The 144,179-nt window shown below is 44.2% G+C and overlaps 1 protein-coding gene across 1 annotated transcript; it reads left to right on the top strand.

The window, feature by feature from the left end:
• Positions 1 to 54,206: 54,206 nt before the first annotated feature.
• Positions 54,207 to 131,016, top strand: RBM12 (RNA binding motif protein 12). Its single transcript, XM_069652238.1, has 5 exons — positions 54,207 to 54,338; positions 62,318 to 62,417; positions 64,464 to 64,550; positions 125,131 to 126,010; positions 126,047 to 131,016. Exons 4-5 carry the CDS (start codon positions 125,156 to 125,158, stop codon positions 129,338 to 129,340), a joined length of 4,149 nt encoding a protein of 1,382 aa, XP_069508339.1. The 5' UTR covers positions 54,207 to 54,338; positions 62,318 to 62,417; positions 64,464 to 64,550; positions 125,131 to 125,155; the 3' UTR covers positions 129,341 to 131,016.
• The last annotated feature ends 13,163 nt before the right edge of the window (positions 131,017 to 144,179 follow it).

Genomic DNA, 144,179 nt, shown 5'->3' with positions numbered 1-144,179 from the left:
TAAGAAAGGGTGGTTGGTTCCCGGCTCCCCTCCTCACAGAGCACTTGAGAAGATTGTGTACAACAAAATGCTTTCAAGAGACATGAGGGGACTCTCCGAGTTTTGCCACACTAGAGATTTCGAGGGTGTTCCATAATATGTGTCTGAAGTACAGGCCTAAAAGGATGCCATAGACGGTATGGAGGACAGAACAAGATTGGCTGTACTTGCACACAATGAGAACGTTGGACACGAACAAGCAAAAACTGCAGGAATTTTCGGGATGCCTCGTTACAACAAGGAGCTTACAAAAAGAAGCAAACAGTGGGTGGCAAAGCCAATCTTCCAGCAGATGGATTTTGAATTTGCGAAAGATCTGACATTGAATGTGCTGGCAATGCAAACGCATGGCGTGATCCAGATTTTGTTTCCGGGGCCCTGTCTATGCCATGGAACATTGCAAAAGAGGTTTGCCCTCCCAAAAGTGAACTTGTTGAAACGTTGACTTCAAGATTCAAATAATGTGTGGCTCTCTTCACAATGTTTAACAAAGCCAGGTACAAGCTTTTGCACAGTGTTTAGAAACTGTTTTCATTGTACAATAAATGGAATAGTATGTCACTTGAGATGTAATTGTTAAATAATGTATTTTTAATTAATTACTGTTTGTGAAGTAATGTAACTAGATTGGCCTTAACATTTTTATTCTGCTTTGATTTTTGTATTTATTACCATCAATGTAATTGATTTATATTAAAACAAAAAATGTCAGTCTAATTATTTCAAGTATGTGACTCAAATCAAATCAAATGTAGAAGAGACTGGTGAGCTTAAAACCAACATTTATCAGGAGCTACTTTTGGCTCGGGAGGCCAATTAATGTAACGCTATAAACTTGCTCCTTGTTCCCTAGTGGTTACTCCTGGTGACTGGTTACTGCTGGATACCCAGGCACTGCTTGTAATTCCTGCTTATCCAATCCTAATTTTGAGCCCGGTTTGTAATGAACTCACAATAGTTAAAAACATTCTAAGAAGAACATTGAGGCAGCAGACATACAGAAACTCAATTTCTACAGAGCTCTGGTCCTTTCCAGACTGGACTTCTGCAACAGCCTCTTCCTCAATAAGCCTAAATCCTCCCTTTGCCCCCTTCAGATAATCCATAATAGCAAGATTTATTCTTGGCCTCAAGCCCAGGAACTGCATCTCTCAAGCCCAAAAATATCTCCACTGGCTCCGGTGGCTGTGAGGATCAAGTTGAAGACCCTCTGCATCATTCACAAGGCTTTCTGGGGCCAGGGACCCCAAAACATCCGACTCTTTCCCTAAATACCGCCCTCTTAGAGACCTTCGGTCATCTAGCTGCGATTCTATGCAGATCAGAGACTATTCCAAGCAGAGAGTGTGGGGTAGATCTCTTTCCTCGGCTGGAGTAACCCTCTGTAATGGCCTCCCTGCCCCTTTCAGGCTTCTGTCTGATCTCCTTAAGTTCCGGAAGATTCTCAAGACCCAACTTTTCTCTTCTTCATACCCCCGCTAATACCACCTTCTGTTGCATTGACTGGCTGCCTGGTCCCTTCCGAGATACACAGGGCACCAGTCCCTCCTTGCCAAGTATACCCCAGCACCCTGTGCCTCGTCCGCCCCCACAACCTGCATTTGCCCTTGCAGGCGCCGGAGGCCTTTGCACATTTACATCTTATTGTGGAGGCCAACATGTGGAGGACACACATGCGCGCATGCATCAATGCAGAAATCAATATGATTGCTGGAATAGATAAACACAGAAGCCAGTAAGCCTTTCAAAACTGCACTCATTTGAAGCCTGCTGGAATGTTATTTTTTTTAATTGTGTTATAGTCCAAAATTAAGACTTTTCACAAAAAGAAATTACAATTTAAAACAATACAAAATCACAATTTAGCTCCGTCAGCTCTCACATACGTCCATTATCATCAATTTAGCCTGACCTAAAAATCATCCAGTCCCAAAATTGGGACTTTACACCGAAACACAATCAAAAAGTACTATAATACATTTTTTTACATTTCACTCTTTCCAAAAACTCCTAAAGAGCAATCAGATTTAGCTCTTTTAACAGTTTTACAATTTCCATTGTTACCAGTACTTCGTGCCCTGACACCAGTCTCTCCCAAAAGCAGAGCGTTGTTAACCACCAGATTTGATCACATCTTGACAATTTCATCACTCTCTTTTCTAATGTCCCAGCAGCACACTCACTCAAAAGGTGTTTTAGGGTCTGTGCTCTAGTGCCATGACATAGTGGGCAAAGTTTGTCCCCATACCTATCCTTGTACCTAATGTGTACAATTTCTCGTGAAGGAAACAAATTGAGGAGTCTGAGAAAATCCTACCTGCTATGAGGATCCGGAAACCTCCTCAAGTACGTAGCTAACCATGCTTGCGGTTTATCCACACACGAAAGTGACGGAGACACAATCGAGGACCACATTGATGCAATCGTCCTGATCCAATCAGCTCTTTTTATTGACTCTTTCACTTACGTAGGATTTTGAATCAGATACATTTCTGAGCGTTCACAGCTCATGAGAATTCCAACAACTAGGGCCTTCTAGTCAGTCAGATAACAATTGGAAGACCCCTCTAATGCACACCCTATATATGCAAATAATGAGGAATTTGTGGGAACCAGGATGAGATCAGCCTATACAAAGATGTTATTAGCATAATTGACCTAAAAACATTTGACCTAAAACATTTGATTGAAGTTTTTTTTACCTTTTTTCAGTCAAATGTAATTGAATATATATATGGTGGTGGGTAAGGGTATAGAATAGGTTGAGGGGAAGTAGGGGGAGGGGGGCTGCAAGGGGTCTCCCCCTGCATTTTAGACTGAAAAAAGGTAAAATAAATTTGATCAAATGTTTTGGTCAAATAGACCCAAACCTACAAAGATAGCCACCTCCACTCCATCAATGATCTCATAGACTAAAGACCCAATTCGTACCTTAGACTAGCATTTGGGGTACAATTTGGCAGATTTAATACATGCTTCCACAGTTTACCCTCTAATCTATCGCAGGCCATTATTGTTGACTGTGGGTTTGCATCCAAGCCAAATAACAGAGACAGGATGGCTTTACCGGTGTAGTATTTTATGACCTGGGACAAGGAGAATTTAAAGTACATATATAATTTTCTTCATTTGGGAGCCAAATTGCAATATTTTCCCCTCCAAAGATGTTGCTGGATGAATTTTAGTTGGAAAGGATCTCACTATTGACCCCAAATATGTTACTTCTTTAGCTACTGGGATCATTTGATTATCTATACGCAAATGGGTGAACAGCCTTTACTGTATGCTTGAATATTACAATTTTTGACTTTTGAGGGTTTATGTTCAGGTCATTTATCCTTGCATACTCTTCTAGTGCATTCAACAAACGTTGAAGACCTATCTGAGTGTAGTCCAGAAGCCCATCTAGTCTCTTTGCGCATCCAATGGTAGTGGTTAAAAAGAAAAGGAACCACAATACATCCCCGTTTTACCCCCTTTCCGTTTTGATAACACTTGACAGTCTCCCTTTTTTATCAAGTCTTACCTGCAGTTGGGAATCCTTATGCAACTCAACTATTATAGCTAGCAAGGTTTCAGGTAAGCCCCAGCTCCACAATTTACCCCACAAATGATCTGTTAACAGTGTCGAAAGCTTGGGATAAATGAATCCAAGCAGCATACAGTGTCGGCCCACCCTTTTGAAAGGACCTGCTACAGACTGTACTCATTACCAGAATGTTAATAGAAGTGGAGAGACCCCTTCAAAAACCCACTAGCTATTTCAATAAGATTCCTTTCTGTTCGGCCCACATCTCCAACACTTTTAATACCAAACCCGCAAAAAATCTTCTCATCTACATCTAAAAGCGAAATTGGATGGTAATTTATAGGATCCGTTCGATCCCCCTTTTTATAGATTGGAATGATGATGGCTCGCTTCCAAGATTCTGGGAGTTGTTTGGTGCACACCCCTTCCCTGAATAGCACTGTTAATAAGCGGGATCAGAGACGAACATCAGATTTCAAGATATGATTACTCAAACCGTTGGGGCTGGCGGCCCGGGAGGCTGAGGATTTTTTAATCAGCTTTTCCATTCCCCCTTGTGTGATGTTCAGTTCCCAAGTTAGTCCCTCTGAATAAATAAGCTTAGGTCCCAAAGCTGCCACATAGAGTTTTAGGAAATGGTCCTGCCATATATTATCCTGTATAATACCAATTTGGGGATTGCTCTGCCACAGATGAATTAATCAAGGATCAGATATTTCTTTAATTGGTCTGACCCACCGCCCTTAGCATCAATTCACCATCCCGCTGCATGTGTAGATATTTATTCGATCTCAACCAGTTTCCATACCTACTTCTCAATGATTTAATTTATTTCAGGTACACTTCCTTGTCCTCTTTCTTTGATCTTAACACCCGCAGTGCGCTCCTGAATTCTCTATTCTTTTCCAGAGTCCTATCATCAAAGCGATGTTTGTGCTTGCATATAGTTTGTTGGCCAACCCATCCTGTGGGTAAAGGTCTCATAGGAAATGTATAAAGCCTTTTGGGTTACAAAATGTGGCCAGGTCATAATCACACATGGCACTTGTGATGATATTCAGAATATTAGTTAGATCAATTCCCCCTCTGTCAAATTTCACAACTCGATTCTTCCCATTATTTGAACATAATTCATCTGAATAGTAGTCCTCCCAAATTCAATTAGAGTGGGAGAGAGTACCTTCAAGCATTTCATGATCACTTAGTCGACCTTTTTTCACACGGAAATGCTTACATTGCTCAAACAAGTCCTTTTAGAGAAAGAGATAATCTGTGGTTGAATACCAGACACCTCTCGTCCAGGTAGCTGCAGGCGGGACGTTTCAACGTTCCCATTGGCCATAAATAAGTACCACTCTGTCAAGAAGCAAAACCAACTCTTGCCGTTCTGTTAGTCCAAAAATATGAGGCTACTGCAAATAAATGAAGACACACCAGTCACAGAGAACAAATATTTAAACAACAGTTTATTATTGCTTTAGCGGTCCCAAATTCATCAATGCATGTGTACAGGCATAGAGAAGGTGAGCAAAGGCATGGGGGAATGAGCATACTTTATACATCTTGAACAACATGGCAAATTCGTTTTAACCCATCACATGATGAGGGTTCATGACCTACAAATGTGGGCATTTTACCATAGCAACACATGCTGGAACAATCTGCGTCATCTCTCAGACAATTTACTGTCTGGGAACAGATCGGAGTGGGGTGTAGGAGTATATCTTGTCCCTAACACAAGGTAATATTCTTCACGCTAAATTATCTATGTTATTTCTAGACTAAAATGTTAGTCTGCTTTTCGACTCAGTAGCTCGGCCTTTCAGAACTACATATGCCATGATTTGTGCTTCCTTTATTCAGCTTGACGCACATTTGTAATTAGCTGCGGAAATTCAAGAGAGTCCACGAAGACAGGAATGCACCTAATTTACAGATTAGCTACGCTTGGGCCAGTTCTTCAAGGCTCTAAGTTAAAGACAAACAATGTACTCAGCAGATTTAGCATTCCTGTGCAGGGGCATGTTGAAAGAGCTTTTGGAGTGGAGACTCTGTGAATCGTTACTGCGTTCGGAATGTAAACCTGTTAAAGTGAGCAAAAAGACCAAGATGGAGTTAGAAAGGCGCGATTCAATGTGTGCGTGCTTAGGCCAATATACCATAACACCGAATGGATGTATTTTTACAAACCCTCCTTTTGGCCTAAGGCAACATATTGCTAGTATTATGCGACCATGCATCATCATCATCATCATCATCATCATCATCATCAGAACAACCAGAATCATCACTGTCATATATATTGATAGCCATAAACTGTTTGATAGCGACATCTTGCATGATCAAGGCATTAGTCATTTGTACAGGAAGACGAAGACCAGAGATCTAGAACAGCAATTACCTAGTGCAGAACAGTCAAGCATTGTATGCAGCAGAACAAAATAGCTCCAATGAAAATAGCGAGTGCTGAGAAGATTTTCCAACCCCAAGTTCTAAGCATGTTCCAAGCCCACGTCTTAATGTCCCAATCCCCTTCAGGGACGTGGACTTCAGAGCTCAGTATATGTAACCTTGTGATTGCGTGGAACACTGTAGGGGAGGAATCAGGTGCGTACACGCAATACCAGACCCGACCATTTTGCATACACCACCACGCTCAGCTAACATGACGTCTAAAACCATCCTATTCTGAAGAGCCACTAACCTAATTACTCTTTTCTCCAATCTCCTGTTGAACAGTATGTCAGTAGTTTCATTGATAGTGTTCTCTAACACTCTAGCCAATCTCCTAATATCCTGTGAGTTTATGATCTGGCCCGGAAAGGGAACCATGGCTTTTGCTACATCGCCCAATAGCTGGAGGGGGGTATCACCATCTATTCCCCTCCTAGGGAGATGCTTCAGTATGTCTGCAGTGGATGTAACAAACTCCTGGCAATACTATCCCCAGATAACAAGTCCCTTTCCAATCTTTAGGCAACCATGGATAGGCTTCCTTTCCACAAACAAAGTAAATGGGTCCCCCAATGTATAAGGGCCCATTCTCGTTTACCAGAATTTCAATGTTTACACATTTATCATATGTACCCATATACCGGGAACCTTCTTTCTGCAGACAGAATGGAACTGTGTCAGGATCATTACTAAAGGTGTAGGATGGAGAAATTGCTTCCCTGTTTCCCAGTGGTGACATCCTAAATGAGATCATGGATTGGTGGGGTCTAGCATTCTTGTCAGAGCTTTTACTGGAGGCAATATTGGTCGTACTTTTATTCGCAAATACAGAACATCCTAGAGGTAACGGAACTAGTCGATCAGATTCATTGATGTTTGTTCCATCAAAGTTACCAGTGGCACCATCGTTCCACTTACCAAAGAACAGAGCTCTAAATGATGCATAACAAGAAGTTGAGAGTGGGAGTGGACAAATGTACCATCCCAAACCTTTCCCACTGTGTTGTGGTAGGTGAGAACATACCCAGCAGTTAGTTCTGTTCAAGATGGCATGTGTGGCGTTCATTATCTGTACGAGTGTACTATTAGGATATCCTTCTCAGTGTTTGAGATCAAGTAGACGAAGAGTGTGAGAGTGTACATAGAGAGGAGACAATGTGGTTGTGCTGACAGTAGGCAGTAATATACTGAGCGGATGTGAACTCTCCAGATACCATAGCACAGGTAGTGTAATTACGATACAAGCTACAATTGCTATTATTATGAGCTGGTCCTTCGTGGACCATAGCTTTTGGATACAGGCTTTCCAGTGGCAATGCTTTCCATGTCCTCATGTCTACGTACCCCAAATATAGACATAGTTTTCAGTGTCCGTTATGAAGCCTCACTGAAACAGGCTTTATAAGTTCATCTGTAGGTGGCACCTGACCACGTGGCCGATCATGCTTGTAGTCTTCTTCTTGCACTCCCCCCCCCCCCCCTCTGGAACTCTTTGCACCATTTTTAGGGGGATTGGAGGGAAGGTCGTTCATTGCGGGTGTAGTATACAAACTACACTTTCCTAATCTATAAAAATGTAATTCCCTAACTATTTCTGTGGTCGAAGGTTGTACCTCGTGACTACAGGTATAGTGTAATCTGTGAACAAGGGATCAGAATCTGAATAAAGTGATGAATTCTCAAGTTGTTTGGGTTAAATATTACGCTCAGGGAGACTACCACGGGGTGCAGGCAGCATGGAAGCCTGATCTCCAAGTTCCCCCGCAACCTCTGGTGAAAAGTGAATCCCAGGCAGTTTGCTCAGCCCACAAAGAGTCAGGATTAGTGGTCTCATATACAGAGGGACCTGGGCACCGATAGCTCCAACCTGGTTCAGAATTGGATGAGTAGGACCTAAAAACGCGACTCGTATACCAACCCCCACCCCGACAACTGCCGAGGCCTCAGGTAGAAGAGCGCAGTGCTCCACCTGAGTCGCCTGGGGAGCTGCGACCAGCGAGTTAGCATCCGATGCTGGAGGCAAGGATTGACTCCCTCAACAGCAGAGGTCCTGAGTCTTACACTCTGGGACCATAAAGAGTCCCCCGGGTCAGCCCCTAAAAAACATTCCTCACCCAGGACCCCAGTGAAAAAGGAGATCCAAATAAAACCGGGACCCGGTCTGGCCCAGGGGGCCGTGATTGGTGTTTGCAGTGTGCACCGGCGAATGTGAACGCTTTAACGCCCCCCGGGAAAAAGGCACAGCCGGTAGAAGGGGCACTCTCCATCAGCCCCAGGGAAAGACAAGCGTCAACCCAGCAACACCGAAGTGGTATAGAGAGCGGCGGCAGCCCGGTCCGGGGAAGATTGATGAATCTGCGCCCGGCGCAGAGGAACCCCAGAGTCTGGTGGGCAGTACTAGCGGAGACCCGGTCGAGCAGCTGTGCATCCCGGGATATCCCGGGGCCCTGCAATTAATGTCAGAGTAAAGTCGGAGTCAGCGCTGCAATAAGGGATCTTGCTCCCAGCCTGCCCCCCCCCCCTCGCACAGCGGAATAGATGACGCAGAGAGCCGACAAGTGCCCAGAGATTAGGAGCCCTCCTGCCCCACATGAACAACCACAGCACAGACTGCGTACCATAAGCCAGGATCCTTTTTACATTGGCTAAACAGCGGGCCCTCCCTGCACAAGATTTCAAATGTACACAAACAACCTGTGCCACCCCTTGCCTGAAGGGTGGTGCTCCGGACCTGCCGAGGTGTCCAACGGCCCATGGGGCCGTCCAGCGCAATCCGGGAACAGCCACACGCTTTTAGCCAGGTAAGGAATGGGGGAACACCGCGATCGGCCAACGGGTCAAAGATCTTGTCGCAATGGCCCCAATTAAGTGGCAGGCCAAACTGTACAGAGTCGTTCCTGTAAACTGCATCCTGCCACCTGAGTCAGCCTCCTAGCAACAAAGGGGAATTTAAAATAGAGGGAGGCCACGGAGTACATGAAGGCAAGATCCCCTTGCTAGCCTCCATATTCCGGCTTCTAGGAGAAGCGCAGACTGGCCCGGAAGTGGGACTTATCTCAAGTAACATTTCACTTAACAGGGACAGAAAAAGGGGCCTTGCAACTGGTGTGCCTACCTCTGAGTTCACTGGTTTCCCGTTCGTGGAGTAGGCATTGTACAGTCATGCTAACGGAAACAAAAGCAGCTGCCAAGTGACTCCTCTCTAGAGTTTCTAGAAAAGCTGCGAAAAAACACCCCCAACGGAAGTAGCTCAGTGGACATACTCCAAACTCGGAACCGGGTATATACCCTCAAATAGAAGTCTCCCACATATCCTCTCACCCATGAAACAGGCGAAAAGAACTCCCCATATTGTGTAAACGGGCAGCAGTTGGGAAACCAGGCTCCGCATCACTAGACTTTGCTGGCAACGGCAGGACAAGGAATACGGCTGTACCAGGGGCCTCCTCGGGTGTGAGCAGGGAAATCTTGTGAAAGAGGCAACACACTGGGGCATATTTATAGTCAGAGTGAGGGAAGCCTGAGCCACAGCCCTGCATGCAGCCCACCACTGCTGCCTCCTCAGCCGAGAAACTACAGAAATACAAGCGAGAATCCGCACAAATGGCCACTCCCTCCTCCCAAGAGGCCCCATTGATTCCAGGAGGAGATCAAGAACTGTCCACTAAAGCAGACATCTGCCTCCTATTTGGGGAAATACGAGCCTTCGGAACGAGCATGACTACGACAGTCAGCGTCTTACAGGACAAAATCCATAAGATCAAAGATAAAGTGGAGGCGCTGGAGAACTATCAGCAGTCACCAGACATAGTGGAAATGAGGACTGAATGCCGATTTCAAGAATTGGAAAAGAAAAATCAGGATTTGGAAGCAAAGGTTGTTAACCTAGAAAACAGAGAACTAAGAGCGAACGTCCGAATACAAGGCCTGAAAGAGTCCCCCGGCGAGACACCAGCCTCACTTGAAAGGAAAGTTAGAGACCTCATAACCTCTTTTCTCCCTGCTCCTATCACACCCCAACTAGAGTTTGAAAGAGTCCATAGGGTGGGAGGCCCGCCAGGAGGTCCCAGATCGGTGCTGGCAAGATGCCACCATTACAGACACAAAGCTGAGATCCTCCAAAAGGCGAGGGAACTGGATACCATCGACTTCGAGGATTCCAGGGTCAAAATCTTCCAAGAACTATTAGCGGCCACCCTAGCTGAAAGAAGAGCATGCCGCCCCCTGACCGGATGGCTGCGAGACAAAGGAATCAGATACTGGTGGAACCCCGTTCGCCCTGGTCTTCACACACGAGATTGAGGAATTCAGAGTTACTTCGGGAGAAGAAACTGAAGGAGTACTCAAGGGCATGCAAGCAGACCCAGATAGAGAGGAAGGGGAGGAAGCACCGTCCTCGTCACAATCAGAGTGGAAACCGACTGGCCCCTGGAGACAAAAGAGCAAGTCCAGAGGCGGTAGAAAATTCAAGAGACTAAACCCTCCATGATTGGGTCGGAAAAAAGAGGGAAAAAAATAAGGGAAAGAAATTGTTGAAAGCTCAGTAATACCCAAAACTGCAGCCGGACTGGGCACTTAAATCAGTAGACACTAAGCATTTGCTAATCTATAGCAGTAATTGAGTAATAGTTGGCTAGAAGGTTCTGGAGGCGACACCCGTTGTGTGGCCCTATGTTTACACCTGGGGCGTCTCCACTGTTACAGAGGAAATGTATTAATCTCTAAACTATTCTTCTCTTTTCCTTTCCATTCTTTGTTCTTCTTGGGTGCTGGGGTGGGGGTGGGCTACGCAGGGCCTGACCAGCTAGTGGAGACCGTAGAACTTAAGTCAATGCATCTGAGTAATTCAAAAACTTGGTTTCCAAAAAAGGGCATCGGGGTTCAGGCAACAAACCCCAACCTCAATAATGATGGGGGGTAAAGCAATCAGAGTGGGGTCACTGAATGTAAAAGGGCTAAATTCCCAGCAGAAAAGATCCATGTTAAAGTGGACATTCCAACAAGCTAAGCCAGATATTCTGTTTGTTCAGGAGACAAAATATAAACAACTTGGGGAATTCGAAATAAAAGGGGGCACCATAGGCGGGTCGCTATGGCCCTCTGGACCGGAGAAAAAAGCAAGAGTGGGTGTACTATATCACTCCACCTTAGGTCTCCACATCACACGTGTTCGCAGAGATCAGAACGGAGCATTCAGGGCTCGCTACAGTCTACCACGCTCACACTGTGCTCGGCATATGCCCCGAACACGCAGCAACTAACTTATAGCAAAGACCTATTAGCTGCTCTGGAAGGGGAAAGTGTGGACCCTCTCATTTGCGGGGGAGATTTTAACCAAATCATGGCCTCATCTTTAGATTGGCGTTCGTACTGCCCTGGAGCTCATCCCACCCCAGATAGCGCAGCGTTTCAACTCTTAATTTCGGATCACCACCTCATAGATGCTTGGCGTGTAACACACCCAACCAGAAAAGCATACACATTCTACTCGCACCCCCATCAAACCTTCACGCGAATCGATTATGTACTACTAGATTCCAGCTTGGAACATTTGATCTCAAAAGCAGATATAGAGATAGTGGGATGGTCAGACCATGATATGGTCTCGGTCGACCTGAACCTGGGGGGCCACAAACCGACAGAGAGTCGATGGACGTGTAATGACACGCTGTTCAAAGACAAACTGTTCCGGGAAGGCCTAGATGAGGAAATATGCCTATATGGTCCCTATCTGCCTGACCGCAGATAGGGACCAATTAAATGGCTCGGCTACCACGGAAGAGGTTGACTGTGCCATTTGCTCTCTGAAAGCAGGCTCAGCACCAGGTGCAGATGGCTTCACCCCAGCCTTTTACAAGAGATTCAAAGGCGCTCTAACTCCGTTCCTCATGCTTCTCTTCCATAGCATAGTGGAATCCGGTATGGCCCCTCCGTCCTTCACGGAAGCCATAATAGTAGTCCTCCCTAAAGAGGGGAAGGATAGGTTAGACTGTGGCTCCTACCGGCCGATCTCGCTGTTGCATGTCGATGCTAAGGTAAATGCCAGCATCCTGGCTAAACGACTCAGCAGGGTCCTACCCCAATTGATTCACAGCGACCAAGCGGGATATGTCTTAAACCGTCAAGGAGCAGACAACGTCCGCAAGATGCTAGATCTCATGGCCCTCATTCCCACTTCCGAGATAAAACCCACTTTGGTCTCGATTGATGCCAAAAAGACCTTTAAACGGGTGGAATGGAGGTTCATGACAGACGTCGTAAAGAAAGCGGGCTTGGGCCCGGACTGGATCAGAGGTGCCAAGTGTCACAAACCTGCTTAAAGTACCTAAGAATAACAATAACCAGAAATCTTCAAGACCTGTTCCAATCCAACTACAAAATGCTGTGGGCCGTGATCCTGAAGGACCTCAGCAACTGGAGTAAGCTCAACCTGTCAGGGGCTGGCAAACTGACGGCGATTAAAATGAATGTTCTGCCGCGACTACTTTTTCTCTTTTTATCTTTGCCAATCACTCTCCCGAGCACGTTTCTGAATACTGTTAGAGACTCTTTGCTATCATTTCTCTGGGATAAATGTAGACATTGCATTGCATATAAAACCTTGATTCTAGGAAAAGACATTCACTCTTACTATGCAGCAGCAGTGCTTCGCATCTTGGTAGATCACATCAGGGAGTCTAAAAGCAAACAATGGGTTGCCTTAGAAAATTGACTCTTTGCCCCGGTAACCATGAGAGAATGGCTCTGGGCACCCCGAAACGCTATCCCGTGTAAGGCAAGGGAACATCTGGTCCTGTCGGCCATCTGGGCTCTATGGAATAAGAAAAGCTATGGCATGAGGGGAGTCAGCACATGGCCATCGCCGCTCAGCTGCATTTGGGCCCCTCCAATTATAGATGCCATAATAGACCCCCTTTGCTTTCAACCCCAGTACGATCAGGGTCTGGTCAGAGTGGGACAGATGTGGATGGAGGGTTCTTTCTTGACCTAGGAAGAATTAGAGGCAGCACAAGGTTTGACCATTAGGCCCCTACCCTACCTGCAGCTCAAGGGAGTCCTCACAGATCGTAAATGGAAGGACCAGTTACAGCGCCCCTTAACCGCCTTCGAAAATATTTTGAACAAATACACAGGCTCCAAGGGTGTCATATCGTGCATGTATAAAGCACTTTTAGATAGAGACCATGTCCCTCCTCCCAACACCAAAGCCAAGTGGGACCAAGAACTGGGATGGGAGGACAACCAAGCGGGATGGGATGCCATTTATAGAGCGGTATGAAAATCCTTTATAGCAATGCAATATAAGATGCACAATTGCAGGATATTAGTACAATGGCATCCAACCCCTCAACGTTTAGCAAACATTTATCATGGCATCTCTGTCATCCGCCGTCACGGCCATAGCCTTAACCGTAATTGGCGGATGTTTCTGCGTTGGAGTTGGAGACACAGAGGTAGGGTGTTTTAGTCCTTTCTCTGTGTTCTTGCTACCAGGCCCAGTTACGTGACGCAGCGGCGCTGGAAGTATTTAAACTCCCCGCCTCCGGGTAGACGCTGCGTTGCAACCCACTTTGGACACTTTCCTGTTTCTGGGTTTCCTCGCTCCGATCCTCTGCCATTCACTTTTCGGAACTGCCAGAGGGTTTCCCTGACAACCTGTGTTCCTGCTTCTTTCCTCGGAACGCTACTCCTCGTTTCAATTTCCTACCGCTGCTCCGGGCGGTACTCCGGTGTGCTTTATTCCGTTCCTCTCTCTCTCTCTTCTGATTTCGGGAATCCTTCCCGTACTCTCTTTCTGCTGGGCTCCCCTGAGCTGTGCTTGCTGCATACTTTTTCCCCTCTTCCTGGAACCAGTGCCATATCTTCAAACTGCCACAAGGAGCCTCCGTCTCCCCTGACTCTGCTACTCCATGGTTTAGACTGTTGGACATCTTCTACTCTGCTATCCGCCTCGCTCCATTGCTCTCATCTGCGATTATCCTACCATCTTGATTAGAAGAGTCAACACTACTCCGCAGGTTTTTTTCCCTTTTGGGTTTTTCCCTGATTTCTGGCTTGGTTCCGGAAAGGGAGTCACGGGGCAGCTGTTTATCCAGCAGTCACTGTGGCTTCCCTCCATGACAAGCACATTCATCATAAGAAGGGAAGAGATTACCTTGCACGACGACACCTACAAGAGACCGACAACTCAGACAGCTCTGGTGAGAAGAGTGTGCTTGCGGGGGAGAAAGAGTTTGAATTGCACCACTCATCACAATCTCCCCCTACTGTTGGCGAGGGTGTACACAGGTTTGCACGTATTGGCATCGGTGGTGGGCCTGCCCCCGGATTCAGCTGTTCTGGAAAGAGATCCTGGGGTGGATACACAAGATTGAGGGCATTTATAGGGACTTATCACCCCTCCTGGTTCTTTTTGGAGTGGAACACATCGAAGACAGATACATGCTTCTTCCACACATGCCAAGAAATCTGTTATTAGCAGCCCGTGTCTGTGTCACAATAAAATGGAAGGCATCCTCCCTCCCCACAAAAGCAGAATGGCTGGCAAAGGAAATATACGAAATGGAAAGCCTTATTCCTATTGTAAAGGAATGAAACACTCGTATAGACCAGCAATGGCTCCTGTTTCTCCAATTTCACAGGGAAGGACAAGCCGCCCAGTAACAGCCACGGCTCTGTATCAGCATCAACCTTCCCACATATGTTACATTGCCAGTTAGCTGACCACAAGAGCCCCAGTGTCCAAAGACTTGCTCCAGCTCCCCTCAGTACAGCACCCCAGAATATGCTAACATAAGAAACTGCCCTCCGCCTCATACTCTCATAAGGAAAACCAAAACTCCCCATCGTTGATGAAGCCAAACAACGTTGATGTTCTCTTAACTCCACCATACTCAGCTAATCGATCACTGACTCTCTTGGGCAGGCCTGATGAGGCAGGGTGGGGGGGGGCAGGGTACGGGCTTTCTGTCTCACTTATTTATTCTTTCTTCCTCTATCCTTTTTTGCTATTCTTTCTCTACCCCCCTCCACCTCTCTCTTTAGGCTTTACGAGTGGTCGGGGTCCCTTCTTTACATCTGTCTTCTTGAAAATGGAAAATGTTCTTTATGTGATCGCATTGTTCAACATGCAAAGTGTTTTGGCTAACTCTTCTCTAGAGCCTCTTTGCCAATGTAACACTTGATCACAATAAAAATATACTTAAAAAAATAATTACGCGCAGGATGAGAAGGGGTTCCCTCATTCAAAGGCACACTCTCAGAGTCAGGATCATCAACCCCCTCCTTGACCCACTTGTCATAGAATAAAGGCAAGGGTACTCGTTTCAGGTGCGCCGCATCTATCCAATGTTTTCTTCCCATCGACTCGAACATTCGCCTGAGTAGACAGCAGCACCTGATAGGGTCCTTTCCAACGAGCTGCAAGGCAGGACTCCCTCTCGAAGTCCTTTATCAGCACAAGGTCCCCAGGTCGAATGCAGTGACCAGGTCCTTCGTATTTCTCGGGCAAAGCTGCTCGAACCTGTTGGTGAATCAAACACAGGTTTTGAGTCAATTGGTCACAATAGTCAGTTAATAACGGGTACTATATCTCCGACAGTTTTCTAGGTCTAGGTGCATTCCACATATTAGCAGGTCTCGCCATAACAATTTCGTGGGGAGAAAGTCCCGTTCTAGACTGAGCCGCTGTTCTCATTGACAGCCAGGCTAATGGTAAAGCGCCTGGCCATTTCAGTTTACTATGGGCACACACCTTTGCTAGTTTGTTCTTAAGGATACCGTTATGACGTTCCACCAAACCAGCAATTTGAGGATGCCTGGCGGAATTAAATTGTTTATCAATTTGTAGCACCTCGCATACCTTTTGTATGATAGCTGCTATGAAGTGTGGTCCATTATCGGACCAAATTACTCTTGGTAATCCAAATCTAGGGAAATACCCTTTTAACATTACCTTTGCAGTGGATATCGCAGTGTTATCTTTTAAAGGGAAAGCTTCAACCCATTTACTAAAGGCGCAAATCGCTACTAACACATAGTTGTAGTTTTGGCATCGCTCCATCTCAGTCAAAGTGAATTACTTCAAATGGCACAAAGGGAGGGCCAAAACTACCCTTGGGTGCTGGTGTTCCCGTACCAATGTTGTGTTGTAGACAAATCATGCAGTTCTGAACTAATCGTTCTGCAATTTCAGGAATGTTATCATTGTACCATACTGGGTCTAAGTGTTTACAAATACTCTTTGCACTGATATGTGCTGGCCCACGTGCCATAGTAACTACAGATCTTACATATTCATTGGGCAGCATCCATCTCTGTTTCTCCTGGTCCACCCAACAACCCTCATTATCCAACTCTGCAGGTGCAGAAGCCCAAAACTCAATCTCTTCCTTTGTGGTTTCAGCCTGAATCTCCTTTACACTACTAACGCCCTCCACCATCATCCCAGTTTCTGCAACCCACCCAGCAGAATCTAACACATACATTCTTGAGTGTGGGTCAGTGGCAGTTTGTTTTGCTATCTTGTCTGCAAATGCATTTCCTTTTCCAATGTAGTCAGTCACCCTCTGGTGTGCAGCGCATTTCATTATAGCTAGTTGTTTGGGAAGGGCTAATGCGGATAACAATTGTACTATTAAGGGGCCATGCTGAATCTTTGTACCATGAGATGTTAAGAATCCCCTTTCAGCCCATAATCTTCCAAAGTTGTGCGCTACTCCAAAGGCATACCGACTATCAGTATAAACATTTACACTAAGCCTTTGGGATATCTCACAAGCTCTAGTCAAGGCAACTATCTCTGCAGCCTGGGCGGAGTTGTGTGGAATTCTCTTGCTTTCGATAATGTTGTATAAAGTGGTGATTGCATAGGCGGCAGTGGAAGTTCCATCAGGCAGTTTAAAACAAGATCCATCACAGAACAGTTCTCCATCAGGAGATGTCACTGGTGTATCGTTTAGATCGATCCTGCCTTTTGTATCTTGTTCAGTAACACACAGGCAGCCATGGGATGCATTATTAGTGCAATCCCCGTTCAGAGGAGGCAATAGTTCAGCCGGATTCAAAGAACAGCATCTCTTAATTTTGATGTGAGGTGCAAATAGGATCAACTCATACCTAGTGAGTCGGGCAAATGTGAGATGATGAGTTTGTGTTCTATTCAATAGAATGTCTACTGAGTGAGGTACCATTACGGTTAAGGAGTGACACAAAACCATACCCTCACTTTGTTTAACGGAGGCGGCAGCTGTAGCCCAGAGACATTTCTGCAAAGCGCATGCAACAGGGTCTAACGTGGAGGAAAAATAGCTGCATGGTCTGCTTCTTCCTCCATGTTCCAGTGTCAAAACAGCCAAAACCCATCCATTCGGTTCATGCACAAACAAGTCAAACTCTTTTCTATAGTTTGGTGTGCCCAATACTGGCGCCGAACATAACACCGTTTTGAGCAGATCAAAAGCTTCTTGACAATCCATATCCCGAGGTAAGGGTAAAGCTACATCCTTTCTTGTCAATGGCATGATTGGCTTAATCAAAAGTGAAACATTGGGAATCCATTGTCTACAATATGAAGCCATACCGATAAAGGCCCTTACTTCTTTCTGCGTATTTGGAACAGTCATGCCAGAGATGCTTTGTACACGTTCAGCCGCAAGGCGTCTACCCTCCTTCGACAGGAGATAGCCTAAATAGGCGGCCTCATGTTGACAATATTGGAACTTCTTCAAAGATGCTTTATGGCCATGCTCAGCTAGATTCTACAATAATAAAACAGTGCCCTCCTTGCAAGTGCTTTCTGAATCAGCAGCAATAAGTAGGTCATCAATGTAATGTATCAATGTGCAAGTGGAAGGCAATTCAAGCATATTGAGTTGTTCTTTAGGGGCTCTGCTGTAAATGCTAGGACTTTCAGTGTATCCTTGTGGTATGCGTGTGAAAGTGAAAGAGCGTCCTCCAAGAGAAAATGCAAGTATCTACTGTTTGGGTGAATGGGTATGCTAAAGAATGCGTTCTTTAAATCTATTACAGAAAAATGCGTAGCCGTAGTAGGAATCATAGTCAAGATGGTGGTGATGTCAGGGACAATGGGAAACTGTGGAGCAACTACCTTGTTAATCGCGCGAAGATTAATAACAAAGCGGTAATGTAATGCATTATAACCTTTCTTATAAACAGGAAAAACCGGACTATAACATGTACTACCAGAAATCTCTTTGATAACGCCTTGATGCATTAAATCAGAAACAATACTTTTAAGTGCTTGTTCTCCTTCAACATATACTTTATACTGCGGGATGTGCGATAAGGTAATACCAGATTTCAATACTATCCATACAGGTTCAACATTCAGTATCCCCTACAACGTTGTTGTTTACTGCCCATAAATGTGTAGGCACTTGTTGTAATTCACTCGGTGAAGTTAGTCATGAATTGTGAAGTGGAATTCAGCTGGGGTGAAATGGTCAAATATACTCCATCTGGCGAGCAGCAAATCACTGCATGCAATTTCTTTAACAAATCCAAACCCAGCAGATTCTCACCACAATACATAGTCAATGAAAATGGACATGAGTCAGTGAATGGACCCAAAGCTATTTGCACCGGTCGAGAAACCGGACTTACTACTGGAGTACCAGAAAACCCTATGGAAACATTATTCTGCCCTGACAGTGGGATATCTGGAACCCGCAGATGGTCAATAGAGCCCTGGTGTCTACTAGAAAAACATGTGCCCTATTCCTGACCTTCATTTCTATGTAGGGTCCTTTCTGATCTACGGGAATCGGAATAGCTTCCAGACTCTGCTTCTGGCTGTCCTAGCGAAACAAAACATCATCAGAAGTAAAATCTTCAGTGAAATAAGAATGTGTAGTATTGTCAAAAGTGTTTGTATTCCCAGTATTTTGTTGCTGGCCCCCCCCTGACTACCCGTACTATTATCCTGTGGTTGGTTCTGTTGATTCTGGGCAAACTGATTCCTTTTCGGACTAGGGATGCCATTGCGTGCTCTCGATCTTCTACCGATCGTACCATTCCCTCTTTGCTGGAATACCGGACATAGTGCCATCCAGTGACCTTCCTGTCTACAATATGCACATTGTTTCATATGAGCAGGCCCGGTATGCGGTATGAACTGGCCTCTCTGTTGTGCATTCCCACCCTGTGATCCTCTCGCGATTTGTTGCAAAAGTACCCTGGTTTTTAAGTCTCCCTTTTTCTTCTTGATTTTCCCTTTCTCATTGTTAATTCTGTTCTCATAATACTGAGCCATATGGAGAACCTCAGATTGCGTTTCAGCTTGCCATGCACTTTCAGAGACAGTGATCTGTGACTGAATTTCTGGTAATAACCCTTGCACAAATTTGTCAACAAACAATCTCTTTCCAGGTTCCGTACTCAAATCTTGGCCACTGAAATCTAAAAATACTTGTTCAAACCTATTGAAAAACTTGGTTGCTCCCTCTGTCTTCCCTTGCATGCACGTGGTTAATTCATCCCAAATGATTTTTTTTCAGGCACCAAAGTTTAAAGTTTAGTCACAATGTGGTTCGGTAACACTAATATGCTTTGAGGCGGTTTTTTTCCAGCATCAGCTAGTTCTAGTTTATCATCTACGGTTCTAATTTGCTTCCATAAGTCTGCTTGGAAAATCACAGTCGATGTCACCTAAAGTGAAAACCGACGAATTCAGAACAGATTTTATTTCTTTGTAGAATCCTGTAGGATTCTTTGTGATGTCCGGAATAGATTGTTTAAGGGTGTTTACTTCCTGTCGTGAGAACGGAACATGAACAAACTGTGAAATATAATGGGCTGGAATAGTCGTTGCAGCTGCTCCATTTACACCAGGTATCTTTACCTTTTGTACAGGAGTCGGAGGAACCTCTCTCATAGGCAGCTGTACAGTGGGAAATTCTGAATGTTTATTAAGGAGTAAAGCCAAATCGAGTGACAATGAAGTTAGCGCGGTGTCAGCCGAAAATGCGCATTTGTAAATTAACATAATATCAGCATGACAACACAATTTTCTTTTCAAACATTCATCCTGCAGCTATTCTACTATAACTTGTAATACCTTTCTCTGCATGGGTGGAGAATATTGACTAAATGTGTCATGAACCTCAATAGGCCAAATGGAGGCATCTGAGATCCATCTAAGAGCATCTCTCGTGCATATGCGCATCTCTTCACTATCTGTTTTCGGTGGAGGCAAAAGTCTTTTCTGCACATATGATGGTTGTCGTATACCCTCATCCAATGCTATTCGGTGTAAGCGATCAAGTCCATGTTTAAAGAAAAATAATTTCGATAAATGTTCGTGCATTTTCAGTGCGGTGTCTCTAGTACAGGACAAGAAATTCAAATCCCGCAATCCCTGCGGAACAGCTGAACCAGTTAAATCGCCCCAAATCTCGGCTAGGTATAATCCATTTGTTCTATCAATATTTTTTGTTTAGGGATACCGCCATGGTCTGATAGAGAATGCAAAGTCGCTGCCTCGCCACCACCTTCTATAAACTTTTCTGTCCAATCCTGCAACTCCCTCTTACGAGCTGGCGGTATTGTGCTACAATTCTCTGTTCGCTAGCGGTATTGTCATGTGTCAAAAGTGGAGTAGTAGAAGAAGTCGGTAACGAAAGTAGGAGCAAGCCGCGTGCACTAGGCGGCAAAGGAAAACCGTCAGAACGTGTGGCTAGGGCAGGTACTGGTGGCTATGCTTGCGGATGTGGCGGTACATATGGAGGCGGTGAAGTAGGGGATGTTCGTCTTTCATTCAATAATTTATTTATTAATTCATCGGATGCATGTTAATTCATCGGATGCATGCAATTCTTTCGATGGGTACATTTTATGCACTTCTAATTGAAACCCCTAGCCATACTCCTAATAGCTTCTTCCTGCTTTTGCTGAGCATGTGCTAAAGCTTTTCTAACTTGTGTAATGTGTCTACGTTCATGTTTCTCTCTGCTTTTGAGGCGTTGGGTGGCTTCCTTGCACCAATCCCTAACAACGTCAAATGCAGCAGGCCTCGCTTTCTTGCACAACAATACAGACTCTAGATTCTGAATTCTAGCCAACTCAAAACTTCCCAATTCTGGCCATTGAAGCTCTGGTTCATGTCTGGTTTGACTATGCCAAATACTATTGAACACTATCGCTCCTAAACCAAACCTGACGTACATATCATATGCCGGCGACCATGTGGGTGGCGCCGGTTGACTATGTTCCAAACCATTCGGTTGTCTTCTTCTGCAACAAAGCGTTGCCAACAAGATGACAACTTACTGAGACCAGGCATGTCCGAAAAAGCAATTCTACCTGGCCAATATGATACAATTTAAATATTTATCAAAACAAAACAAATATCAAGTACTTTCAGTTTGAAACAGACTCACCTGATTTCAAATCAAGTATCAAAGATCAAAGTATACCCCATCAAATCCAACCCTCGTCATGGCTAGCTGTCTTCCCAAGAAGCCTCTAGTCTGGGAATCTCGCCATGATGACCTCTGGGTGAAGCGGGGCGTACGGAGATGGCAAATAGCAGTCTGTGAGGAATTGCGTCTCAAGGTGCAGGGGCCCCCGATACTCACTGATCTCGGTTCATCAACTCCGTCCTCGCAAAGCAATGGGTTTTTATCTGGAGAGCCCATGTTCCCGTGCGCCATCTGTTAGTGCAAAAATATGAGGCTACTGCAAATAAATGAAGACACACCAGTCACGAGGAACAAATATATAAACAACAGTTTATTATCGCTTTAGCGGATCCAAATTCATCAATCATGTGTGTCACGCTTGTCAGGTTTGGTGGCCTCTTGGTCGTCACTTAGTTTGTTTTCCCCCTCCTCCTCACCTGCATCTTCTGATGGTGCTGTACGTAGTTTCCCGTTCTTCCTTCCAGGCGATGTTTTTTTCTTGTAGAGTTACAGCCTCCCTCGGGTAGAAGCCACTCTGCCGACTTTTCTGCACTGACAGGCAGAGGACCACCACCCGAGAGAGCCAGTGAGAGGAAAAAGCCAAAGGCAGAAAAACCTCCCAGGTATGTTGTAGAGCTTGGCTGGTTGTAGTAGCAAGTGGGAAGTGGAAGTGAGAAAAGCAAGTAAAGAAGCAAGACGGGAAAGTCCTGCTAACGGGTAGCAGAATGCAGTCAGGCAGAAGCGAAGGTGGGACGAGACCTGGAAGGGGAGTAAAGGAGCAAAAAAGAACCACGACCGCCGGCGCAAGGAAAGCCCCGCTCCGAGAGCCGCGGTAAGAAACGAAGCACCAGAAGGGAATGGAGCCACTAGGGCAGAGAGAAAGCAGGCGGAAATAAGAGCCAAATAGAGCGGAAGCAAACACGCTAGGGAGCACTAGGATACAGCGCGAAAACCCAGGAGAATGCTTAGCATTGTGGGTAAAGGTCCCATAGGAAATGTATAAAGCCTTTTGGGTTACAATGTGGCCAGGTCACATGGCCCTTGTGATGATATTCAGAATATTAGTTAGATCAATTCCCCCTCTGTCAAATTTCACAACTCGATTCTTCCCATTATTTGAACATAATTCATTTGAATAGTTGTCCTCCCAAATTCAATTAGAGCGGGAGAGAGTACCTTCAAGCATTTCATGATCACTTAGTCGACCTTTTTTCACACGGAAATGGTTACATTGCTCAAACAAGTCCTTTTAGAGAAAGAGATAATCTGTGGTTGAATACCAGACACCACTCGTCCAGGTAGCTGCAGGCGGGACGTTTCAACGTTCGCATTGGCCATAAATAAGTTCCACTCTGTCAAGAAGCAAAACCAACTCTTGCCGTTCTGTTAGTCCAAACATATGAGGCTACTACAAATAAATGAAGACACACCAGTCACAGGGAACAAATATATAAACAACAGTTTATTGTCGCTTAAGCAGATCCAAATTCATCAATGCATGTGTACAGGCATAGAGAAAGCATACTTTATACATCTTGAACAATGTGGCAAATTCTTCTAACCCATCACGTGATGAGGGTTCATGACCTACAGATGTGGGCATTTTACCATAGCAACGCATGCTAGAACAATCTGCGTCATCTCTCAGACAATTTACTGTCTGGGAACAGAGCGGAGTGGGATGTAGGAGTATATCTTGTTCCTAACACAAGGTAACATTCCTTGCGCTACATTATCTATGTTATTTCTAGACTAATAGGTCAGTCTGCTTTTCGAATCAGTAGCTCGGTCTTTCAGACCTACATATGCCATGAATTGTGCTTCCTTTATTCAGCTGGACGCACATTCGTAATTAGCTGTGGAAATTCAAGAGAGTCCAGGAAGACAGGAAGGCACCTAATTTACAGATTAGCTACGCTCGTGCCAGTTCTTCAAGGCTCTAAGTTAAAGACAAACAATGTACTCAGCAGATTTAGCATTCCTTTGCAGGGGCATGTTGGAAGAGCTTTTGGAGTGGTGACTCTTTACCGTGTTCGGAAGTAAAACCTGTTAAAGTGAGCAAAACGACCAAGATGGAGTTCGAAAGGTGCGATTCAATGTGTGCGCGCTAAGGCCAATATACCATAATACAGAATGGATGTATTTTTAATGGATGGATTGTACATTTAAATAAGTTCCACTCTGTCAAGAAGCAAAACCAACTCTTCCCGTTCAATGTGGGTTCTTTAGTTTGTTTCCCCCTGGACCACTAGTACGGATACATTGGGAGTTCAAATCCCCCAATCCAATTATACTGGCGGATGGGAACTGATCTTGAATGCTCAAAGGCAAGTCAGAGAGATACTGCTGAAATTCAGACAGGGAAGAACAGGACGGGTTCCATTATAGATTGATCACTATCCACACTTTACATAATGTGCCAACCATAATGCTAGTTTTTAACCGCAAGGATTCCGGGTATTGCATTACATAAGACCTCTAAGGTTTGAAAGAGTGAATTTCTGCATGCAATCACCAGGCCTCCAGAAGGTCTACAATGTCTGTACATTTACCTTATGGAAATCGAATATACTCCATGTCAACTGTAGACCGGGTAAAACAGGTCTGGTACTCCTTTAAAGATGGATAGGAACGTACCTCGATTCAGGAGCTTGATCTCATCGTTGTTTTGACTACCCGTTTCATCCACAACTTTGGGACCATGTTTAACTGCGGAACCTGTTAGGGAGAATTCTCATTTATGGCTAATTTCCCTCACCTAGTGAGTCCCTCAGCAACTTTGCTGGATTTCAGGGGTTTATTTTTTTCCACCTGGCAAGAGTGTGAACCTTTTTCCCATTCTTACATGTGTTTTGCCATGTGTATTTCTACTTTTTGTGTGATCTTGGGCTCTGGACCCACACCACTCCATGAGCCCAACTTCTTGTGTGTGATACACAGCACCTTCAGTGCAGTAACACAGGGTTGTCTCTAAGACTTCCCACTGACTCCATTTTTTCTGGGGCTGACTACTGTCCCCCAGAAATAGGTAAAGTTGCCATTTACTTTATGTAGTCATTTAACCTACAGACCCAGTACACCCCATTTTACATGGAATATTGGAAAGGGTTAACTCTGATCTCTTTTTGTCTGTACCTCCTGGAGCCTTGTTTCGTTCCCTTAACACTAAGACTTGGCTGGTGGCAGTGGTACCTACCTTAACTTTTCTAACGCGGTTATAGTATATAAATGTGGTACTGTTTTAGGCTATTGGGTTAGCCACGAAGCTAAACCCGCTTGACCAAATATCTTTTATTTTGGCTCCGGTCAGGTTTAGTCGCCATTTCTTTTTGTTAACATCCTTCTTGTGTTTTACTTTGCGCGGCAAACCAGGTTTGCCTTTTTTGTTCGCCGTCCTTTGGCGGGCTTCTACGAAGAAGTCCTCCTTTGGCGTCTGGGTGTCCAGGTGGGCTGAATGTGAGGGAGGGATTTGGTAACCCCCTGCACAGGGTCTCCTTGGAGACCCAAGTCGCACTTTGTGTCCATTGGCTGAGGTGGTTGTCCGGGCTGGACAACCACCCTGCTGTGTGATTGACAGCCGGGCTGAGTGAATGGGGGATTTTGGCATAAAAGGCAGGACTCTTGGGCTGGAAGTCAGAGTCGTCACTGGAACTACAAGAACCGAAGAGAAGCGGAGAAGAAGATGGCTGCTGCAACTCCCGGGTCCCGGTGAAGCCCTGCTGCAGTCCTGAGCTATCTACCCTTCAACGACAGAAGATCCAGTCCGGAGTCTTCTTCCCTTTAGTCTGGTGGGATCAACCAGCTCACCTTTCTACAGCCAGAGAATCCTCTCCTGGGTCGAAATCGCTGCATGAAGCTGCAGTGGCCCGGATAGCCATCAGAAGAGTCCTCTCCCGCACCTTTTATTCACCGTTGCTTTGCTGCTGCTGGCCTCATCCCTGGGTAGTGCAGATCGCTCCAGACGTCCACCTTCTTGTCCCCACGACTGAAGCTTCAGGAACAACTGCCGTGGCACCAGCTCTCTTCATTCGAATAAGGTACTGTGTCCATTTGGTTGTTCTCTCCGTCCGACCTTGAGGAATCGGGGTAAACCCTTTTCCTTACCGAAGGCTTGTCCTTTCTTTCTTCCCTCTTATAACTTGTGCCTTCCTTTGACAATATCCAAATACTCCTGGCAACGTTAATCACAAACTGTTCTATTCGTGTGATCCTCGACAACATAGCCCTGCTCCATCGGACACTGGCGCAGGCCTATTGACTTTATCTGTCTCTTAGAACACGTCCCCTGATTCATGTGTCTTGACCAAAGTATTGCCTATGATTTTTATCCCTTATTCTTTGGTTTTTATTCAATGTGCTAAATGTGTTTTGACTACAGTTACAATTCTGCCCGCGGGTACGCTTTCTTTCGTAAGACCGAACTGTCATTACTGTCAAAAAGTGAGCGTTGCTTAAACCCTGGTAACGCCTTTTGTTTCACAACACCAGTCTGTCAAATCCTAATGTACTTACCTTGAATTGACCTGAACCAAAGGAATCCATTGTGTGTGGTATATTTAGAGTGTGGTTTTGTTTAATAGAAGTGAAGTGTTTTGTGAACAGATGGTTTAAAAATAAATGTACTTATATTTTTTAACCTGAAACCTTGAGTCAGTCTTTGCTTGAGTCACAGTTATTGTAGTCCTTGGTGTAATTTCTATTACTGCTCATTTGCTCTTGAGATAAGGCTGTCTGCTCCGCTACTGCTACCACTATAACTGTGTAGTACAGGCTTGTACCAAAGGTGAAATTGTACTACCACTTGTGGACTTAATTGTTTGTAGTGTTCCCTAAGGGTACTGCAGAGGATTCTGCCTAACAGAACCCATGGTCTCCTTTCTTGATATGTGGCTTGTTGAACTGTCTGATCAACTGAACATTTGCAGTACAATGTTCCTTGTTTCGCCATTGTTTCTGAACGTTATTCAAGATGTGGGTCCTTACTCTTTTTCTTTGCTCTGTTAGGGTATAGCTGATTGTACAGTGTTTGTGCTGGTCTTCAAGGCTAGGTTTTTTTCTATCTCTTTATTGGCCACTGCGTTGACGTCCTCCCATGTATTTATGTCAAGCACCCCTGTAGTTTCACCCTGGCATCAGATACCAAGTTATCTTCTTTATAGGCCCTAGTGATGGTTCTGCCTCTTAGGAAGATCAACGCCATCTTTTAATGGTTCCACTTGTATTTCTGTTTGGACACCCACAGTTATTGCCCAGGGCTCCAGCTCTTCCTCCAAGATTTTATCTGCTTTCTGCTTCTCCACTTTTATTTTTTTGCCCATCTGATGCTTTTATTAGATCTTTTAATACTTTTTTCCACTTCAATTCCTTGACTCTTTCTAACACACTTGTGGCACCTTTTCCTTTGCAGATGTTCAAGCTAGTTCGTCCAGCAAAAGACTTTGCTGCCTTTTCCATTTTTTCGTAGGTTCCCCATTTGCGTCACACCCCTGGAGTAACTCACAACTCCTTTTCCTAGCCACGGAAGCCAAATGTAGTTGACCCCTCCCACCTTGGTTGGCACAGGGTTCCTGATCTAGTTATATACAGGCACCACTAGGCAGCCAAAGGGGAAGAGGTTTAGGGAAAGGTTGTGCATAAGTAGGGGGTGTTAGGGACACCGGGAAGAGGTTTAGGAATATTGCATGTGGATAGGGTAGGGGAACATAGGGGAAAACATAGATGTATTGATAACCTGAATCAACCTGTATGACTCAGAACTCAATCTATTGGGCCCTTTTTAATTAGGACCCTACCTGACTCCTGTAATCCTAATACCTCCTACATAGAGTAACAGACACAAGCACATGAAGCATTATTGATGGCCATGAATAACGTGCAGCAACAATACAAGATATAACATGCAACACATGAATCAACATTGGTTTTGGCATATTCCAGGTACTGGTTTCTAGAATCTCTGACTGTGTCAGTTAGCACGTATTTCTCCACATGAGTATAATGATTCTAGAGGACAAACATGAGCTCAAATAGCTGCAGCCACAAACAACAAATAGCAACTCCCTATGTGGCCTAATAATGTTCTTATGTGCTCACAGTTCCTGAGCGCTTTCGCTCTGTGTGCCGAAGAATGCCCCCATGCAAATGTTCAAAGGCCCCAGTGTTCCACCCCGACCTGCAACGCTCCTTTCAATGGAACGTGAAAGAGCATTTCATAATTGAAGAATGGTGCATCGCACCCAAACAGGAATAACTTGCCCCCTTGCATGTGAAAATAACGTAGAAAACTGACGCATGGGGTGGCTTGCCAGCACCTCACTGGGGAATGTAGAATTCTGCGTTGGCGGCCGCGTGTGTGCCGATGCCCTAGAAGGGCAGAGCGCTCTTTGGCCGTCCTCACCGCCCGGTCCATCTGGAAAGAAGCGTAAGCCACTCCCATCCCTTATTAAGGACGGAGCACTACAAATCACCGCTGGGCCAAGGTACTGCAATCACCAGAAACCTTCAGAACAGCTTGCCTCTTCCGACCCGTTCTTGCATACTGCCATCACCAACAAGCAGCAAGGGTCAGGGAGGGGCTTAAGAGTCCTCTCGATAACCAGCCACACCTACTCCAACTGCCACAGGTTTCATGGGAAACGTAGTCTTTTGCTCGTTTACCATGAAACAGCTTTATTAAGTGGCTTTCTTCCGTGAAGAGGCCCTTTATTCCTCACAATTTGGCTTGGTACTTGACTCTGTTGATTCCTTCCTAGGATTATTTTCCCCTGTACAGAGTGATCGGTTTTTAGATTCGGCTGGAAGTCTTCCTCAGATATCAGTGCCAATCGGACAAATTCTTCCAAGGTTGACTCCGAAAGTGGGGTATCATCCATCAGATTATCCATTTCTTCTTGTGCTACTTTGTCCATTTCCTGCCTATAATTGTTCTGGTGTTTGCAGTGAGACTCCAGCTTCATATTTTTAATCATCACATTCATAGATTTTAATTCGGCCTTCAGACCCTCCCAATTGTCCTGTTGAGTTCAACATTATCATTTGTTGTTTTGAGTCTGATTTTAGCTGTACCAGAGCATTCTCAATGGTCGTATTTACTGCGGGTTTTAAGCCCATAGCCCACTAAGGTACTTTCACTTTCCTCCAGGTCTTTAGTCAGCTCCATGAGGATTCCTGTATGCTGCTGTACTTCACTTCTCAGTGATTCAAAGACTTTCACTAGTGATGTTAGTACGAAGTTCAAGGCAAACAGTGTGGGAGTAGTATCTTCATTGGTGCTAGCCCTCATGGAGTTAGGGCGCTCATTGATCAGTTGACTCCCCCTCTCCTGGATTTCTTTTGTGTTTTGGATCATCTCTACAGAGTCAGTCCTAGAGACTGAGATGGCACTCAGCTCGAAAGAATTGTCAGGAGATATTTGTAGATCAACTAGGCCTTCTCCCTCACCATTCTACTCCTTGGGGTAGATAGATGCGCTTTATTGACTCTATTGCATTGTCTCCCCAGTTTAGGAAACTCACTGATTTCACTCTCAGCAACATCATTGAGGCTGCGGCTCTTCTTAATTGGAAAGAAGTTCGATATGGTCTTCTTTAATGTGGCAGCGTGAGGGTGTATTCGCTGTTTGTTGCGACAGCTTTAGCCAAAGTTAAGTGGCTTGGTGTAGAGACAATTATCACTGCACTTTAATTTTCTACACCGCCATGTATTCCTGAAAACGAGGGAACTTGATTATCCTTGATGAAATTTCCCTGTGAAATTAGTGCTCTAGACTGCATGCTCAGCAAGGTCTTAAAAATTGACATTGAATGGTTGTTGGGTCACTCGCCTTCCCACGTGGTACCGTCCACTTCTGGTGCTCTGACATCGTCCCCCAATGCCCCACTTTTTTAAAATTGTAGATATGCGTCATACTCTGGATCAGACACACTATGGAAGGTTTGCAAATAAAGATGTATCTGTCAGCTCAGAGGCCAGACTAGCCCGCAGACGCTGCTAGTATGTGCGAATGACCCAAATGGTAATACTTTAACCAAGCAGCTCAAAGGCCAATATAGCCAGCAGTAGATGCTTAGTATGTGCGAGTGTGGTGCAACTTTAACCAAGCAGCTCAAAGGCCAATATAGCCCGCCGTCACTGCTTGAGATGTGCAGGTAACACAAATGTTGACAATGTCACCAGCTCAGCAGATGGTCTGGTCCACTGGCATAGCTCAAAGTACATAAGAGGGCGAGGATTCCCTGATGGCTCAAGGGCTACTCAGGCTAACAGTCTCTATTTCGTGGGACAAAGCTGTGTACAATTGTCTCTGTCCGGTATGTTGGTTTCAGACGGCCCTCAATAGGCAGTGACTGTTACAGCTGGTAAAATGCGCTAGGTGCACCTTCCTGGCAAATAGAAAAGAGTAAATGTCAATCAAATGCCCCCGAGTTAGGGTTACAGGACTTGACCAAAAGCCCTTCTCAAATATAGGACAGTCATGTTGGGTCTTTTATGGCACCTCCGATGCTACACTAAGAGTAAAACAAGAATCTGTGGGTGAAACAAAGAATGGGAAAAAGGTTTTTTCAATAAATAAATAATGACAATCACCTCGTCTCCTCACCGCAAACCACTACCATTCGAGGAGTGTCTCCCCATGAGGGCAGAACAGGATCAAATAATTGGGAATAGCTTGGTAGCACAGGCTACCTTGATAAAGAAGAGTGGCCCTCAGGGGACACTTGTGCAAAAAAATTGATGGATGTGCCAGCGGCCACAGTTAAGGGTTGCAAGTACTCACCGACCCTCTGCGCACTCCGGACTAAACTTCGGCAGTCGAGTCCACTTTGGTCACAGGTTCAAATCCTGCATTTGCGCAGCTCTGCAGCTGCGTTCCAGGGATGATTCTGTGGCGGTACAGTGGTGATTTCTCCGCTCCTGGTGAAGGGATACGGCCAGTTCCACTGCAGTGAGTCAGAGGGGACAGGGGTGCACAGCAGCAAGGCACCCACAAAGTTTGTCACCACAGCTGAGCAACACAGAGACCGCGTGTGCTGGGCTACAGGCGTACTTCTCCTAATTCCAGACCTAGAAATTCTAGGTGTAGGAAACTCGGCAGGACAGTGCCTTATACCTAGAGCTTACAGCCTCCAAAGGCTCAAGTAACAATTTGAGATGGCAGCGGTTCCAGGGCAAAGGTCCCGTACGAGCTGGTCAGTTCACTGGGCGTCCAGGAACACTTCCGAAGAGGCTTGTTTGCACGTTAAGTTGGAGGTGCCAAGAATAGTTGGTCCCACTATTTCAATGGGTCAAAGCGCCCTTGCAGGCCTTGTAGGTTCGATCAGAAACAGGGGGTCTGACGGGATAACAGCAAGCTCAGGGTGCCAAACTTTCCAGGGGGTCACCAGCGTTCCACGGATCTGCTTCATTTATTCAGGATAAGTTTGGTGTGAACTCAGAAGATCTATCTTGAATGGGTGCAAGATGCCTTCTCTTAGCAAAATCTCATTTTCGCCAAAATGAAGAGAAACCAATGAGAGATCTGCTCACATACAGCCATCCCAGACGTGGACCAATCACGGACCACAGTGGTCCTAGTCATCCCAGCACACCAGATATACTGGCACCAAGGAGGTTTATTGGAACTAGACAGCTCCACCCCTCATCCTGGAGGCACACACACAAGGCATGCAGAAGCCTGCGAAAGCTTCGGTTTTACCTGTATGACCAAATAAGGAATTTCCTGGGTCTGCTCAACGAGGGAAGGCAAAGGGACAAGATGGCCAAAAGACAGAACAAAGGACCTTGTGGCATGGCCATTTTAGGCACTGGCCACTGTCCTGGGCCAAACGCGGTATGGACCCTTAACAATAGTTGAAAGCACATGAAAAGTTACAGCTGCCACCAGCTCTGTCCAAGGCACACCTGTACATTCACCAAAAAATCCTTTGAGTGCCTGTAGGGCTTTAAAAATGAAAAGAGGACCCCGCACACTGTACTGTAAGGTACTTTGTGCACTCATAAAATGTTACTAAAGAATATCAACAAAGTGAAAGACTAAGGGAAACAAAGTCTCCCGGTACTGACTGTCTTAAGGGCATGTCAGTTTCCCCATAACAAAATGAGCAAACGCCCAGCGGAGTACACCCGAAGGCTGGGCTCCACTGGCAAAAATCAGGCTAGGGTAGTCAGACAACAGCAAACATTTGGGGGTGGGTGGGTTCACAACTGGAGGGAAAATTTGCCACAAATGGAAATCTTTCCTAACAAAACTGTGTCTAATATCCACAAACAATTGATAAGATTCACTATATTGAAAGCTTACGTAGGAATGTTACGTTTCTATTACATAGATCTGTCTTTCGAAGCGGTTTGTCATCCATCACAAAGGGAGAATAGAAACACAAGACACAATTGGGCCTCATTATAAGTTTGCCGGTCCAGGAACTACGGTACCAGTAAGCTTGACGGTACTGTAGTTCCTGGACCGGCAAACTACGAGTTGTGCTTGCGGGTGCCTTTCTGCATGCCAGGTCTGACCGGCAGAGCGGCACCCGCGAGCACAGCATGTCGGATGGCGCACCCCAGGAAGTACGGAAAGTACCGTTGGCTGTTGGGAAATCTCGTCTGTGGAGAACGCTATGAACATTGCCTGAAATTTGAACGGGAGGAGCGTTTTGGATGTGACACCGTCTTCGGTCTGAAAGCTTGCCTGCCCTTTAAAAAAGTAAATATCTACCAACAATCACGAACATTGCTGTGCTAACACAAGCACTTTGAATGAATCTCTGTGTGTGTATTGTGTAGCTTGTTGAACCGCCCCCCGGGTTTTTACTAAAGTCTGTTCTCTGTTTTTTACATTAGATCCTTGATTCCTTGATCACGTGATGATCTAAACCCGCCCACCAGCAGCAGTTAAATATTCATCCCCCTGCACACCCTGCGCTCGCACCCCAGGAAGTACGGAAAGTACTGTTGGCTGTTCACTGTTCGATAAGCGATAAGCAGCGCGCAGTGAGGAAGGTACCTAGTGAAATAGAAGTGGGGGTGAACCAGGAAGAAGTACTGTAAGGGTAAAACGGTATGAGTTGGTCGCCCACTGTTTTTGGTTGCTCTGCTGACTGAGGGGAAATAGGCCCACAAGTTGAATACTGCAAGGTGGGTTCGCATTCCCTTTGACTTTGTGAATTGAGAACACTCTTGGTGGCCGGTTAGTACGTATGATAGGATATCTGGATGTACGTGTACAGGTCATCTAAAGCAAAATAGTAACTTTGCATTGACGCATACTAATTAACTGACTTCAGTTACTGATATATAGAAAACTTTACGGCATTTAGAGTATTGGCTGGAGGACTACGGAGTAAATGTAATGAGTTGGGCGCTCTTACCATTGCAGCCTTTCTGACTTCTACTAGCACAGATGCGCTTGTTTGTAATGGCCGCACATCTTATATTGAACCCACTACGTCAGAAGCTACAACTTCAGGCACTTCAGGGGCCGCTAATGCTTGTTCAATACTTTCATCACATGCGGCTATGATTCATGCCACTGAAAAGAATGCACCAACTACACCCCTCATTACTTCTCTATCCCGTCATAGAATGATAAATGGATCTGTAGGGCGGCCCACAGAGGATGTTTTTGGAAGTTGCTCTGAATCTTTATTAGCTGAGCAACACCCCGACGAAAAGCATGAATTCACTACAAAAAATATAGTCGACCTAGACGACCAGGTGTCCCGTGCAATTGACATGCTAACCCCGATCGTCTATGGCTCTCTAAAAAGGCATCATTTTGTAAAGTCTCATTCATTATGCGATAAAAGTCCTGCAAATGAGCCTATCAGAGATTGTCATCTGAACATTAATCATGAGGTATTGCCGCCCCGTTTATCATACTCTCCTGATTCGGCTGATGTTTCCATCAGGCACACCCAAATCAATCTATCTGGGGGCTCTAAACATTCCATCGAGAATGATTTGCAATCCCTGTGTACCTTTCCAGTGATCATAAAAATATTAGATTTACTGGATAAAGGACATGACTTGACCCACTTGGAGCTAAAGAATGTTAAAACGATTTTACTTCATCTATGCTCCCAAATGGATAAAATAGAAGGGTTTATAATTGCCGCTGATACGATAAGAGCTATCAATCACCAATCCATTCACAGGGCGCCCGCTCAAGTGGAAAAAGGTACCCAATTGAGCGATGGGGCAGGCTTATTGCCTACTGCTGTGCCTGCTATTCCTCCTGCCCCTTTAACGTGTGACTGTATTCAAGAAATAAAAGAACTTAAAATAGCAGTAGAAGCAATGAACTACACGATTAACTCTCACTTTGCTCAGATAAACCAACCAGCTGATGTTCCGGATAGTCCTTCGACTTTGGTAAAAGTACTGAATGAGCAGCAACAAAAAGGACAAGAAGGGTTGTCCTCTGAAGAGAATTTCTCCTTTATGTCACGTTGTGTAAAAAAAACTCGCCTAAGAGGAAAAAGGAAGCTTTGGTTAAGAAATCCACGAACAATGTGGCCAAGAACTTGATTCTACCATTGCTTGACCCCCCTCCGATCTTAGGCCAAGAAACAGTGATAGTTATTTCCTATGAGGAAAGCATTGATGTTCTACAATTATCCAAATAAAGTCAGGAAGCACTCATACCGAAGTCAAATTTGAAAACAAAATTAACATCAAAAAGTAAAAAGTCTGACATAAGTTCTAAAAATCAATTGGAAGCCGCGAAAATGATAAATTCCCATCTTATCCTTGACATATCTGAAGAAATCTCAGGCGATATTGCGGAAACCGGAGTTAATGAAGTAGAGAGTGTAGAGTCCAAAATGACCTCTATTCATAACATCAAATCAAATTTAAACAGCTACTTTCCAATTTCGGGAAAAAGCTGTACGACTAGGAAAGATCCTACATTTGATCAAATGAGCGCCAACCCCAAAACTATTATTGACTCCAAATTGCCCTTGAAAAAATCATATAGTGCTGTGTGCCTAAAGGCACCACGTTACTCAGAGACTCCATCGAAATCGAATGTATGTACCAATGTTAACATCTCAAATATGGCAAATGGTAAGGGCAAAATTGCCTATGTCGAAAATGAACTTGGAAAAGGCAATTCTAATTTAATAATAACGTCAAATGTTAAGGAAAAGATCCTGCACCCATCTAAGAAAGAGATGATGAGATTTATTACCTCACACAAAACTAATATTGTGAAGGAGAATGAAGGGATAACATCTACCTTCACTCCGAACCGTATCTCCATACATGGCCCTGCACTGAGTAAATCCTTAGCTGAAAACAGCACTGAGAAGCACATTGTGATAAATTAGGATGCACAAGAAATAATGAGGAAATTGCTCCAAGAAGGTTTGTTTAATGCTGAAATATTAATGAAGTTATTATCAGCCGTTCCATCGAAGATGGACAAAGTGGAAATGATTCCACCCTCCAGTATGGAACAGAAAATCTCTGAGAATTCTCACCATGGTATACTAGAAATCCTGAGAAAGGCCTTATATGAGGGATCCGTGAATGTTGAAAAGCCTAATACTTAATTACCATCTATTCCAGTGCAGACGGCTAGGGTAGAAACCGGTCTCCCATTAAGAATAGAAGAAACAAGTAGGGAGAAGCAAATCGAAGGGGAAAGAAAATTGCATCTCGTTGGCTTGGAAGGAGATATGATTACTACTGCGGGGAGGCGCATTAACCGTTCTTTCATTTTGCCCTTATTTTCACGCATTCCCCAATTGAGAATGATAAAATCAGAGGACCTATTGAGAGTATCTATAACACAGACCAATAACTGTAGATCCCTATGTTATCTGAGCTCGGAGTCTATCTTGAAGTTTATTTGGGTTAATCGTGAAGAGATAAAAAACCAAGGACTTAATCTATTCACTTTCAAATTGGAATCAACGGCAGTCGAGTTTCTAGCATACACTAACCCTGCGCTTGCTAAGCTGGCAGAGTCGAGTGTGACTGCTCAGATACCTAATCGAAAGGATGAATGTGATTTACAAGCGCTTTTAAACCAGGTTGCCACGACAACAGGCATCCCCTGGCTGGAACCATTGATTACGGCCATTGTAGGGGCGGAAATTCAGCCCTCTTCCTCATAGCAGCCTGAAAAAACTTACTTAAAAATCCTATCATGGAACTCATGTGGGTATGCTAACTGAATGGGCTGGCATGCATCAACATTGCTCAGAATCAACCTACAATATTGATTTTACAGGAAACAATTAAAATAAATTTATTTGTCATTCCAGGGTATACCACATACTGTATGCTTGCCAAGAGGTCTCTCCAAGGCCGTCTGAGTGGGGGCCTTGCAATTGTAATTAATAACACTGTTAAATTACAGTCAAAATGGATATGGGAATCAACAAGCATATTGGGTATATTAGTGGAAACTAATATGACAAAATTCCCTCTAATCCTAATAATATCATTGTATTGGAATCCTGCCGGTGTTACACTTGATGCAATGCTAGATGAACTCGATAATGTCTAGAAAATACAACCAACAAACAGCAGTCTGTAGAAATCATCATTGGTGGTGATTTTAACTGTGATTGTAGAGCCCCGAGTGAGAGCTGAAATCCTAAATCATCTAATTTATCACGTACAAGGGGTGCGAAATTCAGAGAATTACTTGGCGACTGGGACATGGACATGGTAATAGATGTGGATATGCAATCACAAATAACTTGGGCACGAGGAAATAAAACGTCAACAATAGATTTCATACACACTACGAGCAGCCTTGCACCGTTTACGCTATCTTTACAGACCAGTCAAATAGTAGCCAGCGATCATGCACAGATCTCCTGTGCGTTGAATTTGGAATGTGAATTATTGGCCTCCGAGCCAACCTTGGCCTTAGTAGAGATCGATCGACCTCATGTCTCCATTAGATGGAATCGTGGTTTGTGCCTGCAATTTATCAGGCACGTTTCTCATGAGATTCGAGCACTCGGCCATCCAAAAGTGAATAACGAAATGCCTATGATTGATTCCTATACAGAACTGATTAACAAAGCACTCATTCTCTTTAGTAAAAGGTATATTTCGGTTAACCATCCCAATCCCTTTGACTCTGCTTGCAAGCTCCTAAAAAGAGAAAAAAACAAGGCACTAAGACAACTTAAAACATCTTCCCTGGGAGGACTGCAATGCCGACATAAGCGGCTTCTTATTTTGAAAGCTTATAAGCAGAATCTCAGATTTGCTCGAATTCGTACATATAACAGGGAGAATTGTGACCTTATAAAAGCTATAGTATCACACGACACGCAAGTAATCTGGCGCACAATCAGGAGTGGTGCTAAAAGGTCTGCACTTGCTACTTATAACTGTAGATCTGACCAAGTATGGCAGGAATATATATCAGCTAAATTTCATATTCCAACTAAATTTGAGGTTGTTCCAGATGTACAATTATGTTATAGTAGGATCGCCCGATTAGAATGGTCGCTGAAAGATCTTGAATGGGCCATCTCAAGATTATCTCATTCTAAATCTGCGGGCCCTGACGGCCTTCCCCCCTGTCTTTATAAAGCCGATCCTGAGTTTTGGGCAGGAATACTGAAAATCAAATTTGACTTTATCATCAATGCAGGCTTGATTCCGCCCACATGGACTACTGCGAACATTGTTCCTATTTTCAAAAAGGGCGATCCCACCCTACCGCAGAACTACAGACCTATTTCCCTGATTGATACGGATGCGAAATTGTTCGCTATCCTCCTCCTTTATGATCTTGAAAAAATAATAAAGGAAAAGGACCTTTATTCGAAATATCAAATAGGATTTAGGAAGGGAATGAATACGTCGTTAAATGCTGCCATTATCGCCCGATTAGAATGGTCGCTGAAAGATCTTGGGCCATCTCAAGATTATCTCATTCTAAATATGCGGTCCCTGACGGCCTTCCCCCCTGTCTTTATAAAGCCGATCCTCAGTTTTGGGCAGGAATACTGAAAATCAAATTTGACTTTATTATCAATACAGGCTTGATTCCGCCCACATGGATTACTGCGAACATTGTTCCTATTTTCAAAAAGGGCCATCCCACCCTACCGCAGAACTACAGACCTATTTCCCTGATTGATACGGACGCGAAATTGTTCGCTATCCTCCTCCTTTATGATCTTGAAAAAGTAATAAAGGAAAAGGACCTGTATTCGAAATATCAAATAGGATTTAGGAAGGGAATGAGTATGTCGTTAAATGCTGCCATTATGGCCTATATGATAAATGGCACAAGAGGAAAAAACTCTCAATCTGTCTACATAACCATGATAGACATGACGTCAGCATTCGACAACGTATTACGTAATATCTTGTTAAACAAAATGAGAACTATGGGTATTCCTTCAGTGCTACTTCACTGGTTCATTAAACTCTACACGAACATCTCCTATAAAATTAAAATCTCTGCTGATGGCAGAACTACTGAACCAATAAGCACATCCATTGGGCTCAAGCAAGGTTGCAATCTTGCGGCAATATTCTTTAACTTATATCTTTCAGATCCTGATAAAGAATGGGAACATAGTAATCTGTTCTCGGTTAATGTTGGGTCTATGCATCTGAAATGGATTGCGTTTGCAGACGATATTATTATTGTTGACCCCACTCAACCGGGACTGCAAATGAAGCTATCACTTTTTGATGAATTTGCAGTCGCTCATAACCTGACCCCTAATCCTTCAAAGACTGCTATTTTGAAATTTGGCACCAAACAGAACAGCACGGGATATCGTTGGGAGGTTATGAAAACACAGATCCCTAGCTCGATCAGCGCGATCTACTTGGGCTACAATCTCTCACCTCAAAATTCAATCAAAGCTTGGACAGACTTAATTAAAAATAAGACTCGCCCACTACTGTCCCAACGGAAAATGATTTACTCAAAATTCTGTAAATTTTCATTAATTCCAATGATTGATTTTTTTACATTAAAAATGGAAAGCGTCATCTTATATTCTCTTGATATCCGTTTGTGTGACATGAGTGCAACTTTAGATTGTATTCAGGGATCACTGATAAAAAGTGCAATGCACCTACCAATGTCGGTTCCAAATGCAGTGATTCGTCATGAGCTTGGCCTTGTGGCATTATCTGGACGCTGGCAATGGTGACAAATATGTCGCTATGAAAAAATCAATTTTCCTCCAAAAAATTCACTATATGAAGATCTGCAAAAAATGTTGGGTTCCACTAATTTGGCTTGCTTTTTTCAATATCAATCTAAAATGGAACACCGATTAAACATTTTATGCATCTCAATTGAAGATGTTCGGCGTCCAGGGTATACCAAAAGGAAGCTTTTTGAACAAGACTGGAGGCTGACAATAGAAAGATTGTCGTCTTACAAATTGTATAGGGAATATGGTGCATTCATCAGACAACGTACTCCTAGACTTGAACATGTCGTTTTCTTTTCCTGTAACCATACCAGAAAAGCTTACATATGGTATAGAATGAACTTATATTACACTAGAGAAAGAATTGCTAACTGGAGTAACAAAGATGAACCTAAACAATTTGGATGTTGCTTTCCTTCATGCAATGAGCCCTTTGAAACATTGAAAAATCTTATTCTCAAATGTCCTCATTTCAAAGCAATCCGTACTAACCGCCTGATGAAATTTGTAAATATTGATTTTAAGGACTGTTTGCAACTTCTATGGGCCCGCATGATGCAAGGTATACATAAGCCGTTGATTTATGAATTGGTAAGTCTGTGTAAGCACATAGAAAAAGAGCTGCTTACCTTCAACAATTAGAAGACATTCAAGGCATATGGTGATAACCTTCTCTTATTTTGTAAAACACGAATGTCATTGTAAATATTTTATTGTTTAAGATGTGTGTTTATTTTTTGTAAAGGTTCTACATTTGTATTTCAACCATAAACAAATAAAAACACAGCATGTTGGATGCACTGGCACCGTTTATAACGGTGCTGGTGCATCGGAAAAACAAAACCAATACTGTATTCATTGAAATGGCGCCTTTTTATTTAGCACACATATAGTACGTCACTGCAATATATGTCTTGCAGTTATGCATATAGTATGTCACTATAATGAATGTCTTACAGTTTGTCTATATGCTTTGTTTGTGTCCTCTCTTTGTTTGTGTCCTTTTCTCCTTGCTTTGTTTGAGTCCTCTTTCTCTTACTTTGTTTTTGTCCTCATTTTGTTTGTGTCCTCGACACGTGTTTCCCCATCTACTGTTCTGACGGTTCTTCAGGAGGATCTTTGTGTACACTTGCTCTGCAAGTTTCTTATTTCTGATTTGTTTTGATGCTTTCTTGCTTTGGATTATTCCTTTGTCAATTTATTTATTATGTGTTCCTCTATGGGTGGTTTGTTAATTGTATAAACTTGTGGTTGATTTGCTGATGATAGTCATTTGGAAATCACTGAGATGACTTTTCCTTGTTGCTTTTTGCGAAGTTTCAAATGTTTTGTTCCTCTTTAGTATGTTTCTCCGTTTGGGTCCAATTGATTTCTGATATATCTACGTGAAAAATTAGGAACTTTCATTGTTGTGCCCCTTGTCGTAGTTTCAGTGTGGTCGCCGTGATTCCCCGATGTGCGATGGTCCGCCTTCGTTTTTCCTTTACCGTTTGTCGTGTTCCGATCTTGCGGCCATGTTTGTTTTGCTTTGATGACGTTTTTCCGCATCACGTGCTATTCACGGTTGTGCTTAGTTGACACTGATTCTGATTTCTAGTCACATGTCGCGATCCAATCTTGATCGTTGTTATGATTTGGGAATGTTGTTATTCTTCATAACATACTCTTAATTTGTATCCAGGGTTAATTTCAATTTTAAACTTGATTTTTATTATAGTTCCGTATTGTTTATAAATTTGAAAAAATGAGTTCCCATGTTTCAAGTATTTCTTTCGCTGTATTTTCTTTTACAGACCAATATTCCTTGTGGTTATGTAGATTCTTACTTTTGTTCTTGTTGTCTTTTAACTTGCCAGGATTCTTGCTTTGGTGTTAGTCTATATACCACTACATATGTTGTTTGGTATGTAAATGGTATGCTTGCCCAATGGCATGATTTATTCTGTATTGTCAGAGGAAATGATGCATTTCTTGGTCTTTGTTAAGTCCTGTATGGCATGTGTCTAGATGACAAATCCAAAATGCCTCTTTTTTTTCTTAACATTTTTTCTACATTGGTTACAATTTTCTCAATGCCAAAATATTTAAGCTTTTCAATATCTATTGATGAATGATTCTTCTGAAAATGATGTGCCAGAGGTGTTTGGGGTGTTTGATTTCTTATTGAACTGATATGTTCTCCGATTCTGAGCATACGTTTGGTGCTCCCAATATATAATTTTGTGCAGATGCATTGAATAGCATACACCACCAGTTTACTGATGCAATTAATAAGCTGCTGTATCTTTTTGATTTGGCCATTGGGCAATTTGATTGATGTTCTTTTATTCTCTGAGTATTGACATTGGTTGCAGGATCCACATTTGTAATATCCGACCGTCTGATTTCTTAACCACATCTGTTGCGGTATCGAAATGCTTTTTTTCTCTGTAGCAAAATGAGATGGACTGAATATATTTATTAGATTTTTTGTCCTGCGATAGGTGATACTTGGTTGTGAGTCTAATAGTGCTTCCAAGTCTTGATCGGTTTGTAGTATATTCCAATTCTTTTTGAGGATGTTGTTAAGAGTTTTGTTTTTACTGTTGTATGTTGTTTCTGTGCTGGGGGTAATGTATTCTCTTTGCGGTAGTGCTGTGCCTTGGATTTGTTTATATATCTCTTTATTGAAGGAAAATGTTTTGTTGCGTAGTGTAAAGTCGAGAATCTCTAGGAGCATTTGGTTTTGTTCTAGGAATGATATTGATCTTGTTTTTAAGAAATATTCCGTAGTTTGTATGCCCTTTTCATGTAAAATGCTGGTATAGAGGCTCGATACATCCAAGGTTACTAACCAAAAGTTAGGTTCCCAACTGATATTTTCAAATTGCTGTATTACATGTTTAGTGTCCTTTATATATGATGTGAGTCCTGCTGCCAACAGTTGTAATTGATAGTCTATGTATTCTGAGATCCTTTCTGTAAGAGACCCTATGCTGTTTATGATAGGTCTGCATTGTGGTAGTACTTCGTATTCCTTATGTATCTTCAGTGTAAAATAGATGGTTGGCATAATTGGATGAGAGAGATTCATGTTCTTCATCTGTGAGTAAGCCCATATTATTCCAATGTTCGCTCATCAAATGCCAGTCTTGTTTCAACTTTGAGATTGGATTTATGGTCAATTTTGTATAACATTGGGTATTACCCAAATGTTGGTTGGCTATTGTGATGTAGTCTGTGGTTCTAAGGAGGAACTATGTTGCCACCCTTATCTGCCATTTTAACCGTTATGTCCGGATTGTTTCTGAGGTTATTAATGGGTTCTTTTTCTTTCAAAGTTAGATTGTGTCTGATTTTAGGTTGACTGTTTTTCAAATATATTAGTCTAAGGTCTTTTTGTACAGCTTTATAGAAGATATCTACCACGTTGCCTTCTCGTAGTTGTGGAATGAAGGAGGAGCGAGGTTTAAGTTTCGTGCTGGCTGATAATCCTAAAATAATATTTTGTTCTTCTGAAAATGATTCTACTGTATGTATGTCTTCTGGTTCTGGTAAGTTTAAGAGTTCCACAGTTTTAAGAACATGATCCACTGACAGTTCAGATACGGGTTGGTTTGTACTTCTCTGATTGATGCTATTGCAATTGAGAAAGTGTCATTTCAGTTTCAGCTTTCTGCAAAATAGAAAAAGATCTTTATTAACATCGAAGTAATCCCAATTGCTGGAAGGACAAAATGATAGTCCTTTATTTAATGATTGAATCAATTCCGGTGGAAGATCCATATTTGTTAGATTTACAATTAGGTTTTCCTCTGTAGTTGTAGATTTTTCGATCTCGTTAACATTCCAACGGTGTTGTTTGTTTTGTTTCTTCTGTGCATATGATCTGCGTCCTCTTGACATAGAAATATGTAACATATTTCTACGTTTATAAAAGATGGCTTGCAAAGTACACAAACCATAGTTAGGTAAGCACCCAAATATATAACATTTATATATATTTGTGTGCATACCCTACGGTTTGCCTAGTTTTCAGGCCATCTTTTTTAAACATTTCAGGTTTATAAAAGATGGCTTTGAAAGTACACATTTCAAGCCATCTTTTATAAAGCTTTGACTACGGACAAAATTGTCCGTCGGCAAAGCTTTATAAAAGATGGCTTGAAATGTGTACTTTCAAAGCCATCTTTTATAAACCTTGAAATATGTCGAGGAATCCCCAGGTTCGCCGAGGGTTAAAGACGCCTCGGCGACCTGGGGAAACAAAGGGACGGTAAGTGCCTCTGGTGACCTCTCGCGCGAGGGGTCACCAGATGCAGTTACTATGACTGACGGAAGTGGCAGCCAGTCACAGCATCGCTGTGGCTGGCTACCACTTCTGTCAGCTTGCCTGACTTCATTGCAGGTGCATCTCCGGTCGCGGCTGTGGCCGCGACGGGATAATGCATCACGCCAATGTTGCAGTAGGGCGGCGGCCCTGGCAGGGCCCCGGCTCAGTCCCACTTTTTGGAGACTGCCGGGGCCCGGCCCAGGCAGGCCCCGGCCCACTTTAAGCACTGTCTGTACCCATAAATCCCCCCTTTTGTCTTCCTGCACTTATCAGACATACCCTGTCTGCTGCCTTAAACCCAGCAGTTGCCATTTGCTGGCTGCACTACCACTGCTTGTTGCCTGTATTATTTATATTGAATTATTTCTCCGTTTCTCCTTTGCTCCGCACTTTCCATTTCTCCCCCTTTTCCATGGACTTTTCCCCTTTGCCTCTCCCATGCACTTGTGCATTCTCAATGTCACTGGGCCTCGTAAGATCATTGTTTTTGTCTCCCCTGTTCCCCTCCCTTGCCTTGTCGCACTCTGAAACACTTGTGTACGAGCGCGATAGAAATAAAATATCAATATCGATTGAAGGAATCAGCATTATAAGATCACTGTTCACACTTAAACAAAAAATTAGAACCATGTGATGTTCGCTAGCTATAACCTCGATTGGAAAAAGTTAGCCATGTTTTTGTGGACTTAATTACCTCTTTTCAGCGGTATGTCAAAATTTTAATTACTTGTTACGCTCACGGTGATTGCTGTTTTTTTCAAAATAAACTGTTTTTATCATTTCTGTGAAAAGAAACAAAAGTTTTGCATATGTAGTGAATTTGTATGTTTATGTTCCTGATTCTGCATTAGATAACGCTATGACGTTTGTGATGATAGGATACGTTTGGCTATACAACCCACTAATGTCATTAAAATAGGTGGAGCTCATAGTGAGCGTCTAGTAATGTCAGTGTTAGGGGCAAGTGATCTGAATTAGTGCCACGTAGCAGACATTCGGAAGCCCTTAAGAGTGAGATTTCACCACAGAAACCGGGAGAATGTATTTTCCCAATAGGATTTAATTGGGTTTATAATTATTTTTGGCGGTAGATAGTAAAAAAAAACACGCTTTTTAATTTAAAAAATCGGGAGTCTCCCGCCTAAATCCTGGGGGTAGGCACGTATGCTGCGAGGGCACTTGAACTTAGGGCGATGGATCAACGGATACAATGTTTTTTTTTTAACTAGTTTATTCAATTTGCCAGCGCACAAACATATTGCAGAATACATTTCAACTAAAACAAGTGATATTTCTTTGCCCTGCATCCTTAAATGCAATCATAAACCTAGAAGTTAAATTAAGGAATGAGGACAAGAGGATGGAGAAGAAAAAAAAACATAATAATAATCAGACCACCCACACTTCCCTCACCACCCTGAAAGGGAAACTTTCAAATACATTGTTAAATACATAGTTCATGCTAAGAATAATAGTGTAATTTCATTAAATTTTTTAAAATTCAAAGTTTACTTACCCCAATATCCGTTGTGTTCTCTCTATCTTTACCAGATTAAGCTGGTTCTAAACTCAGGAAACCATCCCATATTTTATGAAAAAGCCTCTCCTTCTCCTGCAAGGACATTACAACTCTTTCAATGGATAAGATTAGCACAAGATGGGGGTACCCGACCAGTCGTTTCCGCAAGTGTTAAAGTGAGAAAAACGTACAGACATGGCAGATCCCTTTGGAGGGAGATTTCATCACAAAAATCGGGAGCATGACTTTTCCCCATTGAATTGCATTAGGGTTAGGGATGTTTTAGGAGGGAGACGGTAAAAAAAAGCAACAATTTTTACAGGAAAATCGGGAGTCTCCAGCCTAAATCGGGAGCATACTTGCCAACCCTACCGATTTAGGCGGTAGGATACCGCTTTTTAAGCAGTCCTATCGCCTACTGATTTATTGGCACCAAATACTGATTTTTTTAAAAAAAATGTTTTGCCCACGCCAGCTTGGGGGAGTCTTCCAAGGGCTCCCCCGAGCTGGCGTAGCGGGAGAAGGCACGGCATGCAGGCTTTTGATGTCAAAGGCACCCATGGCGGTGGGCTAAATGCGCCCCTCTGCCGCGGATGCCTTTGACAAAAGGCACCATTAGCCCCCCACCACTCCAGCTCGGGGAAGTCTTTTAATGGCTCCCCCGGGCTGGCGTGGTGGCAGAAGGCGTGGCAGGCGCCTCATTGTCATTGAATGCACCCGCGGCGGTGGGCTCATTCAATGACAATTGGCTGCTGACGCGCCCTATTCCTATCATTACCTCCTCGCCTGACTATTTTTGAAACTTTAAAGGATAGTTCCGGGACTTTTTTTTTATTGTCCCTACGGTTCGGCCATGTGTTTTTAAGCATAACTCGGTAGATCGTAGAAAACTTTCCTATGGACCTTACCCGACTTTTCGTCCATTAACGCACTCGAAATCAGCCGCCATTTTCTGATAATCCTATCATTTCCCCCCATCGCCCTGGCTCACCTGCTTTTGCGGCACTAAATCAAATCCCCCGCCCCTGAAACAGACATCAGCAGACGCGTACCGCCCATTTCCCAACGCCAAAGCATGTTTCGTGTCAACAATCGCTGCGCCTAAGCTAATGAAGTGTCGCCATGGAAATGGCAGGACGCCTCTTTCCTCAATAAGTATAAACACACCGTTTCACAACACACAGCAGCAGATTTTCGATTCCATTACTCTCTGTGTGTTACTTTGAGTATTCTGTGACTCGTTTCTGTGCTCTGGTCAGCTACCTTCGCCGCTTCTAGGCCTTGTGAACACCTGTACCATCTCTGTAAATTATTTTACTTTCTTTACCACACAATGGCTACAATAATGCCGTATATGTACGAGCCCGAGTGCACCGAGGAAGAACTACTGGAAAGGCAAGCACGCGAAAACGATGGGGATTCGGACGGCAGTTGGGAGGACCAGTCAACGGATGAAGAGCCTGGACCATGTCGCATGGACGGCGTCTCCACCTGGTGCACGTGCAATCGGTGCGAGCTAATGCCAACTGAGGAGGAGAACTGCTGCTGCCGTGAAAATTCCGGGTGCTTGGCCTACATTTCGGAAGGCGAGCCAAGTCCGCAATGCATCGCCGAGCTGCCAGAGTTCAGGGAAGCCTGCCTCTCACGGACCGTGTTGAGGATGATGATGGTGCTTATGCACGAACTTCGCGGCACTGTTCATCCGCGTAATCCGAGTAACGAGTAAGTATACTCTGGTTTTGATGTCAGTGATGCCACTACTATGTCATGGTCGTCTCCCACATATAAAATTACATCTACATATCATTCGAATGCATGTAAATTGGTTCCATATTGTGCATTTTCTAGATAGAATTTTTTTCAAAGCAGAATGACATTTTTTACCTGAATCGACAGTGATAAGAAAGTTTTGTCATTTTAATACAGTTTGCATCTTTCATTTTCACAGGTGGTACAGGCTGGTGGCCTATCGTTGCTTCACTTGGTGGCTTCACGGGAGGCTCGGACACCGCGTTCGGAGAGTAATACCTGCCTGTGCGGTACTTGCCATTAGACAACATTTCCCCAGCGACAGTGGACAATACCGCGGATTTTCCCTGGATGTGCTGCAACCGGAACTTTACAATGTGTAATGTTTATTATTTATGTTCAATTGAAATTAAGATCTAAAATAAAACCCAACATATATTTTAACAATGGTTGTTTTGATTTTTTAAATGAATCTAGTGTGTCTCCATTGAATAGTCTTCCTGTGCCTTGTCTTGTCACACCACATGTCTCCGGCCAGCATCCTCCCTCACGCTGGCCGCCCACCTTCAATCCACATAACCGTTGAACCCATATGCAGCAGACATACATATGTTATTTTGCGGGTTGGCATCAAGCCTCCCGGCCTTGCCTCCTCCCCCAAAAATACTTACCACACCACTTTGTTCAAGCGTTGGCAATAAAAGGCCGTTGGATTTTATTGATACAAAACATGGTTATAGGTAAATAATCAATATGGTTGATCGTAATAAATCATCCTTTTGGGCACCGGGTACAGAGATGACCCCCTCTGGCCCGTGCCGCCTTGCCACCACAGGCCAGCCTGCAGCTGACTAACTGTCTAGGCATCCAGGGTCTCCAGGGTGAACTGCACCCATATATTCTCCTGGGAGGCTGAGGTATTTATAAACTCACCCCCCTGCCTTCCATGTACTAGATCCTTCAGCCTGCCTCTTACATCCAGTGAGATGGCCTCTCCTTGGTGAGGCCCTGCGGCAAACGAGTCTTGTCTGCACGACCACCGCCCCAATCCACCCCCCCCGCCCTATCAAAGGCAGTTTGCACCGGGGTACTTGCGCTGGCAAGTGGAGCTGTCAGGGAGCGATAAAGGCCAAGAGGTGCCAAAGACCATGCACACTTCAAAGTGGTCTATAGAGCATGGGTTGTTGTTCCCATGTCTACCTCCAGACCCCGTGTCTCCTGCCAAGCATCCCCCCTCACGCTGGACGGCCCCCTGCAAACGGCATAATGCCACGACATATACACGTCTTTCATTCACAAACACACCCGTTTCGAATTCTTTATAACCCACTTCATATTTCTACTGAGCACTTCTTTGCGCTTTGCTAGTCAACCCGTGAAGGTGCTGGTTATCTGCTCTTCGTCTCTGTGAACTTCCGTGAACACTTCGAGGAAACTCCTCAGTTTGCAACCTGTGAACTGCTCCCTGTTCTACGACAAGAAACTACTCTGATCCCTGCATCTAACTGTTTGTTCGTCAAGGTAAGGCCATGTACCATAATCATTTTGCGTCCAATTTCTTTTCCTTCAAGACAGTACATGCAAGGAACTAGTCACATGTTCTGAGTTTACATTGGTATTCATAGAGAATTGTTGATCTTTACTTTTCAGAACTTTCCACAATGCCTGCCTGTTCGATTGGCGGTTGCCCTTCGAAGACCCATAATAAATCTGAAGGTACTATAATGCATGTTTTCCCTAAGACAATAGATCAGATACGAGAATGGGTCCGATATTGCGGATATCCACCGTCTGAGCTTGAAAGTAGAGTCCTAGAAGTCTTTGCGGACAAGAGGGGTGATCGATACCGCATCTGCAGCAGGCACTTTACCTCTGACATGTACTCCACATCATTGCTAATAAAGAAGAACACACCGCGAGCGAGGCGAAAATTGCTCTCAACCGCTATTCCCACTCTATTCGTCCACATCCCTCCACTGGTGAGTCAAGTTTACGTATTTATCTCTCGGCCTTGCGGTAGTGTGTAGCATTAGCTAACAATAATTTCCCCATTTATGTATCCACTCAATATGAAGGCGGAAGATTCTCCATCCGTGTCGTTATTGCAGTCATCAGCCACTTCAAGCGCCTATCAGGTAATCTTACTTGGCTATTCTGCCACTGACTTGTTTTAGGCATGTAAATCAATAGTTTTAATTTATCGTGTAATTATTTTACCTAATGGTACACCCTTGTACTCGTCCTCTAGTCTTTGTTTTCAGTTATAATTATTGTTATCCAAAATAATGCAAGTACTGTCTTTCAGGGAGATGCTGAGGAGTCCAACGTATTGACGACTACCGTTGATGTCACTCAGATGCTAGAGGTACGTTTCCGGACAGTTCCATCGATGGAGATCATCAGATCTTGCATTCTTGTAGCGTGATTGTTACACACAATGTTTCTTTTGTTTTTAGCCATTGATATGTCCTTCTGTCGTCGCCCTCCTATGTCTCCTCTTTTTTCAATATTGTGTTCATTACTAACGAAAGTCCTATGTTTCAGGGGGTCGATGGAGCTTTAGTCCAAGAAGAAGCGGGAGCATGCAGTTACGGGTCGGCGCAACAGCTTGCAGAAGTGTGCACCGCAGTTACATCGTCCCTTGATGTTCTTATGCATTTCGAGGTATGGATACTGACAGTTCGATCAAGCGAAATCATATGACGTGATTACATCCGCTATACTTCCTTCTTTATTAACGCAAGTACTATGTTTCAGGGAGATGACGGAGCTTCTTCTACAAGAACATCACCCCTAGTAGTTGATGCAGATCTCTGGGTGGTGACACTTCCAACGATCGAGCAAATCGAATCATATTTACATATCCATTATTTATTTTAGACAACTGATCATTTGTGCAGGTCTATTTAGATGAGCCGTTGACGCCTGCACAAAGTTTATGTTCTTTTTAACAAAATAGAAAACCATACTAATGCAATTACTGTGTTTCAGGGAGTTACTGAAGCATCATCTTCAATAATATCATCAATGGAAGCCTATGAGGAGCCCGAGGTATGGATCTTGACAGTTCCATCTAACTAGATCAACTATGCGTGAATAATTGTCGTTTGAATGTTCTACACAAAGCGTTCATTCGTGTTTTGCTATTGAGATGTATGTGGGTATTGGTCCCCAAGTACATTTTGTGTTTTCGATATTATTGTACATACTAATGAAAGTTCTATGTTTCAGGGAGTCGATGGAGCGTCAGTGCGTGATGGATGTGCTTATCATGAAAATATAGTCGTTGCAGCGCAAGAGGAAGTGGAGACATGCACACACGAGTCGGAGCAACAGCGTCCTGATGTTGAAGTTCGAGGCAAGAAAGTTTCAAAGAAAAGAAAGCAAAAGAAGGTTAGTGTCCTGGTCACTATATTATGTTGTTTTTCACTGTTAATAGTTCAATACTGTAAGTTGTGTTTAAACTGAACATCCCTTTTCCAATCTGTCCTCTAGTTGCGAGTGGGTGTACGAACTAGATCTACACAGACAGTGAAGCGAACGAGAGATGTTGCTTGTCAAACCTTTTGGCAGGGACTTGAGACTGGAGATGCATCGTGCCAATGGGAAGAATATGAAGTGATTGACAACGGATCTATACCACCACCAGCCATTGATAGTGAATGTCCTCCTGGTAGTTCGGATGCAGTCGGAGATCAATTCACAGAATCCACACCCGCAAAAACTAAGACCGCGAGAAAGTTGAAGAAATTGTTTTATTCACCCATCGCCGGAGAAGGAACAGATGTTGCAATGGAAGAGAATGAAGTGGACGACAATGAAACACCATCAATATCACTGAACATAGCGGAAGACGATATCAGAGATTCTACCTTTCATGTGAGTGACATGTCCTCAACGTTATAGGCCAAACCAGCTGGGATGCAGAGTGACAGTATAAGGAAAGAGGCCAAATTCATTGTATTCGATAGTTGTTTGATTGATATCATTATTAGGATGAAATGTGGGCATTCGGGTGGTGGGGAAGTATGTGGGGAGCCATTGATTAATGTGACTCGTGCAATTCGAGGCACTAACCTTAAAATACATGCCACCTGTACAAAATATCATCCTTTCTCATGGTCTGCACAACCCATGCTGGGGCAACTGCCAGCAGGCAATCTACTTTGTGCAGCGGCTGCACTTTTTAGTGGTTCAAGTTTTAAAAAGTTAGAGTCTTTCTTTCAGTTTGTGGGAATCCATTTCATTGCGAAAACTCAGTTCTACAAATACCAAACCGATTATCTATTTCCAGCCATTAGCGAAGCTTGGAGAATGGAAAAAATGTCTATTGATAGTACATTCGCGGGCAAACGGTTCAGGCTAGCCGGTGATGGACAGTGCGACAGCCCAGGATTTTCAGCCAAGTACTGCACCTACCACTTTCAGGACATGGAAAGTAAGAAAATTGTGAGTTCGGTGGTCGTGCAGGTGTCACAAAGTACATCCTCAGTGGCCATGGAGAAAGTTGGCTTTGTAGCATCATTGCAAGAACTACAATCGCGGGGAATGGTGATCGACCTGATAGCCACGGACAGACACGTTTCAATTGCCAAGACGATGAGAGAAGAGTACAAAAATATAAATCACCAATTTGACGTTTGGCATCTTGCAAAAACAATCAATAAAAAAATGTCGGCTGCAGGTAAAAAAAAAGATATGCAAGGTATTTCACAGTGGTCCAAGTCAATCAGCAACCATCTTTGGTGGAGCTCAAAAACATGTGGAGGGTCGTTGGAAATTCTACTGGAAAAATGGCGGTCAGTAATGCTACACTGTACCAACGTTCACCGTTGGAACACAAACCAACATTTCCACAATTGTGAACATGGCCATTTGTCCACAGAGGAGGCACGGAAGAAGAAGTGGTTGATTCCTTCATCACCCACTCACAAAGCCATTGAAAAGATTGTATTTGATAAAACTATAACAAGAGATTTGAGGGGACTCACGGAATTCTGCCACACAGGAGATTTGGAGGTGTTCCACAATATGTGCCTAAAGTACAGGCCAAAACGATTGCATTTTGGCATGGAGGGCATGATAAATCGAACTCTTCTAGCGGTCTTGGCACATAACCATAATGTTGGCCGTCAACAAAGTAGGACGACCGGAACTTTAGGGACGCTTCGCTACAATAAGGCCTTCACTAAAAGAAGTAAACAATGGGTGATCAAACCAGTGTTTGAGGATATGCAATGTGAGTTTATTGAGAGACTTATTGTTGATGTCCTAGATAGGCACATACATGGAGTTGTGAACGAACCTGTGCAGGGTACAACTGCATTGCCACCCAACATTGCCTCTGTTCCATGTCCACCTAAAGAAGAGCTCATTGAGAAATACACATCACGGTTTAAATGATTGTAATTTGATTGTCTGTTCTCTCGAGTCTCCTCATGTCGCAGGCCCATTGAATATGTGTATCTATGTAATGTGTAAATAAAAGTGATTGCTCAGTGTACATGCAATGTGTCTCTCCACCCTTGCCCCTCCCTTCACTGTGCAGTAGTGCGAACCACCCGGGTGTCACCTGTGACTTTGCTCTGGAGTCTCCTCATGTCGCAGGCCCATTGAATATGTGTAGCTATGTATTGTGTAAATAAAAGTGATTGCTCAGTGTACATGCAATGTGTCTATCCAACCTTGTTCATTTGCGCATTAAATTAAACCAAACAGTAATATAAATCATTTTTCAAAAAATATAGAATGTCTCCGTATTTATGGTTCTCTGGGGCTGCAAAGCACGCAGACAAAATGCAAAGATGGAGTGTAAATTTCAAGTCCTGTGAGATGGCCTTACACTGAATGTAGCTAACTAGGAATGTGTGCTCGTTCAAAGTGAAGGTCAGCTGCTTTGATTTTTTGCTCGGGTGCCGGAATGGCCCACGACTCAGTATAAGGTTCTATTGTTATTTGACCTTGACAGGCCGGGACCATCCCGAAAGACTTCTTTTTGGGGGTGTGGTGCAATAACGTAAGAAACGATAATGAATAAAATTTCAGAAACGATAGCCATTTAATGTTCGTTCATTAGAAGAAATAACGTCGGCATAGAAGGAGTGGTATTTCGGCGCTGCCCTACGCACAGACACAATGGAAAATGCAAATATAATGTAAGTAACTCTTTAGATGAGTTTATACCGCAATTTAAACTTGTTCGTTCTATGTGGCATATTGTTTTGTACCGCGCACTATCTTGAGGAGAACCATCTCCTTTTACGGAAGCACCTCAAAACCTTCCTCTTTGCTTCTGCTTTCTCTCTCCCTCTCCCCTGCTACAACTGGTCCACTGTCTGCGACCTCGGTCCTGGGCCTTCCACTCTCCACCTGCACTGCCTCCCTGTCAACCCCTGCACTGGGGGACTGTCTCAGTATCCTACAGCCCCCCCTTGACGTATAATACCCAGTTGCACTGTCCTAGCTATGAAATAATTTCCCGACCTAATATATAAAATGAATAATTTTAATAATGATCTGATGGTGAGACTAATTTCATTTTTTATGTTTTTGAAACAGGTACATCGTTCATTATTGTATGTGTCACGAGTACCAGACACCGGCGGATGGCTTTTTTAACCGCCAGTTGCTTCTCCGCGTGAACAACGTTACCACCCTGACCATTTTATGGGACGATCGCCAAGTACAAGTATGCCCTTACGCGGTACTAACGGCTAGATGCAACATACAGACCGTTGTGGTGGCCTAGTGCCTCGTTGTTGGAACAGCCATGCGATTATCAGTGCGACCGAAGAGCTTATTTTATCGTAAACCAACACCCTGTGTACTGCACACGAACATCGCTTGCCTCAAGACGAACTATTTTGGATCGAGAGCAAATAAAAATGCAAATCGCTGAATATTCTCAAAACATTTGATGTCAAATTAAATGTACTATGCCAAATGTACAATCTTGCCGTTTGCTTTTAAACCACAGTTTCATATTCCGAATTGTGGCGCTGTATTGTGAGATGATTTAAGACCCTGTGTACAGCAAAGGAACATCGCGTGCCTCAAAACGAACTTTTTGGAACGTGAGCAAATAAAAATGCAAATCGCTGAATATTCTCAAAACATTTGATGTCAAATAAATGTACTTTACCAAATTTACAATCTTGCGGTTTAATTTAAAAGTACAGTTTCATATTCCCAATTGTGGCGCGCTGTGTTGTGTGAGCTCATCTGTGTTGATTTCCGGGTTCTGTGTGGAGTCGCGTAGAAGACGCCTGGGCGCGTTTGCCTTCGCAGCTCAGTCACGTCACGGATAGAGGCGGGGAATATGAATGTTTTGATAAAGTCTGTTTCAGGGGCGGGGGATTTGATTTAGTGCCGCAAAAGCAGGTGAGCCAGGGCGATGGGGGGAAATGATAGGATTATCAGAAAATGGCGGCTGATTTCGAGTGCGTTAATGGACGAAAAGTCGGGTAAGGTCCATAGGAAAGTTTTCTACGATCTACCGAGTTATGCTTAAAAACACATGGCCGAACCGTAGGGACAATAAAAAAAAGTCCCGGAACTATCCTTTAAGATTCCTACAGATTTTTGGACACAGAATGTTGGCATGTATGTGGCAGGGTTGGCATGTAACTTTGGTAAGTTGCAAGGACGATTGATGCATGATCTAAAATACATGTCCCTGTCGATTGGGCCAATAAAATGTCTGACCGAACCACCCCTTTAGGCATGCATTTCTATTTTTCTTGAGACTGGGGCGGACATACAAACCCTGACGACTTTATACAGACATGTTACTATTTTTTTAAAGCTTTACTTTCTTACTCTTAAAATCTTTCTTACCCAAAGGAAAACAATGGAAAATAAATGTGTACCTGTTAATAACTACACTCAAACAACAATGATCTCTGCAACGACTGGCCTATGGATGGCCGCAGCGTTGGAGTTCGCCGTTCCCTGAGCTGCTGCGCTCCGTTTCCCAACCCCAAGTCTTCCGGCTCTAACACGCCCCTTAGGCGCGAGACTGGCTTTCCTGACGTCATTCCATTCCCCCCTCCCCTCCGGCAGCCTATGCTGGTGTCGGCGGCCATTTTGTGTAGCGCGGGTGAGCAGGCAGTGTTTGGGTACACAGCTATCGCCGTTTCCCGGTGTGTCTGCACAGGAACCCGTGGTAAGAGATTTGGGGTGTTTGACTGAGGGTTTACTCGAGTCTTAGCAGTGGTTTTCATCAGCTTTCCATGTCGACTGACGTATGTTGCACAGGCGTTTGCATCACAGCCGCGTGATAACAAAGATAACGTGGCTGAGTGTGGGACGATGGGGGAGCTATGTTGTTTGTCCATCGGTAAATGAACGGGGCCTGCAGAAAACAAGAGAATTAAAGGTGTAAGTAACGGCCAGAGCGTGGGCTACCCTGGGGAGGAGGTGTGCGGGTTGTGAGTTCTTGCGTAGCCAAACAAAAATGGAGGACGCGGGTATGGAGATTGGCGTTGGGCAAAGGAGATGTAGGGGGTGGAGGGGTGCTGGTTCAATGCCAGCAAAGCGGGGTTTGTCACATTTGCAGAGATGATAGTGGGAATCGGGTGGTTCTGATGTAGGCAAAAGCATAGGCGTTCTGATGCGGTGCCAAGCATTGAATGGTCTGGAAAATGCTGCGTTTGGAATGCTGGATTGGGGAGTGCGATGCAGATCAAGTAGAAGACTGCAGGTGTTGTGATGTGGATAACGGGCTGTTGCAGGGCATTGGCCGCTCTTTTGGTGGAGGATATCCCTGCTGCTTGAGGCAGACGTGCATTCACGCTCTGCGTATTTGGTTTTGTTTTAGATTGTTCATGAACTGATCATTTTACGTGCTCAGAAACCCTTTTAAGTCCATATGAGTGCGTAAATGACCTACGTTTAGTATGTTCTACTAATGCGTATAAGGGGTTCACATCTCTCGCTAAGTGTGCGAAATTCTGCATATCGGCTAGCGTGTACTAGATTGTCCTTGCGACCAGATAGGTGTATTTAAAACACGATCTACTTGTGGTGTTCCCGCTGATTGTAGAAACGGAGCAATGGGTAAACCGCGTTCCTGCTCTAAGGAATGTCATGTGTATTTGTGGGAATTCTTTTTTTTTTTTATCAGTGTAACGATAGTTTCTGCTTTTGAAACGCACGGCGTATGTGTGTGCTGAATTAATCTCCGTGTATGCGACATGTCGAGTAACTATTTGGTGCCTCTTGTGTTTAATGTACAGCAATTATGGAAGTACGTTGTGCATTACTGAGACTTAATGCATCCAGAATGGAAACGATTTCCAGCATGTATTGTGGTGTTGTAGCTTTTGGTGTAAGTGGCATGCGCACACATCACTTTTAAATTATTGCAGGGTAATCGTTTTGATTTTTGACTCCTCTAGATGATGATACTGTGCTGGTTGATGCACTTTAAATGTATCTGGACATTGTTGACCGCCGTACATAAAAATGTTCTGTGTTTTGATGTGTAGCTTTCCAGGTAACTCCTTACTATTCCAAATGCCTGTTTTTAAATATCACGGTAACATGAAAACCTTTTCGTGAGTTCAGTGCCATTTCTCGTTCTAGATGTAGTCATACATTTGGAAAGTAATTTTGTGTTTTGGATTGTCTGGTGTGTTTAGATTGGTAGCTACCTACCAGCAACGCTGACCACTATGACCACGTCTGTCTGTGGCCTCCAAAGGCTGATGTTCAGATTTGCCCCTATCCGATCTCTGCGCGATAAATATCTAGACACCTAACGTTCCGAAAACCTGCAAAACAACGGGGATTGTCCTACAGCCTTCTAATTTGAGACTAATAATGGTTTCACCGCCGTTAATGAAAACCCATAACTCATAAATTGTTTATATGGAGATGATTTTATTTTAATGGGAATGATTTTAATGGAACAGGTGAAATGGCAAGGTGCGTGAAGCATGCAACTTATCTTTGGGCGTGGTATACCCCTTTCTGTACTCATTGCTCCAGTTATTTAATTTATCTAGGAGTTTCTGACATACGTTCTTTTTCGCAGCCACTTGAGATCACTAAAGGGATCTGCTTCTTGGGTGACAAATGGCTCTATAATTCCAGGTGTGTAGTTCAGCAGTGAAGTCGCCTGTCGTAAGCATGAATGTGGTTCAGTGGGTGTTGTGTACACGGGAAGCACGTACAACATTTTATGCTTCTCTATGGGATATGATGAGATCATTTAGGCAATGGGTCTGGTGTCAAGATAGATGTTGGAGTCATTATGCCAAGGACCCGTGGGTAGGGATATGGCCTGGAAACTTTTCTTGAATTACTTGGTTGTGTTGTAAATTCATCAAGGCCTTGCATGACTTCATAGGCTGGATGCCTTGGATAAAATTCGTTTGTGCCCTCGCTTAACTTAACCTTTTGGGATAAGCGATGGGTTATGAGTTGTTGGATCATTGGGTTATGACAGGCACATACTCCATTCAGACCTATGATTTGGATGCAGCCAAGGCTTTCTCCCCGGTAGGCCTTTTTTTTAATTATTTTTTTTATAAAGTATGATGCAGAGGAATTTAACCGTGCGAATGTTTTGTGCCTTCAAAGCAGGCATGGTTTGAACGCAAATTCCGACTGTCATGTGGATTTGCTGTAGCTTTTCTGACTTTAAAATAACAAACTCGCTCGTGTTCTCTACAATGGTCGGCATGCAGACATTTGAGCCATTTTCTGGTCGTGTTGATCTGGAAGGAAGTTCCCTTTGTCGTCTGTGGTAGAAGAAAGTTAAACATTTAGTGCCAGGTTTCTTGTTTTGCCAACTAGACATGGGGGTCGGGGGGCATGTGAACATATGCTTGTTGGAGCATGTTCTTTGAAACCCCACCACAGGTTTTCAAGACTGCATTTTGGTATTTGCGAATATATATCTAACCCATCCGGCCACTCGCTGATTTGGCATTGGGTCGGGAGGGGGCCTGAAGCTGGTAGATGTAAAACTAGAAATGATTAGATGCTGAGCAAGTAGCAAAGGTCAACAAGGGTCCTTTAGCCACTTACACATACTTCTAGTATAAGTGCAGAAAATGGTGCCCTGGCCTTAGTGATATCTTTTTGGAACTAAAGACAGTGGTGCCCTTGTGGGGAACATTCCAGAATCTGAAACACATTTGAGTGAGAATACCTGGATATCTGCTGTGACAGTGATCAGAGGTAAGATGCGTGCAGTGTTGGCAGGAAACAGATGGACAAGCCCAATTTCCAGCGGCTATCAAGTTGGAGGAAGGTTCGCAAAAAAAAAATGTAGTACGAATGTTTGCAAAGGGATTTGTTGGAGGTTAAATATTGTTTAGCATTGCAGTGCCTGCCTTGGCGTCTGGGTTTGATGACCTTGCAAAGATGCTATTGCTTCAAGTGGGCTTGCAGGACTTTAGATGTATGTTTCTAGTACTTTGGTGTTGCTGCTAGAATCCTTTTGTCTGCTTTACATGTGTCTCCGGTCCATCTTCTCTACTGTGAATGGACCTGGCTGGAGCATCTCCAGCGTTTCTCCCCGGACATCCTCTTTGTGTATCAAACCATGACTAGAATGCCTCTTTCGGGGCTTGTCGCCTGCCCTCTATGACCATTCCTGATGGGTGTGGGCGCTGGAACACTGGTAACTCCTGCAGAGCTGGTGCAGAAATCTGGCTCTTCGCTTTTGTGCATGACCATATTTTTTGCATGGGGCTGTTTGTTCTGGGGAGGCTAGGTTTGAAACCAGACAATGGGGTTCTTACAATGTGTTTTGGCGTTTTCCCCTTCCATTTCGGCAGTGCTGCATTTGATTGGGGATTTGTGATCATTTTCTTTGAGGCTCAGCCTACCCCTAGAGCCAGAGGAGAATGTGTGCGCTTGGAATGGTGGTAGTAGTGGGAAATTACTGTGTCAAATGGCAAGTGGTGTACATTGGCAAGCATGTGGCTGCATCTTCATGTCCCGCGGCTAACCTTCCTCGTGTATTACATACAGTAAGGAGCCAACACCGGTTTGGTTGGCTGCGGTTGAAGGGAATTGAGCGCATCAACCATATGGCTATACTATCCCAGTCAGAAGGATTGCTTGGTTTACTATAGCATGCAAGTGAGGTCAGCCAGGATATTGTGAGTCCTTCGATCAATGGGATTTACTAGCCAGGCATTAGGTTCCTCACTTCCTCGCATGAATATCAGTTTTCCACATGAATGCAGCACACCATTTCTTACTTTCACGTTTTGGGGCCTGTCTATTATATTGCTGGTAATAGTAGGTTGGATCTTGGGTGTGCTGATCTTATATTTGTGTTTAAAGAGTTGTTTGGTGACCACACTGTGTTCTCTTCATAACTAGAATCCATGCATTCTTCTCCCCCTTTAGGCTGGCATCACTTGTAGAGCCCCACAAACACGTTCTCTTGCTATGGCAAGTCCTTTAGCTTCCACCCTGGAAACTTGGCCAACTTATTTCAAATCTAAACTGACAATATTCTACTGATCTTCAGGGACCGCATGACCACAATTTTTAAACAAAGACTCGAGTGCCTATGAAGGGTGCACAGCGGATTGATTTCCTGCAAGCTCTGCATCAATTCAAGTAACATAGCAAACCAATATCTGCCATGCATCTCTGCCTTTTCAGTGTCCCCTCCCCCATTAGACAAAGATATGAATCTAGGCGTTGCTTTCAATGGCTCAGTACATCAACCTTTATTTGAAAATGGCCATTGAAAATGGCCAAAATTTAACCTGCTTATTTGTGGGGAAACCATGTCTTGATCTTGGCATAACGTTGCACTTAACCAGTCACTGGTGTTGAGGAAAATTGATAATTGCAACAAAGTATACTTGTGTTTATTAAAATCTTAACACAACTGCATTTGGTTTGAAATTGAGCAGGATTATTTCCTGTTTGAACAACCGGGAACTTTTCTTGCCTAACTTGAAATTCCTGCGGTGCCTACCACTTAACTTAAGGGTGCAATTCAATGCTACTTGCAAAACCGACATGTAACTGGAGGATTGTCCCTGAATATTTAACTAAAAATATTCCCTCGCTTTCAAGCTCCACAACATCCATATGAAGCCTAAGCCAGCCAACCAAATCGCCTGTCAATGGATTATGTCAAGGCTCCAATCTGTGGAACAATTTAACAGGCAACTAAAAATTTCAGATTCTCATATATAAATCAAGAGGTTACACTGGAGATTTCTCTCCATATACAAGCTTTTCTGCTAACTACTCTTGACTCCCTTCTAGTGCATGTCTTTGCTTATATGCAAGACATTGTGTTTTGTTCCTATTGTAAGGAGTCCTTTAAGGAATGTTGGTCTTTGGTACTGTTCCCTAAACCGAATCTATCCATACTGTCATTTCCACCCCACTACCTTGAAGCAAATTGTACTTGCATGTGGTGAATTCAAAATGAAATTGTCTCTTTGAGTTTGTGGTATCATGGTATTCCTTGAAAAGCTTTCTGGATTGGTTTGACACTTCCATTAACGGGGATATATTTCCTTGCACTTCATGATTGAAAGGTGAACCTTCTTGATTAGATCATACGATTTAAGGTATCAATTTCAGAAAAGTTGTCTTGCCATGGCTGCGATAGCGTCCAGCCTCAGCTTTATGGATTGAGTGGGATCTTGATTGAAACATTTGTTGGTGGCTTTAATCTCACATTTCAGTGTCTTGGCTACAGTGAAACATGTCAGTTTAACGGTTAGTAGCCAGACATGAGCTCCTCGCCCCCTGGCATACCATTATTACTTGACAATCGTGAAGTATCATTCACTACTGGATAGTGCACATGTTGTGCCCAGGTATAGGTCATGCCCTTTCCAAATATTTAGTTGTACTAACATTGCTTTACCAGGGGATGTATTTGGGATATTCCATAACAGTGTGGTGGTTTCTCGGTTGAGGGAAAGACATTTTGTAATGAAGCTCGGGATATATGTGCGGCTGAAGGGTAAACTGTTCCACTTAAAAGTTAATAGCCAGGCATACAAATGCACTCTTCCCGTCAGTTACCTAAATGTACATAGCCACTTTTGTAATTTACACATTTTAAGAATCTGTTCTCTTGCCAGTGGCGAGTAAGCATTTTGGGGCCTAGTATATTTTATTTTTCACAACTATTTACTTCCTGGGGTAAGGTTTGTTAATTTGGATGTAAACCTACGATTGGCTCTGGGTTTCAAACACGCTTCTAGGTTTTGTGACTGAAATAGTGTTGATTGCAGGTGTTGATTGCAGGTGTATGTACTATGCTTTAGTTGGGGTGAGCTGGAAGAACCTGTTCTTGCATACCTCTATAGATTGCTTAGCTCTTATTGTTCCAGAACTTGATCCCTTGGTATGGGATTCTTTCGGGGACCAGCAAGACATTCTTCCAGTGAAGTAGAGTTGTCGCCTATCGCCAGATAAGTTGTTTGGATAACAGAAGTAGGGGTAATAAAACAAATTGCTATGTCATTCGATGATTGAGTTATCCTTTTCCTTGTTAAACTAAATAAGCCCTTTGTGTATTTTTGGTTTTCCCAATTGTATGATTTTACAACTGGGAAGGGGGTTGAAGGTCATTGATTATATTGGCTCATCTGTTGGTGCAGCACGTTTACCTGATGCAGGTGCATTTTTGTTTTTTTCTTCTTCCCCTAATCTGATTCTGGATTTTGGTCGAGTGTTTGACCACAAAGATGGCAATCGCTAGTTTGAATTTAAGATCTCGCTTGACTTGCTCGGTGCATCATTTTTGGTAAGATAGGTGAGTTTCAGGATCTTTTAATATTCTTGATTTGTGTTGTGGTTTCCCTACTGTAATTTTTTCCTGCTCAGTTTAGTGTTGCGGTAGGTATATATATATATATATAAAACTTTATAAACGGTTGTGGAAACTTTTAATCCGGGTTGAGAAGTAGTTCTTGCTGTCTTTCATTCAAAGATCTCAAAGGTGATAGACAGGACATCCTTCACTAACCGTGGCTTGCATTTGCTGTCTAACTTTTGGGCGGCTGCAAAAGGCCATGTCTGTTTCCAAAATATGCCTGGGTTCTGCAGTACTGTTGATGTTAACATTGCATAGTGTTGTTTACATTGCATAGTGTATATGATTGTAGACATTTAAAATCCTAAACTGGCCTTTTTACAGTTCGACATACTTGTTTACTCCAGGTGTTCTAATGTAAAACGATTCCCAAATGGAACAACATAATGTAAGCTGTGTCATTCTTAACAGGTTTTTAAATGCAAGAAGTTACTGTTTGTCCTCCTGCAAAAAACCCTCTAGGAGGAAAATGTAGTATGGACCATATTATAAATGTCTCTAAAGATCATGGTATATTTCAAGGGTACTGTTGGATGGAATTTCTTCTTTTTTCTTGCGAGTGTCCACTCAAATGTCTTCTCTGGTACTCCAACCATAATGTATATGGCTGTTAGCCAAAAATGTGTTTTGTTCCTATAAAGAACAAGGCTACAGGCAGTGCTTCACGAGGACCCGGCACTCCAAGATAACATTTATGAACTCCTAAAAATGTGCTTGATGAGACCTGTTGGTCTAAAAATGATATTCATGGCTATTCCCATTTTTTAAACAGTTAATGGAGCCATGATATTTTTTATTCCTCACGAAGCTTGATGAGAAGAATGTTAATCACCCCGTTGTAATATCACAGACAAATGGCTATACAGAGTTTCTTTTTAGAACACTACCATTATAATAGTTTGGGATTGACTTATCTGTTGAAAAGTGAGACTTAATTTATGTACTGTAAAGAACAAGTTACTCTGTTCATACTGCCACTTGGTCCTTCTAAGTAGCAGGTGATCTGTTTAAAATCTTTATAAACGCTGACAATGTTTTAAGGATTTGAGATTTTTAGGGTCAAATATAATTATGCTGGTCCATTCTTAAAATTGGGGACTGCGTGGGGTGTAGGCACGTTTTAATTGTACATGCAATTTTAAATGGTCTGTGTCTATTTACAAGTTTTTCCCTGGAACATGTTTTCCAATATTATATTATGTTTTTTTTTTATCACGCTTATGGGTACGTTCCTACCATTTTGCTACAAGCTTTGTTCACACCTAACTTGTTGGATAGTTGGAACTGTTTCTCAAATGCTTTTTTTATATGTCTGTTCTATTAAGGCAAAGAGCTGTTTGAAAAATTGGTAATCCTGGCTGCAGATCGCAAAGTATATCTATGTTGAAATTGATCATGACAGACAGCTAAATGGGGCACAAAAAGGTTGGTTTTCATGTTACTGTAAACATGCATGCATGACTGTTTTATGTATGTTTGGTTCAGACTGTATCCAAATTCTTACTTGGTCCTGAGTGATTTATTTCCATGCACATTTCCTGTATTTCATTCAGAACATTGGCTTACTTTTTAAATTGTGTCGCTGATGATTTGTTAATGGATACAAAAACAACTTGGCATTTCTCTATTTGACCCCCGAGATTATACCATAGTAATTGGTGGACACAAATGTGATCACAAAAGTACATTTTTCTGTTGGTTTATATACATGTGTATACAATAAGCAACCATTTGTGGAAATATGTGTTGGCTGTGTAGTTCCGATCATGGGTCTGTTTGAAAATAACCGAAAGCTCTACTTTGCGGTTTCATCTATTTTAACTGTGTCCAATCCTCCTATAAGAGAACATTTTAGAATCCTTTGAAATACTGGGCATTGGCAGGATTGTGTCTTGATAAATTGATTACAATGAGGTCAAATCAGGCTGTGTAGTCTAGGAGGCCCATCGATTGCTAATTTACTAAGAAGGTTGAGTTTCATGTTCCATAAATGCCTTCAATCTGTTTTCAAAAAATGTTTTGGAGGGTTGCTGAACTATTGTGAAGTTCATTTCTGGTGGCAAAAAGTCAGTGCAGTTTGTAAAGTGCCATTTCGAAATTGAACTGCTTCTAGAGGCTGGTGTTGTGGAGAGGTAGTCCCGTATCCACTACAGAACAGTCATTTTTGCAATTGCTACCAATGGGGGTTTCTCCCTTCCACCCCCAACTCTGTTGCAAGCTTTTTTGAAGAGGAGGCCCCCCTAAGAAAGCAGACTGTTTCACCATACAGTTGAAATCAGCTTGACTTTTCGCTTAACATGCTCCCCACATAACATTGCCCTGCATTGTTTTACAAATACCTGGATTAGTGTACTCCTTGGATACCTCTGTATAGGCATTTAAAAAATCATAATCGGACCCTTATGGAAAGTCTTATGCTGAAAGGGCAGCTGTTCAAGATTTGAGGAACAAGGGTGGTTTTCTCAGACCCGTGGCTAGAATTATTTTTTTGATTCCAATACCTTGAAAAAACGAAGACAATAGCATTTTGCAATACTCTACAGTTAATTATGGATCCTGGCTGCGGTGGAATCATTCACCTTAACAATGGAGGTTGAAGAAATGCTTTTTTGTTTTGGGCGATTATGAATCATTCTTCACTTCATTTATTGCGGGAGCCGCTTTGAATGCATCGTCCAACATCACCCTGGTATCGTGCATTCGATTTTAGAAACATCGGGAGCCAGGCTATGTTTTCGGTCTGCTTCTTTGTACCGTTAATATATAATTGGTCTATCACTGTTAGTATTGGGAGCATAAGCTATGGCTCCTTATTAAATGGATGAAAGGGGGCAAATGTTCAAATGAGAGCTATACTCTGAAGACCATTTGGGAGCCCCACGCCAGTGACCCCTGGTGTTACTACTTAAGTGTTTTTCTTCAGAGAAGCATAATGATGTTGTTGCTTTTTGGAATTAGTTTGTTGATTTGCACTTAGCAGAATAATTTATACTGCCAAGTTTGGCAGCCTGTGTTAGTTTGTTTCATTTTCACATTAAGTTCTGGTCCATGAACACACATTTGGTGTTTTTTCTGCAATCAGCCAATCAAATGAGGTACACTGAGGTTTTTGTGTCAAAAGCTCATAACATACTAAGTTGATGACAACATTGTTTTCAGAAACGCTCCAGAGGAATGAGTTGTAAAGAATTTCTTTTGTCTATTAAAAATCGTTCTTTGGGAACATATCCAAATTATATTGGGTAATGCTGCAAGTAGTCACTATTACAATTAGTATGCGGGTATAACATAGTATATAAGCGGTATCCTTCAAGTGGATCTTATTCATCGTAATTTTAATCTAACTACGAACAGTCAATTTTTTGAATATTTTTAAGTGTTTTCAGCTTCCAATTTTTCATCCTGCATCAACCTAGATTGTTATTTATGTTTCCTGCATTGATTTTTGCCTCCGTTTATTCTTTATTGCAGTCTTAAACTTGGTTTTAATTGGTTGCCCACAGGATTGACTTGGGTGTCCACCACTACTTGTTAAGGAAGCATCTATTGGTTTTACAGGTAAGATACCTTGAATTGAAGGTCTGTTTAGTTTACGTCTAATTATAGGCTAGACTGTCTTCAAAATGTACATTGTCTTTACCTGTTTGGTATCAGTGGATGGCTGTTCTTACACTTTGTAAACGCATCCTATTGTATAATCTTAGAATATGATTCATATGGCAACAGAAATGGTGATAAATATTCATTGCCTTACAACGAACAAGAACAGTGCATGTTCCTTTTGAATCTCATGTGTTGTGCAAATTGTTCGACCATCCTTTTGTATGTTAGATGTGCACATAAAGAAATATATATTTTTTTCCTCAGGCTAGTAGGTTGGAATTTATATGCTCAGTTTTGCTCTGTCACAGTAGAGCTTGGTTTTTAAGCCCTCAACCTTCTAGGGAGCAATGATGAAGACCATTTGTGACAAAAGAAAGGTGTATGAAGTCAAGGGAGAGGCTGGGGGCTATGCAGTCAAGGGATGGGGGAGGGGTTGGACTATGAAGTGAAGGGATGGGGAGGTTAACTTACTCCATTATAATGAGGGTGAGATTATTTTACAAGGATAAGCGCTGCAGGTTGGTAGCATTCAGTTTGAAAGGGCGCAGACTTGATTTAGCTGCTGTGCCTCCTTTCTCTTCCTTCTAAGCCACAACTTTATGGATTATGCTGGCCTTTCCACTGCATTTTAGAATTGGTCCACTTTTCCCTTTCTGATCCTCACAAACACTGCCGTTTTATTTGTCCTTTTGTGTGGCAGTCTACTTAATGCAATTTAGTACCCTTTTTATAACTGGTCCTGGTATGCCTACAATGCCCATCAACCCCATTTGGTGATTCTACGAGCAACGTTTTTCCAGTCAGCTGGTGTGGGCTTAAATTCCAGTAGTTGATTGTACATGTGGTCAGTAAAACATTGATTCATTTAAATTACTATACTGAGCCGGGTCAGTTGTATGCTGCACGTCTCCACAGTTTGGCAAGCAGAGTGGACAAATTTGTATCTATAGTTGCGTTCCTCAAATGTATGCAGTGAGCAGGAATAATTATCATTTTTGCACTATTTTAAATGTTTTCAAAATACGTTACAAGGTTCGAAATTGAGGGGAGCTGGCAGCTGTTTAGCTCCTGCTTGTGGCGTGGAAGAGCCTGGTTAGCGTGCTACCAGGTGCCACTTTTGGCTCCCCATACCAAGTGCTCTCAAACAAACACCCATGTGTATGTGCGTTTGTGACAATCTATAGATAAACATTGGGACATGTCTATACGACATTTAAAGCATAAGCATTCATAAATAATGGACAAAGTGTATGTTTGGATATTATGCGCAAGTGAAATTTGCAGAACGCCATGTACTGGTTCCTCAGTGGTAGCACCTGGCTATTGGTTAATGCTGCATACACAGCTGCTTTTAGCTCCTGCATATTGGATCTTAATTTCGATCCCCGATACATTCGCTTCATTGAAATGTGATTGTGAAAGTTTATAACCAGGCATACGTCGCCCTATGAATGCCAGTTCTTCACACGCACAGCCCAGCACACAATTTCTTACTTTACTTGCAAATCCTCAGTTATTCATCAATTCCTAGTGACACATACAACGTTTGAGGGACACAGTAGGGGTACTTGAGTGTAGTGTATGGGCTGCTTTGCTCAATTTTTCAGCATTCATGTTTGAGACTGGAGTTTCAATATCTGAGATATTAGTCCGTTCTTCTCTGAAAGACCAAACCTAGCTAGTTGTGCATTCAAGGGAGTAACCAAAACACAAAGCTGAATGTCCATCAGACCCCATGGTCCACAAGGATTTGCAGCAGGGGTGGAACACATAGGAGTACCACCAGAGTATGAGTTAGGACCAGTGGTGAAAATAGCCTTTCAAGATGAGATGTCTGGAATGTTGAATGTCTACGACCAATTCTATAGATAAACTGTTAATCCCTCAGGCTGACAGGACGACAGATGAAGTCACACAGTAGTAAGGGGAGGTAGATACACTGGGGCACGTTGATGGCAATGGTGAACAGCCATAGCAACCTACCTGCAGGAGCATCTTTGTCACTGGGGAGGCAGCTTGACAAATGGTTGACAATAAGGACTTTACCACTGCTTCTTTTTGGTATGTTTCTTTTTTTTTAAGTCCTAAATTCTCACACAGCCGTGACGAAATAGCTGAGACGATATTGAACATTTAAAAAGGAAAATATAAAAAGCAGTCCTATTCAAAATGCCTCAATCATTGTTTGTAAAGGTAATGGGAAAAACAGAAAATGAACAATGGCAAACCAGCAACCTCGTGCTCCTGAAACATTTTTAGGTGGGGGTATTTCAAGGGAGCAAGACATACATTTTTGCAAGAGTAAACCGGAAGTGACACCCAGACAAAACGTACAAAAAATTAGAACTGAATGGAAATCATTATCATGTGGCAGCGGTCTATATTGTGACAGGCAAGTTTCCCTTGCAATGGATCTATAAAGCACATGAACAGATGAGCACTAACAGCCTGAGCCTTCCCTGCGTGCAAATAATGCGTACTGTTTATTACATTGACTTCAAGTTGGTGTTGATTGGATGTTTAGTAACACACTCCTCTGTGCCCCAGAATAAGGTTTTGAGGTGGGAATATTTTACATATTGATTTTATCAGTGGAGTGTAAATTAAATTGAGTGTAAAAAGTATGCAGCGTGCAACCAAAACATGACTTAACTTGAAAAAGTACATAACCTGTAAGAGACAGAGTTGCGTAGCAGAGAGGTCTTCCTTTAAAACAATGTATTACATTTGTGGAAAACCTTCCATACATTACAGTGTATGAACGCAACACAAAGATGCATCTTGATAATGAATGCACTGGAACACCTACAATACCTTTGTGCAGTGCAAGCATGCATTTACTGAAAAAAGGCAGTGTTTGTTAAATATGATACTTCCCAATTTTGACTGTTGCCCAACGTATTTACCCGTAAGATCCTATGTTTGCAAAATGATTCTCCTTCAGCACCTACAGACACTAAACGGAAACACTCTTCCTTAACTCTGTGTGCTGTGTTCACTGCGCCTCTCGGAAACCGCAGAAAATAAATATGCTGCTCCATGCATTCCACTTTCATCTATACAGATCAGAATCAAAGGATGTGTTCTGGTTTCTGTCAAGTCACCTGCCGACTACTCAACTGGTGCGTAAATTATACGCATGGAAAGTTGTCGTATTTACAAAATTCATTGCATAAAAAAGCCTTGCGTAACACTTTTTCGAATGGATTGTGTCCTTGCACGTATTCCCATATCCAGCATTCTGCTTCGGAAACCTTTTTCCCCAGTAGAGGGTGATGCGCGTCGATGTCTGTCGAGTTGATGTCCCTCGGAGGCCTCCTTCTTGATGATGTCATCACGGGTATAAGTAGTTGCACGCAGCTCAGTTTCATTTTTCCACGCTTCGGGAACGCAATGCTCGGTTCCGTGAGGAATTTAATTTCTTCGCGAAAATACTTCACTCATTCGTTTTGAGATGGCCACTTTATCGGCTCTGTCTATGCACCAATCTGGCTTAAAAAAATGCTGAGGTTGTGGGGCAAAGATGTCCTTGACAGACCCCCATAGGGTTTGTCTATGGTGCTTTGGGGCAGAGCATCCATGTTCAGAGTGTGAGGAGTGTTTATCGATGACGGTGAAAACCTTAAGAGAGCGCATAGGGAAGTTGGAGAGAGGTAATACCAAAAAACCCATTACCCAAAGCAAACATACCTATCGTCTCCGCGACGTAAGAAACACTCCTGTTCGAGATCTCGGAGCGGATTGCACCATTCATCCGCATAGACGACCTAGATAGTCTTCGACCCCATCCTCCAGCTCACCAGAGAGTAACAACTCCTCCACCCCTAGCATACCTACTGCCACCAATACCACCTCTGGCTTCACATTCAAAAAGGTAACTATACCAGAAGCCCAAAAAAATCATAACTTCCCTCAAACCGTCAAATTGCAAAGGGGACAGCTGCCCCGCACAGATCATCAAGGATGCAGCAAGAGACCTATCCCCTTTCATCACCAAGCTAATAAACCTTTTTATTCTCCACTAACTCAGTACCCAACAACCTGAAACGATCATGGGTTCTCCCTCTTCTGAAAAAACAATAGCTAGACCCAGCCATTCCCACTAATTATAGGCCCATCACCACGGTTCCTTTCCTGCTAAAAATCCTTGATAGTTGCCTACCTGCAAATTCAGGACTACTTAGAAACCAACCAACTGTTAGGACTGCGTCAATCTGGCTTTCAACCTCAACATGGAACAGAAACCGCTCTTGTTGACCTCAAAAGTCAGATTGATGACATTAAAGACAAAGGAAAGGCTTCCATCCTACTCCTTCTAGACCTCTCAGCAGCGTTTGACCTGGTCGACCATAAAATACTATGTAACCACCTCTCCTCCGCTGCCCATTTCTCCTCTGCTGTCACGTGGATACAAAATCATTCTTGGCCAATAGAACCATGAGGGTCTTTTCTTCTGTGGCAGCAGCATACCCTATTCCCATCACCTGCGGTGTCCCACAAGGTTCCTCTGTTTCCCCCACCCTATATAACATCTTTACAAAGCCTCTCTTTGACAAACAGGACCATCTGGGTGTCATGTCACCTACACCAACTATGCGGATGACACCCAGATACTCCTTACCATCTCGGGCAACTACAGCGTTGATGTCAATAGGATAAACCAAATCTTTTCGATCATTCAGGCATGGATGGCCACGCATGGCCTTTGCCTGAATGATGAGAAAACTGAACTTCTCATTGTCGGATCACCTAATAACTTACAAAAACTGAGCCCTGACTACTCCAACATCATCATCGACGGCAACACATCCCAGTCGCTAAAAATGTGAAAACCCTTGACTTTTATCTCGATGCCAATACCAACCTCACCAAACAAGTTAACACAACTGCCTCAGCTACTGCCTACACAGGGAAACTAATTAAAGCCTGTAGACCTTTTTCATCCACCAATAGCTGCCTCACGTTGGCTACGGCTCTCGTACAATTGAAGCTAGACTATTACAATAGCCTCTACCTGGGTGCCAACCAATCTATAATCAACAAACTACAGGTTCTCCAAAATAATGCGTTACGAGCAGCATTAAACATTCCTAGGCGTGAGCATATATCCGCCATCAGAATATCATGCAAATGGCTTTCCATTCAACAAAAAATTGACTTAAAAACACTTTGCCTTACCTACAAAGCCCTTAACCACCTAGCACCTCCCTACCTCACCAACAAACTCACCATGAAACCTGCCACCAGAATCACTAGATCCTCCAACACTCTATACCTCACTGTGCCCAGATTCACTGCTAAAAAAGCTGGCGGCTCAAACTTCACGGTCCTTGCCTCTCAACTCTGGTACACCCTGCCTTTAAACATTAAATCGACTTAATCCTTCCTATTATTCAGGAAACTTGTCATTGACCAAAATCCAATCCTAAATTTGACCCAGCTTATCACAAAATTGTATATATTGTACATGCCTCACCTATGTTTAACAGCAAGTCTTAACCTCCTCTGTCTGTATATACTGTACATTATTTTACTACTGTATTACTGCAAATTCTATATATATTGTGCCTTGTAACTTGTCCTAAGTGCCATTTTACTCCAGGGTCTGGAGCGCTATATAAATAAAATAAACAAACATACATACTACCAAAAAATAGCTCGCCCGCTCAGTGGGAGGAATTTCAAAAGAAAATGTTAAAGGTGTTTGAGAACGCGGCCTTGCCCCGCCCAGAGACACCTAGAGGTGAAACCCCAGGACAAAAACCTGGTAAACATAAGAGCCGTGAGTTGTCAACCTCGGCATCACGTACTCCTCGATCGTACAAAACCCTCGTTGAGAAACAGCCTCTGACGCACAAGACGTCGTCACTGTCGACTCGCACGTCGAAACTGAAAACTGGACCATTGGTGGCGATTCCGTCAAAGAAGTCATCGACGCCCCGAACATCGACACCTCTTAGTCGCTCTTCGGTTCAGTACCGTTGTCGACTCCGCCGAAGATGTCGAAGCCCCAGTCGATTCTTTCGACTCCATCGAGGCCAGTGAGGTCCACGTCGACGGTTACAAGCTGATCTCCACCCATAGTGTCTGCTGTTGCTCCTTCGTTAGAAAGAAGTTACACACCTCTGACTCGCTCAGACTACTTTAAATCTTTATCCTCAATTTATGAGGAGGTAGAAGATTTTGATGCTGAAAGACCCTTTGTTCTAGAATGTGCGAGACGGTCCCTTCCAGAATAATTTATCCCAGAGGTCAGATTGAAGGACCTGCAGGACTCCTTGCAGGAAGCAAGCAGGATTGAAACTTCCCCTGAGGTGGACTTTAGTAGGCCTGATCCCGGAGATCACGCAGAGGGTAATTATAGGATTCTTAAGAATAGAGTTATGGAATATATGGGGTGGTCTAGGCCCACACCTGTATATGAGAAAGATGACCTCAGTGATAACCTTGACAAGTGGCCACAAGAGGAACCCATCAGGCCTTGCAGAAAAAAAACTGTCAGCAAAATGCAGAACCTCAACCGCAGACCATCTGTACTTATCTAAACATCCTACGCCAGAAAGCTTAGCTGTTCAAGCTGCACCTTCTTCAGGAAAACACACTTCATATCCCACAGGATCGTGACGACAGTTTTACGCCATGGCCAAAAAGGTTTTCTCGACATGTATCATGGCCCTGAAGTCTGCTAATGCCACATGCACGCTGGTAAGATTCAGCCACATCCTTTAGGAGTGTGCTTCAATGGCGGCTGACCATCTCCCTGAAGGGGAGGAGAGGGACGGTTTCTTGAATCTTATCAAGGATGGGAAGGACGCGATGTGCGAGTCCCTCCAAACTGGTCTTGACTCTTTGACGGCATCAGCAGAGCCATGGCGGCTAGTACCACAATCGGCAGATTTGCGTGGTCGCGGACATCTGGATTTGCTCCTGATGTACAGTCCAGACTTCCGAGTATGCCCTTTGACGACATCCATCTATTTGGAAAGAATGCTGATGACTGTTTGGAGAAGTTGCACTTGCACGGTGGCGGCCAAATCCCTTGGAGCTGCGATAAGACAAACTCTGAACCGCCCTGGGGTGGGGGGGGGGGTCCTTTCGCTATTATTCTGCATTCTGAAAAGGCAGAGGACAGCCAGTTCAAAGAGGCTAGAGACCTTTTACCCATGGTGGAAGGGGCAAAGGTACTAAAACCGCAGCAGCAGGGGCTACCTCAGCCTCTGCGTCAGCCGCCTCAAAACCTCTCTGAGGTCTTATTTCACAAGACAGCAGTAGGAGGCAGGTTGACTCAACATCTGGCAGAATGGCAGGCTATTACTTCAGATGCTTGGGCACAAGAGACAACTGTCCAGGGTTACTGCCTGCCTTTTCTACACACACTCTGAGTCCTCCACCGGCGAACTCTTTGAAGTTTCCAGACCCGCTTCTTATGCAGGACATTTTAGACCTGCTAGAGAGAGGTGCCATAGAGCTGGTACTTGTAGCGGAGAGGAACAAGGGTTGGTACTCCCCTTATTTCCTCATTCAGAAAAAGGGTGGAGGAATGAGACCGAGAATTGAGCAAATTCCTCAGGATGGACAAGTTCAAGATGGTTCCCCTTTCTAAGATCCTTCAGGCCCTACTGCTTCATGATTGGTTGGTATCTCTGGACCTTCAGGATGCTTACTTTCATGTGCCAATCCATCAAAAGCACAGAGTACCTGAGGTTCGCCAGTGGCAACTCTCAATATCAGTTTCAGGTTCTTCCATTTGGGCTAACATCCGCACAAGGGTTTTCACCAAGCTGATGGCCGTTGTTGCAGCGAGTCTCAGGAGAGGGAGGATTCACGTCTACGCCTACCTGGACGATTGGTTGATCAGGGACAGTTCCCCGGAACAAGCCCTGGAACATCTAAACCATACCTGCCACTCCCTCCACAGGCTGGGCTTCTCCCTCAACTTCAAGCAGTCCCACATGATACCATCAAAGATTCCAATTTATCGGAGCAGTCCTGGAAGCATCCTTGGGGAAAAGCCTCGCCACCAGAGGTGCGGGCTCAAGACATTCTACAAATGGTGACAAAATTCCAGAATGCCCAACATCTCCCTGACTTTCTGCGATTGCTCTGCCTCATGGCATCCTGCATTTTTCTGGTGGCAGAGGCTCGCCTGAGAATGAGATCTCTCCAATGGACTCTCAGGACCCAGTGGTCACAGATCTCCTGCAAATCCCAAACAGTCTCACTGGACCTCCAGTGGTGGGCCTGTCGGGGGGGGGGGGGATATCTTGAAAGGAGAACCTTTTTGGCAACCATGGCCGGAGATGATGGTAGTGACGGATGCCTCACTCATGGGGTGGGGAGCTCATACCAACAATTTGACCATCAGCGGTCGTTGGTCTCAATCGGAATCCAAACCACATATCAACCTTTTAGAGCTGAGGGCAATCGGACTAGCGCTGAAGGCCTTCCTGCCGTCTGGACAGGGAAAGAATGTCCTGATAATGACAGACAACGCGGCCATGTACTACCTCAACAAGAGAGGTGGTGTTGGGGTCACCACCACTGTGCAGAGAGGCAATGCAGCTCTGGTTCTGGGCAATACAAGAAGGAATCTTTGTCGGCGGTTCATCTAGCCGGAGAGTAGAACATGCCGGCAGACGTTCTGAGCAGGCAGAGCAGTCTCCCACGAGTGGGAACTAGCTCAAGAAGTCCTTCAAGAGAACTTCACCCTTTGGAGAACCCCTTAAGTGGAGATGTTCGCGACCAATGCCAACAGGAAGTGCAAACTGTACTGCTCCAGGGAATTTCCCCCGAGAGGAGCTCTAAGATGCGTTCGTAGTGACAGGGAATTTCCACTTCTCCACGCGTTTCCTCCAATCCCCGTCATTCCTCACGCAATAAGGTTCAGGAAAACCATGATCCTAATTGCCCCGGATTGGGCCAGGAGAATGTGGTACTCGGACCTTCTAGACATGTCCATCTGTCCTCCGATTCGTCTTCCCCAAAGAGTGCCCTCTCGCTAGGGGCGGGGGGGTCTGGTTCTCCATCCGGATATCAGGGCTCTCGGCCTTCACACGTGGTTTCTGAAAGGCTGAGATACAAAGATTGGGACCTCCCGGACAACGTAATGGAGGTGTTGCTTTCGGACAGAAGACCAGCAACCAAATCCTTATACCGCAAATTCTGCAGCTGGTGTAGGGACAAGACTGTTGAACCGTTTTCATGTAATACACCTATGGTGTTATCTTTCCTTTTGCACTTAGCAGATCTAGGGCTCCAGGTCCGCACTATTGAGGGCTACCTAGCAGCGCTATCTTATCTTCAAGCACACAGCTGAAAACCCCTTCGACTTTAAAATGCCTTGGTAATTTAATTCCTGAAGGGGTTGACCAAGGTTTACCCCCCCGTTCCTCCCCAATGAGTTCCTCGGTGGGAACTTAAATTTAGTCTTAAAATTTCTAATGGGTACTCCTTTTGAACCTCTGCATTCATGCCAGTTGAGATTTCTTACCTTCAAAACTGTTTTTTTGGTGGCAATAACATCTGCCAGATGGGTGAGTGAGTTAAAGGCCTTAACCTGCAAACCTCCTCACATTGTCTTTCATAAAGATAAAGTTGTTGTGAAGCCTAATTCCTCCCAGAGGTTGTTTCAGAATTTCAGATGACCCAGAAAATAACCTTGCCTTCCTTTTACCCTCCTCCTCATCTGGGGAAAGGGGAAGAAAGGCTGCACAGATGTGACCCAAAGCGTGCTTTGAGTTTCTATATTAGCAGACTATCAAAAATAAGTCAAGCTGACACAATTGTTTGTGGGATACACAGGTCATAAACTAGGCTAAGCCATCACCAAACAAACCATTTCTAGGTGGATTATTCTAACTATAGTAGAATGTTATAAATTGGCAGGTAAAGCCCCTCCGGAGCATTTGAGGGCTCATTGAACCAGCGATATTGCAGCTTCGTCAGCTCTTTAAAGGGAAGTTCCAGTAAAAGACATTTGTGCAGTTGCCACATGGTCGTCTAAATACACCTTTACAAGGTGTTCTATAGCTTGGATTCCTCCACTAGCCAAGAAACTAAATTAGGTAAGTCAGTATTTCATTCTGTGCACACTTAACCAATACATTTTTACTCCCTCCTCCTACATACATTACTGCTTTGGGAGTCTATCAAAGATAAGGAATACGTATGAGGACACAATCCATTCGAAGAACAAGTTACTTACCCATGGTAACGTTCTTTCTACTGTATGTTCTCCCACATATTCCTTATAGCCCCACCCATCCTTCCCCGCAGTAAAAATTCCCTTGTAATTGCAGTCTGCGCTCTCTCAAGGGGTAGTAACCGTCTCATCCTGGACAATGCCTAGCACTTCAAAACGGAACTGAGCAACGGACGCTGCGCGCAACTACTTATACCCGTAATGACATAGTCATCGAGGCGGAGGCCTCCGGCAGACATCGACTCGACGGACGTCGACGTGCAGCAACCTCTACGGGGAAAATCTTTCCGGAGCAGCAAGCTGAATATCGGAATATCAAAGATAAGGAATACGTGGGAGGAACATCCCGTTGAAAGAAAGTTGCCATGGGTAAGTAACTTGTTCATCTGGAAGCCTGTGCACCCCACTCACCTTTCCCTGACAGGATATGCATATAGTATGACACTGGAAAAAATAATTACAAAGCCTATGGATGTCATGTGCCAGGACCATAAGGCTTGATGGACAGGTGGAGTCTGCTCTTACATAACTTACAAATAACGCCACAGTGCAAAGAAAATGGTAAGCTGTTGTGTAATGAATGTCATTTTCTCGTTAATCAGCATCGCATCAGCCAATACTACCATTCTATATCGGCAACCGGTCTGTTTCTAATAATTTTGTACTTGTTGTTTTGGTCCTTGTGCACAAGCCAATCAGAAACTGATCCTAGGAGCGTGGCAAAGCCAAGGCTGATATCTTCCACATTTATTTATTGCATTTGGTTATACGCCCAAACCCTTGAGTATCATGGCGTAGGTTACATATATCTTCGTTTTCATGTCAGGGTTACATACATTTTAAGTTGCAAAAACAGCAGGCATATATACAAATAGCCTATCCTATGGCATAGCAGTAATTGAGTGGTACTAGGAGGGTTACAGGCTTCAGGGGAGAAGCTTGTGAAGGAGTTTTAGTACTTGTTGAACAACCACGTTTTTCGTTTTTTTAACTTTGGTAGCGAGGTTTCATTGGACAGACGGGGGCGGAAGAGAGTTCCAGATGTGGGGGGTTGCAATGGAGAAGCTGGCGTTGCCTGCTCTTGTGGTAGTGAAGTGTGGAATGTGCCGCTGGGTATTTGTATTGGATCTGAGAGATCTAAGCTAGACTTTGCGTACAATGCATCGATTGAGGTAGGTAGGGACAGTGTCAGATAAACATTTGTGGGTGGTGGTAAGTGTTTTATGGAGGATTCTAGCATGAACTGGGAGCCAATGTGCATCTCTTCTGTGTTGTGTGATGTGCTCTCTTCTTAATTTTCTGTGAGGCTAGTGTGCAGTATCTAATCAGTTTTGGGCATGTCCATCAAGCACGTGGTGAAGTGCCAGCACAAGCCTGCCGTGTCAGTTGAAAAGTTCTGAAGACCCAATGATGCACCGTTGTGAAATATTTTTTGAGGGGCCAGGGGGGGGTCTGCTTCCTAATAGATTTTCATGACGGTTTACTGCAAGTAACTGCCAATTCTGGTTGGAATATGCGGGTAACCCATTGTTGTACATAGTCCACGAGCTTTTCATAGTACGTTTTTAATAGACCTGGTCTCCAGTTCCAGACATGTGGACAACATTTGGTCTTGAGTTGGCCAAAATTGTGCTCAGAAAACGAAGGTTAGTTTGAACAACTTGCATACTAACTTGCAACTTGCCACCATGGAGCAATGATGACCAGAGAACAGAATGCTGGTTCCTGAAACTTGCACAGAGCCAGATGCAGTAAAGTAACATTGCGAAAAGCATACGCTGTCATCCCATCTCTCAGAATTTCCATTGTCCCGGGAGGATAGCTCAGCGGCAACGCGCTCGCCTTGGAAGCAAGACGACACGCAGCAACACAGGTTTGATCCCCGGGTCCGTGCTTAGAAACCTCTGGGTATATAAGCGCGTTATAAATATGCAACTAAGACAACAAAACCAACAATTCTTGCAACAGCGCCTTGATTCTGCGGGCTGTGTGAGCGCTTTAAAAATGCAAAATTAAAAAAAAATATATATTCTCCGAGGGAATCCATTTCCTGTCCCCTTCTGGATGCATACATGGGACAGTGTTTGAGAGACTGGTGGCAAAGAGGTCCACCTGGGGAGACCCCCACCGTGAGAAAAGTTTCTTGTGCGCCCGTAGGTGAAGCGGTCACTCGTGGTTGGCCTCAGCTGATCCGCTTCCACATTTGCCGCTCCCGGCAGGTGAAGGTCTTGAAGTCGCATCTTATGACACCCTGTTCCCATATCTTCAGGGTCAAAAGAACCAGAGGGCCGGTGGGGGGTTTGGTCTACCCCTCCCCCAAGCTGATCTTGGTCTTCCCCTGACCATCGTTTGAAAATTTAAGGTGGCTCGTTTGTGCCCCCCAACAGGGAAGAATCTGTGATAATTGCCTGTGGAGAGGGGTCTCGGAAGAGCTTCATGTAACCAATTCCGAGGATTAGACCACCCCACCAAATCCTGAACCAATTCTTGAAGGATCGGAATAATATGACTGCTGGTTCCACGCTTGAGACCAGGGCTTGCAAAATCTACTAGCCCACTCACATTGGCGAGGTAGGGTGACTACCATTTGCATTTATCTGTTTGCCGTAAATGGCAAATAAAGGTTTCACTGTGCATGGCTAGGCTTTAGGTGGCAGCGGTGCACCAAATTAAGTGTGTTTTTGGTGACCAGCACATTTTTTTTTCCTTTTTTTTTTTTTTTAGAAACCAGAGGTAAATATTTTGTCACCTGTTACCATGGGCGAGAGAATTTCTCTTAGGCCCAAGTATTTAAATGAAAGAATTCGCCCTGCAGGTCTAAGTGTGTTTTAAAACATTTTTTAATTTTATTTTCAAGAATTTGCCAGGCCTGCTTGAGACAATGAACTCTGGAGCATTAGCTGCGCTGTCCCCATCTTCAATCTGGCTAGAGGAACCACCTGAAAACATGCCATGAGACCCAGCAGTCTCTGGAACCACCAAGCACTGATGGTGTTTGTGGAAAGGAACTTCGAGCACGTGTTCTGTAAAGCAGTCTATATTTCCAATGTCAGGGAAAGAGTTGGGGGCTTCCTTGGCCTGCTCCGTGTCCCACAGAAAGCTTATTCAGATCAGGCACTGGGTCGCCATCAAATGAGACTTTTCCAGTTCACTGACATGCTGAGTACGGATAAACATGGACGTCTTGAAGGTGGAGAAAGGAGGCAACAGATGCAATCATTTTCATAAAGACTCTGAGTGCAGCATTTAAGCCGACGCAAAGGACCCGATACTGTAGTGGTACTGACCCACTGAAAACCTGAGAAACTTTGGGAGGGCCAGATAGTGATATGTCGGTACACAGCATTCAGATCTACTGCACAGATCCAAGCTCCCTGCTTTAGAGCAGACCGCGTCTGAGCCCAAATTGTCATCTTGTATTTCTGAAGGGGGAAAAGGAAATCTGCCAAGTCCTTAATGGTGTTCATGCTGGCTTCGTTCGACCGTGGCACTGTAACAGGCTATAGTAGCAACCTGGCGACTTATGATCTTGGCACCTCCTCTGTGGCTTTCGTCTGTAAGAGTTTCAGGTTTTCTAGCGTTTGAGTGGAAGACCCAACATGGTTGATAAGAGGGGCAGGAAGGGAGATTACTGCTGGTTACTGACAGCACCCAAGAGTCTGAGGTTAAGGTCCTCCAGGCCTCTTACATGAAGGGAGATTGTGCCCCCCCACCGGAGTCCCGTGCACATGGGCAAGCCCATTGCTTTGAGGACTTGCCAGTGGGCAGGGACTAAGTGCTGGTCAATGAGGCAGGGAGGGCAAAACTGTTTGTTTCATTGAGTGCTGGGTGACATGTCCTGCCTTGCTTTGTGCACTTGGAAGCCTCGGAAACACGAGAAAGATCCGGACCAAGTGTCCACTGTAGAGACTGTCAATGGGTTGGCTTTTGCTGGCTTGTTTAAGACCTACAATGATTTGGCTGAAAGCATGCCTTCTTCTTAGACAGCTCCTTGTCTGTGGAGCTAAGGAAAAGATCTTCACCATCAAATGGGAGGTCCAACACCTTATCCTCCACCTCCCCCGTAAACTTGGTGGCATGAGGCCATGCCTGTCTGCATGTATCCACCTCTATGGCAACTGCTCTTGAAGTGTCAACATGATGGGCGGCTGCCTCCAGAAGATCAAACGCCATCATACAGGCATCAGCCTAGCACCCCACCCCCACCCTGCATCCCCCTTAGGCTGCTCTCTCTAAATAGTCGGGAGGGGGGGGGGTGAACTTTACAAGTTACACTTGATCCTTCCACAGCCTCTGGTTCACTGCGGCTAAACCGCTCTCATTCACCTGCTTCCACTGCAGTGCAGATTTTGCTAAGACCTTTTTTCACAGAGCTTCCAGACCCGATCCTACTTGCTTAAAATCTGAGAGGAAGATGACGCAGAGGACGGCCTTCAAAACCTAGTGGGCGCTGCCACTACCTAGGACGACTGAGGACAAGATGACAGTAATTTCTTCAGATTGGAGCCGCCTGTACTTCACATTGATTTTCCGGTTTGTGGGGGGGGGTGGTCACTGTGTGAGGCTTCATCCAAACCCTCTGTTTACACTACAAGAATTAGCCTCAGAGAGGCGTTGTCCCCAGAACCACAGAGGCTTTGGTACAGATGGCCGACCTAAATCAAGGGAAGATAATGCCTTGCTAGCATTAGCCCTGATGTAGGAAACATCGGAACTGCTGGTGCAGAATTTGGCCCTCGCCGAGGAATCCTCCTGATTCGACCCATTCAATTTAACTGCTGACGAGTACCTTGGCCACGCCGGGAACTGGATTAGTCTTTCCTGAGGGAATCTCAAAGTGAACTCGGGTAGTATTATCCCACAAAGGTGGAACCTCCACTTTTATGGTACAAGAATTAGCCCCTGGTAGGGTAACCTCCAAGAAGCCTCTGGTATGCAATACATCCTGGATGGCCTTGGGACAAGACCTGGTAGTAATAGAATCTGAGCAATCCCTCCTGTGGCCAGATGCCTTGGAGGAGAAATCTCTGGTCCGGGGTAACCTGCAAATAAACTAATTTACCAGTCACTGCTTATTGACGGGAAGCATTGCATGTGCCCTGGCACTGACTGATGGGGGACTTCCTTCCAAGGCTGTAGGTGCCAAGTTAGGGCACACGCAGAAAGTGCATCGCGGTGAGGCATGTGCCACACCTGTGATCCGGCCCAAAGCTCTCTAAATGGAGCGCATGAGGATCCAATTCAGAGTAGTTCCATCCACACACACATGAAGCAAATCAATTTGGTCCCACCCTAATTGGGCAAAAATGACTGGCGCTGACGAGGGAGGGGAAACTCCTGCTTGTGCTAAATGCGTCTGGCCCCGACTGCGTGGAGTAAAGGACTGGGGCACAAGGCCTGGAGGTGGGACTTGGGGGAGGCAGAACCACTGGCTGTGCATGCGCTGGGCCTGTGTAAACTCAAAATGACTTGACATTTTCGGTATGGTATTGAAAAAGTCTACGGTCTCGTCCAGTAGGACGTAATGTCCCACAAGTATGGAGGGAAGGGGACAGGCCGTAGAACAGTATTTCACTCTTATTAATATATTCCTTCACTGGATGCTAGTAACCGTACACTCTTACTTTGCTTGTGCTTTCTATTGAATGTGTCATCAGTAATTGAAGGTCCATGTTGAGTTCTATCTATAAGAACCTTCATTTTATCAATGACAATTGATATCTATTCATAACTTATTACAATTATTTTGAAATTCGAAATTGGCAGCCTCTTAAATATGGTTGAAAAACTGGTCATCATTGTGCAGGTTCTTGAGTGATCAGGGTGCACATAGCTGTTATGGAGTAGTGTTGATAATACCGAGACCTACAAGGCCTATAATGCAACAGGGCTTTGGGTAAGGCACATAAGCAAACATGAGTAGAATTGGTCAAACCTCATTTTTAATGTCCATATAGAGCTGAATCTAATGCTCAAACCACTTCCGGTTTTGAGAGGTTGCTCTTTGATTCATGTTAAATGCAGGCAATGGGTCAAGCAGAACCAAATGCCCTAGTTTCCCTTTGATCAATTATGGCATAGAGCTTCTGCCTTCAATCATGGAGGGTTCTCGAACGTTGTAACTCATTGAGCACCCTCCCTGACCCCAACACCATGCCATCACCAGAAATTTAGGTAGATTCCATCTTGTTTTAGATTTGCGTGGTCGCCCATCTCCAGCAAGATTACCACTTTATTTTTATTTTGGATGTTTTGTTATATACTTTATTGAAACATTCCTCATACATTAATTCTTAAATACATATGAACACTTTAAAAACAAATTTCATACATCCACTATTCATAATCCTCTAACCTATTCTGCCATTTGAGACCTGGGCCTCCCCCACCATGCAGGAATCTCAAATCTAGGCTTTAGCCAAACTGCGATGGTCAGCTGCGAGACATATAACACACTAACCAAAAAGAAAAACTCGATTTCTGCATACTTAACTCATACAAAAACCCACACAACCACCTCTCGCACAGCAAGCCTCACACACTTCACCACACCGTAACAAACGAACAACACATAAGCCGCTCCAGCAGCACACGCAGACTGACATCAATCTGATACCCGCACAGTGTAAACCGAATCTGTCAATAGGACACCACTTCACTCACTATCCTACTCCCGCTTCACCTTACTAACCCACACCACCTTCTCCTTTACAGATCCGCCTGCGGACCAATTCTGGTGGCGGGGGGTGTGTGTGTGTATGTATTTTTTTAATTTTTTTTTTAGAACCGCCACATCATTACAGCCTCTTTCTCCTTTGCTGAACTATTGCCATTTCCATGTGGGGATTCATTTTCTCTTAATCTTGTTTAGTTTCTCCTCTAACTATAGAGACATTATTCCAAACCTGCACAACGGCTAATATTAGACATTGGGTGTCAGTTAATGGGGAGGGCTTGGCTGAAAAGGGAGAACATTGTTTCCTGCGTTCAGGGGAAGACTGACTTTGTAAAGACAGTGTTACTCAAATTTGTTTTAATGTCAGAAAAACAGTGTTGGAAGGGCATATGGTCAAAATGAAAAATATACTGTTCTACATTGTGATAAAGTAAGGTGTGTTGGTGCCATTAGGGGTGCTGAAAACAAGCCAATCAACTGGATTTTTTTAATGCATCATTCTGTGGGTTTGTTATTGGGCAGTTTGGAAAGTCTTCGTCCTCTTTTTGTGAATGTTCTGAGTTGGCGAAGTGTTCTGGCTGATTTGAATCTATAATGCAAAATCGATTTGTCATTTAGCTTTTTAAATATTTACATTTTCAAGATCATTCTTTGCCAGCTCATTTTGATCTTTGTTTTGGCTTTAAAAATAATCATTTGAGGTGAGACTTATTTGGCATGAGTTTTGTATTATGATGCCAATAAATGGGCAATGTAAAACATTTTTGACATTTGGCTTCCTAGTAAACACTGCAACAGCTATTTTTCAGTATGTTTGCTCTTTAATTCTTATTGGATTCAATGCATACTTGGCCAATATTTGTTTGCAATGCAACATATAGCCATGTTTAAAGCATATTGCTGATTGTTATCTGATCCTTGTGTAATTCATAGTGGATTTAGTCAGTATTTTGACTAATCAGTATGACCTATTGCTTTGTATTGGTTCCTCCCGTTAATCTCAGACAATTTGTAAAATGTCACAGAATACAGATTGGGTTTTAGTTTCCTGAAATTCAGTTTGTAGTGCGTGTGGTTAATTGGGAGTAGATATAATTTTCTCGTGGTGGGCTGGCGTGACTGCATTCTCTTACCTTGCTTTTTGTAATAGTTTGCAGGCAGTACTTCACAGATATGAATAATTGATGGTGGTTACTACCTTTTAGCTCTTTAGTCTTTTGACTAAACGCCCCTATTTTGTCATAAAGATGGTTAACCTTATGTAGTTTGTCAGTTCTTAATAGGTTGCTTACTAAGCTGGGTGTGTCATTAAAGCATGGTCTTCCAAAAAGGCCATACTTCTGTATACTTGTTGGCCTGTGGAGACCATGACATGACACCTATCGAAGAAGTGCTATCAAAGTATTATTTAGAATTGAAGACGCAGGGATGTTGTTGTGCTCTATCCGTCTTAACTGACTGATTCAAATCACTGATAAAGAGCAAGAAAATTTGATTGAATATTGCTGGGCGTTGCAGGAATTAAATGCATCTTTTAAAAGTTCAAGGTGAGCAGTTGGTTAACTACACTGGACACTAGCATGACGTGCATAAACCAATATTTGTAGCAATTTCTTCGGAATGTACTTCATTTTTTTTTTGTGGCTACTCCTTGGGCTTGAATGATTTCTATGTAATTAATATTAGATGACCAACCAAACAATCGGAACCCTAGGGTTTTTACTTTGGGCACAATTGGGTGATTAGTTGATTCAGTGTGTGGGTGGTAGAAGGATATGTATTTTGTTAGCTGTGAATTTCTGTTTTGGTACCATTTAGGCTAATCCCTTTGGTACATCCAAGACTTAATGTAGGCTGTGGTAGGTAGATGATGATTTTTTCATTCGTTTTTCATTATGACAGTTGTTAGAATTGTAAAGAAAGGCTGAGACTAATTGGTATACCAAAGATGGTCTATGTCGAGTTGCTGTGGGACGTAACGCAGAGGCTTAGTATACATACTAAAAAGCAATGGAAAAAGTCCTGGGCCTAAGGGGCTTTCACGTAACTGGAGTAAAATGGGGTCTCCAGTCCATTCAGACTTGAACACAAAATTATTGGATAGGAAAGATTCAAACAATCCAAGGGTATGTGTCGCACTCTTTACCGTGTACTGGCATAAATATGCTAGTTGGGCTCTTGAAGATGTTAGGTTATTGATGTTTGTAACATAGACCTGCTGGTAATGGGAGTGCACTTGTGCTTGGAAATATCAGGTGAATTGGATGGGTGGAATAGTTTGATTTGTGTCTAAATTGTAGGTACCATAGAAGCACAAGTATTTTGCGAATTCTACATTTTTTGGTAGATCAGGGAATAGGCGTTCTGAAAGAAACGCAAGAATACAGGAAATGATTAATCCTGAATTAAATCAGAGAAGATACTGAGTGGGTGCGCAGGTTTTCTTTTTCTTTGGATAATAAAGATTTTCCATAATGACTTACTAGAAATTCTTGATTCTATTAAAGACACGGAGGTGAGCATTATGCTTCTTTCATTTAATTATTTATGTAAAGAAAGCTCAGCAGCAAGGTATTTTTGCACTTACACATAACAAAACTCATTCTGGAAGTGCATTGATCAAAATACATAACATGAAACCCTTAAAGTATAATAATGTTTATAACATTCACAGTACAAGGGAGAAAAACTTCAAATCCCATGATGCTCCGAAGGTCATCAATGTCCAATGCCACGTGATGCTGTCCCTCCAATGAGTGCACAGGTGCTCCCATAAACAGTCCTGAATAAGAAATAACTTCCTCTTTTGAGGCTGCGAACTTGCTGTCTTCGATGATAGAATTCTAAAACTCGCTCAACCAGATAAAGATCCGTTAACCTGTAAATCAGGGGGACTTGTCTGTAGAGGCTGTCAAGAAAAAAATAAAATGTTAGGTCTTGCTTATAACAACCCTAGTTCCCTTGAAGGGGTAGGAGAGAAAAGCATCTTATTGTTACACAATATAGGAAGTTAGACTAACAGATTGCAGCACTGCCAGAATCATTCGTAAGCAGTACACAACGTGCTTTTCTTCAAAGGGTGGCATAATGCTCGCCTCCGTGTCTTTAATAGAATCAAGAATTTCTAGTAAGTCATTATGGAAAATCTTTATTCTATGTCAAGACCGGAGGCTCACATTATGCTCGTTCAAAGCTTACTTACCACTATCGAAGCAGGTTGTTCTACTGGTTTCAAGTAGAATTCTTTAAATATCGATTTGCCTGCCCAATCAGCCATTTTCATGATGTCCTCCAGACGGACGCCAACCTGAAAGGCTTTTGAGGCCATGGCTCCTCTGACTGAATGGGCTCCGAACTGGAGTGTATCTATCCCCGCTTGAGTTAGCGTCCAACGCACCCAGCGTGCCAAGGTAGGGGCCGAAACCTCTTTATGGGGCTTGCGAATAGCTATGAGCAGTTGCCCGTTTGGAGAGGATCTGATCAGAGATGTTACTTTTTCATAAGCTTTTAAACACTGAACCACGCAAAGCTTGGGCTGTTCTCTAAAAGCCGGGTAGGATATCACTCTTGAATCACACTTAGTTCTCCTTCGTATGTGGAAGACAATACCGCCAGGAGAAAGACCTACCCTCTAGATCTAGAGCTCTAACATCCGATACTCTCCTGCAAGAAACCAGACAAGTAGTGTAAGCTTGCCGGAGAGTGCCGTACGCGATAACTCTTCGTTAACTGGCCAAGAGAGGAAAAGATTGAGCACTTTATTAACGTCCCAAAGTTTATTGTAACGGGGCGAAGGTGGTACTGTAAGGCGAATACCTTTCAGTAATCTACAAACTAGGTGATGTTCTCCGGCTGGAGCGCCTTGTATGAAATTGTGTCCTGCAGAAATCGCCGATCGATATGTGTTTATTGTTCTGTAAGATAGACCTCTCTCTACTAAGGAGAGACATCTCTCTACTAAGGAGGCTAAAACAGTTAGGATTTCTTCTAACGGGGCTGAAACTGGATGCAAGCCCCGGTCTTGGCACAATAACCTCCATGTATTCCAGGGATTGGAATACTGTTTGCGTGTAGCAGGGGCCCAGCTCTCTTCAATGAGATAAATTGCTTTGCTGGACATGCCCGGAGTTCTCCATCTTGCCCTGAAATCCTCCAAGCTGCTAGGGTCAGAGATCCGGAAAACTAGCAGGGGGTGAGCTTGTCCCCACGGATCTAACAGGAGATCCTGATACCGGGGTAGAAGGATTGGAGAATTCATGGAAAGGTCCTGAATAACTGGAAATCAGATCTGATTAGGCCATACTGGGGCTATGAGGGCAAGTTCTGCTTTGTCATATATTCTTGTCGAGACTCCAGTCGCTGGAGTCTGCGTAATTGCGGGAGTGCCAATCCGCTATTACATTCTTAAGACCCGTCAGATATTCTGCTGTAACTGAGATCTGATGGTCCAAGCAGAAATGCCAAAAGTCTTTGGCGAGCTCTGCTAGTGGGCGAGACTTGGTACCACCCAGATGATTGATGTATCTCACGGCAGATACGTTGTCCATCTTTAGTAAAATGCAACAGCTCACTTTGTTTTTGGCGAAGGAGCGTATTTCGAAAGATCCTGCGAGGAGCTCTAGACAATTGATGTGCATATCTAGCTCCTGCAGAGACCAGGTCCCTCCAGTGGCGGCTGTGCCACATCTTGCTCCCCATCTGGAACAGCTGGCATCTGATTCTATGATAATATCCGGAGTGGAACCGAAGATGGCTCTGCTGTACCAGGCCTCCATGTGCGAAAGCCACCAATTTAGCTCTGTCCTTGCTTGAGGTGATGGTGTCAATCTTTGAGAATAAGAGAGACTGCGTCTCAGGCGTTGGCCTTTTAGTCGTTGCAATTCCTGGTAATGTAGGGGACCTGGAATAATTGCTTGAATGGACGAGGACAGAAGGCCTATTACTCTCGCTAGCTCCCGCAGAGGGATTTGATCTCGCTGAAGGAGTCTGCGAATTTCCCTTTTGGTTGAATGTATCTTGGCAGCTGGAAGACAAAGCTGTGAATTCTGGGTGTCTACAATGAACCCGAAAAACTCTATATTCTTGGCAGGACAAAAACTTCTCCCAGTTGATGAGGAAGGCGAGACTGTGGAGCAAGTTTATGGTTGGCCTGGTTTGTTCCTGTACTAGCTCTCGAGATTGAGCCATGAGAATGTCGTCCAACTAAATTATCAGGCGGACGCCTTCTTCTCTTCAGTGCGCCCCTACGGGTCTCAATAGTTTGGTAAATGCCCAGTGAGCTGAAGAGAGACCGAAGTGTACACTCGTAAATTCCCAATCTTTGTGATCCCAAGAAAATCTTAGATATTCTACGTGTCCGGGATAGATGGGCACCGCAAGGTAAGCGTCTTTGAGATCTAGATGCACAAGCCCATCGCTCGGCCTGAGAAGGTCCCTGAGCATGTGGATGCCTTCCATCTTGAAATGCCGATATACTATGAATTCGTTGAGTGCCTTCAGATTTATTACAGGCCTTACCCTTTCCTTTCTGCGCACTAGGAAAATTGGACTGAAAAACCTGCCCGGGGTCGAGCAGGGCCGAATTGCTCTCATCTGAAATGGACTGTGAATTTCGGAGCTTAACACTCTCTGATCTAGTTCTGACATAATTATTGGGGCAGGGGGACTGGCCTGAAAAGGTTCCGCAAAGAACTCTAGTCGCAGCCTGCGCACTGTATCCCTGACCCAGGCGTCTCCTGACAAAGGGTCCCAGGCTTCTGAAAAGAATATTCGCCTCCCCCCAATGGGCGTGAGCGGCGCTGGCGCTGCAATCGCTAGACTGACCTGAGGGTTGTTGAGCTCTGTTTCTCGGGCCTCTGCTACGTCCTCTGGAGGGAAAGAAGGTGTCGGTCCGGTCTTGCCAGGTGTTCTGATGTTGGTATTGAGGTCTTCTGTCGAAGGCATAACGGCCGGAAGAGCGACCTCGACCGACCCTGGTGAAAACCTTAGATGAGAAAACCTTCTTGATAGGGGCCTGGGCCTTGTCCAGAGCGGTAAATGTACCTATGAACTTGGACATCTCTTTCATAAAAGATCACCAAAGAGTAGCCGTCGCGCGGCGGCGCCGGACTCGTGTGTTCGCCAGTTGCATCAGTTTCGAGTCAATCTTGAACAGTATGCCTTGCCTGCGCGCTGTAGAAATGGCGCAGCTCGCATTTCCCAGCAAGCAAATGGCTCTCTGAGCCCATCCGGAGAGAATAACCGGATCGATTGGTGTTGAGGAAGTGGAAGCTCCTTCTGCCAAATCTAATACTTTTGCAAGAGGACCCGCAATGTCCAATAGTTTATCCTGGCAAGACTTCCAGGCTCTGTCAATCCCCTTTTTAGGGTCTTTCACATGTTTCGCCATGAATGCGATCATCTTGGTATCTAGTTCTGGTGTCATCGCTACCTTATGCGGTATCCCGGGGCGTGGACATTTAGCCCTGAGTCTTGCTCCGATTTCTTTTTCTAGAGGCTTACGTAGTCTGCTAAACATGTATTCCGTTGTCTTGACCAATGGCTCCCAGTCGGTGGACCTAGGATGTATTAAATCCTCAGGGTCGAACATTCCCTCTTAGGATGTTGTTCCCTGGTGGTCGCCGCACTCCCCGAGGTTGAGGGTTTTGTATCCCAAATCTCGGTATTCTCTTCTGAAGTGTGATGATTCTTCATCATATAATCCTGAGTTTGCTTCTTCTGCGCCTTGCTTGTCTCCCTCTGGGCCTGAGGGTCCAACACCCTGTTTCCTTCCTTGGGGGTAGAGGGCCTTTCAAAGGAAGGGGTTACCTCCCTGGTCATGAAGGCATGTTTCAGCCTGGAGAAGGCGTCGGATAGTGCAGCAGTGGCAGGCATTAACTGGCTCGTGGGTGGTCGGAGCTGTTGCTCTTATGATCCGGACTACTTCCCCCTTTGGGTAAGGTTTTCTTTTTTGTGTCTTTTTACCTCGCATGCGCTCTTCCATATCTTCTAAGCGCTGCTGGATGGGTAGAAGCATATCTGTTACAGCTTTCTGTACGCTGTTGTCAACAGCGGATCCTAGGACCTTTTGTAGGCTCCTTTCCATAGCCACTTCATCAATCTAACAACCGTCCTCCTCTTCCTCTGACCATTCCTGGTCTGAATGAGGGTGGTATTGTGCTGCCATAATAAATCACCTTACCCCTCTCCTTTATTTTTTCCTCTGGGCGGACCACCTTCTCACTGGCCCAGATCTTTATTGTGTCAGATCTGTTTAAATAATTAAATATTGTTTGTGATGCTGTAGGAGTATCACCTCCACTCAATGTCTGGCAACTGGGAGCTGCGCAGACGAAGCTCAGTGCTGTGTATACTGCTGCGGTCCTCTTCCCCCTTTTTTTATTTTTTATTTTTTATTGGTTTGTACGATGAAAATACAGACTTGCTCCGGCGCTCAGACTCTCATTTACCGTTAACTGTGACGGAAATGCTCGTACGGGCGCCGGAGCTCGGGGAGAGCGGGAGCTCCCCCTGGTACCACGCCGGCACATCATGCTCAGCTGTGCGTGTGAGGTCCTCCCCGGAGCCTGCGTGTACAATTCCGGGCTGGGGAGGCAGACAAAATATAACATGGCGTCGCGGCTCTTTAATGGCAGCCACGATGACCAGTGACAGATCTACATCTGTCACGAACGAAACGTTCGTTTTATCCACATCGACACAGACGTCAGCGGGAAGCAGCCTGCGTCGGTGTACAGTGAAGAAACAACAAACAAATGCAAAATCAATATAGCATAATTATACATATTCAAAACGCTCGTGAAAGAAATCAATGTTAATAAAAACGAGACAGTTCTGAGTAAGGAATGACTTATCTCTTGTTGTGAGCAGCAAAGAAAGAGGAAGTTATTTTTTTATTCAGGACTGTTTATGGGAGCACCTGTGTACTCATTGGATGGACAGTATAACGTGGCATTGGACACTGATGACCTTCGGAGCATCATGGGATTTGAAGTTTTTCTCCCTTGTACTGTGAATGTTATAAACCATATTGTACTTTAAGGGTTTTATGTTATGTATTTTGATCAATGCACTTCCAGAATGAGTTTTGTTATGTGTAAGTGCAAAAATACCTTGCTGCTGAGCTTTCTTTATATAAATAATTAAAAGAAAGAGAAGCATAATGTGAGCCTCGGGTCTTGAATTTAAAACAAAAACGTTTTATTGATTTTCAGAAACACAATGGAAAATTAAAAACAAAAAAATTAAAAACAAATGGCAGTACACCCACCCCCCCCCCCCCCTCGCCCCCAATCCCTACAGTACGATGATGGAAGATATAACAAAATGGACAGATATATCATAGTTCATGCATCAGAGGTCCCGAGCCATCGGAGGCATCACTCTACAAAGATATTAGAAGGGCTGTGTACAGTCCCCCAATGTTCCTCGATCTGGATGCCGGAGGCATAGCAACTCTATATTCACTTTCAACATCGTAACAATACAGAATGTAAGCACTCCACTTTTTGGGGGTGGGATGCCCCTTCCCCAACCTATGGCAACTCTTGTTTCACCAAGCAACAAGTAAACCTATGATGCTTTTAACGTGCTTTGGCAACTGGTAAGTATACCCCAACAGAGCAACCAAAGGGGACGGTGCCACTGCCTGCCCAGCTACCCCTCCAAAAGCGTCTGACTTGTAATCAGAAAGACTGTATACACGGAGAGAGCATGCTAGGTGCATAAAGGTAGCAGGGGAATTCCTGCACCTCCGGCATGAGTCTGATGTCTCCGGGAAAAATCTATGAAGGTCCACTGGGGTTAAGTAAAACTGGTGACAATATTTGAAATTAATTAACTTGAACCTACTGTTGAAGGCAACTCGCCTCGTCTGCGTGTAGCAGTACCTCCACACAATCTGGGATGGGAATACCCAAAGCGCTTTCCCATTTCCCCAGGGAATCTTCCGCCCACCCTTCTTTTTTCTTCTGATTTTTTGCTTGGAGTCTCTTTTGGCTGCCTGCTTTCTGTTTGGTCTCGGGTTCTGCCTGTGTCTTGGGTTACTATTTTTAAACCACAAATTCCCTGTATGTCTGGATTCCAGGCTGCCTTTCTACAGGTCTGTTCCCAACTCATCCTTAATAGTAGTAGTAGTAAATGTAATACATTCAATTCCTTTTCTGTGTAACTTTGTAAAGACTGCACTGGTGACTGCACATGTTTTGGAGCTTATGCTCCAGGAAGTTTTATTATTTTGCACCAGCAAGAAAAAGGTAAGAACACATAAACAGACCTCGCCGCCCCAGTGGGAGTGATCCCCTTGTGTTAGGGTTTTGGTAGCCCTTGAACGTTTTCTCCTACATAGGATCCTATTTGCTCTGTCATAACTTACACCAGGAGGTTTTACTTAATGTGCTTACAGAACCTAATCTTGAATCTGGTACCAAGTCGTGGCATCCTTTACTCTGGTCCTCCTGCCATGCTTAGCTTCACATGGCAACATAACCTAACAAAAACGAGCTTAAATTGGGTATGCAAGGTACATCAGCAGCTAATGGCTGCATCCCAACTGCACAGGCATGTATGGAAATGGCAGATACGACTGACAGGTTGCACAAGCAGTGTCTAGCAATTACTTTTGCTTTCTACCACCACTGTCTCTGGGGCAGCTGTTGTATGGAAACACAGACTTTGCATTAGTAGAGGGACATTTTGTTGGCCTCTTTGGAAATTGAACAGTAGCAGCACAGCTGGAAGAAAGCCTTTTTTTGTGTGGAAAATCTAGTACTTTCATTTGTGTGTGGGCCAGATTTCCAACCTTTAGTAGGTTCTGGTTGAGACCGTTCTGAAATAGTCAAAAACCTTTCAGGTTTTTAGGACATGTACATATTTGTCTTTTAATGCCCACATTTGGCTTCCACAGACAATATATTGGCACCAGCCTCTGTACCAATGAGGTTCCAATTGTTGACATTGGTTATTTTAGCTTTTGCCTTCGCACTAGATTACACCTTTCCGTGAATAGCCTTAAATCCATCGACCTTAAGGGGGTTGTCATCTGCATGACCTATTTGAAGTTTGTGATCATGAATTAATTTTAAATATTTTTTGCCTGGGTTTTTCTCATCGCAGAATTAGGTCTGTTATATTTATTGTATAATTGCTAGCATTGAGACCTGTTCAGGTTTTGGTTGCTGACCGTAGCTACTAGCATGTACGAGGTGGCATTTTCTGAAAATAGCACTGAAGGGCACAGGAGCGGGTGTTTCCTCAATGGATGTGGCTTTTTTAATAACTGAGCGCCCTATGATTAGCATATTCAATCATTTCCCCATTTGTATGGCCTCAATGTGCTTCGTGGCTAGAACGCCCTTGGGGACCGAATTCCAGAAAAGGAAGTTCTAAGAGTTTAGTATAAGATGCATGTGTGCATTTTGCCAGGATTAGGATTTAGGAGGGCTGGCTAGTCTCCAGTAAGCAACCCAGCGGTTAAGCACGTGGGTTAGTGCTGTCGGTGGTTGAGGTAGAGTGCTAGTGACTCGATGTGTGCCCAGCTAGACTGCCATTTTTCGTATGTTATTGCTGCATACTAATGGCACAGTTGTTGAGGTACGTCCGGGCTTTCTGTGCGGGCGGCTACACGTCCGTTGTTGTAGCCGTAGTTGCATTCTAGAGTGCACGGAGGGGAGCCGTGCCTGCGGCATGTGTACCCATACATGGTTATACATGCCTTAAACTCGATTGAGTTCATCTTTCGATGTCTCTTTCCTAGGTCCAAAGCGATTGGCTGGTCTCGCAAACTGAGGACGCCTTATATTTGAGAGATTGAGCAGTGGGAGAGACGCCAGAGTCTCAGCAGCACGTGTAAGAATAAGTATGCCACGTACGATTGTACATGCAAAATGTTATCAAAACACTGCTATTCCCGCTTTTTTATTGAACCTTCCCACCCGCCATTTACTTTTTACAGTGCTGTTTTTCGCAGCTAGGTTTGCTCTTAAACGTTTTCAGTTGGTTTTCAAAGCAGCCACATCACAATTGAGGCTTGTTTGCAAACTAGCTTACTGTGCTCCTGACAAGAATATCCAGACCATAGTCTACTCTTGCCTTTTTAATTTCCTTTCTTACTTGGCAAAGAGGGTGACACTGCTTTTTGAGGCCTGGCACGTGTAAGGTAATGGTCTGATGTTTGGCTGGATACCCCCCTACCAAATCACAATGTGGAAACTGAATGTAGAAAATTGAGGGCAGAGGTAAACCTTTCAAGTTGCAATCTACTTGCCAGTTATAAAGTCAATTGCTCCTCGATTTTATATACGTACACAAACAGCGTGCAAAATGTGCACTCGCCACTAGCTATTGGTTAGTGATGTTCGACTCTTGGCAAGTAAAAATAGTGGGGTGAATAAATGTTGTAATGTCTGGCTAGTAGCTTCCAACTAGAATTTCTTACTAGACTAGAGTCCATGATTACGATCCAATGCTTAGTGCACATTTTGCACACTATGGGGTAAGTTCAAAGGTGTCTTTAGGAGCCTGGCATTTTAAAGAGGTTTTAAGCCAATGATGTTTGGGCTGTTCTGGTCACGGGAGATGGTCTCGGACCAATCACGAGCACTGTGTGGGGTAGGGGGAGGAGTGGGGAGAGCCGGGTCTGGAAATGGTGCTGGAGCACCAAGGGAAATGGAGCCCTGTCGCATGCCAAAAAAGGCACAAAAACGGATTGCTTCTCAAGCGAGGTGAAAAGGCTGTGATCATTTTAATATTGACTTGGAAACATGGCCCTGAGGTTCTTTAGACTTGCATAGTAGTACTCGCTTCGCTTTCAGGCTCAAGAAAAAATAACGAACCTTCCTTCCTTGTCAAGCTGCTCTTCACTATTTCAACGTGCAAGATTCTTAAGTCATGCGATGGCGGGGTCCGGGCTCTGAAATCATTAGCCGTCTCATGTCAATCCTCTGCCAGGTATCCCAGCATTCATTGATCTCTTCAGCTCTAACATGCAATGGTTGTGTGTGTGTTTTGTTTTTTCATCCATGCACCACTCTCGGGCCCCCTACTTATCCCAGACTGAAGCAGTATTGAATTTTTCAGTAACTTCTTTACCTTCTTTACTGTAAATGCATAACGGACTACCTGCATCCAACTATCAAACCACATCAGTGAAGAAGCAAGGAATGGTATCTGTCCCTTGAGGCTCCCCTGCCCTGTACTCTGCAGGTGCCTCCCTCTGGAATGGTCCCCCTGCCGCTCTCAAATTTGAGCCTGAAGTTCCGGAAGCAGCTCAGAACGTTCCTATTCGCTCTGCTTTCTCTCCGTGCCCCACCCCTCCTGCTGACCTTCCTGACCTACTAGTCTTCTGCACCGACTGGTTGCTTGGCTACCCTCCAAGGCTCACTGGGTACTAGGCTCTTTCTTGATCAGTCTCCCCTGCATTGCCTACCATGCACATAGGGGCTGTAACTGTGACCTCTACAGTCCCTTGCCACTTGGCACTTACCCAGAGCCGTGATGCTCATTTTGCTCAGTATTGCTGCCCTGGTTCCCCTTCCCTTTGCACTCCCACCTTCTTCCCCTTTTCGCACTTGCACAATCTGAATGACACAAGGGCTAGTAAGATCGTTTGTCTTGTCCTCCCTGTCTTCCCTCCCTTGTCTCGTCGCGCCTAGAAACACTAGTTTACCGGTGAGTTAGTAATGACTTATCATAATGGCCTCTTGTCTTAGAGGCATTTCCAAGCGCTGAAGCCAAATTTATTTTTAAGTACAGCAAATTCCTAGCCACATCCTATTAAATTAAACTGTTAAAACTTAAGAACTCCCTTTTTTATTTTTGTACTTTTTTTTTTATGCATCCCCGTCAGTAGTCCCACCTCCTCCCTGGTGCCCTTCTCCATTATCGCCTGTCTGTCCTCTACCACCACTGCCCCACCCAGATCCCTGGGTTGACCTGTTTCAACCTCACGTCCCCCTCCCTTCCCTTGAGCCCCCATCCCTTGGCCTATCCCAGTTTCACCAATTTAGCCATATTTCTGGGGGCACCCTCCCCCGTAGAGCCATCGGTCTATCTCAGCGCAATAATCTACATGTGTGTGTTAGTTTTTGTCTGGTTACCCCAGCACACTCCCAGGACCTTCTTCCCTGTCATGGCGTTTCTGATTAGGTCGTTCTCCTCGTTATTGAATGCCATGCTCCCCCCCCCCCCCCATATATGCAGCAGGGCCCCAAAAGGATTGGACCTCTGGGTGAACTCAAATCGCATGAAAGGATGACCCCACCTCCGTTCTGGCACTGGGAGTCTGGTGCCTGCCTATCCGATGATGGTGATCCCCACTATAGTACCACCTGTGCAGGATCTTATTTTGTTTTGGGTGCAATCTCCTACATATGCAAGCCTCTCCTGGTGAGCATAATGCCTCCACCTAGTCTTCCTCCTCCAATGCCGCTAGATTCGTCTCATTTTTTTTTCTCTCAGCTTCCTTAGGGGGCTTGGAAGTAAATCCGCTGATCATTTGTTACAGCTGAGTGATTGCCTTCCCCTGAATTTTCCCCTCCAAGTTGGCTTCATTCGGGTACCTCTCCGGGATATCCCATGCATCCTGCCGCACTTGGGCCATAGCTTGCCGCAGTCTGGTGTATGTAGCCCTCCACATGAACTGTTGCAGCTGTTGGAAAAGTGGCAAGTTGGTTCTGCACCAGGATGTCCCCCACCTTCCTTCCTTAAACACCTTATCTGCCTGCCCAGTTTGCATATTTCCGGCATGTCTGCGTTATCCCAAATGGGGGGGGGCCCTCTTTAGTCACCACCCCCTCTCAGCCCATTTCTTTAAGAGCTGCTCCTCGAGAGTACCCCTGGTTGCGTCATCCCAGGGGGTCGGGGGGGTGGTGGGGATAGGGGTGAAGAACGCCCATACAACCTTTCCCAGGCTGGCAGTGTTCCCATCTTGCACAGTTCCAGCGCTGCGTGAGGCAGTTCCCACCCTCCAAACCTCATTCACTGCCAACAGCTGAGATGCCCAGTAGTAGTGCTTAACATGTGGTACCCCCAGTCGCCCCATCCTACACTGACCTGGTCAGCGTTCTTAGCGCTATCCTCAGGGTTTTGCTTCCCCCTGTAATTTCCCGCTGCACTCAACAGTTCGAAACGTCCCTGCTGAGACCTTCACTGGGGTGTTCTGTAGGGTATAGAGCAACTGTGGTAACGCCATCATTTTAAGTAGATTCGCCCAGCCACCATCGAAATCAGGAGACACGCCCAGTTTTTGGCATCCCTTTTCAATCTACCCAGGACCGGGTCCAGATTATTCTGGAGGTCTGATGCCTTCATTCCCACTCTGATGCCCAGGTACTTAATGGTACTCTGCTAGACCATGATGGGACATGGGGATCGCCTCCTCTACATCTTTTACTGGCATGAGCACTGATTTCTCCCAGTTTATCCTGAGCCCCCTTACTCCCCGAAAACCTCCATAACCCTCAGGCTCGTATTTCTGGGGTCTCCTAAGTAGATAAGGACATGCTCTGCGTATAATGATATGCAATCTTTCCCATCCTCCGGCCAGGCAAAGTCCCTCAGCTGAGGTGGCTGACCTCAGAACTCCCTTTCTTGTTGCTGTTCTGCCGGCTAGCAGTTGACCTTCAACATTTTCCTCATTTTACTTTTTTTAAGTGGTTTCTTTGGCTTCCAAACGAAAGACAATTTTTCAGCCAACATTTGTTTTCTAAACCCTTTTTAGATGACCCAAGACCTCCAGGTATTGATGTTGGTGGGAGATGCTGGTGCCTTGTCAGGATGAAGGGGCACTGATTCCATTGATCTCTCAACACTGGCAATATAAAGAGACGAAATTCAGTGGTGCATGCTCAAGGAAATGGTTCCAAGGTGCCCGTTTCTTGCTAGTTGGTATTTTGTATTTAAGTGCTTTTCTCTGTGTGGGATTTTTCCCCCTGAAAGCATTCCTGTATGACTATGCATACATTAAGGGCCAAAGCAGCTCTGGTAGCCCAATTTTTTTTTTTGCTGTTCCTTTTTCTTCTCGTTTCTATTACCCCTTTGTCCTAGGACTGTGACAACTGCCTTCATGGAACGCCCATCTCCTCTGAATTTGAGGAACCCTGTAAACTTACAGGCAGTCGTCAACATTTAGAGTTTCAAGCTACATGCCACGCTTAGTCCATCGCATCTCCGTTCTACACATGCGCACAGCATACTATTTCTTATTCACCAAGGGTAGCAGTAGCGAGTGCACATTATGAAGCTTGCATAAGGCACTATTTTAAAAACTCGCCTCTTCAACCTTCTGTATGCGCCTCATTCCAGCATGGACAATTTGCATCGGTCAAAATGTTCATTAACATCCATGGACATTTAAATACATGCTGGTTAAGCCTCTCGTGTTAATTAGGGTTTGTTTAATACTGCATATTTTTAGCATTGACCACTGCTTTTGGCTCTGCTAAGCTTAGCAAGTAACATTGCATGTCTGCCAAATGACATGAAAGATGTTACCAGTGGGATCAAGCTAATTACCCCATTAAGTGAGATATAGAAACGTCACACTGCACGGATGTCAACATATGTACTGTTTCAGTGAAAACTATAACACCTGTGAATTTTGCTCCTTTGATTGCTAAAATGATTTCCCATGTCAGTAATGTGGAAGCTATTACCCAATCTACACTAACTTTCCTGTTAATAGTATGGTTTTTAATACGCATAAAGTGCTTGGGTTTCAACAGATACAATAACAGCTTCCCTGAGGGGAAGATGGGAGATTTCCTGCTGTGACTTTCCCACTTGGATCTAGTATGGCTTGATATTTCTCATCCAACTCTGAAACCAGGCCGTCTGCCCGGTGCCTTTTTAAGGAGGCAATCTTTGCAACTAGTCTCATCTAGAGTGAAAGGGACCAAGATCCTCTTCTGATTTACATATTATCCAAGAATGCAAAATGTCCTGCCGTAGATCTGCCCTCACGAGTGTGTGTGTGTGTGTGTGTATATGTATATGTATATATATATATTTTTTAGCGTTTTGTGATCTTCTAGAAAAGTCTATTATACCTAACTCTCAAAACATCACGTTGTAACTGCTCCTCTTATATGCAGTCAAACAGAGGATCCAGCTCACTTTTAGTATCTGGAAGTAATTGAGGATTTGTATTGGTGTGCATCTCTGATTTCAGCCTAGCCTTTGATGCCCCAAATTCTTGTGTAATTTTCAGACCTCCAAATTCAGAAGATCTGGCTATATGCCTAACGTGTAGGCCTTAAAGGCCTGCTAATGCATGCCCAACATGGACTATACCTGTATTTGCCTTTAAAACCCCCCAGCTTTTTTGTGGTCCTAAATTTGAATCCGAGACCGGGTCTAACAAAACAGCTTGCTTAAAACTCTGTGGTGCCCTAGGGCATCCATCCCTCCCCAGCGATGAAGGGATCACCAGAGATGACTCGTCTGAATGTTTGTCTGAAGAATATTGCATGACTTTAGCTGTCACAGTAATGAATGAGATGCCATCTGTAGGGCATCAAATCTTGAGTTGATGAGTAATATGCAGAGCCCCTTTTATCTGGATAAAGATGCCTCCACACCTCGATCTGGCATCCCCTCCAACAGAAATTGCGCTGCTCTAGTGCTTGCCCCATGCTTGGCAATTATGCAAGCCCATCTGATGCTCAAATATGGTATTTATATCTCTGATCTACACTATACTTTAAGTCGTTTTATGTCGCATAACGCAAATATCTGAAGGTAGAAATGTGGATCTTCAATAGTATGTATTTAAATGTTAATGCAGAGTAGTTCACAAACTGAGATACAACAACTGTAAAAAACATGTGCAGCTAACACAGTGAGACCCCCTCTGGATTGAGAAAAGTAACGTGTAGAACCTCTGGGGGTGCCATTTTTTATCGAAGAACTTGCATGCTGTACTTAAAGCATGGGTTTCTTAAAGCGTCATAATGTTGGCACTGCGCTGTTCAACATATAACCGTAACTTTCTTGCCTTAAAGGCCTGCTTATAACATGTGTATTCTAGCTGCTTAAAGTTACTGCTGCAATTTGAGCAGTTCCGCTACAGTGCATATAGTCAAAGATTTAAAATGTTCCTATGTTATACCAGCATGTCGTGCGTTTCTTCATTTATGCTGCCCTCATAATGGCAAGTACAGTTTAGAACTGGTTCCATCCCCTCCCACAATTGCGAGTGTAGAAGCAACCTACTCCCTTAAGAAAAACCCCCATATTTATTTATTTATTAAATTTATATAGCGCGCAGGCAGCCCAGGGGCATTGTGGCACTGTTACTTGCAAGGAAGACTTAGTTACAATGTGAGCAGGTTGTCCCTTGGGTTACAGTAAGGCAGTGACCTGTGATCAGATATACCACATAATACATCATACAATACAATTATGAGGGCTAGGCCATGTAATTGTTAGATGAACAGGGTCGTTTTCAGGGTTTTCCGAAAGGCGGTCAGTGAGGCATAAAACTCGTTAAAGTGGGAGTTCTGATATGAGCACGCTCATGCTGCATATAAACGGTGTACCTGAGCACGCACATGCTGCATATAAATGGTGTACCTATCTCAGATTTGAATTCCCTTGAATCAGAGAAAAACATGACATTGTGACAAATCATATGATGTTGTCTCTTCTCCTGGGGGAGGGGCTTTCCATGGGGTCTGGGGTTTTTGGTCGCTACCAGATAGTCCCTGTCGAGGTGGTACTCAGCGGGTCGAACTCATGGGGATTCCCCTCTGGGATACAGGGAGGGCATTGTGGGATAGCACAATATAATACACCACCCCACCTTCTTTTCCTTCCTCTGGTCTTACAAGTTCCCCCATGTATTATAGCAATAGTACCGCTATTACGGGGACGAGGAAGATCGGGACTGAATCCACTGAACCATTCCTTCAGTCTACTGAGACGAGGAAGAAGCTGTGCACCAGAAAGAACTCACAAGATCATTGCATTGAGCAGTCTAGCTTTTATGTTCCATGGAACTTAAAAGGGGAAGGACTAACCAGAATGTCAGTCCCTCCCCAGCTGCACTGCAATCAAGGCACTCACTGCACAGACTGAAGCATCTTGCTTACCTGCTTGGAAGAAGACATGGAAGAGCGCTGCAAAAGACAGCCCAGCAGGTACGTGTGGTCTGGCTCCCATGAACTACTGGGGAGCCACGTACGCCAACAGGAAACGACACCCAAGAACTGTCAGACCACCTGAAACCAAGGTGAGACCGGGAGCCCATACAGAAGGTACATGGATGGCCCGCAGCCCTCGGCGGTACTCAAAGTCAATATAAAGGGGTCTGGGACCCAAGAAAGAGAAATAGTGTCTCAGTTTCTGACGGTGTTCTTTTTTATTTATGCCACATGTCAGTCTCCTCCTTCCACACACCTAAAACAGTCGACAGAAAAGCAGAGTTATACAGAGAACAGCTTTTTGATAACACTGTCGCATCCATTTCTACCCACTCCCCCGGCATCTAAACCCGTTAAGGGGAGTTTCACTGTAGGAGGTGCACAACTGCAACTGAAGGCCTTTGTGTAGATCTCACCAACTCCAAAGGGCAGTGGGCGGAATTAGAGCGACGTTGGCATTAAGATTTTACGATGCGGCCAACCGCAATACAACCGTCTACAGCATTGGAGGATACACCACAATGCCAGAAGTGCTCTGTGAACGATTTTAGGGACTCTGGGTCCAAAATTGTGTTTCTCATCTGACTATAAGAACAGGTAAGAAGTGAAATTTGTCTCAAGAGCAACCAGTGTAAAAGAAAGCAGAGGCCCAGCCCAACTGGACATTCAGGGTGACCTGTAGCCTGATCCTGACCAAGAGTACCATGATGATACAGGGGACACTGACTCGCATCAAGGATACCAGCACTACATATAGACCCAGAGGATCATTTCCAGTATACAGATCTGCGCAGGCCTGCATTATTAAAAATGCCCTAGGCGCCATTTAAACAGCAGGGCAACATCTAGCAGAAGTAACTGTTTTCAAGAGACATACCTAGCCAAGGGGGGCACATTTTAAGGCTGAGGCCAAGCTACCTTGTTGGATAAACAAATGGAAGAGCCACAACTCTTTCGGAAGGCAGTAGAGTAGGTGCCAGAAAGCACTAAGAAAGACCACTATCCTTAGTCGGATATCTGGCAGAAACTACCAAACAAAGGGGTTCCCAGGCCACACCATCTACCCACCTTACCCAAACCATGTTAAGTTGCTACTCGGGTTTGCAGCCTCAGCAATGGTACAACGTTGTTACATTGCCAAACTTTTTTGCAGAGTTTATTGGCGAAAAATGTCTGTAAAAACTAATTGAACAATATGGGGGACAGAGGGGTGGGAAAGGGTGTGTGTGTGGAATAGGGACTAGATTATAGGGAAGGTGTATCTGGGGGGTGGACACAATAGAAAAAAAAAATGTCAGCCGAAAAAATGTTGGCAAAAAGTGCCACGAGAAACTTGGCAGTGTAAGAACTTAGATCGCTCAGCAATACACGCAGAGGAAAACCTACAGGTTAGATGATAATCCGCATGAGGAGTGTCCTCCTTCCCAAAGCAATGACTGAAAGATACTGGTTCCTTCCCATGCTTCACCAGTTGGGCGACACACAACCATATTCAGCACTGCATGGGGGGAGAAATGAAATCGAATAATTAGCTATAGTCCATGTGTACTGAAAACAAATGATACAGAAACCGTGCAACCTACCTCCACTTGAGATCAACAAATGCCACATATCGCTGATAACTGCTAGAGAAGGAATTAGATTATTCACTTTACTTTCGAGTACCCAAGAAATACCTAACCAACAGATGAGCCTTAAACCTCAGACCAGCAAACAAGTAAAGCCACAGCAATTCTGTATGACTGCACTATAAGAAATCATTCCACTCTTCAAGTGAACAATAAAAATGGCCATGCAACACATGAAAGATGCATACTTTCATATTTCATTGTTCCCAAGTCAAAGAAGATTTCTAAGGTTAAAAATAGGAATAGAATACTACCAATTCAAGGTATTATCTTTTGGAATAGCATTGGCACCTCGTGTGTTCACCAAAGTGCTTGTGGTAGTGGCTATACACCTTCGCTGCCAGAACATCCCCTTCTAGCCCTATCCAGATGACTGGCTTATAACCGAAGAAACACTGGCGAGCTGTTTGTCCAATCTATATATTTTGTTTGCTCGGTCAGGTGGTTCATTATACACACCACCAGGTTAAGCCTTTTACCCACGCAAAGTAAACTGTTTCTGGTTACTATATTAGACACTAGTAAGAGCATGCCACTCTCATACTACCCTCCTCCTGATTAACCCTACCTGCCCTCCCTGTTTACAGATCCGCCAGAGCGCTTGGGGACCAATTCCGTTGGTGACGGTGCGCTATATAAGTACCTTTTTAACATAACAATCTTGGGAGAGTGCCCAAGCAATAGTACCACAGTTTCTCTTATACTAGATGGGTGCCCAGTTAAAGGTGAGACCGTAAATGAGATGGGGCCTTGCATCTACATAGTTCCACATGCGTGCCATTCAGTAGTGGCTCTCCCGTCAATTGTGACCACTACCTGGTGGGTGGCGCTATCTAGTTGCAATATCAAGAGGTAGTAAGTGCTTTGCATTGGTGGACAAGATTAAACCTCTTAAAGGGAAGACCATTCAGGTAGCCAGCAACAGTGACAACATACTTATTGCTAGGCTGGGGTGTTCACTGCTCAAGACGCATAGACACAAAAAGAGAACACATAATCGTGTTGGAACTCGTAGCTATGAAAATGGCCCGGTTATCATTTCAAAGAAGACTGCACCACAGCATGGTAGTCAATACAGACAACACCACGGCAATGCCGTACTTGAAGCGGGGAGGGTGGAACTCACTCTGCGCCCATGTCGCTCCTACCACTGCAAAGATGGCAGTGATTCAAGCCCAACAAAGCCACAAGTGGGGAAATCGACACTAACGTTTTCAAAATGTGTGGTCAGCTGATCTGTTCGCATTAGCCTAGAATGCAAATCCTCCAAGCTTTGCATCCAGAAATCCAGAGAATGTCACTAGGGAATGCTCAATGAATAAGTTGTCCTGGGATATTTGCTTGTATCCTCTCCACCCCACTGACATTGCTGCCCTGCAAGGTGGTACACAAGCTACTTCACAAGCCGCTAACCCTAATTACGTTGAAGTGCCCGGACCGAAAGGGAGTCGCAATAAAAGCACAAGTCCCACCGGTGGTCTGGACCAAACACTCTTAGCACCGAGGATGGGGATCAGCCTAACGAAGCATCGCTGACAAGAACAATTAGGAAAGTCTAGCTGAACCGGCATAGACGGACCACCACGCAACCACTGAGCCAGATCAAGAGAGGAGGAACTGGGAGGAAAAAATCTTCCGAAGATACAAGTGCGTCCAGTCCCGAGTGAGCAGAGAAAAGGACTGATGGGCGATGCGCTGGGCGGAGCTATGAAGGGCGGGGTTACGGCCGCATGCAGTACCCCACGTAAAAATAGAGTAAGGACACATTTTTGAAAAATGTGATGCTTTTTACAAAGTGCTCCGGTCCCGTCCCACAGGACAGAGGAATGTCCCATAAGTTTGGAGGAAAGGGTAATTTGGGCACTTCTCGATAATCCCTGTGAAAGTATGTTTAAAAAAAAAAAATAATAATCCCTGTGGTGACGTATGGTTCGGAAACTACATTATTCACCCTGGATGGGCAATGAGTTAAGCTTGAAGGAGCGTTCTGGAGGAACATTTTAAAGTTACCAATTAGCGTTGCAGTGCTAGTAATAAGGTATGAACTTGGCCTAGTTTCTCTGGAAGCTCTGGTTAAGTGGAACAATCTAAACATCCTAGGAAAGATCTACCTTGCGGAAGAAGGGTCAAGTTGGGTGCTGCTAAAGTGCAGGTTAGAAAGTAAGTTCCGGCCTCTTGTAGAATGGCACCGTCGGTGCCTTGAAATATTAGGCGCCATCGATTCCTCAGTGGAGAACTTGTTAATGAATCCATTGAAAGTGAAAGAGTTTGTGAGAGAGACTGGATCGACACGATTGATTGCGTTAGGAAGTACCATCTATATAAGGGGATATTGTTAGATGTGAGATCCTACAGAAGATTACCTTACTATCTGAGGAAATGCCCGGGACAATGCTGGCGGGCCCAATGTTTGACTTTTCCTGAACATGTTCCCCACTAATGAAATCTTGGGAGCCCGAGGTGGTGTATGCTGCAACTTGAGTTGTAGTTATTGCTAAATGGAAACCTCGATAGAAACCATGCAACATATGCTGGGGTACTGCCCTGAACTGAGCGCACAACGCCAGATACATTTTTCTCATCTTTTAAAGGACTATAAAGAGGTTCACGCAGGGTGGCCATGGCAATGCATTTTCATGGATAGATCTTTCATTGGCTGCAATACGTTTTTTAAAGGTTTTATATCCACTGGCAGAAAGGCAAGTGGGGATTACATCCTCAGACACCAACTCGGGGAACGTTTAGTACGTGCTATTGAGCTTCGCTAACAAATTGATACATTCGTTTTTATCATGTGAAATTAATTGTAATGTAAAGCTTGAAATGTTGTATTGTGAAGGTTGAGTTGAAGTCAAATTGTTGTACATGCTTTTTATGTTTTATTGTGCGTTTGTGTGAAAAGTTCCCTAGTGAACTATAACACATCAATAAATAAACACCAACTCAGTCGGGATAGGAGGATCCTCATTATCAGCCTTGGCCCCACTCTATGGAACTTTCTTTCACCCTGCATCTGACTCACCAAAGACTACTTGTAATTCCACAAACTACTGAAAACGTGGCTCTTCCCATAACACCGATGACCACCCAAGATGTGTTCAAACCCCCCCCCCCCTCCCCCCAACAACTGAACGACGAAACGCAACGTAGCTGTCCTACCTGGTGCACACCCACATGATGGGACATAAGGAATGGATTAGGGAGAATGATTTAAGTGAATGTAGTCGATGGATGGAGTAAACAGAATGAATGGACACAGTAAACAAAATGTCAGTTGATCGAGCAGAGAAAATAAAGGAGTAAATGGAGTGGATGGAACAAATGGAGTGAATAAAACGGATAGACTGAATGGAGCAGATGGGACGAACACCTGTTCACCATGATGTTAGCATATATAGGTGATAAAGATGTATGTTATCTACCTGTATCCCCCATATATATCTTTATCCCATATATACCTGGATCCATCCTGTCGCTATATATGTATGTTGCTATGTACGTCCCCACTGTCTGCTCACGTGCCTGGTCTCAGGCGCTTATGATAACCACCATATCGCACCACTAAGCTTACTCTCTACTATACACCATCATTCAACCAGAACACAGCTATACCCCTGTTAATTCGGCCTACCTGTATAGATACGAACACGACTCTATGATCACCTCATCACCCTAATAAAACACAGCTAGCTGAGCACATTCAGACTAGCTGTTTGCATAGGCATACCTCGGGCATAACACAGCCCGGGCCAAGTCTTGGTGTCCACCCACCAGACTGAACACATCCAACTGATTTCCTCAGCACCTCACCTATCGCTAGGAAGCAGCTGTCATCCAACGACACCAGCTGCACACGTATCCGGTGCACCCACTCACCGTACAACTCTGTACTGACTTGAACTACGGTTCGCGAGGGCGTTCAACCTACCAGCGCTTTGAGATCATACCAATGATACATTAGGCGCTATACAAATGCCAAGTAACGTAACATTAAAAAAAACTGATGTCATATGGTGAATAGAGTACCTCAATTAAGTGCGACTGTCCGTGTTCCCATGAAATTGGTTGGTGGGTTAATATGCTTTGCTAGAGTTCATATCAGGGGAGTCGTTCCCCAGTAATGAGAAATGCAATTAGGTATCGCATGGGAAATCTTACAGTACTGCTATTTCTATAATGATATTGGAATTGTGCCGTCTAATTGAAATGGTAAATTGAGTGCTTAAGCAGCTTGATAGTTATCAAACTCCTAATTAGTGCATTTGAATATGGTTCCCAATGGGGGCTTTCACTGATTATAGTAGCGATAGAGTTGCGGTTGTATACCAAAAAGATCACACCCCAACTAATCTATTTCGATCAGTCTGCAGGTGGTAGTGTAAGTAGGAGCAGACTTTTGATATTTGCCAAGTTGCCACTTGGTGGAAAGGGCCACATGCAGACCTTTATATTTCTGCTGGTTTCCGAAAAGGGATTTGACCAGGTAAACGGGCAATGGTTATTTCCTTCTGTACGGAAGATGGGTTTTGATGGTCGATGTGATTTCATCGTTTTTTATGATGATTTGATTGAATTTTTTAAAATAAATTTCACCTCAAATGTATGCAGGGGAAACCCCCAAAATGTCCACCATAACCTCCTCACCTTACTTACCCTAACCTACCCCTGCATAGATTGGCGATACAATTTGATAATCTTCTACAGTGTGTTCAACGTATGCCTTAGGTTTGTTTGTTGTTTGTTTATTTAAAATGCGCTCCAGACCATAGGTTACCGGGCGCAGCAGAAAGTATATGCGAGACTTACAATGTTACATGAGTAAATTTACAATATTACATGAATGTACAATTGCATACATACAATCTATTTAGAGAGATTACCAGGTGAAACTATATAATGTACAGGAGTATACATACAGTGTTAGCAGTTATAAACATAGGGGGTAGCTAATAACTATGTACATTGAGTAGGGCTGAGTGTGCGAGGGTCATTTACAGGCGTCTAAGCATTGTTAGCGTTTAATGAAGTTCCTTCTGAAGTGAGAGAAAGGTTGGTCTACTCTTAGGTTGGGTTGCAGAGCGTTCCACAAGTTAGCAGCTCTCACAGGGAAGCTAGTGCCACTGATTTTGGCAAGTCTAAATCTGGGTACTACCAGGTAGTTGGAGTTGGCAAGTCTCATAGGTCTATTAGATGTTTTTCTTTTTATTTTGTCTGTCAGGTAACTAGGAGCAGCATTATTAAGAGCCTTATGGGTCAAAGAGATAATTTTTAGATGGATTTTGTTATCAGTGGCGAGCCATTTGTGTTGCCGCCTAATAGAGGAGATATGCTACCTCTTCTTTATGCCAAGTGCAGCTCTGAGAGCATTGTTTTGTAACGTTTGAAGTTTTTGGGTAGTGACTTTGTTGACACCACTATAGACACCAAACCCTTCCTCTCCACCCACAGCTGCACTACACTAGCCAGAGCATTGGTATAATCCAAACTGGACTATTGTAACGCCCTCTACATAGGAGCCACCAAACAAATCACCAACAAAATTCAGACGCTACAAAACAACGCCCTTAGGGCAGTACTCAATATTCCCAGGAGGGAACACATTTCCAATATCAGGAAATCCCATAACTGGCTCAGCACAACAGACAAAATCCTACTTAAAGTAGCATCGCTCACCCACAAATGCCTGAATAATGCTGCCCCACGCTATCTGGCAGACAGAATATGCAAACACACCCCCATCAGACCCACCAGAACCTCCAATGCTAATCTGCTCACCGTCCGCACTAAAATGGGTGGCAACAGCTTCCAGGTGAAAGCACCTCAACACTGGAACTCCCTACCACCATCGCTCAGAACTCCCCAACCTTACTCACTTTTTAGACGCAACTACATCCATTGGTTAAAGAACACGAACCACTAACACCTCTAACACCACACGGCTGCTCTCCGCGTTGCATGCTTTAAGAGAATCTGTAAATTTGTAATACTAAACTTGTATATATTTGTAATTCTTTAAATACATCTACTGCATTCTCTCCTGCCAAACTGTACACATGTTCCTTCATCGTCACACTGTAATTATGTAATGTAAAGTATAATTATGTAATGTAAAGTATAAGCATCCTGTAACCAAGCTTTGAATCACCTTGCTGCTCATGCGCCCTCATACCCTCGGGTCTGGTGCGCAATACAAATGAATAAACTAAACTAAACTATAGAGGGCATTACAATAGTCAAGTTGGGAAAGTATTAAGGCTCTCGCCAGGATCAGACAACTAGTATTGGATAGGAAGGGCTTGCCTGCTCTTATCAATTTACAGGTGTAGGCAGTGGTGGAAGCTAGGGAGTTGACCTGTTTGGTGAAAGACATGGTAGAATCAAGGTAGAAACCAAGTGTTTTTACTTCCCTCAAGACTTTGATAACATTTCCATCTGTACTGAAAGCTGAGTAGTCTGGGCCCAATTTGTTGATATTGGCTTGTGTGCCCAGAATAATCAACTCTGTCTTATCATCATTCAGGCAGAGACCATGGGTAGCCATCCATGCCTGAATGATAAGATGCACTCTATTCACCAAGTCCCTGCTATGATCCCCCAGAAAGCAGGAAGAGAATCTGTGTATCTGCATAGTTAGTGTAGGTGATACCTAGATTGTCCAGATCATCGAACAGAGGTTTGGTGAAAATATTGTATAAAGTCGGGGAGACGCAGGATCCCTGAGGGATTCCACATGTGATGGGTATAGTGTCTGCTGCTGCCGATGGGGGGAGGGGGGGGAGAAGAAACTCTCATAGTTCTCACTCAGAAAGGATTCTATCCATCTGATGGCTTGGGTGGAGAAGTGAGCGGCAGAATCCAAATGTCTGCAGAGGACCTTGTGGTCCACAAGGTCGAAGGCAGCTAAGAGATCTAGTAGGAGAGCTGTCTTGCCTTTATCTCTCAGTTCGTCTATTTGGGTCCTTAAATCGATGAGGGCTGTTTCCGTTCCATGTGGTGGGCGGAAGCCAGATTGTCTAGTTCCTAGTAGCTTATGCAATTCAAGGTGTTTTTGAATCTGTGTATAGGCCACTTTGTCCAGGATCTTCAAAAGAAATGGAACTGTAGTAATTGGACGGTAATTAGTGGGGATGGGAGGGTCTAGTGTTTGCTTTTTGAGCAACGGAAGCACCCAAGATTGTTTTAAGTTAGCAGGGATGGTGCCTGTGGAGAAGGATGCGTTGACAAGTTTGGAGATAAAAGGTGATAAATCTCTGGCAGCGTCTTTTATTAACTGCTGGGCAGATGTCACCTTTGCAGTTAGATGGTTTGAGGGTGAGGATGATTTTCTCTACCTCTAGTGTGGTGGTTTTGGTGAAGGAGAATTTGCTAGACTGGGGATTGTGGGTGGCATTAGGTGGTGGCTTAGGCAGATTAGAAAGGTTGAGCGAGTCTTTTTTCAGTTGAATTTTATTTTGGAGGGTGTTTATTTTATTAGTTGGAGCATGTTGGATATCTGCACCAGGTCTGGTCCTTAGTGCAGGTGTCTGGTATGGCAATGGGTGATTCAAGTTCCTTCAGTATGGAGAAGAGTTCCTTCATGCTTGAATTGGAGTTGGCAATACGATCATTGTATGAATTCCTCTTTGCCAGGCAAACTTCATTTTTGTATTGGCGGGAGATGGATCTTAGGTTAGCCTTATTCTCAGCAGTTGGGCATAGTTTCCAATTAGATTCACATTTTCTCTTGGTGAGGCGTAGGGCCTTAAGTTCAGGTGTAACCCATTTCTTTAAGTGGGCTTTAGGTTTACTTGTATGCATTTTGAGTGGGGCAATTTTGTCCATGGTATCAGTCATGATTTTATTATACTCATGAACTAATATACTAGGGTCCAAGTTGTCGAGCAGTGCATTTAATGTTGGAAGGATGGCAGGTATGACATTGTCTATTGTCATATTCTTCTTGTTTCTCGTCGGGCATGATGGTGCTGTGGGAACGATTGTAGAGGATGGTCGGGAGGTTAGGAGGTTGAAGGACACTAGTGAGCGGTCAGTCCATGGTAATGACGAGATAGACGAGAAAGCTGCTGTGCAGTTTTGAGTCAGCGACCCAGTCTAATATTCTGCCTTTCGTATGGGTGGGATTGTTAACTTATTGGGAGAATCCTAGGGAGTTAATAGCGTGGGCAATGGTCGAGGTGTACGTGTCCGCTTGGTCATTAAATCCTAAGTTGAAATCCCCTAGTACCAACAGTTGTGAAGTGGTTTTAGCATTGTTGGTTAATAGCTTGTGCAGATCCTCTTCAAAGGTCCCAAGCGGGCCTGGAGGTCTATAAATTAGGTGAATGGTTAGGGATTGAGTGTTGTTTATAAGGAGTTTTGCAGTGAGGGCTTCACAAGATTGTAAGGTTTGGGTTGGGGCTAGCCTTAGTGATAGATTCAATTTGGAAATGATGGCAATTCCACCTCTGCGGGTGCCCTCTCGGTCTTGCCTACATATAGTGTAGCCGTCATGGATGGCTAACATAAGTGAGGGGCCTGCTGCCTTGTGTAGCCAGGTCTCGGTTATTGCAATAAAGTACAGATTCGCCTCAGTGATTAGCTATATCAAGGGCATGGGCAACTAATGACCTGGCATTGAGAAGCGCTCCTTTGTAGGAGTGATCCTTGGTTTCCTCTTTAGGTTGTGTAAGGTTTGGAGTACTTTTAGCACTAGATTTTGTCTTAGATTTGGATGTTTGTAGCTTCATTGAGGCTAGGATGATATTGGAAGCATTACATTCCTTATTATTTTGGCGTATCGTCTCTCGTTTTGTAGGAGGGAGGAGTCGTCTAGGTATCTCGTGAAGTTTGTTGAGTCTAGCACGTAGTTTATTTCTATCGTGAGTGGAGCTAGGCTGGGAGGCAAATGGTCCTAGCAGAGCTTGGTGTTTTAAATCAGAGTAGACATGAGTGTTAGTAACTATGTCTGTTGATAACGGTGAGAAGGGTACAGGTCCATATGGTGGGGACCCCTGTGTGGCTGACTTGATTACTAGTGACAAGGAGTGTAGCAGTGGCCATGATGCAGTAGATGCTGAATAGGCTTGACATTATGCAAAGCTATCGCTTAGTTAGGTGGGTAGTAGTCATGCAAGGTAGATGCTTCCTGTGGTAGGGTAAAGTGATCTAGCTAGGGAGTTAGGCTGTGTGGGTGGTCGGAGAGGTTAACAGATAGTACCTAGATGCGACAATCCAGCACTGACTAAAATGCAGGGATAAATGCATCTAAATGTGGCAATTGAACAGTGACTGAAATAAATAGCAAAGGGCACCTCGATACGACAATCCAACAGTGACTGAGATGCAACGGGTAAATGCACAACACCTAGATTTGAAGTGTCACAATAGGCTGAGAGATGCACAACTAGTTTCAGAGTAACATAATTGGAATCACCTGCATGAGGCAGGAACGCACATGCAGGTTGCACAGAAGTGCAAACATCAAGTTACTGTAAGGCTTGATGGATCGCATAGAATGGCGGTGCTAGCGTGCAGGAATGGTATCTGAGCGCAGATGGGCTGTTGGTCGGACGGAGCATATCATAGATAACCACCAATAGGTTAGGAGAGCAGAGTGTCTTTGGGTTAAACGCAGGGTGAGGATACCCTGAAGCAAAGGATGGGAACAACAATGTTCAGGTGTGTGATGTGAGCGGCAGATAGGTTGTGGGCTCAGCTGAGCAGACTTGCTGCAAGCGCAATGTTACCTTGACAAGCGAGTCTGGATGACCAGGGGGACTTGCCGACGGCAGGGTAGGCAGGTTAACAGGGTGGTAACAAGTGACGGCCTTGCTTTCGCGGGCCTTTCTGGGAGTGGGCCGGCTCTCGCCTCCGGTGCGCGGTTGGTTACTTTGAGAGCAGCTGTGACCAATCGGAGGTACCGAGGCTCATTGCACCATTTGGGGTTGGTGTGCAGGCAGGGCGGCCATCTTTGAGCGGACGCTCTCCTCGTGTAAGGCAATGGCACATGCAATAAAGAGGCGCAGACCAGGGATTGTGCAGGTGAACGTGGCAAATGGTAGATGCTGAAGAGTGGAACAGCTGATGGCAGGATGGTGGTGGGATTAACGTGCGGGATGCGCGAAAGTGAAATCTTATCACACGATCTGCCTGGGTGTAGGGGTAGGCTGCTTACCTCCCTGTAGCACCCGGTGGATGCAGAGAAGCTCGTAGCTCCGGCTAAAAGTGGAGCTCCAGCTCCTCCTGGGCTTCGTCTGTACAGTACATGTTATGCTGCTTACATTTCTCTCGCAAGTGAAGGAAGTGGTCATTGGTCATTGCTTCATGCTCTATTTTTTCTTTAGTGCTGTGGGTTCCAAACTTTTTTTTTTAATGCTAAGCCACATAGTTTGTGTTAAAAAAATAAATAATAATAAGTAAAAAATAAAAAACAAAAAAATAATCCTGCAACCACTCATCGTCTCCCACGCTGTAATGGCAGAATGTATCATTTTCTATTAAACAGTTGCCAACTTTCCATTTGAAAGAGCCATTCACTTCCGCTGTCATTCTGCAATTGGAGGGGGGGGGGCAGTGCCAGTGTGAAGATCCCTGGTCTAAGGGCACCAATGCAGGCTTTCAATTGTCTTCCACCTCCGATTTCTTTTCTTGGTTTGAAACAGTTTACCATTAAAATGTAATCAAAACACCTGGGTGGGTAAGGGGAGTTAAGATTGAGGAACTAGACCATAAAATGTCCATATTCTCTGACTACCTTCTACTGGCATTTCCAATTCAATCGCTTTTGAATCTCTTAAAGGAGTGGAATCGTGGCACTAATTATCTGGCTTAAAAAGCTACAAAAAACATTGACCTTTTCACAAGTAGTATTTAAGAAAGTAGAACTGGTCCCATTTTGGTGGCCAATGAGTGTAAAATATCTGAGAATCAATATTTCTTTTTTTTTGATTCAACTATTTCTAGTTTTTACAGGTTTGCCGCCTGATTAAGAGATTGTCTGTTTAAAAATTATTTGTTTCCCTTTTTTTTGTGTCCTTAAATGAGGTTAAATCAGAATTAGTTGTCCTTTAATTACAATCAGCTCGTGTTTGAGCTATTTTGAATCCAAATTAAGACTTAGAAGGAAGTTCCCCACTGCTATGACTGGTTTGGTGTGTTCCCCATTCATCAGATATGGCCACCAATATTATTCTTCCAGACTACAGAAGTAGTTGTAAAGGTGGTCAAAATGGGTGTTTCTGGTAGTTAATAGACCTTTACAGTTAAGGAGCGGATGTTTTAGGGTTTCCACCATTTGAGGCTCATTACAGTATCTGCAATTGTTGGATTTGGTTTTGTCCTGAATCGCTTGAATTTCCATTGTTTTTAACATATTCAACTTGATATTTCTTAATCATTGGATTCTCTTTAATGGAACACGGTAAGGAGGGTATTGCTGTATTGAAAATGGCTCTGTTAAAAATCTTTTGGTAGAGGTGCATAGAATCCATAAAAAATGAATTGGACCCAATTTTTGCTGTTTTTCCTGACCATATATCTTCAATATCCAGATCTGTTTCTGCTCAACTGGAAAATACTCCTGAATTTTATGTGGATGGGAAAAGAATGAGCATCTAGAATTAGTTGACTGCGCACAAGCTATGAAGGAGCCTGACTCTCTTTTGGGGGGGGGGCGAGGTGTATGGGGGGTTAATTAGTATATGAAAATACAGAAATGATGAATGGGCAGCAGTACCTGTGATAGGATTTGGCTGTCAATAGACCACGCTGCGGTGAGCACTTATATAGTGTACATCAGGGGTCTCCAACCTTTACGTTAGCTAGAGCTACTTGTAGTGGAGGCCAACAGTGGAGAGCTACTAGCGAGCGATATCAGGGTGGGGATATTTATAAACCTCGGAATATTTACCAATTTTTTTTGGCTCGATTTTTTTCTCCTCTATAAACAGATGGGATAACATATGCCTTCACAAATATATTAAGAACTTCAAAAACCACTTTGTTGTATTAATATTTACTAGTAGGAAGATAGCTCAGCGGGTTGAGCGCTCGCTGCTGCGATCCGAGCGTGATCTGCAGGTTGCAGGTTTGAATCCCGGCAAGGCCAACTCAGCCTTTCATCCTTCTGAGGTCAATGAATGAGTACCAATTTCAGTTGGGTGATATTGCATGTAAATATGTGCGCTGTAAAGCACTTTGGATTAAGGCGCTATATGAATAACACATCATTATCATTATTTGTGTGCCCCTCTGTGTTTTAGCACAAGTTATATTTATAAAGATGTTATATGCTTGTCAAACTGGTTAATCACAAATAAATGCTTCTGTTATGCTGACAACACTTTTTAGGAAATTAAACTGTGGGTTCATGGGTACCAACCTTTGATTTTCACTAAAGGGGCAGAAATATCCCCACCTCAGCCCTGAAGATAAGCAAGCAACCAGCCCAACCCATACCCTGGCCAAACACATTGTATAGCACTTTTTGTATAAGGCATTACAAAAAGTCATATGATTAACAACCTGTAGTTTTGAATATATAACATCTCAGCATCGGTCTGTCAACCTGCTGAGCTACCCAGCGTGTCTATGGATCACTTAATGTACTAAAAGTGGGTGTACCTGTGTCATGGAAGTGATTTAAAGTGGAAATGTACAGTATGGAGTTTGGAAAGAAGCCACATGAAAGAAATTGCACCATTTTTAAAATGTATTATTTTGAACATTTCCAGGCGAGCTGCAGTGCTACTGTGAAATTTTCATTGCATGGTCACAATGATCCTGCCCCATCCCCTCGAAATATCTCTGGAAAACAAGAGCAGCTTGCTTAAGCAAGACAGTGTTGTGGGGGTGCACAAGGCCAGCTGTGGTACTACAGGCGGCCTGCAGAAGCAGAATGTGATACTGCCATCTGTCAGTGGATTTACAAGCAGTTCCAAGTGGCACAGTAGCCAAGCTCTCTGCCCGCAATTGGGACGACCAGGGTTTGGATCCTGAACACAGAAAACGCACCATTAAATAATATAACTTAGGAAAATGTTTATTTTTCGGTATCTTCAGAGCGGGTGACTGAAAAGGCTCAGGTGAGCTACTAGTCGCCCGCGATCGACTGTTTGGCGACCTCTGGTGTACGTGATTGCATTTCCTACCCAGCAAAACTCCTTGAAATCTACATATACAAATTAACCCAAGAACACGTAGAAAAACACCACCTGCTAGACCAAGCACAAGTCGGTTTCAGACCCACAAGAGGGACAGAAACAGCACTACTATCCATCTGGGACGACCGAAAAAACGAACGCGGACTGCAACACAACCTCAGCCCCGATTCTGCTCGACCTCTCCGCAGCCTTCTACACAGTTAGCCATGACACCAAAACCAAAATACTAGAAGACATAGGCATTACGGACATGGCACTACTCTGGATTAAATCATTCCTAGCAGACAGAACAGAAACATTCTGGATAAAACCCTTCAAATCCACCCCACGAGTTGACTAGAGAACCACAAGGGTCCTCACTATCACCACTATACTTCAACATCTACCAGACTCCAGTAATCAGAATCTTCAAAAAATACAAAATTACATGCTACAACTACGCAGATGACACTCAAGCCGATCACTCAACTCTAATCGAGTGTCTAAAAGAAGTCTTTAACTGGATGAATGATGACAACCTGAAAATCAACCCCGGAAAGACAGAAATCCTGATTATATCCAAAAACAAAGGGAACAAAACCTACATTCCATGGCCGACGGAAATGGGAACTGCACCAACACCATGTAAGGTAGTAAACAATCTGTGAGTCCTGATGGACAACACCCCTAACCTTAGAACGACAAATGAAATCAAGAAATGCTTCTTCCTCCTCCACACGGCAAGAAGAATCCTACCTTTCCTCTCCTTCACCCACAATACAGTCACAATCGTCGCCCTCATTTTGAGAATCGAGTATGAAAAAAGCCTCTATCTCGGGATACCAGAATACCTCATGAAGAAACTACAACAGATCCAAAATAAGGCAGCCAGACGGCTCCTCAAACTATCTAGAAGAGACCACATCACTCCATCCCTAGAAACAATGCACTGGCTCCCGGTCAAACATTGCATCACCTTTAAAACAATGTGCATAACACACAGGGCTATCAGCGGACAAAGAGCTGAATTCCTACAAAAGAAAATAACCATCTACAAGCCAACGAGACTCCTCAGATCGAGCAACGAAATCTGCCTGGAACAAAACCATACCTTAAGAAAAAACTTGGAGGCTCCTCCACTTAGCCGCAAAAACCTTGAACATCATCCCGAAAGAAATAAACACCAAAGACCACCTACAATTCAGAAAATTACTAAAAACCGGGCTCTTCACCACAGATTCAAACTGGAAAACAGAAACAACCAAATGGGAAACGCAAAGAAAAGGAGGATTACATTCAGGATTATGCTGACAACACCCAGAACCGACCAGTGAAACTCTTACTACAACCGGAGAGACAATGCTAAGTCGAATAAGAGACAAGCAACACCCATTAGGACAGGAATCTGCATCCCTAGCCAACTCCAGCCAACAAACTCACCCGTCCAATAATTGCTGCCAGGTATCATACTTGTACAGAGTTGTTTGAATATTGGCACTTGCCACACTTGAACTAAGTGGCATTGGCATGGGCATTAACCGTATGAAGTCGTGAATGAAGGCAGGTGCCTCCCCTGGATGTAATTGCAAGCGTTGGCATGTGCCACATTTCGAAGGGGCTGGGAGCGATAGCCTGCATAGACTACTGAATAAGATGATGAATGCCAACCACACGCCAAATATGGATGGAGTAGCCTTGGCTAGTCAATGCCATGCACTATGTGGATTCGGAATGCTCTCTGGGCCAGATTTGAAGGACGCACAAACGCCTGCCTGCCCTGCATTAGAGATAGGTGTCACATAGGTGGCAGAGGCCAAACTTGGGCAAGGTTATGAATGTGAGTGGATGCCATTTGTGAAAGGGACTGTGTATCGGACGGCCCAGACCAGGACAGACGCAGAGATGCACCCTCACACCAACTAGAGAGAATAAGGAAATTCAGTGACTCCCTTCCGGACAGCAATGCCAGTTAAGCAAGCCACTAATAATTTCACCCTTCTGCATACACCCTCTCAAACTCTAACCAAACACAACCACAAGCCTACAACATACCAATCCGCACAAACTTCACAACAGAACAAACCACACATACTCGCACAACAGCACACACCGACTACCGACTGTAAAACACCCCAAGCCCAGCCACCGGACCCACCAAGCTGAGGCCGCCAACAGCACATCACTGCTCTCTTGCACTTTTCCAGCTTATTGCTACTAACCAGGGGACCACTCCGGTGGTAGTTCGCGGTACAAATATCCTTTAACATCAACATTACTAGACCTAAATTTATATACACTCGTAGGGTCACCAATACTATTGTTGATCCAGACTATCACATGTCTTGCAAATAATAAAGATTTATATAATTTCCCTTCCCTGCACACCCAGTTTCTTTATTATACCATCTTCACTCTAAGCACCGAGGTGCCCCTCATTTAAAATGGTTGCAGGCCTGCTCATCCTTCCTGTCGCCACATCTGTTATGGAACCGTGGAAATATGCACACCACAAATGTGGCAGTCCTCCGATCGATCTAGGGGATTTCAAGCTCCATGAAAAGGAGCACTGGGATGCTCTTATCCCGTAGGTGCTTTACAAATTCCTATAGATGGAAACGCTTATTACGGTGAGCTTAGGCACTGCCTGATGCAGCTAGCCATTCAGATGGTTGTTGCTGGAAATTCTTATTAATTGAAAACGATTACAAATACGGTCTTGTGCGAGACATATAAGCTCAGCAATGTATCAAATTGTGAATTGGCCATGGAAATGTTTGGGGAGGGGTTCACTTCAGGTTAAAACTAGAACACCTTTGGGGATAGGACTAGCTAGACAGTGAAAGCTGCTGTGGGGGGGATGTGAACAACAAAATGTATTCATCATGGGGACTCATGGTTGAGTTTGTGCTGATTGTACCGATGAACAGAGCTTTCTGTAAAATACTTCTGACAGGGTCAATTGTGGACTTTCTCTCAAAGGATTGGAGGGAACTTACTTGCTTAAGAGCAACTGAGAATCCGACATCTGTTCAGGCCATAGTGGTGGTCTGGTGTTGCTGATGTCCTCGAGGGCATCCCCTTTGTACTCGCTTCCATGCCCGGTCAGGGTTTTGGGTAGTAGTATGGCTTGTTCTTGTGACCCTGTAATTGTTTCTCTATTTATGGGGGAATAATAAGGGAAAACTGAATGTGATGCTAGGATGCATAGGATATGTTTAAGCTACTTTGTTGATCTAGAACACTTGGATTGAAAAATAAAACAAAATAAAAATACTTTGGAGAAAAAAACACATCTATCTGGACTGATAAACAAGTTTGCTATGACTAAGCTTTGTGTTCTAAATCCACAATGTATGCAATGTCCATACTTTGCCAACCAGCCCCCCCCCCCAATGTTCCTTGCTGTCAAAGGTCTACCTGGCATGATTTCCATATATCCCAGGCATTCATAACCTGAAATATAGTCTGACTGCACCTTAACTCAGCCCCCCCCCCCCCAGTCACATTATTATTACCTGAGCTCCATATAGTCATTCTTAAATTTACCAGTAAGGGCCCCAGAATTGTTGCAATACTCCATTACCATATTTATAAAAATGGAATACGAGTAAGGAGGTTAGAGTAAACTTGCACAATTTGAATCTACGTGCTCAGTCCAGAAGTGATTGGATAAGATTTTGATCAGTAGTCGCATCACAAACTTTTCATAGTTTTGGTATTTGAGGACATGTTATTTTGACACATGCTTACAGACAGTGGACAGGACATTCGCGTGAGCGATAATGGTTGGTGACCTGGGTGGTGATGGGTAGTATATGAAATGGAGACAGAAAACTGGTTTAATGGGTAATTGAGCGGAGTGTGTACAGGGGGTGCCTGCATATATTCAGTTCTGGTTGGTGAGAGGGGCATGGGGAAAGAATGCTGGGGTAGTGTGGGTGTATGTTTCTCGTGTAAAAGATGGAGTTTGAGTGTTGTCTTAAATTCATGTGTTTTGGTGGTGGTTTATATCAGGGTAGGGAGTTGGTGGTGGCGGGTTAAGGATGGAGGAGGAACGGAAGCAGATGCACGGGTTGAAAAGTGATGGAAGGATTGTGGGGGGTGCTATAATGAAGGATGCAAGGAGTGGTGGGGTGGGATAAGTTGATGGAGGGATAGTCCATGCCTAGATGTCTAAACTAGCAGCAGGAGTTTGTAAAGCGACCGGTTACACATAGTTAATTATCATAGAGGCAGTTGGGGAAACGTGGTTGATGGCACAGGAAGATTTATAAGGATTTCCAACGATAAAGTTGAGAATTTTGAAAATTGGATATACAGTATTAGTAAAGGGAGGCTTAAAAGGCTTGAACAATAGTAAAGATTGCAGAGTACTACTACAGAGATTCGTTTTAGTGATGTGGTAGATGAGAAGAGAGCTGATCTTCCTGTTCAACAGCAGCTTTGGCAGTAGAGTTGATTCTCTCCGACAGCAGTCTGAAACATCAAGGTTGCAAACCTACGTGTTGAGATTGGCACCAGATATTCGGCAACCCCAGCTTTTGGTTAGAAGAACTTGGCCAGTATTGACGTATTTCTCTTGCACTCTATTTAGTTTTATGCAGTGGCGGCTCGGATAATATTGAGATGCGAAGGGTAAGTCAAATTCCATTAATTACAGCCCGAAGAGTTCTCAATGACTATTCAGTCCTTCTATTTAAGCATAACAATTACAAGTTGAAGACATTCACACTGTCTGCTCTGCAGCCACAATTTGCCTTCGGTCCCCATCACACCCAAATACCACTCCTACCAGAAACCCAATAAACTAGTCCACTCCGACCTTACCTTGTACACTTGGATAACCACATTTCTGTCCCACAAGTAACACCTGAATTCCTGTTTGGGGGGGGGGGGAAGAGGGGAGTGAATGGGGTGGTCTACAGGCAAGTCTGTTAATGAGCATACCAGCGGAGTGTTTTTTCAAAGCAATCCTGTGGGACTGCCAGCACTTTTCTGTGCTTTAGATTACACAAATCCTTAAGCACCGTTGGTTGGAAAGTATTTTCGTGTATCACTTTAAACTTAGCATTAAACATGGCATTTTTAAATCCATGATGTTTCCCTTCGAACCCCACATCACTATCAGCCGAGTAGAAGAGTCAGGGTGGAGATAGTCAATTTATGAGACTGCTTGTGCCCCTTTTGACATGCTGCTTTCATGTAAATTATGGCCCTGTATAGGAACACTGGCCTGCATGGCATGGGTCTTTGCCCAAGGGGTGGGGTGAAGACTGGTGTTTCATAACCGTGAACCAAAAAATGTCGAGGCTGAAAATAGTTTATTTTACCACTTAGATGTTACTAGCAGTATATGCGAATAACGTTATAGACCAAGAAGGAGGGACCATTATCAATTGGGGCAATTACCCTTTCCCAGTTTGTGGCCATCCGCTTCACCCATAAGTTAATATTCTGTGCTATAAGGCGGTCGGATTTCCTGTGAAAAATTATCCAGTGCAGAATTTTATTTTTCTGGTCTTGGTAGCAATGGCGCAACAATGAAAAGTGATTGAAGGAAAAGCTTTGAATAAATCATAACCATTGACGATTGTTGTGGACGGCATTTCATTCCAGTTTGTCTGCATGATCTAGCATCACTGAAGTTATAAAACTAAATCAATCTCTATCCCAACCCTAGAGGGCAATTTCAGGCCTAACTGTCTAGGCACATATTAGCAATCAGAGATAGAATTTCAGTCCTTACGGGGGTGAGGTTTTGGAAAAATTCAGAGCATCAAGGGACCCCTGTCCGGCAGCTGCAAGGACTGCAGACTGGGCTGGCAAACCTGGCAGAGCATACATTTCTCCATGATATCCCACCTCCTGTATAAATGCTCTAGTGCTTTGAAATGCAATTCTGTGTACTACTAGAGTTTAGATGGGCAAGATCATTGTCTAACTGCTGGTCGAATATCGTGCTGAGCACAATCCCTTTTCAAAGCAAAGTACACGCAGTACATGCTACTTTGTTGCATAGTTATTCACTTGGCTCACTGACACAGGAGAAAACCTTAAGCCTCACCGATGCATGCAGTACCATGCTTACCACAGCCTGACTAAACGATGGGGACGTAACCGAGACCTCTGCAAAAAGGCATGTCGTAGAGAAGCAAAGTCTACCACCACCCCCTGGGCAATAGCTGAAAAGCGCTTCCACCTCCAAATAGCATTCTGTGTTTTGCAGAAATATTTTTTGTACCTCGATATTTGAGACGGACCCGGGCATTCTGCATGTGTTCCAACAAGAACATTTGTTTTTGGTGAGAAGGCATGGCTTAATATTTTATCAATGTCCTACTTTCCCTGTTACCTAGTTATTAATTTTGCCATGTCAAGTCAATTCTTGGAGGATTGTAGTGGGGAAAAGCAAACGACCGACCTTGCATGGAGATTAAAAATCGGGTAAACGGAGGCCTGTAGCTGTCCTCCAAAACAGACGTGACATGCCGTTGCAGCTGATGTTTCACATTGCTCGGTAGCATGCATGCTATGGAATGTTGAGAAGTGGTGGAATCCTGGGTTCCCTCGGCGTTCCATGAATGTCGTTTGGGCTTATAGGATGGGAACCACCCCTAGAAAGATTACCCGATCTCCCTCCTCCCTTCTAACCTACCCTGTAACTGAATAAAGTACTTCATCTTTTGTACTTGCTGGCTCCAGCGTCAATTCAGCCTGTCACCTGTGTATCCTGCGGACCCCAGATACTACAAATTCAGAGAGCAATGCATCCCACGTCTCCCACTTTGAATGTGTGTGTGAGACTGTGGAAGGAAGCTTTTGGTGGACTGTGGGCAAAGAAATTGACTTGGAGGTTAAACCTTCTAAAATCAGAATCCAATTAGCGCAGAATTAAACATTGTTCGTTTTCTTCGTCCATGTGTGTTTTGATGTTTGTAGACCAGTACTGAAATTAATTTTAAATTGACTGCTTACGATTTTAAGTGGAATACTTATTTTTGCGTTCAACCATGCTTGGAAACGACACTACCACTCTCTGTTGGTATTGCTTAACACTACCTCCCTCACCTTATTGCACAATTTCTTGTACGAAAAATGCAAACGTAAATGGAAATATCCCCCAACCACACAGCCCAAATTCAAAGGATCTCTCAATTTGAAAAAATACTGTCCAGAAATCTGTCAAACATGGATATAATTATTCCTAACTTGGGATTATCAGAAATTGAACTGTTCATTTTCTCTGCACATGTGGGTCTTAGAGTATTTATTTTCACCCCTCCACCTCATGAGTATTGGAATATTGAACACAGTAGTTTGCTCTGATTTTATTGTATTAGAAAATCTATTTTTGAAGAATACATTATTTTTCAAGCTTTATTAAATACTTTATTTTATTATCTTGTAGGTTAAGTAGTTCCTGTTCAATTGTTCTAAATATTACCATTTGTATTCAGTCTAAAACTGTGAAATGTAATTTCTTTTAAACTTTACACATCTTTCGCGGTATGAACATGCAGTTATGTTTTCCAGATGCGTTTAAATCGCATTGTTCGTTTATGAGCTTATTCTGATTATTGGATACATCCACAAGTTCCTCTTGTCTGAGTCTGTTTTTGTATTTGATACAAAATATTGAACATACCTGCATTTATTTTATCCATTGTATTGAAAGATTACAAATCTGATTTATTCCTCTTTAAAATGGTGAGGTTTACAGTTTTGGAGACGTTGATAAACTGGTTGGACGTTCTTGTTTAGCACACGTTCTTGTTTAGCGCGTCAATCTCCTGCTTCTCTCCCATAAGAGAGAGAAGTAAACTTAGTTATTTGCGCACATGTTAATTCATCAGGGAACGTGATTTCCCAGAGATTTGTAATTAATATTGTCACATGGCTCATTCAAAGTTGCAGTAGGTTTTGTGAAGAGAAAATTATTGTGAATGGCATTGTGCATTTCCAAGGACGAGATTCTGTTCCGGATTACTTTTAGTGGCTTAAATCAGCTTTCAAACCTTTTTAAGGAGCATGCACTTGTGTTTTTCAGTTTTGACGCCCGTCTTTGCCTAACCACTTAATTTAATTTCTTCATTTGTATAGCACCTTTCACCAAGGGTATGGTCCCAACACGCTGCAGGTTGAAAGCTCGGTGGGGGACCAAAATATGGGAAAGTTAGGAGGTGCAAGTATGCGTGTGTGCATAATGTCCATTAAAGTTTGAGGGCTTGTGAGGTTTTCTTACTGCATGCTAGCAGTCAAAAAGTAGATGTCCTAATGTGTCAAAAGCGGACTTTCTTGTCTATGGAAAATCATAACCAGATCTTGTAGGAATCTGGAAACCGACTTGGGAGCAGGAGGGTTATACACTTACAGAAACTGCAAAGTTCACTGACTTATTTGTTTCCAGGCCCGTATGTTTCTCACGTGGTAAAGCTTTTGCCACTGAAAGCTCTGCTCCCCAAACGCAACCATGGAGAAAAATCTACAAATACTTTAATTTCATCCGTTCGTGCTATTAGAATCTATTTAGACCATCCAAAGGCTGCGTAACATTTTAGTTTGGCTTCTTTTGAGAAGCTCCAATTATGAGATTTTATCACTAGTTCTTTACATGCTTCCCAGCTCTCCAGTGAAGAAACAATGTTGTTCAAACCCTTGTGCTTGGCTCTTGCTCCCAGTCAAGGCAATTGTATTCTGAAGCATATTTAAAGCTTAATTACTTTCGGTATAATTTCCTTTTTTTATTTTTTATTGTATTTGGTTAGTTAACCTTTGAAAAAAACAATTTCAGTTAATCACATAATACACATAATTAAAAGAAGATGCTAAGAGAAAATTAAAATAGTACACACATAGTTACCAAACAGGAAAACAAAATAGATTGGGAGAAGGGTAATCGGTCCAATACTTCAACAGAAGTTCTCCCTCAAGGTTAATTGGATTGGTTCAGTTTGCACACAACAAATTAAAACACAAATAGAGCAGCATATAAAAAAAATCAACAATTACATTTGCATCAGATATTAAATACTACGAGTTGTAATATAGAGACAGTGAATCCACAGACAATTCAAATAAAATAAATACGTTCGGAATAAGTCAAAGTTTTGCAGATCGCGTCAAGTTAAATAAAACTAAAATGAAATCCATCTCCTGCCAAGTACCATCAGTTTACCAGTTCTACAAATTCAGTGATTTGATGAAACCAGCCAGGGCCAACCCTTCCTGGATACCTGGGTATTAAAGTTTTCCAGACATTGTTTCCATATATCTCAATCATAGAGGAATGGATTCATTGCAGGTGGCCCCAGATATTGATTTCTTAAGCCCTGTAGTGGGAAGCATTAAAGCACCACATGCCTTAAGGTTTCCAGTTTTGCCATACAGAACCTACAAGTAGCTCACTCCGCCGTGATAAGCGGTCTCCTAAGCTGGATTTCCCTAGTTGGTAGTAAGTTCCAAGTCAACCTTAGTAGGATACCCCTGTAGTGACGATTAGGAAATTGTAACAGGATCCTAGTCAGAGTTCTTCTTTGTCTGTGTTCATGTGTCAGGTGGCTCATAGATGGATAAGAGTGAAATGTATCGCTATTCTGAGACCAATCGTAGTCGAATAAGGCTTGCTTAGCCTTAGTAGGGTTCGAGATCAGCGTTTCCACAGACACACCAATCTCATTTAAGATATATTTAGACCGAGCTCGGAAGGTCATTAATGCAGATGAATGGTCCAGATTTCTACTCATTAGTTGGTATAGGGAATCGGGGATGGGCGCACTGATTTTTGAGTATAGGACAAGGGAGGCCCAAGGTACCCGTGCCCACAGCGATACCATGCCCAGCTGAAAACGGATGGCTGAGATCGTAATCGTGTTAGGCACAGGATTCTCCTCCAAATTTTCCCCTCAATTCTGCTCAGGATTTTACACAAATTATCAGATATTAATTCTAAACCATAGGTCAATTTAGGCACAATTATGCCTTCGAAGAACATCATTGAGGGTTTGAGGGAGAATCTACCAAACTTTCGGTCAGTTCTAATAATCTGAGCTTCGAAAAGTTTAGCCTTGTGCAGCAAGATCTCATTAGCTATTTTAGGGCCTTTACAGGCAGAGAAATAGAAGCCCAGATACCGAACTGAATCCGATAATTTCAGAGGCATGCCTCCAGTTGGGCATTCAGGTCCTTTAGTCATCCCTTTCGCTTTCTTAAAGGCAAGTATAATAGGTTTTGCATGTGAGTTTGGTGCTTTGACTCAAGGCACTAACATATGCCATGTCCAGCCACTCAACCTGTGTTTTTGAAGACCAGTAACTCTTTAACTCTTTAAGTCTGTAAAGAAAAAGGCACTTTAATCCAACTTTTTTTTTCTCCATTTAGATGTGTAATTAGTCAAAAGATAGCTTTTCAGCACTGAGATGCAATTCAAATGTCATATGTAGCGCTTGAGAAAGAAACTTGCCTGAACGTGGAAATGGTGTATCGTTTTAGAGGTTAAAAGCTAGAAAATGCCTATTTCCTGTTGTAAACTTGCCATCAATGTTACCTTACTGTAAAGCATGACAGATCACAGATTTGGAATATTCTACATTATAATTTATTTTTATTTTATTAAAAAATGTAAATGGTACCTAACCAGTGGTTTAAAATCTAGATTTGTGCACGAACAGCAAGCCTGACTTGTGGTGTTTTTAAAGTTTGTCATTGAAGTGTCTTGAGTAATTGCATGGTATTAAGAATGGTAGTCTGACATAGACGTTGCCTTTTTTCATCTGCAGGTGTGAGTTATTGATTCAGCTCAACATGGCTGTGGTCATCCGTTTGCAAGGTCTGCCAATTGTGGCGGGGACCATGGACATCCGCCACTTCTTCTCCGGATTGACAATTCCAGACGGGGGCGTGCATATTGTGGGGGGTGAACAGGGTGAGGCTTTCATCGTTTTTGCCACCGATGAAGATGCAAGGCTTGGTATGATGCGTACTGGTGGTAACATTAAAGGCTCAAAAGTATCTTTATTGCTCAGCAGTAAGACTGAAATGCAAAATATGATTGAACTGAGTCGTAGGCGGTTTGAAACGGCAAACTTGGATATTGCCCCAGCAAATTCTAACCGATCTGGGCCACCACCAAGTTCTACAATGAGTGGTAGGCCAAACATCCCTACTACAGCCCCTCCTTTTAACAGCCCTGCTCCAAGTATAGTTACTGCTGCCACTTCAGTGCATGAAAGTAGCAAAAACATTCCCACATTTTCTACAGCTAGCATGGGAACTGCCCCTCCAAATCTGGGCCCAACTTTTTGTAGCCCTACATTTAGCACAACTATGCCTAGCACCGCAACACCAATGAATACAGTGCCACCACCACCCATTCCTCCAATGTCTTCTATGCCAACATTACCAACAATGCCATCTATTCCCTCAATGTCTGTTCCACCCCCTGTAACCACTATGCCTCCTGTTCCCCCAGTACCTCCCATACCTCCTGTTGCACCTGTTCCACCAATGGCACCTCTTCCACCATTGTCAGGGATGCCGCCGATGAACCCGCCGCCTGTTCCTCCAATACCTACTGGAATTAATGGTTCTGGATCGATGATGAGCATGAACAGTAATCTAAATCCAATGTTTTTGGGTCCAATGAACCCTGCGGCTCCTGTGCAAGGTTCTATGAACCCTGCAGCTCCTCTGCAGATGAACTCTCAAAATACTCTGAAACCACTCCTTGCAAATCCGGATGATTTCTATGTCTGTCTTCATGGCTTGCCCTTTCCACCTGTAGAAGCCGATGTGAAAGAGTTCTTCCATGGACTTCGCGTAGACTCTGTGATCATGTTAAAAGATCACATGGGTAGACTTACAGGAAGTGCGTTGGTTAAGTTCTTTACCCCACAAGATGCATTTGAAGCATTGAAGCGAAACCGAAGAATGTTGGGTCAGCGTTTTGTTGAAGTTAGCCCTGCCACAGAAAGACAGTGGGTGAATGCTGGAGGTCATATTTTCTTAAAGCAAAACATGGGGCAGTCTGGTCACAGCCATCCTCCTCCGCAGATATCGAGGTCAAAATCCCCGGGTGGGGCAAGACGGTCTCGATCCCGATCCCCGCATGAACAGTGTTATTGTATATATTTAAAGGGCCTACCTTATGATATAGAAAATAAACAGATTAAAGATTTCTTTAAAAATCTAGATATAATAGAAGACAGTATATACATAGTTTATGGATCCCATGGCAAAGCAACAGGTGAAGGATTTGCAGAATTTAGAAATGAGGCAGACCACAAGGCAGCATTGAACCGGCATAAGCAGTACATGGGTAGCCGTTTTATTCAGGTTTATCCTATAACTAAAAAGGGTATGCTAGAAAAGATAGACATTATCCGTAAAAGACAGCACAATGTCGGCTATAATGAACAGAAAGATGCTTTTTTAAATATGGAACTGGATAGGCATGTACCAAAATTGCATGCACATCTGTGGAATCTTTCATACAATATTAACAAAACTGAAATTGTTCAGTTTTTGCATTCAGAGGGAGTTGTAATGGAAGAAAAGTTAGTTGAGATTCTTGTGGACAGCAATGGACAGGGTTTAGGACAAGCGCTGGTTAAATTTAAGTCTGAGGAAGATGCACACAAAGCTGAACGCTTACATCGTAAAAAATTAAATGGGAGAGACGCATTTTTACATCTAGTAAGCTTAGAAGAAAGGCATGAAATTGAGATGAACCCTCCAGTGCAAGGAAAGAAAGGTTTAAAGGCTCCATTGCAAATATATCCTCCATTATCAGATGTTCTTGCTGGTGGTGGGGAAGATCGCGCCTTTTCAAGTGGTAATTCTAAAGATGCGAATAATGGTCCTCCTTTTAACTTTCCTGGTAATTTCAGTAGTTCGTCAAACACCTATGGCCCGCCTCACCCCCCACCTGGAATTGGTGGTGGCTTTGGGGAATCCAGACCACTAATGTCTTCTAGTGTAAGTAGTAGCTTGTCAACTTCAGGAATAGACACCAAAGGTTTTGGAAGTGGTCCTAATTCAATAAGTGGTTCATCTAACTTTTCAAGTGGGTCATCAAAATTTGCAAGTGGGTCCTCTAATTTGCCCTCGAAGTTTGGAAGCGGCTCCTTAAATGTCCCTTCAAATTTTGGCAATGTCCCTACAAGTTTTGGAGGCGGTCCTCCCAATGCACCGTCGAAGTTTGGAAGTGGACCCCCAAATTCTTCCTCTAGCTTTGGTGGTGGCCCCCCAAATGTGCAGTCTAATTTTGGAGGTGGTCCTCCAAATGTGTCTAACTTTGGAGGACCCCCGAACAGCTCCTCAAATTTTGGAGCAGGACCCCCAAATGCGCCCTCTAACTTCGGTGGTGGACCCCCAAATGCGCCTTCCAACTTCAGTGGTGGACCCCCGAATGCGCCTTCCAACTTCAGCGGCGGACCCCCGAATGTGCCTTCCAACTTCAGCGGTGGGCCCCCGAATGCGCCCTCCAACTTCAGCGGTGGGCCCCCGAATGCGCCCTCCAACTTCAGCGGTGGGCCCCCGAATGCGCCCACCAACTTCAGCGGTGGGCCCCCGAATGCGCCCACCAACTTTAGCGGTGGGCCCCCGAATGCGCCCTCCAACTTTAGCGGTGGGCCCCCGAATGCGCCCTCCAACTTTAGCGGGGGCCCCCCGAATGCGCCCTCCAACTTTACCGGGGGCCCCCCGAATGCGCCCTCCAACTTTAGCGGGGGCCCCCCGAATGCGCCCTCCAACTTTAGCGGGGGCCCCCCGAATGCGCCCTCCAACTTTAGCGGGGGCCCCCCGAATGCGCCCTCCAACTTTAGCGGGGGGCCCCCGAATGCACCCTCCAACTTTAGCGGGGGGCCCCCGAATGCACCCTCCAACTTCAGCGGGGGGCCCCCGAATGCGCCCTCCAACTTTAGCGGGGGGCCCCCAAATGCACCCTCCAACTTTAGCGGGGGGCCCCCGAATGCGCCTTCAAACTTTAGCGGGGGGCCTCCGAATGCGCCTTCAAACTTTAGCGGGGGGCCTCCGAATGCACCTTCCAACTTTAGTGGGGGGCCTCCGAATGCGCCTTCCAACTTTAGTGGGGGGCCTCCGAATGCGCCTTCCAACTTCAGTGGGGGTCCCCCGAATGCGCCTTCCAACTTCAGTGGGGGTCCCCCGAATGCACCTTCCAGCTTTAGTGGGGGTCCCCCGAATGCACCTTCCAGCTTTAGTGGGGGTCCCCCGAATGCACCTTCTAGCTTTAGTGGGGGTCCGCCGAATGCACCTTCTAGCTTTAGCGGTGGCCCGCCGAATGCACACACTAACTTTGGGGGTGGGCCCCCAAATGCTCCTGCCAGTTTCGGGACTGGGCCTCCAAATGCACCCTCCAACTTTGCCAGCGGGCCCTCCAATGCACCCTCTAATTTTGGAAGTGGATCTTCAAATGCACCCTCTAATTTTGGAAGAGGGCCTTCAAATGCATCATCCAATTTTGGAACTGGCCCTTCAAATTCTTCTTCGAATTTCGGAAGTGGACCCTCAAATACATCCTCCAATTTTGGCAGTGGGCCCCCAAATTTTGGAAGTGGGCCCCCAAATTTTGGGAATGGACCTAGTAACTTGAATGCACCTCAAAGTTTAAGCAGTGGTCCACCAAATCTAAGCAGTGGTCCTGCACTTCTGAATGCACCTCCTGGTTTTGGACCAGGAAGCCAGCATGTTGGTGGACCCCCTGTTTTTGGATCTGGCTCTGGAAAACCAGGACCAACTGTCATTAAAATTCAAAATATGCCCTTTACTGTAACAGTTGATGAAATTTTAGATTTTTTTTATGGTTATCAGTTAATCCCAGGTTCAGTGTGCTTAAAATACAGCGAAAAAGGCTTGGCTATTGGTGAAGCAATGGTTGCTTTTGAATCTCGTGATGAAGCTATGGCAGCAGTTGTAGATCTGAATGACAGGCCGATTGGCTCAAGAAAGGTTAAACTTGTTTTGGGGTGATTGCTCATGTTCGATTGCAGCCACATATACATGGTATTTTGCTATTTGAACTGACATGTTCTTGTATTCAAACCTTTTTATGAATCCTAATTGGTTGAGAAAATGTAAACCTGCAGGGGAATCTCAAAAACTGGCATGGTAGTTAAACTGCAAGAAATCCTGTTGGGTTCAGACGGGCACCAATATGAAACACATAGCTTTATCTGGAAGCTTAATCCCAACCTTTATCTAGAAGCTTAATCACAACCTACTCTCTGACAGTATCTGCAAGATAGTGTAGTCTAGACAAATACCTTGTTTGTGAGCTGGATTCCTCTTTTTTCATGATTTGGCTTTTTTCCCAAAACATTTTGTTAAATGTATGTGCAAATGTTATGTATGTAATCTGTTATTTTAAAAAATGTTGCTGTACAGAATTATACCTACAATGTCTTCATTTGTGTCCTGAGGGAAGCTGTTTTTGTAAAATTCAACATGTTTGTAGAATAATTTTTAGGCATAATTTATATATTTGTTTAGATAAAAATGTCTTTTGCCACAAGTGATGTGTAAAGAATGTGAATGGAGCTCCCAAAGACTTCTTTTTTTAGGGGAAATGAGTAACTCGGATTATTTTGTCTGACATGTAATTATATATTTTTTTGCATACTACCGTTGTATACTAGTGGCATTGTTATACGGCACAAAATGGCATCACTACGATGGTGTGATGCATGGGGCTTTTTACTTTGCTTTGTACTCTTACCGTTCACAGAAGGTAATAAACACACAACTGCTGTTTGTTCTTTTTTTTAAACTACTGTCATGTTGTCGCTGTAAAGGGTGTCCTTTTGTTTTACATTCATGCTTATTAACAAGTAAACACCCTGTATCAGCAACTTGGTCCAATATCCCCATTCCTTGCAAACATTGAAAGCTAAAATCGGTTTATCGTTCTACGAGCAACATGCACCATTGAGATCAGTGGTGCGAAGCATGTGCTACTTGGTTTTGCCATTTTGAGCACAGAACAGGTGTGTGAAATACTTGGGCGATCATAACTCTTCTTGTGCCCATGAATTCATTGTACTGTATCCATAGAAATTGGTGACAGCGTGTTTGAGATTTAATGTTAATACACACTTTCTAATGAGCAGAAATTAATGTTTGTTTTTATTTATTTAAGCAGTGCGTCTTGGCAACGTTTTTGTGGACTGATGCACTTTTTTTTTGTAATGTGACAGCTTGATTTGCTAAACTCTCAATACGTCAACAAACCAAGTACTGTTAAGAATAGAAGTCTTCTTTAGTTGCACCATCATGAAATCCTGGGCTTTCAGTTGGAAAATGCTGATGGAGTGTGTTTAATTCACAGAACTCGCTTGCATTACTTTGATATGTTCCCCCTTATCCGTACCTTTTTAGTGTTACGCATCAGTTGGGCACTGCCTTTAAGTGATCCAGCTATACAAGTGGCAGGAGCATCTTTCTACTGGGAATTGTTTTCTGTACAAACACCTTCAGAGTGCTGGCGAAATGACGATTCCCGCAAATTTTACAAGATGCATTGTAATGTATTTTGAATGGCTGATATTTTGTAAACTAAGCGTGAACATATGCTCCACCTTGAAATGTGATGTACATACTGTTAAATGATGTAAATAAATGGCCTTTATCTCTATTTCTGACATTTGAAACCAGTTCTCCTTTTCTGTTGTGTGCAAAAATATTGTTTAAACGTTTAATCGTTTTTCCTCCTTTTCTTTGTGGAGCAGTACATTCCATAGGTTTGTGCCATGTCAGGTTGAAGATGAAATTTGATTAGTCCGTTCACTCTTAAGCTGTATGACTACCATTAAAAACGAGTATGCAGTGGCGCATATTGGATCTTTACAATTCTGCAAGTCAGGCTTAACTGTTTTAGTCACGTTTGACTCGTTGGTAGAGCAGGCTTTTTTTTTTTGGTTGCACCCAATGCCTCAAAATTGCTTCTGTGAATTACACATTTGTAGGGTGCTGAACAATTTTCGGGGGCGTCCTGGTTGAATCTTTAAACAGGGACGACTTGGAGTGAACACTACTAGGTATTAAGTGTTTAGCATTGATGTAGTAAATGTAGCGCACACGCTCGTGAAAGTGATGCTTGCATAAAATGCATACCTTCTGATATACTCCAAAGCCTTTTCTCATTGCTGATTTCTAAATGCTTTTCACATTTGATGGCCTGCTTTGTTTACATTAGCAGTTTGAAATTTTCTATTTAGTAAAACATCAACTCTAGAAGGCACCTTGGATTTTATTGATTGCAGTGATTACATTGTTTGCTCTGACCCGTAGTCCTGCAACTGGTCGAATATTTGTGTAACAAAAATTCACTACACAGTTTCGAATTTTCATTTAGTTACAAAAGTAAGCATCTGTGATTATTTATGTACAAAGTGTTTTTGTACTGCAGATGGTGGGGGGTTGGTGCATACCATGCATCTATGCTGATACAGAGGGGATTGAATAACAAGATTGCAGTATTGATGCATGAAATATTGTTTTCTTAAATACATACTTGCACTACGTTTTTTTTTCTCTCCAAATCTAGTGCATCTTGTTTTAGCTTCCTGGTTTATGGTGTAATTGCTGGTAACCATACCATGTTGGTGATAGTAGAAACAAACCATTTATTTCACTGAGACCTTGATACAAGAAGTTGAGTTTGGGATGTGACGTGATTGAAAGCATTGCAAAATTCTTGTTTTGATTATCAAAGGGTGCATGCTCAACAGAAAATAAAGCTAAACCGTTTAAGGCCTGTTAAGAATCAAATAAAATTTGAGCTTTCAAATAATCAAATGTTACAACTCAATGAAAAGGGAGTTTTCATATTGAGAATTTCAATGTTTTTAAATAAAGCAGCCATTTTTAAATATCCTTATACAATCAAGTATTACATGTGAATTCAGCCAGCACTGGTAAATTGCATTTATGTACAGGGTGCACCTTCTATCGTTCCAGAAAAGTAGTAAATGACTTGTGTATTCTATTACTATAGAATTCAGTTTGGCATTGAAAAGGCAGATATGTTGGACTTTGTTTCTCTTGTGTTCTGTATATACGTTCTTTTTTGCTCGTTTTGGAAACTTTGTTAAATGTCAAAAGAAAAGAACACAGGCTGATAATTTCAAGTCTTCCTAGTGAGACTGGGTGAGTTGTTGATTGTACCGATTGCCAACACCATTAAAGTAATGGATCCGAGTTGCAGACATTATTGTTCATATGAACTGCTTTGCTTGCCTCGTTGTTTTTTGTGCACTTAGCAGTTAACTTAAAACATTTATTTTAACATTTCAAAAAGCCTTTTCCTTTTTTACTTGCACAGTTTCTAACTTCCATTATTTAATTCAATTTGGCCACATTCATCCAGTGTGATTTCGCATTGGGTACTTTGTTTTTTGCCTATATTGTTTTTAAGTACGAAAATCAAATCTTAAAATTGCTGCACAAAATTCCATGACCTGTATTGTAATTATCTTAATGACCATTTCCTCTCAACTGACGTACGTCCTGTTTCCTGTATCTTGCATACATTTTGAACTCAATTGAAACTAACCCCTAGTTTTGCTAGCTCACCGAGTTAGTGTGAAGCCTTACCCATGTGAATAAAGGTACTTGCTTCACACTCGCTGCCCATCTGAGAACATATGGTCCCCAGTGGATTTTAAAAATGTGCTTTTGCCCGAGCTTCGAGTCACTCATTCTATTTGGTGGTATAGTCAGTGTTTTCACGGTTGGTCCTTTCTACTCCCACATGTTCCTGGAGTTGGCTCGAGGTATTGGCCTCATAGCTTGTTGGGATCAGAAATGATTCTTCACTTATTTGTAAAGGGTGTTAATTCTGTGACTTCTGATGTCCTTGACATCACATGTAACTTTTCACTGCTTCTGGGGCGATTTTTATCTTTTTAAACTTTTTTTTTTTAAATGTAAGGTTTTTGGTGTAGACCATATAGTTTTGTTGTTCTCCAGTCTGAGGTAGAACACCTTAACTAGGCCAGCGGTTTCCTGGGGCGACAGTGTCACTTGAACTTGATGAATACAATGTACATTGGAGCAATTTCACAATAGTTGTGTTTAGCTCCATCTGTGGGTCAGCAAGTAGTCTATTGTGCCCTCTCCTTTCACTACCCATTCCCCCCCTCTTTCTCATCCTATCTTAACTGCTTTCTCATGCTTACTCTCCATTCGTCCTATTGTCTCTTCCCTTCTTTCGTGCCCCCCAACCACCCACCATCTCCTCACTTGAATTAGGTGCTTGGGTCGGACCTTTGCATCTGACATTGATCCTGTTCATGTCATTGTTCAACAGATTTAGAATAGTTGTTGCGAACAGTTAAATCAATGCTTCAAAACCCAGTCTTTGGATGTTCATGCTACTGGATCCAGAGACACCTACTGTTCATCCATTGCCTGAGTTCCCCCCCCCCTCACTCTTATCACAACATATGGAATAAAGGTTACATCATGAGATATTCATTCTTTTTGGGGATAAAACTCTCAATTGGATACATTCCGGTAATGCACCATATACTTATCTTTTCAGTTCGAGCTTCACTAATCATTCCCATTTGGTAAATGCTTGCAATTTTTATGTCGTTGCAAAATGCACATCATATACCAGCCTGTTTCAAAAGCAGAGACTCTGGGTAGTCTCATATGCTGAGAAATATACTATTTCTATATACTATATATATATATATATATATATATATATATATATATATAGTCTGAAAAAATGTTATAGTTACTGGTAAAGCAGCGAGTGGAAGGAATCTCGTTGCATCATGAGCCTCCTTGAGTGTAGGTTCCAAGAGCCTGACAGACCATGTCCACATCTGCACTTGTACCAGGAACCTAAGGTCAGCAACATAGGCTCCTTCAGGGGGCCGAATCCAGAAATCAATTTTGAAGGCAGATTGATTTAATAGAATTAAACGGTATGGGTTTACTTTTGGAGAACTCCCAATAGACCCAAACTGACAAAGCTTGTGACAGTGTGCAAAGGGATTTTTGTTGATTATTTCTCTGGGGCTTGTTTTGTCATCTTTTCGTTGACCATCTTGCCCTATAATTGTCTTAGTTTCCTCTTTAATTTCCTTAAATTGGACACTTATCTCAGTTTCCCCCTTGAATTATTTCCTGTGCTTTACTTGTGTTGAGTTGAACAGGGAAAGTTTTTTTAGATGGATCTTTTCACCTGAAGATTTTACTGTTGTGGTGGTAGGATTGTTGTGGGGTCCTAGCAGTCCATTGATGATTCGGTGGTAGCTCGTCAGGTGGGGAAATACATGGATATGCGTGCTGGTGCAGGGGAGGAGCCAATAGTAGTTGGGTTTAGATTGTGTACCTGTACAACATTCACAAAGGAATACATAGGCCACAGCTGCAGTGTACATGCTTTGGGGTGGTAGTGAGGTAATGGTGACCGGTTGTTTGGGTGGTAGGTGGGAAATAAAGTATTTCAGATGTAGCAGTGTGGGGGGGGGGCATGGCACAGGGGATGCTATTTTAAATGGTTCTGGCCATTGGGACTACCTTTGACCGTCAATTTGTACTAACAGGAACACTTGAGAACATGGTGGCAGTATTGTGCTTCCAGACGCTCTGCTACTGTACCACCTTTGTTGAGGTCCACCATCTTTTATGGGTGCTCTAACATTTTTTTTGTTTTTTATTCTTTCTTTTTTGCAGTAGTGTTCGTCTACAGGAGATAGGTCCTTTTTTGTCTTAAGCTTTTTTTATATTAGTTTGATGTATGGGCAAAGAAATAATTGTTGCAGTTAATTTGTCATACAAATCTGTCCAATCATTGTTGCTTGATTATATTACAAGAATCGAGATTGCCGGGAGGAGGGAGTCACCGAACAAAGTGAAACCGGCCAGACATCACGAGGGGCCTCCCTCTCAAATTGAAGCTCAAAATAGGATAAGAGTGGAAAATCTTCGAGGTTTCAGGTAATTGTATTATAGTGTGGCCAGCCAACTATAGGCAACGTGGAGATAGTTTACGCTAGATTGAAATGTTTTACAAGCTACACACATATGCATTCATACCGCCGATCTTGCTGTATGAACTATTGATAAGGGAGACCACACTCTTTTGTCTTAGTGTTTCCCTGTATTAAGGTAGATTCCTACTCCATTGGTGGGATCTAATTTCATTGCCAATTGCCTATCTTATTATTATTTTATTTTTTTTCGCCGAATGTGATTTCTGGCAATAAACATGGTTGACCTCAATCTTGCTGACTAGGCAGAGTGGATCCAATTTCAACTGTTATGCTTTTAATCTCTGCAAGACTCTAGAACTGGCACCAGAAGGAACAGCCTGATGTTGGAGCTTCTGAGCTCTCTTGATCAAGTCTTTTCTGTAAGTACAGGGTGTGGCAGAGACAGTTGGTATGAAGGAATCCCCGGTCTCCAGGAGAACATGAAGGGAAGGTGATAAAGCCACAGTAGACCATCCTGTTGCGCAGACTTGGGATGAGCAATGCAAGAAAGGGAAGGGTAATGTGCAAGATTTGTTGTCCAAAAGGGAAGCTTGACCACTTTGAAGACTATTTGATGCCTATTATGGACAATGCAGCCTGTGTCTACAGCAAACACAAAGCAGACTGTCTGACCATGAGGAAATCGGGAAACCTGCTAGGACCTTATGGTGTTTAAGTCAGAAGACCACCTGCAAATCGTAGAAAAAAATGGGTGTGCTCGCCATTTAACTTGCAACAGCTAATGGGTGACTAATTTAGCAGGACAGCTAATCTATGAGGTTGTAGCATATGTTTCTTGAAAGGATTAAATGTAGCAGACCTATTACATTTCTTCATAAGTAGGTATTTAAGTTTTTGGGTCTGCCTGTAAGAAGACCCTTAAATATCCTATCAGTCCCTTCCTCCAAAGCCGAAAGCAGGCCAGTACACAACACATTCCTTTGTTATATATTAACATTTTTGAAGGCCAGAGATCTTTAGAATTATTTACTGCTCAATACAAAATGAAAATGGGTTTCCTTTTACTTATCAAGAGCACGCTTTGATCAGAAAACAATGTTTTACATACCCAAACTAAAAGCCAGACAGACTAACTTGAGCTGTTTTTCTAATGACGCATTTAATGGCCACAGAGGAACTGAAAATGTTGACGTCATGCAAGTGATTGCTGATTATTTTGGAACGTTGATGGGTCTTTATTACTATTACTTTATTGTATATTATTGATTGGATGTTGGTGCTAGAAGGACTGAATATTGGGAGCTGACAGGGGTATTATGTTATGCAAAACATTTCTACACTCTTCAGTATGTCTATTAACCTTGCCTAGTCATCTTTTAACTGAAATGGTTTCTTTCTCTGGTGGGATCCTCAATCCATGGGAGCAGGCCCCATTGTGCTATTCTAATTCTTAACTGCCTACATTAGAATATAGTGCTGCCACTGATACAAATATTGCAGGAAGTTCGAACACTGTGTGAATGGCTCTGTGAGTCCTACAATAGTTTGAGAGGCATGGCTGTGGTTTCTGATCCTGGCATGGATGGTACCAACTGATGGCTGGGTCTGATGTGCTCCTGCTATATATCTGCTGAGGGGCGCCAGGCCCTCTTCTTGTCTTAGATTTCAGTGTAGCTCACATACTCCTACGTCCCGTCGCCTTTCCTCTATGCTTGTGGGACATCTCTCTGAGCCTGTGGGACGGGACCGGAGCACTTTGTAAAATGCATCCAAATGTTCTCCAAAAATTTGTCCCTCCCCTCTTTCCTGCGCGGGGCCCGGCACGCGGCCGTAACCCTGCCCACCTTGGCTCCGCATCGCCCATCAGTCCTTTTCTCCGCTCGATCGGGGCCGGACGCACTTGCATCCTTGGAAGATTTTCTTCCCTTTTTTCCTCTTTGGCTCTCGCTAGTGTTCGTTTACTAGTCTGTCTTTCAAATTAGACTTTCCAGATTGTTCATTGTGTCACCGTTGCTTCGTGAGGGCGGATGCCCATCCTCTTTGTTTAGAGTGTTTGGGTCCGGAACACCGTTGAGACTCCTGTTTTTACTGTGACTCCCTTTCGGTCCGGGCACTTCAACGTCGGTGGGAGGGGGTGTTCAGACAAACTCCTTCGCATTATCAGGCGTTCATCGACGAGAAGAAAAAACGCCCGGTAAGTTCTTTACTTTTCAGAGCACCCCGACTGGGGGATACCTTCCCGGGTTCCTCTCGGTCCGGGAGGGGCGTTGATCGCTCTGTTACCGGGGTGCGCCCTGAGGTGCCCGTTGGGCCTAATCATTCTACCAGCGTTTTCTCCGAGGGTCTCCGTAAGGGGCCTATGAACACCGGAGTCTTGGGGTACCAGAGTTTGCTCTGAGGCCCCTCTGTCGGCTTCCCTCAAAAACAAAACCGGGATGCGCCCCGAGGCCTTAGCTGGGCTTGTAGTTACCGAACGGATGTTCGAGGCCCGCGCTGAAAAGGCTTTTACCGGGCCTGGGTCCGAGGTACCTCGTACAGAGGCTAAAGCTACCAACAGTTCTGAGAGGCCGGTCAAGGCTTTGTCGGTGAAAGCACACCGTTCCCGCTCTTGTGGTGACAGCAGATCTGTTGAGGGGGCAAAGAAGCAAAGTTCTTTTTTTACCGGCAGTGCCGAGGTCCTTCCTTCGAAGGCTAATTTGGCGGTTGGTATGTCACAAAAACATTCCAGGCCTCATAGTACCGGCTCGGCCGAGGTTCCTTATGTTAAGGCTAAGATTAAGACCCCTGATCCATCGACTGGGACCCCTGCCTCACTTCCTCACGTGCCGCAGTTCCCCTCAGATGAGGACAAAATGGCGCCCATTCCCGCCACGACCACGGGGGCCATTTTAGGTGCTACCCCTACAACTACGCCATCGGCTTCTGGTGTAGGGCTCGGTCTCTTGGGTGAACCTAAGGTCCCTTGTGCGCATCCTTACCGGCCGGTTTATGATTGGAACGCCCGGATGCCTCTTCCGCACAATTTCATTGCCCTTGGGGGCGGCTCCTTTGATTTATGTGGATACGTCGGTGGAGGGGCCGGTGTGGCACCCTTCCCCGTTATGTCCCTGGATTTGTCCACCTCATGAGAGGCCTCCTCCCAAAATAATCTCCTGAGGATGCCTTTTTTGGTAAATTTCAAGCGCTTATGCGCACCGACCCCATGAGGGAATATTTCAAAGGGCTTTCCCCGCTCTGTCAGATCCTTTCATGACGGGGTACTGGACATGAGTTTCTTAGATGTTCTTAGATGTTCCGGTGCCCGAGGCACTCGCTCTGCAGGAGGGTGTGCTTTCTGGGGCGTTCACCCTGTCTCCTTTGGAGCGTACCGGCCTGTTCTTGCAGAACAACGTTCTGGCCGAGGTCCGAAGAGTCTGGGAAAAGCCACACTCGGGACTTTTTTGTCAATAAAAAGATTGACGCGAGGTACAGGCTGCCTTCTTCGGAAGAGGTGGCCCTGTCGTCTTGTCCGCCTCCCTCCTCTACAGTGGTGGCTGCGGCCACTTTGCAGTCCAGGCCTGCAGCATCCTCTTCCACGACGGCTACTCAGGTTCTGGAAAGGAGGACAAGCTCCTCGGCTCCCTTGGGAGGAAAATCTTCACCAACTCGGCCTTGCAGCTCAGGCAGGCCAACGCTGAATTGATATTGGCGGGAGCCAACATGCGGATGTGGAAAGGTCTGTCAGAGTTTGAGGAGCACATCCCGCTTGAGAAGCTGGAAGATTTCAAAGGAGGCCTTTCCGATGCCAGGGTCTTGGCCCAGGATCTCCTGGAGGCTGCGGCTCATCACGTAGACACCTCGGCTCAGGGCCTGATGCTTGGGGTTGATACCTCACGGCAGGCGTGGCTGCATGCCTCTAAGTTTTCTAAGGAAGTGCAAGACAAGGTGTTGGACCTTCCATTCGATGGTAAGGGGCTTTTTCATTCTTCTATCGATGTAGAGCTCACCAAAACCAAGGATAGCACTCAGACGGCTAAATCATTGTCTGTTCTGGTTAAAGCTCCTTTCAAATCCCAGAGACCGTTGTCGCAAAGTCGACCTTTCTCTGGTTTTAGGGGCTTCCTCGACCGCAAATCTCGCAGAGTGGATACTCCTGCGGGGAATAACCGCCGTAGACAACATCGTACGCGGTTTTTCTCCCGCTCCTCAGCCTCCTCATCAGGTTCAGGTGGCACAGCCACCGATAAGCCTGTCAAATGAGGGTTTTCCGCGCTTGCACGAGACCCCGGTGGGAGGACGCATTGCGTCTCATTGGGAGGCGTGGCAGACCATCACAGAAGACAGATGGGTCTTGTCAGTCGCTTGAGCGGGCTTTCGCTTACCTTTACCCCCTACCCCAACCCTCCTTTTCAGCTGTCGGGCTCACCCTCCCTCAAGGCCGAGGTTCAGAAACTTCTGGACCGCAGTGCTGTGGAACCCGTTCCCCTTGGGGAGCGAGGGGAGGACTTCTACTCCCGGCTGTTTACGGTGCCCAAACCCAACCAGGCTGGCCTGCGCACGATCCTAGACATTTCCCAGTTCAATCTTTTCCTACCCCAAGAGAAATTCAAGATGATCACGCCCGGCCAGATTCGCTCCTCTTTGCAGATGGGCGATTGGCTCAACGTGGTGGATCTTCAGGATGCGTACATGCATATCCTGATTTGGAATCCACACAGGAGATACCTCTGCTTCTCTTTGGGAGAGGAGCACTTCCAGTTCGGGTGCTTCCTTTTGGCCTCAGCTCGGCACTGCATGTCTTCACGAAGATGATGTCGGTGACAGTGATTGCGGCCTATCTTCGTCTCCAGGGTATCCGTGTGTATCCTTATTTGGACGACTGACTCTTACGCAGCCCTTGTCCGTTGGCAGCAGCGGGCAACCTCCAGTCTCTCCTTCAGCTCCTGTTCCATCTGGGGCTGTCGGTGAACTGGCGAAAATCCTCCATGACGGTCTCGCAGGACCTGATCTTCCTGGGTTTTCGTTGGAACACGATGGACTGCAGAGTATACCTGACCGGGGACAGAATGGCGGATCTGTTGGCCACGTGTCAGATGTTTGTGCAGTCGGAGAGCATGTCGGCCTGGTGGTTCCAGAGGCTTCTGGGCCTCATGGCCTCGTGTGTACTGGCTCTTCCTCTTGCTCGTCTCAAAATGAGACGGACCCAGATGGCTCTTCGGAATTCATGGCGTCAGGCAGTGGATCTGGATTCCATGCGGATAATGATTCCGGATTCCATGAGGGTGGACCTGGATTGGTTGTCATCTCTCAGCAATCTGTCTGGGGGTGTGGGGTTTCAGAACCCGGTCCCCACGGTGACGTTCACGACTGACTCCTCCCTCCTCGGGTGGGGTGCAACGTTAGATCTTCTTCAGGTCTCGGACTTCTGGTCGCCTCAGGACAAACTCCTGCACATAAATCATTTGGAGCTTCTGGCGATCTTCCTAGCGCTCAGGGCGTTCAGACCGCTCATTGTCAACAAGGTGGTCCGCATAAGAACGGACAATGTGGTATCAATGTATTACACAAACAATCAAGGGGGAACGAAGTCACCCTCCCCCCCCCCCCCCCTCGTGGACCTGTCCACCCAGATTTGGGAGTGGGCCGTGCTTCATGGGGTCTGGCTGCTTGCTGTCCACATCCCGGGCCAGCTGAATGTCACAGCGGATGCCCTCAGCCAGCGGACAGTGGTCAGCTGCAAGTGGGAGTTGAAGGCAGAGGTCCTATCATGGATTTTCTCGCGTTGGGGCACACCGGAGGTGGACCTCTTCGCCACGGCGGTGAAAAAGAAACTTCCTCAGTATGCCTCCAGAGGGGGGCTGGGAGCCTCCTCTCTGGGGGATGCTCTCGAGATTCCATGGCACAACATGAGAGCTTACGCCTTCCCGCCTCTGCCTCTAGTTCACCGTGCAATTTGGAAGTTGAAGAACTCTGAACTGTTCCCTTCTACTGGTGGCCGGCCAGGTTTTGTTTCTCAGAACTTGAACACCTGTCTGTGTCTCCGCCGATCAGGTTACCAGTAACTCCCGATCTTCTTCACCAGGGGGAACAACAGATGTGGCACCCCTTCCCACAATCGCTCAGCTTGGCGGCATGGTGCCTGAGTTCAAGTCTTTAGAGCATCTTAGTTTGTCTGCGGATAACATGCGCATTAACCAGGCAGCCAGGAAACCCTCGACCAGATCTCAATACAGGAGTAAATGGCTCAGGTTCTGTCATTGGTGTTTGGAGAAGAAGTTGGATCTGAGGGTGGCCACTATTGACACGGTGATGTCCTTCGTGTCCTCCCTAGCAGAGTCAGGGGTTCATGATCTGTCATGCAGGACTTATCTCTCAGCGGTTTCCGCTTACCTTTCTACAGACCTTTGTTCTTATACTCCAACTAACCCAGTGGTGAAGAGGCATTTTGCTGGCTTGACACGCCTCTACCCTCCGGTTCCTAATCCGCACCCGCCATGGGACCTAAATGTAGCCCTGACGGCGCTGTGCCATAAACCCTTTGCACCAATGGCTACGGTAGACCTCATGTACTTGTCTTGGAAAGTGTCCTTTCTGGTCGTCGTTACGTCAGCAAGGAGAGTGAGTGAGCTCCAGGCATTGTCGGTGGAGCCTCCTTTCTTGGTCTTCCACAAGGACAAGGTAGTCCTTCGGACAAACCTGGCTTTCCTACCGAAGGTAGTGACCGAATTCCATCTGAATCAGTCTATCTCCCTGCCGGTCTTTTTTCCAAACCCGGCCTCTGCTTTCTGTAAACATTACTGTCTCGACATGAGCTCTAGAGCTGACGCTCAGTTTGGTCAGGCTGTGTTGAAGAACCTTTTTCAGTAAAGGGTATTTCCATCCACCCGTAGTTCCTGTAAGGAGTGCTTGGGAATCTCCCACAAGTGTGGAGGAAAGGGGACGGAACGTAAGACTATTACCAGGTTACTCACCGTAGTGACCACCTTACTCCTAGTCCATAGTCCCCTTTCCTCCATACGCCCGCCCGCCGTCCCCTCTAATAAGATTCCTCTGTTATTGCTAATGGGTCTTTGACCCGGTGATATAAAAGGACTGATGGGCGATGCGTGGGGCGGAGCCAAGGTGGGCGGGGTTACAGCCGCATGCCGGGTCCCGCGCAGGAAAGAGAGGGACACATTTTTGAAAAAAATGTGGATGCTTTTTACAAAGTGCTCCGGTCCCGTCCCACAGGATGGAGAGATGTCCCATAAGTATGGCGGAAAGGGGACTATGGACTAGGAGTAAGGTGGTCCCTACTGTGAGTAGCCTGGTAAATCTTGCATCCCACAGTCGAAATGAGGGCTTTAGTTTCATTTGTTGCCATAAAGGTAAAGGGATGCCTGGCTACATGCTTCCATTCATGTGTGATTGGCTATGATACTCCCTCGAGGTACATGTGCTTGCCCCTACTTCATGTGGGACTGTTCCTCTGAGGGAGATAACCAGCACATTGTGGGGACCTGCTGAGTGGTACAGGGCGTGCAAATGCATGTATCGGCTACCTATTTATTCTCCTTTGTTAAGTCTGCCCTTCCCACAGAAATTTCTTGTTGAAACCAGCACCTGCCTGCATCCTAGAAACGGTTCTCCCGTTTAGGCCTAAGGGAGGAATTGCTGCAGCGTGTACTTATGTGCTGACTGATACAGGGGCTGCCTCGGCATGGATCCTGCATTATCCTTCAGTGACTTTTGTTTGTGTATATTTATTATTTTTAAACCTCTTTTAGTTTTCCAGTTGCATAACAAATAACCTCTCAGGCAATGGCGATACAACCCTACAAACAGAAGATCAAAAAGGACAAGCAACAACACCCCACCTAGGAACAAACTCCCCACCCATCCCTTCAACTCCCACCAGGTAGATGATGCATACAACAGAACATATCCAACTGTCGAGAGTTTCATCTAGGATACAATGACCAAGACCATCTTCATAAAGACAATGAGCATGATAATAATAGGCCCGCAACTGGCGAAGATGCTGCCCAAGGTTATAAAGTCTATATTCTTTGACTCCGTTCTTGGGTGTCTTCCCCATTATCCTGCGCCGAAAGGGCACTCTGAGTCCGACTCGCGAGCCATATAGCTCCTAAAAGAGTGCCAATAGTCCTTGGGCCTACTATTAAAGGAGAGCGTTTGGTTGTATTGCGACTCTCTACGCTCATACATCGACATGCAGTTCACCCATTGATGTATTGACAGGGCCCTAGCTGACCCCCATGCCCGTGCCACCAGAGTCTTGGCAACCACCAAAGCCATCCCAAACAGTTTTCTGTCACTGCTTGCAGGTAGATCTACCCACGATAGCACCCACGTTTCCGGAGTGAAAGGGATCGTGGTCTCCAACACCCGCCCCAGCACCCCAGAAAGTCTGGACATGGGAACAGGGCCAAGCTACATGGTAAAAATCAGCAGGGGACAGATGACATCTCTTGCACTCCGAGGACCGAAGGGGAAACTGTTTATGCAAAGACAGAGGAGAATACAGTTGATGCAAGAATTTAAAGTGAATCAAGCAGAACCTGTTATTACTAGAAATCGACTTAGTCTGAACAAGTATGCCTTCCCACTGATCGACAGGTAGAGAACGAGCCATACAAACCTCCCATTTAGCCCGACAGGAAGTAGAAGAGCCCCCGAACCGGACAATGCCGGGAAGAGACCACTTTTCTAGAAGAGGGAGGGGCCACAATATACTCTAAGATGGGGGAGGTCTCTGGTGCATCCGGGAAGTCAGTCCATTTTGATTTCAGTACCTTGCGGAGGCGGAAATATAACAACTGGGTAATCTAAGTCCAGTCGCCTCTCGCCTTAAGGTTTTCCCAAGTTATGAATTTCCCTTG

The sequence above is a fragment of the Ambystoma mexicanum genome, chromosome 3p (genome assembly GCF_040938575.1).
Source record: "Ambystoma mexicanum isolate Mex_15411 chromosome 3p, UKY_AmexF1_1, whole genome shotgun sequence".
Taxonomy (NCBI): domain Eukaryota; kingdom Metazoa; phylum Chordata; class Amphibia; order Caudata; family Ambystomatidae; genus Ambystoma; species Ambystoma mexicanum.
This window is presented reverse-complemented; position numbering and strand designations above follow the sequence as displayed.

Coding starts and splice junctions, on each gene's coding strand:
- RBM12 (XM_069652238.1), top strand. CDS start 125,156: ATGGCTGTGGTCATCCGTTTGCAAGGTCTGCCAATTGTGGCGGGGACC. Junction 126,011..126,046: donor CAATGAACCCTGCGGCTCCT/GTGCAAGGTTCT, acceptor GCTCCTCTGCAG/ATGAACTCTCAAAATACTCT.